Here is a 144,179-nt window from a genome sequence, read left to right on the forward strand (position 1 = left end):
TGGTGTCAGGCCCTACGAGCCAGCCGCAAAAAAACCATTGTAACGGAAAATCAACAACAGAATAATACGAACCGATACCAGCGGCAACTACCCCAGCGAACAAAAAAGACGTGCGATTGGAAACTCGGTACGTGGAACTGCCGATCTCTCAACTTCATTGGGAGCACCCGCATACTCACCGATCTACTGAAGGACCGCGGGTTCGGCCTCGTAGCGCTGCAGGAGGTGTGTTGGATAGGAACCATGGTGCGAACGGTTAGAGGTAATCATGCCATTCACCAGAGCTGTGGCCACACACGCGAGCTGGGAACAGCTTTCATCGGGATGGGTGATATGCAGAGGCGCGTGATCGATTGGTGGCCGATTGACGAAAGAATGTGCAGGTTGAGGATCAAGGGCCGATTCTTCAACTTCCGCATAATAAACGTGCGCAGCCCACACTCCGGAAGTACTGATAATGACATGGACGCATTTTACGCGCAGCTCGAACGCGAGTACGATCGCTGCCCAAGCCACGACGTCAAGATCATCATAGGTGATTTGAACGCTCAGGTAGGCCAGGAGGAGGAATTCAGACCGACGATTGGTAAGTTCAGCGCCCACCAGCAGACGAACGAAAAAGGCCTATGACTCATTGATTTCGCTGCCTCCAAAAATATGGCCATACGTAGCACCTTTTTCTAACACAGCCTCTCTTATAGTTACACCTGGAGATCACCACAGCAGACGGAATCTCAAATCGACCACGTTCTGATTGACGGATGGCACTTCTCCGACATTATCGACGTCAGGACCTATCGTGGCGCCAACATCGACCCCGACCACTATCTGGTGATGGTCAAACTGCGCCCAAAATTCTCCGTCATCAACAATGTACGGTACCGGCGACCGCCACGGTACAACCTATAGAGCGAAACCAGTGAAAGCAGTGAAAGCGAAAACAGTGAAAGCAGCCATCAACGACGCAGCCGATAGCAACATCGGGTACATGGAACGGAATCGACGGAACGAATGGGTCCACGAAGACTGCAGAACGGTTTTGGAGGAGAAGAACGCAGCGAGGGCGCAGCGGTAATGCTGTAACAAGGGACCCAACAAAACGTGAAACGTTACAAACAGAAGCGGAAACAGCAGACCAGCCTATTTCGGGAGAAAAAGCGCCGCCTGGACGGAGCGGAGTGTGAAGAAATGGAACTGCTGTGTCGTTCCCAAGAAACACGGAAGTTGTGTCAGAAGCTCAACGCATCCCGGAACGGCTTCGTGCCGCGAGCCGAAATATGCAGGGATAATGGCGGAGGCCTCTTGATGGATGGACGTGAGGTGGAAGCAGCACTTCAATGGCGTGGAGAACGTACCAATGAACCAACTCCCACGCTGAGGGAAGTTAAGGATGCCATTCACCAGCTAAAAACCAACATAGCAGCTGGTAAGGATGGTATCGTAGCTGAACTCATCAAGATGGGCCCAGATAATGATACTCAGGGTCTGGGAAACGGAACAGCTACCGGAGGAGTGGAAGGAAGGGGTAATCTGCCCCGTTCACAAGAAAGGCGATCATTTGGAATGTGAGAACTTCAGGGCGATCACTATTTTGAATGCTGTCTACAAAGTGCTATCCCAGATCATCTTCCGTCGTCTGTCACCTAAAACGAATGAGTTCGTGGGAAGTTATCAAGCCGGCTTCATCGACGGCAGATCGACAACGGACCAGATCTTCACCGTACGGCAAATCCTCCAGAAATGCCGTGAATACCAGGTCCCAACGCATCCCCTGTTCAAGGCATCCCGACTTCAAGGCGGCATACGACAGTATCGACCGCGCCGAGCTATGGAGAATCATGGACGAAAACTTTTCTAGGAAGCTGACTAGACTGATAAGAGCAAAACTGTGCAAATCTGCGTAAGGGTTTCGGGTGAACTATCCAGTTCATTCGAATCTCGCCGGGGACTGCGACAAGGTGATGGACTTTCATGCCTACTTTTCAACATCGTTCTGGAAGGTGTGATGCGACGAGCCGGGCTCAACAGCCGGGGAACGATTTTAACAAAATCTGGTCAATTTGTGTGCTTTGCGGTCGACATGGACATTAGGCAGCATCCATTTATTACGTAACGCTAAAATCGACATTTTTGGACCCCCCCTCCCCCCTCCGTAACGCTTTTTTTGTATGAAAATCCTAAAATTTTTGTATGAACCGTAACGTTCGGCCATACTCCCCCCCTCCCCCTAGAGCGTTACGTAATTTGTGGATGGCGCCTTATCACCAGAACATTTGGAACGGTGGCAGAGCTGTACACCCACCTGAAACGCGAAGCAAAGGTCGGACTGGTGGTGAATGCCTCAAAAACAAAGTACCGTAAACCGGGGTCAAATTGATCTTTGGGTTGAAGTTGATCACACGTTTCTCGGTTAGGTTTAGCATATTTTAAGTAATTTCCTTTCAAATGTCGTGCAGTTGGGAACCGATACTAAACGATATTTGCTTGGAAACTATTTGAAGTATGTTTTATCTAACGGAAAATCGTCTGATCAATTTCGACCCGGAGATCAATTTGACCCCGGTTTACGGTACATGCTGGTAGGCGGAACCGAACACGACCGGATCCGTCTGGGTAGTAATGTAACGATAGACAACAACCCTGCAAAGGTCATCTACCTCGGATCCTTACTGACGGCTGACAACAACGTGAGCCGTGAAATTCGGAGGCGCATCATCAGCGGAAGTCGGGCCTACTACGGGCTCCAGAAGAAACTGCGGTCGAAAAAGATTCACTCACGCACCAAATGCACCATGTACAAAACGATAATAAGACCGGCGGTCCTCTACGGGTACGAGACATGGACCATGCTCGAGGAGGACCTGCAAGCACTCGGAGTTTTCGAGCGACGTGTGCTAAGGACGATCTTCGGCGGTGTGCAGGAGAACGGTGTGTGGCGGAGAGGGATGAACCACAAGCACGGTGAACCCAGCATCCAGAAGTTGGCCAAAGCCGGAAGGATACGGTGGGCAGGGCATGTTGCAAGAATGCCGGACAACAACCCTGCAAAGCTGGTGTTTGGTACTGATCCGGTTGGCACAAGAAGGCGTGGAGCGCAGAGAGCACGATGGGCGGACCAGGTGGAGCGTGACCTGGCGCAGGCCCGGATTAAGGATTGTGGGGGCCCGGGGCCCGAGGGGATGTGGAGGCCCCTCGGAGAGATGACCAAAAATGTTTTTCCTTATTTTCAAAACAGTACTTGAGTAATATGAAAAATAAAGCTAATGTTAGCAACCAAAAAAGGTTTTTGTGGGGGCCCCTAAAATGTGGGGGCCCGGGGCCCGGGCCCCCCCGGCCCCCCCTTAGATCCGGCCCTGCCTGGCGAGCATTGGGCGCGACCGAGGATGGAGAGCGGCAGCCACAAACCGAGTATGATTATGTCTTGTCTTAAATGTGATGTTGAACAAATAAATGTATGTATATGTATGTTCGTTTTTCATCAAAATTTAAGAACTGTGCATGTGCATATACCTACGTACATCTATACTTGCGCTAACGAGCTGTGATCGATTACCTATTGATGATAGGAGAATTCCAGTGTTCAACTCTGTTCAACCCATTCAATCATAATCGAGTGTCGACGTGGAGTGCATAGGAACCCCTCCGGAACGGCGGTGGATGATGATGCGACAAGATATTGATTGCCGTTTCATACAAAAAAGTGCATCCTCCCGAACGTCAGTAGAGTCAAGCAAGTCACCGCTTCAACCGTTTTTAGTACACGTGCTCCTTTCCATCAGCAGTGAAACGTTGCTCTCCCCATCATAGCCGAAATATACCGAAATCGTGCGGTTTCAGAATCAATTGACTATTGACGAGAATGGATGATTGATTTTACAGAACTCGCGTACTTCTCCTACAAGAACACCACCCTACGACAAGTGGCTTCATTTAAGGTGGCGTTGTCTTTTAACTCTTTTATGGCCGGTCACCAACACCTCATCAATATTTCTTGTCATGATTTTGTTCTGATCCATGGTCGCATCTGTTTCGGTTGCTGAAAAGTAGTTTGCCCACTGATTGGGTTAATGCCTGAAGCGCCGCGTGTTTTTGATGAATGACAATAATTATGGAGAAATCTGCAAGTGCTACACCGTCTGATTGTAACTGTTCAGTCAGACTTTGAGTATCTTACCCACGGTGAGTCTGTTTTCACTGTGAATTGTCACCGGTGCTGACGTGTGAATTTCACGTGATATACTATCGATACAATGACGCTCTGTTGCATGGAAAAATTGAGGTTTTTTCTGCGGGAAGTCTATGAGAAACTTTACTGTGAAAGTACAGAAAAAAACATATTTTGTGTTATTCCTGAAACGTGGAGGTATAACGAAGCCGTACCTCGAATTTTGAAGAGCACAAATCATAAGAATTAAGGTGTGGAAGCGGTAGCATTTTGGGAAAGTTCCGTCAGAAGCTGCTTAATGCTTAGAAGGCTATCTGACTACCTTATGTGAGCTTTCAAGTTCCAATTTACTTAATAATGAAGCTTCTTAGAAGACTAGCAATCTGCTTAACTCATATCATCATTAAATCAAGACGGTTTACGACCACATCCAGACAGGTGCTCTTTAGAGAGGGTCACCGATGTGGAACTTGTGGTTGTGGGGATAGCAAGTCCCTTCGCGTAGGTAAGGCCCCAGGTCAGGACGGAGTTCCGAACTTGGCCTTATAAGTTGCTATGGCACAGGTTCCCGAGATATTCAGGTCTGCTACACAGAAACACCTGGACGATAGAGTTTCCGCAGATGTTTGGAAGCCGCAGAGTCTAATTCTGTTGCCAAAGGCGGGGAAACCACCCGGAAACCCGTCGACATATTCGCGACTACGAAGGTAAAAGAGATTCCAACTCGCTGTCGCTCTAATGAAAAACCTCGTAAGGAACTGTCAGAATGTGCGTGAAAAAAAGCAAAAAAATATTTCCTTCTCGTTTTTTCTCACGTAAACCTTCACGCACATTTGACAACTTCGTAGTCGTTGCGAATAGACCAATATGCTTGATCGACACTCTGATCTCTCAAGCAATCAGTTCGGCTTCCAAAAAGAGAGGTCGACCGTAGACGCTTGCCTGTCGGGTACAAAGACAGCAAAGATAGCGCTCCAGCGTAAGTGGAGGAGGAATTATTACTATGCAGTATTGACTCTGAAAGTATCGGTATCAGGTATCAGTAGGTCGGCTCCATAGGCACGTTCTCCTCCATTTGGGAAATTTGTGCCATCGCCATGAACACGAGCCTATTCATCATTTACCTGACGAAGAAGGGGAGGGAAAAAGGATAGGACAGGTAAGGAAAAAGGATCGTCATACACGCAAAAGCGTACCACAATGGGTTCAAACAGCGCCCTGAGAAGGGCACTGTGATAACGCATAAAGCGTAAAGAGAGCCTATAGCTTTTTACCACAGCGGGTCAAGAACAACAGAATGCTGAATATGCGCCATGTGATAGCTTCGCCAGTGGCCAGTCAATGCTTTGACCAGCATGCTGCAATTCTGCTTTGACAGATTTGTTAGATACTTTGCATTTGCAACCCCTAGAGATAGCTCAGTACAATACAATTTTGTTTGACGACATGACTCCAAACTATTCCAGTATTGTTTGTGCTGAGTGGCAGCCCAGGTGTCAATCTGAAGCTTTACCCAACACTTCGATATCGGAATAGCTGGCTCACGGCCAATGAAGTCATGTGATGCTCCAGTGCGAGCTAACTCATCAGCCAATTCTGGAGCTCGATTTGAATAGGTCGTATGTGCTTTTGTCGATATAAAATTCGATCAGTTTATTTTAGCCATTGTAGCAATATGGCAGATATATTGCAATCTTTTAATGATGGAACAGAAAGCCTGTTTTGTGAGGATTCTGCTGTATGTATAAACTTTGCTCAATTTCAACGGTTTTCGCTATAATAAGCGAATCCAAGTGATCGAATTTTTAATCGAAAAAAGCACATACGACCTATTCAAATCGAGCTCCAGAATTCATTTCCAGCGATGGAAGAAGGACAAGGTACCCATACAAGGTGAACAGCGTTTGCTGAATTCAGCTTCTCGATTTAAGTCCGATAAGCGATAACTATCTTCGACCTGGAGTTGGCCGAAGCAAGTGCTTTAATAGCAGGTGTCTGTTGAACTGCGGTTCACAGGAGTTTCCTCTAGTGAACCGAGTACCCATAGGCGGTAAGTGCAAGAAAGTGCTTCTTGTTTGAGATGAATGTGTAGTAGGCCGTCCCTTATTTTGCAAAATTTAGAAATGTTATAAGTTCGTTAGTGGAAAATGATCGTTTTAGCTAAAAAATGATCGTGTCAAAATTTGAAGTCCGTATCTCAAGGCTAAGTGGTCCCTCAAGGGGCCTAAAGTTGTCAAAAATTGTATGGGACCAAAAAAACATGAAATTTTTTTCGACGAAAAAATACGCTATTCTACCAAAACCGGTGATTTTAGGACCCTAAAGGGCCAAAAATGTGCTTAGATTTGCGATATCTCTACTCGTTTCCAAGATATTGACAAAAAAACAACTGAAAAATCAGCATTTTTGACCATTTTTTTAGATTCCGAAGGAAACTTACCCTATTTTGTTCAATAACTCAAAAACGAGTAGAAATATCGCAAATCTAAGCACATTTTTGGCCCATTAGGGTCCTAAAATCACCGGTTTTGGTAGAATAGCGTATTTTTTCGTCGAAAAAAAATTTCATGTTTTTTTGGTCCCATACAATTTTTGACAACTTTAGGCCCCTTGAGGGACCACTTAGCCTTGAGATACGGACTTCAAATTTTGACACGATCATTTTTTAGCTAAAACGATCATTTTCCACTAACGAACTTATAACATTTCTAAATTTTGCAAAATAAGGGACGGCCTACTGTTCAGTCACATTGATTTCAGAATCAAAGAGACGTAAAGGTCGAACACCATCACGGTTTCGCTTTACCGTGAAAAGAACAATAGATGTTTTACTCGGATTTACCGAAAGGCCATATTGGTGACACCAACCCTCAACTACCTGAAGAGCGTTTTGCATCAGGTCGAAAAGGGTGCTGATGCACATACCGACTACAGGGCTGGTAGCAAAACCTGATGGTCAAAATAGTTAATTTAGTGACCAATTTCTTGAAAATAGTAACCAAATAGTGACTTACAGAAAGCAAAAAAGTGACTAAATAGTGACTTTACGCACAAAAAAGTATTAGTGACTAAAAATTGATTCAGCAAACCCTGGAGTACCGCATAATGAACATGTTCAAGAAAAGACTTTCACGCTCATTCCAAAAATTGTACAAAATTGCATGTAAAGGGTGATTTAGGTAATTTGGACAGACCGTTACGCGTATATATTTTGGACACTTCCATTTGATTTTGTCGTAAATGTCCAAAATATATACGCGAAACGGTCTGTCCAAAATACCTGAATTCCCCTATTCAATTTTCTAACATATTTGTGCAGAACTAGATGTGTTGACCAACATTAACTCTTTAGTCGGTACCGCTACCTTTGGGACACATAGATGGAATTTCTGGGAATATTATTGATGAAGTTTTCAGAGGAAATGGATATCTATGAGTGGTTTTTTGGCCAAACCCTGTTTTATGAAGAAATTCTTGGGGATTTTATCTGAGGAAGAAACACTCAGAGGTTTATTAAATGAGTTTTTAAGAACATAATTGCAGGTATTTTCTTCGTAATTGTAGACAGATTTCAGGGGAACATCTTGGAAGGATTTCAAATTTCTGGAAAAAAATCTGTCTAGAATGTAAATAAAAATATTTATCGCAATTTTCATTATACGTGACGGTGTGTCCTTGGAAATGGCGATGCTTCAAATGTGGAATTTCTTATAAAATTCTTATAAACATGGTTTGATTTTTTTTGGTAAAATTCATGTAGAAAACATATGCATAGAAAATGTGTGAGTAAATGTTAGAATTTCTCAAGTATGATTTCAAGAATCCTCTCAAAATAAAAAAAAAATGTGGAAACCAATAACATAAAATAATAATGTGATTTTGGTGGGATCCCTGAAGTATTTTTTTTCGGCAAACCCTTCGAACATTTCTGAAGAAACTACAGGGAGAAAACCAACGATCATTCTATCATTCTGAATATACAATACAATGTTGGATTAACTTGTAGCAGAATTCCATATTTCTCTAAAATATCTCATTTTAGGAAGTCTATGATGAAATCCCCAAAAGATTTACAGGTCTCATTTTTTTCTGGCGTATTATTCGTGGCATTAAGGGAGAAGTTGTTGGGTTTATTGTTGACTAGATTAGATTTTATTTTAAATAAACTTCATAAATGCACAATCTGTCAGCATGAAATTTGCACATTAGGAAGTAATTTCTGGTCCCAAAAGTTATGTTTTTTTCCTTTTCTCAGATCTGAACGGATACAAGAGAAAATATATTGGTTCGGTTGCACCTGCAGCAGCACAGCCATGTTCTCGACTGATTATTAGGTATATCCTAGCAAAAACGGTAGTGCAATCATTCTCTAAGAATGGAGAAATTTTAAGTATTTTTTTTCAGCAAATATTTGAGAAGCACTGTAAAAAATATTTTAGACACTACACATTCTAAAGGGATTATACCACATGTTTTTAAGATTGCATTTGTTAGGCATTCCTTAAAAAAAATTATCAGGCCCACGGAATCTGCGAGAATTTCTTTCAGGAACTGCATCAGAATATGCAAGAAATGCATACAGAAATGATTACATATATATTACAGGTACGCAATGCATGCTCACTGAAAATTTTAACGAAAACTTCGCCAAGAGTTTTAGCAAAAGTTCTAAAAATGCCCAAGGTATATTGCCAGTAACTTTCTTTAAAAAAACAACTTTAGTTTTCATTATTGTCGAAATATCTATCGAAATGTTAGTAAAGTCGCAAGAATCAAACGCAAAAAAGACAATATTTTGTTGTCTCCAGTAACACAAAACTTGCTTTTCACTATTTTAAACATCAACTCTTGTTTTACTCCCTGGCTAGATTTCAGGAGATTGGAAATAGTTGAAAATAGTGACTTTTTAACAGAAAAAGTGACTTTAGTTGAAAAGTCTTGAAAATAGTGACTTTATAGTGACTTACAGGAAAATAGTGACCAAGTCACTAAATAGTGACTCGCTACCAGCCCTGCGACTAACAATGTTAGGTAGTCGTCGGCAAAACCATAAGTAGGAAAACCGCTATTATTGAGTTGCCTCAATAGCGTATCTGCTACGAGATTCCACAAAAGTGGTGATAAGACTCCCCCTTGGGGGCATCCACAAACACTCAATTACCTAATCACCGCTTGACTCGATGTCGCGAAGAGATGTCGGTTTTTAAGCATTTGGTGAATCCAATTGGAAATCATTGGAGATATACCATGACCCCGTGCGGCTTCCAATATGGCATCGAAAGGCACGTTGTCAAAGGCACCCTCGATATCTAAGAAAACCCCCAAGCAGAATTGCTTTTGAGCGAATGCCTTCTCGATATCGTGAATGACCTTGTGAAAAAGAGTCACAGTGGACTTACCAGATTGGTAGGCATGTTGGTTCACATGAAGAGGCACGTTGGCCAGATGAACATCACGGATGTGATGATCGACAATGCGTTCTAAGCATTTCAGAAGAAAAGAGGTCAAACTGATAGGTCTGAAGCTCTTTGCTTCTTCATACGACACACGACCCACTTTCGGAATAAACTTTACAGTAATATCCCGCCAGGATTTGGGAATATACCCTGTAGCAAAACTTCAAACAGTTGTTTCAAAACATGTTTTTAATGATCAAATCCCTTCTGCAGCAAAATAGGATAGATCCCATCTGCCCCAGTAGATTTCAAAGGAGCAATCAATTCTAAAGTTATGATACTGCGAGCCAAAGCTAAAGAATCATAACTACAAGAAAAGACATCAGGTTCAACCGAAGATGTAATATCCACACATCCGGGAAGTGTGTACTGAATAAATATTCCAAAACTTCCTCATCAGAGGAAGTGAAATCACCATTTGGCAAACGAAGTTCGTTCACTTGAAAATTCTTAGATTTTGCAAGGATTTTGTTCAACCGACCGGCTTCACTCAGACTGGAAACATTTGTACAAAGGTTTTTCCAGCCGGATCGTTCAGCACACCGAAGAGCTTTCTGGTAGGCCTTGCGAGCTGACCTGAAAAACTCCAATCCAGCGTCTGTTCCAACTCTTTCTATAATGTTTCCTGAGCTTCGCCAGATCAGAGTTCCACCAAGGGGTTCCTCTTGTGGTCTTCACAGACCGCAGAACGCAAGCTTCTTCAAAAGCTTTCATGATGAAGGCCGTTGTAGTATCAACGACATCATCTAAATCACTTGGAGTGTCAATGGATGGTGAGTATCCATGAAATTTGGCTGCAACCACATCAGATGGTCAGATAAAGATTCTTCATCTGACACATGCCAATTGGTCAGCTCTTGACTAATTCTGCTAGAGCAAAGCGAGCAACTAGTTCGGCTTCCAAAAAGAGAGGTCGACCGTAGACGCTTGCCTGTCGGGTACAAAGACAGAAGAATAGAAGTTCACGAGGTTTTTCAAAACCTTGTCAACCTTTTCAGGGACATTCCGAGCTCGCGGCGGGAAGTTTTTCAATTGGTGCGACTTCTTCGGTGGTCAGAGCACAAGAGAGCGATCTAGTCCCGTATCGCTAGCCATCAGGGACCCTCCTATATATCGCTCGGGTCTCCGCTGGGCGGAAACTATCATCCGAAGTCTCAAATATGCGTTTCCTTTTCGTGGTGAGCCAAATAGCGTTTTTTCCTGAATTGTCGGAGTGGGGTATGGATGTTTGCGGCATGCATGCCAAAAGGTGATTTTTAATTACAAAATTCTGATCTAACTCCTTCACTCTCGCAATCGCAAAACAATTTTATATTTCATTTTGTTTATCTATAGATAAATATATGGGACATTTTCACATGTAACAACCTGTACAAGATACTCTGAAGTTACTTCCAGAATCGAGTACTAGCTTACGACACAGAGGAGGAGTGGATGAGATCTAGGAAACTGGAGTTGGCTCACCACAAAGCTGAGGTGGTGGCTGTGAACAACCGAAAGTCGGATCAGCAAGCGGTGATCAATGTAGGGGAAGGATCTTTAATCGTTTTTTCCATCGTTAGACCCTCTTCCCATTCGAAAATGATGTGTTTATGGTCCGAAACTTCCTGACGAATGGAGTTTTCAAACGTGGGCTTCTCACCATCATTACAAATGTCAATATTCTTAGAAGAGAGAAACTGTAACAGGTACTCACCTCTGGTGTTTAGATCAGTACTTCCTCATACGGTGTGATGTGCATTTGCGTCGCACCCAATGACGAAGGAGATTTTGTGGCGGTGACTGTAGGCTACGAACGCAGCTATCTCTGGTGGCGGTATGCCGAGACCACCTAGATCTCTCTACTCCCTTTAGCGGAAAGTACCCCCATCCTGACCGCTACGATGTCCCTTTTTATGAATTCTGAAATTGGAAAATATCTACAGTAATAAAATAGCCGATCTAGGAGAAAGCTGGTTGTCATCATATACTAACTTACATGAGTGTTGTGGAATAGCTGGTATTCTCGATTTATTGACCCATGGCTCTTGAATGAGGTGGTGAACCTCCGACAGAGCACACCCGTGGCGCTCTGAGCATGGTGGAGGGTCACTTGCAGAATTTGAGTCGCCTTTTTCGGGATTCCCGCTTTTTTCCGGACGACGATAGTATGACTTTGGATAATGCGGATCATCAGGATGTTGTGTCTCTCCGGACAGGAATGTCTTTCAGAATGGATCGTTTTACAATACGTCAAATAAATTAGTTGACGTGATATAATTTTGGGAAGCACTGCCAGAGACGATAGGATGGTGATGGGATTTAGTGATGGGAATGTTGTTTAGTGAGTCGAGGGAAGAGTAGTGCTGGCTTCAACTTTTTATTTGTTCAGGTGTCTGTTGAGCAGATTACCAACTCTAACACGTTGAAAAAGGCGTTAATCCTAAACGTTATTTTAGCGACACTACGTGTTAGTTTTTTTTTTTTTCAAAATATATGAAGCTGAGCATTGCATAGCCACCCACGATGTGTACAATCGTCTATGCTATGCTATGCTAGCGTCTGTTGAGCAGATTATCCCCCATGAGTAAGAAAAAAATACATACCCTTTCGTATGAAAACATACCGAAATTAATTCCCTATTTATAATCGCTGCCAAAGTGGTCTTACTCGCTTCCTTGGCTGTGCAGCGTGCGCGTGCACTACACTCGCCAAACTCTTAGCAAAATGAGACATTCTGACATCAGTCGTCATGTGATTCCATTAGCCCTTCTCCCAACAGTCGATTTCACACTTCTCACTTGATCTGTTCAAATGTCTGAATTTAAAATTTCAACTCGAAAGCAACGAAGCCGTTAATTGTTCGACTTTTTATACGTATTCACACAGCTTATGTTCAACTTTTGCCTGTTGAACAATTAATGAAACCTCAAATTATTCGGTTTTCTTTATCTGTGACATGGCTATTGTCCAACAGTCACTCATTTCTACCCCAAACGAATTGAGTTGAGAATTTTCTTCTCGTACATTTCTTGGCATTTGAAAATGATCGTTCGCAACATCGACTCACTTTCCAGATGGCAAACAACAAAAATCAAACAGAGACGATTAAACTGGATGCAAACATATTAATGGATTTTAATCCCCTCCGATTCCGAGAAGAGCCTCACGAACGTTCGGATAATTAATGACTCCTTTTTCTTTTTGAAAGAGATTAGGTTCATTACATGTATACTGTTCTTAAGTTATACGCACTTTAACGCCGAAAACAAAAAAAAGACACAATTATCCCTTCTTCACGAACCCAAACTTGGCCAGCTTGGAAACTCCGGACTCGGTCGGCTCCCCTTCGTCCCGCTTTCGCTTCTCGCCGTTGGTGCTGTTGCTGCTAGCCTGTGGCGTCAGGTAACTGTTGAGCGTCTTGAACTGCCTCAGACCAATCTTGATCAGCTCGGTTTCCTCGACAGCGGGATGATCCTCCCTGAGCTGAGCCTTGTTCTTCTCGTACCAGGGCGTAAACTTCCCCGGACCGGATGAAGGGGCCGGGGTGGTGGGGGTCCGGCCGTTGGTTCCATTATTAGACGGTTCATTCTCGTTGTTCTCGAACGTCGATGTCGTCGAATCGATGTCGGCGTGGAGGTCGTTTTTAGACGTGGATCGGTTCGATACCGATGGGGATGGGAAACCGATGGCACTGGCAGTGAGATGCTCCAGAGGATTGGGCGTTGCGGGACTGGATAGCCCACTGCTGCCACTCTTTTTGAAGGGGTTCTTACGCATCGTAACCGGTATTGGTTTCTGGAATGATAAAAGATTTTGCTGGGTGGTGGCCTCAGGTGGCAAACTGCGTAAATTTTCTTACAATTTTAGGGGTGTTGTCCTTTTTGGTGACTGCTTCCCGATTGATGTGTACCAGTTCGCTAACCATGGCGGCATTTTCCCGGACGACTTCCATCTCGAATTGTTCTTCTTCTTTTTCCTGTTCATGTGGTCAAACGTAAAAGAGTAAAAAAAAAGTTAATCCTTCGAACCGGATTTGAACCAGTGACCTATGGATAACTGCTTCTTTATGAATTTTCTTCTACAGTCCACCGCTCTACCAACTGAGCTATCGAAGGTACGTGGAAATTGATGATCCAGAAGCCAAGTTGTAATGGGTGGTAAGAAGAGGAAGAAGACCTTCAAGGTTAATGTCTCGGGTTTGACCAGTGTTGCTAAATGTATCGATTTAGTGCGTTTTAGATAGATCAAGTTGTTTTAGATCTTATGTAAAAGTTCATAGACTTTATAGAAAAATGAATTTTTATTACTGATTGATTGAGTTTGGGAATCATTCATAAAGTTCAGGACGAAAACTCACACAGGCACACATCATTTCGACAAGGTTTTTGTTTTTCTTTAGGGTCTACGTCTAACCTAACTTTATCTTCGCCAGTTTTCTCTTTGTGTTTCACTGTGCTTCTTATTTCCAGAGCAAGATGCTGTTGTCCTTTAAGTAGATATGAATATGAACCAAAGCAATTCATCTTTATGAAACTAATTACACTTTTTGTAATTCTTCATTACACCAACAAAGCTAGCCATGAATATGTTTGACAATTCTCATGTCATTTTGACAGACCACACACATGCACGAAAAAGACGGATAATATCTTCTACTTTATCGATATTGTTGCCGTCCTTTTCATGCTCATGTTACATCTGTCAAAATGACGTGAGAATTGTCAGTCATTTTGAGGTTAGGTTCGTTGGTGTAATGAAGAATAAATAATTAATGAAGTGAAATCGACCAAGTCTAGCCTTGATAAAAATTGCCGATTTGCTGCTCTAGCACAGAATGAGTGATAATGACGTTCACGCAATCCATTAAAAAACTATCCTTCGAACCGGATTTGAACCAGTGACCTATGGATAACTGCCAACTTCACAACGTGTTCTTCTACAGTCCACCGCTCTACCAACTGAGCTATCGAAGGTTGTGAATTTCGCGCTCTCAAAGCGTATCATAATCTTGGAAGGTAAACACAATAATTGTCGCCACTAGAATCACATTGCGAATGGAATGAAATTGATTTAATAGGACAGATCGGTGAAGTAGTAGATTTGTAGTAATGAGCTGAATTTTAGTATGGTGAGAAGGTCAATAGGGCACGTTCGGTGTAGTACTAGATTTGTAGTAATGAGCTGAATTTTAGTATGGTGAGAAGGTCAGTTCTCTGTTTCTGCAATGAAATGGTACAAAACGCGTGGGTATTATGATTCCTCGCCTAATTTGATGCTGTTTGAGCAAAACTTTGGATAACTTTGTTGTTTATGTTGCAAGAAATGGAGAAAACAACAACACTGTTGCCCAAAGTTTTGCTCAAACATCATCAAATTAGGCAAGGAATCATAATACCCACGCTTTTTGCACCATTTCATTGCAGAAACGGAGAATTGACCTTCTCACCATACTAAAATTCAGCTCATTACTACAAATCTAGTACTTCACCAATCTGTCCTATAGGAGGCAATCAGTGAAGTACTAGATTGAAAGTAGTGAGCTGGATTTTTGTATGGTGAGATGTTCAATTCTCCATTTCTGCAATGAAATGGTGCAAACAGCGTGGGTTATATGATTTCTTGACTAATTTGATGCTGTTTGAGCAAAAGTTTGGGTAACTGTGTTGTTGAAGTTGCATGGAATAAATAATACAACAACAAAGTTATCCAAACTTTTGCTCAAACAGCATCAAATTAGCCAAGAAATCATATAACCCACGCTGTTTGCACCATTTCATTGCAGAAATGCAGAATTGAACATCTCACCATACAAAAATCCAGCTCACTACTTTCAATCTAGTACTTCACTGATTGCCTCCTATTCTCCGTTTCTGCAATGAAATGGTGCAAAAAGCGTGGGTATTATGATTCCTTGCCTAATTTGATGCTGTTTGAGCAAAACTTTGGGCAACAGTGTTGTTGTTTTCTCCATTTCTTGCAACATAAACAACATAGTTATCCAAAGTTTTGCTCAAACAGCATCAAATTAGGTAAAGAATCATAATACCCACGCTTTTTGCACCATTTCATTGCAGAAACGGAGAATGGACCTTCTCACCATACTAAAATTCAGCTCATTACTACAAATCTAGTACTACACCGAACGTACACGGAAAAATATTATAACCCAAAGAATAAGTTTTAAAAACCCAAATTTGACTAAACTGCTTAAAGTTTTAACTCAAAGTTGGGTTGTTTTCTCCCTCGCCCCACCGCAATGTTTTCGAAAACAAAGAGAGAAGCACCGACGCATCCGCTGCTCTTCCGTGGAAGAAGCCAAATTTGGGTTTTCTTGAGTTAACCCAAATTTGCGTCAATTGAGGCCTCCGTTGGGTGAAAATAACTTACCACTGGGTTAATTTTTTTGCCGCTCTCAAACGAGAACTACTCACTCGCCACTATCGCTGTTTGACGCAAATTTGAGTAATTCCACGGAAGACCGGGATTGCGTCAAAACAACTTAAATTTGGGTTCATTTGTAGTTCCGTGTACCCCATTGGATGTGAAACCTTTTGGACATGATGATAACAAATCAGGCCAAACATGTCTAAAGGTCCTATCTGCAGAAGAGAGGCTCTCTTTGGTTTCCCTCTCTTTCGTTAATATCTCAGCTGTTCATTTGAATTATGATTATCTCCTTGCATAGAATGATGGTCAAATCAATCGTCTTTTGATTTGTACTGCAAAAGTAGTTGAAAAATTTACCATTACATTGCAATAATTGAAAGAAAAAGTGAATAAAGAGAGCCTCTCAAATGCAGATAGGACCTATTGAAATGTTCGGCCTGAAATAGACTTGATTTTTTATCCTGTAAACACCCGGGACGATCTTCGTTTGGTAGAAATGTAATATCTTGTTTGGTTTAAAACATTTTACCATAGATTTAATTTGATTTTACCTTGAAGTATTTTTATAGTCAATGGAAATAGTTGTGCCACAAACGACATCTTACTCTGCTCACTTCCCATCGTTTCCCTTTTTAACGGATTATTTAAATATTCCGTAGTTCGCAAATTGCTCACTCATGGTGTTCGCATCATTTTTGCTCCTGTTTGACGTTTGCTCACTACCGCCATCTACATACTCAGTGAGTTTGCGAACTATAGCGTAATTATTTTTTTTTTTTTTTTATCTTTATTTAAGAGGTTTTCAGCTTGAGAGCTGGTTCGCCTCCTAATAGCGTAATTAGCATTGGGCGATTATGTTTTCGTGACGATGATTTTTATCACTTTTTGTTCCAAGTGATACATACGTCTGTTTGTCTGTGGTTGTGCTCAATCAAATTTTATACATGCTATCTATTATAATCGCGGAGCATATTCTACGGTACTTAATAAGTCTCAAAGCAGCGCTATAAACTTCTTGGTACATGAATTGGGTGATCTAGGTCATCCAAACTACTCTAGGATTGATTGTTTGTTTAATATTCCTAGTGCAACACGTTGGGAAAGAACAGCGATTAGAAAATTATAACAACAATAAAACATAATCCTAACAAACTATGATATTCATGACTCATTGTGATATAATCATGTTCAACATCCTTGTTGTTTTCAAATGACTTTAACTCAATTATATCACATTATGTTTCAAATGTTGTTTTATAACTCATTTTATTATAATTTAGTTTTAAGTCTTCGTCATTTGGAATGTTATGTTACAAAATTGTATCAAGTTTTGATAGAAACTAGTAATCCTGAGGCTTATATTCATATAACATTTTGTTATAATTTTGATATGATAACAAAATAGGCTATAACCTTGATTAGACCAGTGTACTTTTTGTTACAATTTTAGTTTTTTTTAACATCATCCTGCATCTAGTTTATAACATAATTAGTTATAGAAAAATATTATAACATCATAACACAATATGATATAAACTTGATATAATTTTCTAGTCGGGTAGTGTACGGTTGGGGTCAGAAATTACCCTAATGCACAGGTAGGATTAAAGATCTATAAGGTCTACTACCTATCAATTCTCTTCACCTTATTCAATTAATTCATTCGCGTTTAGACCTCACAATACAGTCAGGTATTTTTTACGCGGCCGAGTAAATGAAAACTCCATAATTTTTTTTTCATCATCTTATTTTTGCAATACCTATTCGTCGAGAGATGGTGAGACTTTTTTACGCGGATTTTGTCGGATTTGTCGAATGTTGTCTATGCTACTGATGGAACCTCAGTGCAAACTATAATACGTTTGGTATATCCACAGACAAACAGACGTCTCACTCAACTTACTTCCCATCGTTTCCTTTTTTAACGGATAATTCAAATATTCTGTAGTTCGCAAATCTCTCACTCACAGCGCTCGCATCGTTTTCGCTCCAGTTTCACGATTGCCCCCTACCACCACCTACTCAGTGAGTTTGCGAATTACAACGTGATAAACATTGGGCGATTAAGTTTTCGTGACCATGATTTTAATCGCATTTTGATCCAAGTTATACGTCTGTTTGTCTGTGGTATATCCATGGGATATTATAGGCTATGCAAATTATTCTGGAATGGATTACTGCACGAATTAATACTGGCCTGCTTACTCTCACACGAAATTTGACGTTTGAGAGGTGTCAGCATCGCTCAAACGTCAAATTTTCTATGAGAGTAATGCGAGGTATGCACTTCAAACGGAATCGCTCAAGTAATTTTCGTTCAGTGCATTATGTTTCCGTGACCGTGATGGTCAAGAAATTTAACACAGCAAGCCCCATTTGATTTGACGTTTCGTTTCAGCTCCGTACTAGAATCCGAAATAAAGCGACGCTTTATTATTTCTTGAGCGATTCCTTATCTGAATTTTCCACGCATCGAGATAGGCCAAGAAATATCTTGCGATCAGCGTACTACCCATAAGCAGGCCAGCATAAATTCGTGCAGTGGACCATAGGACCCTCAAGGTCTAAGGGATCTACTTTTGCTTCTCTTTATTCTATCGGTGTATTTTTTTCACGATTACCTCTATTGTATTTCATATAATAATACGAGAATCTTTCCAAATGTCCGTTTTGAAATCAAGCCGCGACTTAGCATTTGCCAAGCTGAGACGTTTCATTTTGGAGTTCTATTTCAGGTGTGGCTTTGGTATTCAAAGTAGCTCTGCACTCAACACTTAAAGTGCGCTCAAGCTCGTCATCACAGTTCTCGTATTCTGATGGATCGTCTTCCTCTTGAGCTCTCTCATTTGTTCCTTGTAAGCGTCTAAGTATTCTGGAGTTCTGGACATCTTGAGAATAGTATCTTATTAGAAATCATAAAATATTAATACTGTCCGATCACGGACACTGGACGGAGGTTGGCCGGCTCTTCCCACTGAAGAGGGCCGCAGGAACAACTGCTGCAGACGATAGCTCGACGACGGATAACTCTTAAGTGTTAGCCTTGTAAAAGGCGGATTGTGTGGCTGTCCAAGGAAAACGCTTGGTGGTTGGATTTCACTGATGTTTATTCGACAAAGGTTAAACAAATACTGATCCTGATGCAAGAAAATGTAATCACTTATATACTCTACCCCAGCATACCCATTTCATACCACCCACCAATCAGCGCAAGCCTCGCTCGCATTGGTTGGTGCTCAAGTCGATGCTCAGATGCCAACATGGCAAAACATGTTCACCGCGTCTCTCGTCCACCGTCCGCTCGCATGATGCTGGCCGTCACCACCGCTGATTCGTTTAGTCGCTTGTCGCCTGCCAGCCAAGGAAGAGCAGTTAGGATGAGAAGTGCGTGTTCCAACGACAAGAGGGAAGCTAAATGGACAGTATTTCAATATTACTCTACACACGTTCGCTCTGTGCGCGAACAAATACATAATTGATGAACCAATCGGTTTAAAAAAAAACTTGCAAAAGCTTCAACATTAGTTTCTTTGGTTAGAAATGGAGACTATGAAATTCCTTATGGATCGATAAATAGAGCCATGTGTACTGCATTACTCTACATACGGATTTCCTAAAATGTTTGACAATCTCAGTTGACAAACCTTAATCAAACGAAGCATGCCGCCGATTATGAAATACCTCGTTTGTAGTTCTTTGGTCAGTAAATGCACTGGTTTGTAAGCTTCGGTGAGATCAACAATCCTCACACTTTCATGATTGCCTCTAACATACAATCACACACAAACATACATATTACTTAGAAGAAATTTGTTTCAAAAAAATCGTTTGCCATCTCACTAGCACTCTCTTTAATGCTCATAGAGTTTTCAATAGAAATTTAACCTCAATTTTCTCCCCGAGAGAGAAGAGAACGGCAACGAATGGGAATCAAAACAAACCACCGGAAAATGTCAAAATTCGTGTGAGAGCGAAGAGAGCAGAAAGATCGAGAATGAACCTAACGTTCATTCGTGACGTCACCGTGCAAAATCTAATGAGCTTTCCAATCCGAAGCATTCATTTGCAGGTGTTGATTCCCTCGGCTTGTTGTAACAATTTAGCAGGTGACGACTCCCCCGTGGCGTCATTCATTCATAAAACATGAATGAAGGTTCATGATTGAGTCATCTACACTACCCGCCATAAATATGGAATCACATATTGCAACACCTTTACTGAATATTGCAGCACCCAAAAAAGTTTGGCATCACCTTAAAATGTGATTATTTCTGGTCTTCGGGGTACAATGCACTTATGACCCCCTAATTCTGTTTGAAAATGCAACTCGTACCCACAACCTAATTGGTTCTAGATTTACTCCATTTTTCCTCCTTATTTTGGGTGATGCAAAACTTTTTGGGTGCTGCAATACTGAGTATTGCAACGATTCCATATTATTGGCGGGTAGTGTATATATATAAAAACTAGGTGTACCCGGCAAACTTTGTCTTGCCTACTGCGTTTTTTGACGTTTCAAATTTCTAGCCAAGACCAAGTCCCCGGTCAAAATGTATGGAAGATCGATTTTCAAAAACTCGCAAATTTTCCATGTTTTTTGGCTCATAAATTTTCCTTGGGTGAATACCCGATCAGAAAGGCATAACAAAAATGTAACAAAATTATATCAACGGTTGATATATATATCAACGTTTGTTATATTTAGATATATTTGAAAGAATTGATCTGAAAACCTGATATAATTATATCAGAATTATAACAAGATCAGTTATAATCAAAATAAATTCATGTTGATCATCTTTATATCAACATTATAACAAACTCAGTTATAGTTTTGAAAATGAAGTGTATGTCAAATGAATATGTTACAGGTGGTGTTTGGTGCGCAATTTCGCCGCTCTGTGGTGTACAGCCATACTCGTCACTCCCATACTAATTCTTCGTCTTGACGTAACGCCCCCACTGGGTCAAATCCAGCTTCTCAGCTTAAGTTATTAACTGAGAGCTGCCGCTGCCAATGACCATTTTGTGTGCATCGTGCAGCAGGCACGAAGATACTCTATGCCCAAGGAAGGCAAGAAAATTTCCTTTATGCAAAGTTCCTGGACCCACCGGAAATCGAACTCTTCACACCCAGCGTGGTCTTGCTGGATACCCTACCCACGCCCTTACAGCTGTGGCTATATGGGCCAGCCACTACTCCTCACGGAGAACCAATGTTTACACTTTTGCATGGCATTCATTGAACGATTAACATTTACACAAATTTCAAAATTACTCGTACGCTCCCATTTGACGACAAACATGCCTATAGGGGTTATCTGCAGATGAGAGACTCTCTTTAAGTCTCCTCTATTTTGATTACAACGTACTTGTATTTATGAATTTGGATTTTTCTCATGTCAGAAGGTAGATAAAGCAACCGTTTTTTGATCTACACATAACAAATTGTAAAAATGTGACATCGTGATAATTTAATGAGAATCAGAACAAAGAGAGCCTCTCTTTTGCAGATTGGACCTTTAGGCATGTTTGTCGTCAATTTTTGTCAAATACCAACATGTTTTGGTATTCCAAGGTGATTTGTAAACCAAACGTGGTTCCCATGCCGAAATTATTGCAAAATATTCGCGTAAGCAGGGATAGGGTGCGACTCAAAACTCTTTGCGTGCCGCACACTCTGCTACGAGACAGCACAACAAACTAGAAGGAGACGAGTACGCGCAATCGGTTGTGTGTTGCTCGCTTACTTTGCCGCGCGCTGGAGCTCTCACGCTCTGTCGTATGCACTCTCTCGGTGCTTGTCTCCGTGCTTAGCACTTGGCTTGATACTACGCACGATTGGAAAAATTTCGAATCAAACGACCCATCACTTGTCAACCCTTGACAAGCTTAACAACTTTGACGAAAACACAAACTCTTCAATTAATTTATTAATTGATTTTTTCTGTTTGGAGACAAGCGCAGTCCAAGCACCGTGCATTACTCCCTGCGCCGTAGAGCTAGTGCTGCGATTGTCTCTCGCACAATTACGAAAGCTCTCTCTCATACGTCTCTTGTCTCTCGGCAAAACGGGAGACGAGCACTTGCGATTGTGTGAAGCACACGCTTTTTTCGCACCGCACGGTGCATGCCGCCAATCCCCAAAAATTACGCGGCGTAAGTGGTTGCTCGAGCTGATTTTCGATCTATGTAAGTCTTAGTCACTCGTTGAGCGCCACGGATTTGGTCTATTAGGGTTACACATATATTAGTGCTAAAAAATTAAGCGTGCTCCACTGATATTGGCTACCTTTATTCAGGACACGAGTGCTACTAGTAGTACTAGAGTATCTAGTCACATCTCAAACAATTATATGCAGCTACAGAAGCGTTTAATATTAATTCCAATCTATATGATAAGTGAGGCATCAAAAGGGATTTGAAAAATATGATTTTCATCGAAACTGTCAACATTCCTGTAATAAGTTTTAAGTGTCACAATCCTCCACTGATCATGTTTGAATGATTTCGTTTAACATCCACTTACAATTTGAGAGCGGTATTCAAATAGGATTAAAGCAATGATACAAAATCTCTACTGAAATCAAACTGATGTAGGTAATAATTTTTGCAATCGTTTACCATTAGAAACTTTGATAGAGTAGTGTGCGGTTCGGCAGCAGCAAAGCCATATTCGCATAAATGGGTGAGCTGGTTTCATGCTATTATTTTATCGTGAATGTTCGTTGTAAAATAACATGACTTAAATATATGCCATACAATTAACGTTCATAATAATTCAGTAGAAATACAGCTGCTGATCATCTGCAAACATGTAGATTAGCGTGGTTCAAAAAATCGTTTTTGCTCCACACCGCTTATTCGATTTGTAACCAGAATCTATGTCTCCTCCCAAAATTTGAGCTAATTTGGTTGAAAATTGAGACTGCACAAGCCCTTCAAAGTTTATATGGGAATTACTACGGGAAAACGACGTTTTTCATTCAATCGACCGTAACATTTTCCCAACTGTCTAAGATGATTAATTGAACCCTGATACTCATAGGCAACTTTATTAGCTACAACTTTGCCGAAGACCGCTTTGAAATCGGACGGCTAATTAATTAGTTATCGATTTTCATCGAACTGGAGAAACTTTAACAGTGATCCTCCAGCTTCCCAGCAGGCAACATTGCTGCTGTATATGGGTCCAAAGATAGAACACAGAAATCATGGCTACTATGTTTCACTGCTAATTGCAGTGATGCCCATCAAATAGTTCAATCAGGGCGTCGCAACTGGTGATTTTTACGTGACTCCAATTTCATCATATTTCAACGACCCTGTTCCCCCAGTAAGCGGTGTGGAGCAAAAACGATTTTTTGAGCTAATATAGATATTACATACTTTCAAAGATGATGGAAGGCCGTTGGCACATAAGGCTAACAGCAATGGTTCTGAAACCGATCCTTGTAGCACTCCCGATGGAATACCGATCGGGCTAGAATGATTTGCTTTAACTTCCTCTATTTGAAAGCGGTTATTCAAATAGGATTTACTCAGTGACACAGAATCTCAACGGAAATCAAATAGATGTGATAATCTCTGCAGCAGTTCAAAATGAGAAACCCTGTTAAAAGCTTTTGAAAAACCAATCAATAGCAGAATATTATCGATATGTTGATGGACATCGTCATGCATATTGAGCAAATGCCAAGGCAAATACCGAAGTTCGAAGTTGGAATACTTAGTATTTAGTGAAGTACCTAGTAGCTTGGAATACTTGAGGAAATGGCTTGTTGTGAGTATTTTTGCTGAAAATAAAAACATTATATGAGATCACGAGGCAAAGCAAAACTCACAAAGTTGCTTTAGTATGTCAATTCTTGTACCATATAATGTTTAAATTGGGCTTTAAACACTTATTTTTTTATTTCACAAGCCACCTAAATCTGACAATCTCCAGGAATGCATACTAACGCCACGAAGTGATGTAATTTTCAATCACAAGACTACTGCATAACTTTGCTAGGCAGGAACTTCCTTTATGGTGAGAAACATTAGATAATTATCTCGCTAGCGCCAAGAAAAGGTGAAATTGTATACAGTTATGTTCCGACTTTATCACCCCCTCCACGCGTCAGACCTTCATTTTTTATTAATGCCCTGTTACATTTTAGGGAAAATCTCCTCCCTCTTCTTCAGGATGAAGTTTGTATGCGTGCTTTCCAACGTTCAAAATATTGAAAACGCATATAGATTTTTACAGTGTTTGAAAACATTTATGGAAAGGGGGTGATAAAATCGGAACATTACTGTACCACTCTTTTCAATGTCTGAGAGCCATTGACTATCTTTACCACTTTAAAGAAGATACGACATTAATTTCTGGTCTGAATCACGAGACAAAACATGCTAAAATGCAGAGCACATTCTTGAGTTACAATTGTAACTAAATTATATCCACTTTTGTTATTATATCCTAAGATGACGTAATTGCGATCAATTGTATCAAGAATACTTTTATGTGACGTCATAGTTTCCCTCGCCTGTGCGTTGGACAAACGAGTCTATTTATAGACCAGCCACCAAAACGAAGAACCACTTGATCTTAAACCTCCCCTCACTTCAAGTGCTGCAATGGCCTCATGGATAAAGGCGCCGGATTGTAGTTGAAGGCTGGCGTCCTTGGTTCGATTCCCGTCTGGGTGTGGGTTTTTTACATACTAAGTGGGGCAAGTTTTTTATACAAAAAACTTTTCGCTAAAAATAAATAACACTCTTAATAAAAATTAATCAAAAAATGAGTTAAAATTTACCCAACTCAATTTTTACCCAATATATTTATATCTAATTTATAACAACATGTGTTATAATTTTTCGATCATTCCAAGATTTATTATATCTCACGTTGTTATAAATTTGTTAAAATTGTATCAAGACCTGTTATAATTATGTTATGGCTAGAGCAATTTTTGTTATAATTTTTGTTATTTTAACACCTAACCGGCGAATTTTATAACTCATTCTGTTATGAAAATTTTTTGAAATAAATAACTCAATCGGTTATAATTTTGTTATGCCTTTCTGATCGGGTACTAACAGAAAAAAACTGCCATCCGTTCGCTTATGCGCGGTCCCACGTATGCCACTGCATTTATATATATATATATATATCCCTTTCGTGACGGAGCGCAAAAAAATGAAATCTTCATACAAATGGCTCAACTTTAGCTCTCCAGAACTCTTAGATTTCCCAAAATAACAACAATTATTTTACCTCATTTGAAAGATCTATCTCTTTATCTCTTTATCTTTCGATTTCTTGCTATGACTACCTAGACAAATCGGAAATAAAAATTATGCGACAGGCAAAACTTTTTCATGTTTTACGGTTTTTGACCACTTTTTGTTTACCTTGTTGTGATAAATCTCACAGGCAATGTAAACAAAAGTTTGTTTACATACAAACGAGTATTAGTAATGGCTGAATTATTGAAATAGTTTACATCACATAAAACAAAGTCTAAACAGATGAAAAAAATATGCAAAACTGCTACCGCTCAACAGCACAATTGTGCTGGTTCGTCACGAAAGGGATATAGAAGAAATGCAGTGGCATACGTGGGACCGCGCATAACTAGCGAACGGATGGTCCGATTTGGGTCGTCTAAGTTTTGTTCTGTTAGTTTTCACCCAAGGAAGGTTTATGAGGCAAAAAACATGGGAAAATTTAGAGTTTTTGAACATCGGGATTTCATATATTTTGAATGGGGACTTGGGCTTGGCTAGAGACTTGAAACGTAAAAGAAGCGCAGTAGGCAAGACAAAGTTTGCCGGGGACAGCTAGTTTTATGTAAACTGTGATCGGCATCGCGTTCATTTCTCTCCAGAATTTAGAGGTGATGTAGGCACAGCAGCGCCACCATGACACATGCGAGCATAATCCGAACCATACGTTATTTTCAAAATGACCGTTGAATCGTGTTATGATTGCGATTTGAATTGTATGTCTGTTTGTCTGTGATAAAATGGCTCATTATTTTTAAACGATGTGCAGCATTTCGTACATAGAACTCCATCGCGTGACAACTTCATGTTGGGCAATGGAACCTTGGCCATCTCAAATAGCATTCGATATTGCATTGTTTTCAGTTCTTTCAGTTTAGTCCGAATCACAGCTTATTCTTTCCAACATATTCTTGTCCAAACTCCCATTTACTGCTAGCTGAATAGTGTGGGCCGCATATTTCACTGTACCAAGGCACCCACAGTCTTCTGTCTCAAATATGTCTTTCAGTTCAAGTTCTACCGTATCAGCATCTGAATCGTCCTTCAATTCTTCGGAATAGGTGGCCACTCAACTCGGTAAAATAAATTCCCGGTTATTTCCCGGTTTTTCCCGGTACCTAAAATTTTTTTCCCGGTTTTCTAGAAATTGATTTATATGGTTAAATCGGAACACTGATATTGCTATTTCCTATTTTCTCACTTTTCTGATTTTGTAAACAGTTAACCTTACTGGAAGCGCACCATTGTCAAAGGTCTAACAATGTCAAAAAATATCATTCATCATAAACAGCCCAAGTAGACTTTTGGCTCAATTGATCGCGTTCTAGGAGGTTGACAATTTATGGCGGCTTTAATAAATTTTACATTTATAAATTTTTTGAATTCCCCAACAACATAACACCATAACTGTTCAATTTTATGCTTCAAGCTTGAACTGTTTAACGCTCAAAATGACATAAAAATACTTGAATGCGATTTTTTGTACCAGAAGTTCTTTTGTTATGTGCAAGTTATCAACATTCAACATTCAGAAAACGTAAGTAAAATCTCGAACAAATCGGAAACTGAATCATGCCTAACAATTAGAAGCGAATGAGCCCTGCTATTAGAGCATCTTTATTGGAAAAACAAAATCCAATATAGGCCACATTTAGTAAGAAGCCCATATTTTCTCTAGTCTTAAAAACTTAAAATATTCATCAGGAAAGTATTTTCGGAATTTTATACATATTAGATATGCTCTATTCAAAGTTAGGGTAGAGATTTCTAATAGAAATGCCAAATGAAATTTTTGAAAAAAAAACTCAAATCAATTTTTCGAGAATCTACTGGAGCAATCCCTGGGAGATTATTCGAAAAATCTCTTGAAGAAACTTGTAAAGGTAATCTGGAAAGTAAAAACTGTTTGTGGAATCTCTGGAATAATTATTAAAGGATTCCTTGATAATGTTCACTGTTGATATGCTTGACAGTATACTAATGAAAGAGGTACTCCTGAAGAAATCCATGGGAGGATTCAAATAGGTAAAATATAGTTGGAATTCCCAAATAAATTACCCCAACAGTATTTGACAAAAAGCATGTAAAATTTTTAAGAACGTCTTTACAAATTATTTATAATTTTATCAATAATTTTCTTGAAAAAAAGGAAATTATGAGTAAAACTGCTTAATATGGTTGAATTGTTTTGGAAAAGTTACTTGTAAGACGTTTCAAGAAATCCCTGGGAAAATATCTTGTTAAATCTCTTAATGAATGTTTGAAGAAATCTCTAGGAGAATCTACGAAGAAAACCTTGGTTTATCATCAAGAGAAATGTTAGGCAACCTGGAAGAATCGATTGTATACTATCTAAAGAACATGTCCAACATGGAATACTGGAAAAAATATTATGAAATTCTTGAAGACGATCGATTTAACAGAATTTCTAAAATCATACACATTTGTAATGGGGCACGTTCGGTGTAGTACTAGATTTGTAGTAATGAGCTGAATTTTAGTATGGTGAGAAGGTCAATTCTCCGTTTCTGCAATGAAATGGTGCAAAAAGCGTGGGTATTATGATTTCTTGCCTAATTTGATGCTGTTTGAGCAAAACTTTTGATAACTATGTTGTTTATGTTGCAAGAAATGGAGAAAACAACAACACTGTTGCCCAAAGTTTTGCTCAAACAGCATCAAATTAGGCAAGAAATCATAATACCCACGCTTTTTGCACTATTTTATTGCAGAAACGGAGAATTGACCTTCTCACCATACTAAAATTCAGCTCATTACTACAAATCTAGTACTTCACCGATCTGTCCTATTGTAAAGGAACACTGCGGTAAAATAAGGTATTTTTTAATATAGCAATATTTTTTTTTCTGTAATGGTACATGTGATGGTTAGAACACTTGACTGTCACGCCGAGGACCTGGGATCGAAGCTCCTAAACTACCACAGTACAATACACTGACTGTCCTACCCAAGACACATTATTTGAAGTTTTCCATTTATACCTTAGCTTTTTCAAAAACAATTGTAATTCTCTACAACAGTTCTATTAAAAAAGTCCAAGATTTAAAATCAAAATATAAGAAAAATCTAAAATAAATCTTATGATTAAGTTTTGAAATCTGTATCTAATATCTGCGATATAGTATCTTTAGATTACAAAAATATGGATCATGTTAAAGAAAAAATAATAATTCTCATGTAGATGCAATAGAAATTATTATCCTGGACCTTCAATTTTAAGGGTGGTTTATGTTCTAAGCAAATTCCCGGTTTTTTCCCGGTTTTTCCCGGTCGTTTGCGATTCCCGGGTAATTCCCGGTTTTCCCGGAATTCCCGGTTGAGTGGCCACCCTAATTGCCTTCTTCGCCTTGACCGCCATTTTCCTATTTCATATTTCATTTTGCAGCATTTGGTGGGGCAATGAGAGCGCAAGTCAGTCCAAAGCCGATGATAAGGAGGGGTAATGGCTGAATAGTCTTTGCTGACCACATAAACGCCATGGGATAGGAAAAGGGTATTTTGGTGTGGGATTAGGGTGTTGGTGCAGACTTGACGATATCAATGCTATTCAGATGCAAAATAATTTTAAGGCTCAATAGTGAATCGCATACCTTCCAAAACCAAAAAACAATAATCCACAAAATACCAAGCAAGTCATAGAAAGAAAAAGCACCCGATTGTTTATTTTGTCAATTATAACAAACGGAAACTTCTACCCTCTCCGACTCGCCAGTCACCCTGGAAAAAATGTCCCTTCAGTTCTGGAAAATATATTATCCCCAATTAAGCTTTTAATCGAATTGTCCGCGTGGTCTTGTAGTACCCCTGCTAGGTAAGGATCAGTCATTGCCATACATATTAAATGCTAAACATGACCCCATGGATAGCATTTGCATATGTAAAAGCTTTGCTGATGTGACTTTCCTATTAGGCAATTCTCTCATCTCATGTTTGTCTTCAAAACCTTATCAAGCTTAGAAAATTGAAGTTGACAAACAATACATTACAAGGTTCGAATTCCCATAGAATGAGATCATTCATTCGCACTACAACACCATAGGAGATAATACCACATTGGCTGATTACAGTACAAATGTGAAAAATCTCCCTTTTCCCCCTATCCGCAACCCGGGGACGCGCCCTGTTGGATTTCGAAAGCCTCGGAGAATATTACAAACCTTCAATGGCATTCCCATAAACTAACCCACATTGCCCATTCAGGGGTCTGACTGGGCCTATTACCCTCCCTCAGTTTGTAATATTCTCTCCAACTTGGAATTATATTTTCCCGGCACATAAATGACTTCGACAAATGGTCGATATACTACGCAGCGTCATGATCAGTATAACTATATCAGATGACTTGGAGATCTGATTCTTACAGAATTGTTTGCCATTGATTATACCGTGGGGTGCCCTAATTTCGCGCGGGTCCAAATTTCGCTCACTGATAATATTTAGAGAACATAATCATAGAACTAATTGTTGCATTGTTCAAATTCCACTTTAGATAGTATAGTTAAAGTGAAATTGGGACAATTGCACAATTGTTTTTATGATTATGATGTCTAAATATGATCAGTGAGCGAAATTTGGACCCGCACGAAATTAGGGCACCCCACGGTACATTCAGCTATTCTAATCATTACTGCAAAGGCCATCGACCACATGCCTGAAATCAAAGCTTCCTGGAAGATATAATCCAAGCCCAGGGTTTTCCTATTTCATATTGGCATTAAACTCTAGAAAATATTAAATTATTGAGATAATTTGAACTTCCGCGTTATGTCGTTCCGCGCGAAGAATTTCGTGTACTGCGTTTGCTTCCCATGCGAAAGGATGAATAGCACACGATCCTAGCAGCCTTGGGAGCAAGATTTTTTGAAAATTGTTGGAAAATATTTTTTATTTTGTTTAGGCCGGAACAAATCTCATTTTCTTCTTTTGTCACTTTGCTCGTTGACTCGTCAAGGGGAGGGATGATAAATAATAAATGTATTTGATGAATTTACCCAAACATTTAGGCAAAATCAATTCATCGGATTATTAAGAAATTTACGCGACGACTCTAATTTCACTTTGAAATTTTAAAATTGAAGTTTTAAACTAGCGCGGTTTGCCGCCTTCGCCAGCAACACTAAGCATTAGCGTTAGTACAAAAAGCGAGATTTTTTTCAATGTTTTGTACAAAATACAACAACACGTTTATGAGTAAAATATAGATTAAAATTTTAATTAAATTTTAATTTTTAATTAAATTAATTCATTTTGTCAACCTAAAATCAGGTGCCATTAGACTGTTTGTCATTATTCTTCATTACACCAACAAAGCAAGCCATGAAAATGTTTGACAATTCTCAGGTCATTTTGACAGACCACACACATGCACGAAAAAGACGGATCATATATTCTACTTTATCGATATTGTTGTCGTCCTTTTTATGCTCATGTTACATCTGTCAAAATGACGTGAGAATTGTCAGTCATTTTGAGGTTAGGTTCGTTGGTGTAATGAAGAATGACAAATATTTGCCATTGTTGTCCGACATTTATCCAAGGTTGCTACGATTCACGTTGTGTTGGTCATTTGTTGGGCTTGTTTGGCCAAATATTTGTCACGTCTAATAATGGGACCTTAAGCATTAGCGTTAGTACAAAAAGCGAGATTTTTTTTCAATGTTTTGTACAACAGCACGTTTATGAGTAAAATATAGATTAAAATTTTAATTAGGTAACTAAATTAATTAATTTTGTCAACCTAAAATCAAGTACTCGCTAGTGAGAGGAAATTTGTTTTTGCCATTAAATATTAAATAATTTGCAATTTTAATGCATCGAACCCTAGGCAAACATTACCTACTCTACCCTACCATAAAAACAGCATGCGAAATTACTGTTTTACCGACACACTACGAAGCAACCGGACGACATCCCCTAAACGTCACACTTTGGAGGGGAAAATCGACGAAAGCGTGATCTAAAAATAGCACACGCGTGTGCAACATCGCACGCAACATTTTCGAAACCGATGCAACATAAACTAGACCTGTGAGCCGATCGGCAACACTTGCAAAGAGAAATCGCGTATAGACTTACCTGATCCTGGAATGTGCCCAGCAGCGCGGACAAACTTTCCGCCAGGTGGACACGATTGATTTTTCGGGCGTACTTGCAGACCAGCGGAATCAGCTGACTGGACGCAATCGTCTCAATCAACTCCTTGGCGCGGGGTTCCATTTCTGCGCGACTGGCCAACTGAAAACACAATATCTTATTAAAATTGATGAAAAGTATTTACTTCGAAAATCATGCACATACCGCAAACAGCTTGACGGCCGCCTCCTTCATCACTTTGTCGGCATCGTCATGCTTCAGATACATGCTCCGCAGCAAACTTTCTTCCAAGATGCTCTTCTCGCTATCAATTTCACACAGGGGCACCTGTATGGCGACATTCAACGGAATGGGCCGCGGGTTGGTCTGCGGGAATTTCGCCCCACGGCAAACGATGATCTGGGCCTGCTGCCTCGATTCGGACACCGTTACGATGAACAAACTGTCGCTGGCGCCAATTTTGTGCTTTTCGGCGTCCATAATCGGAAACCACAGGTTGGAAGCTGCATGATAAAGGCGCATGCTGCCTGCCGAATCGTAGATCACCGGTGATCCTTTGTCCGAGTAGCCCAGCCAACGAAGTTCCGATTCGGGCGTCAATGGGATTGACACTTCTCGGCATCGCAATCGATAGTTGACGCACGTGATGATCATCAGATTGAGATGCTGGTCCCTGGTCGCCGGGGACCGATGGTAAGCGACCAAGACGTGATCACCGTAGGCAGCCATCGAAACCAGTGGACCAGGTATCGCTATCACCTCCCTCTGTGTTCCTTTCGCGGAGTAAACTCGCAGCAGACCAGCAGTGGTGGCCGCGACTACCGTTTTATCCGAAGCGACGACGCCGACAATTTCTTCCATATCCGGCATAATACTGCTCCATTCCCGATTACCGAAGGCTACCAGATTGATGCACACCAGCTTACTGTTGCAGTCCGTTCCGGTAGAGCACCCCATGGCTAGCACAGTCTCGCTCAAGCCGGCCACCGTATGATTTTGGAAATTGGCCAAATGCATTCCGTGATGCTTGGAGGAATCATGAAATTCAACTTCGATGGCTTTTTCATTACCGTCGGTATGACCCCGCACTATACCCACGTGATTGTACACCAAATATCGGTGCGCCAGTTTTTCCGGTGTGGATCCTGGTTGGAAGTATCGCTGCATCGGGTAGGATTTTACGGAAGTGTCACTCATCACCGAGCGCGCGTCATCATCGTCATCGTAATCTATACGCGGTGATGCGGCTTTCACCTGCTGCGGTTTTTCATCGTCCGGATTTTCATCGTCCGATTTATCATCCTCCGGTTTTCCAACTTCCGGTTCCGGTTTATCATCTTGGTCTTCGGTGGGCAGCGCAAATTGGCTTTTGAGTCTGTTCACGGAAACGGTGTTATCATCGTCATCGGATTCTTCGGCCACTTGTTTTGTGCCGGCAACGTCTGTAATATGAACGTTTAGGTAGTGTTTATAAATATTATCGTTGAGTTTCGTATTATGTTAAGTACTGTACTACAGTTTGCTGAGGTAACTGGCGGCAGATTATTCCAGTAAGTTACGTAATATTCTCAATAACGACCATAAGGATGAGGTCCTCTTTTAGAACGGCACAAAAAAAACTAAGCCGCTCTATTACGAATTTTATTCATATGTATCTGTAGCGTAACGCGTTACTTTCTAAATTTATAGCGTTCGGAAGAAGGTAGGTACAATCCCTTTCGTTATACGGGCAAATAGCCGATCGATTAATTGTATGTTAGAAAGGATTCTGAAATAAACCCAGCTGCAGAACATTCTGTGATCTGGTAACAGCAACACGTATGCGTTCTTTTCATTTAAGTCTAAACCCCCAAGATAGAAACTTCTTTGACAAGTAGTTTTAAGAAATAGTCTTGAAATAGAAATATAGGTCTTAAAAACTAAAGTGAATACATTACAGTATCAATGGTTTTCATATGGGTGAAAATACTGGATTTATTGGATATTACCAATGTTGCTGCAACACCGTACAAGAGCGAATGAGGCACGTTACAAACAGGCGCGGAACAGGCAGAACTCAGTCTTCCGGATGAAGAAGCGCCAGCAGGAAGAACGAGATCGCGAAGCGGTGGAAGAGCTGCACCGCGCTAAGGAGACACGAAAGTTCTACGAGAAGCTGAACCGCTAGCGCAGAGGCTTTGTGCCACAAGCCGACATGTGCCGAGATAATCACGGGAATATTCTCACGAGCGAGCGTGAGGTGGTCGAGAGGTGGCGGCAGCATTACGATGAGCACCTCAATGGCGACATTGCAAGCAGCGAAGGTGGCGCGGTAACAGATCTAGGAGTACGTGCGCAGGACGAAAGATTTCTAGCCCCTAACCTCCAAGAGATTGAAGAGGAAGTTAGCCGATTAAAAAACAACAAAGCCGCTGGAGTAGATCAACTACCAAGCGAGTTACTAAAATACGGTGGAAAAGCACTGGTAAGAGCACTACATTGGGTCATTACCAAGATTTGGGAGGAGGAAGTATTACCGGAGGAATGTATGGAAGGTATCGTGTGTCCCATCTACAAAAAGGGCGAAAGTTAGATTGCGGGAACTACCGCGCGATAACAATACTGAGCGCTGCCTACAAGATACTCTCTTAAATTTTATGCCGCCGACTATCACCGATTGCAAAACAGTTCGTGGGGCAATATCAGGCTGGATTTATGGATGAACGCGCTACAACGGACCAGATGTTCGCCATCCGCCAGGTGTTGCAGAAATGCCGCGAATACAACGTGCCCACACATTACTTGTTCATCGATTTCAAATCGGCGTATGATACAATCGATGGAGAACAGCTATGGCAGATTATGCACGAATACGGATTCCCGGATAAACTGATACGATTGATCAAGGCGACGATTGATCGAGTGATGTGCGTAGTTCGAGTATCAGGGACACTCTCGAGTCCCTTCGAATCTCGCAGAGGATTACGGCAAGGTGATGGTCTTTCGTGCTTGCTGTTCAACATTGCTTTGGAGGGTGTAATAAGGAGAGCGGGGATAAACACGAGTGGGACGATTTTCACGAAATCCGTTCAGCTGCTTGGTTTCGCCGATGATATTGATATTATTGATATTATGTAAATTTGAGACGATGGCGGAAACATACATCCGACTAAAGAGTGAAGCAGGACGAATCGGATTAATCATTAATGTGTCGAAGACAAAGTACATGATGGCAACGGGCTCCAGGGAGGAATCAGCGCGCCCGTCACCCCGAATTTATATCGACGGTGATGAAATCGAGGCGGTTGAAGAATTCGTGTACTTGGGCTCACTGGTGACCGCCGACAACGACACCAGCAGAGAAATTCAGAGGCGCATTGTGGCAGGAAATCGTGCTTACTTTTGACTCCGCAGAACTCTACGATCGAATAAAGTTCGCCGCAACGAAGTTAACTATCTACAAAACGCTGATTAGACCGGTCGTCCTCTATGGGCACGAAACATGGACCCTACGTGCAGAGGACCAACGCACCCTTGGAGTTTTCGAACGGAAGGTGTTGCGTACCATCTACGGTGGAGTGCAGATGGAAGACGGGACTTGGAGAAGGCAAATGAACCACGAGCTGCTGAGAGAACCAACCATCGGCCATACCGCGAAAATCGGGAGGCTACGGTGGGCGGGTCACATAATCAGGATGTCGGATAGCAACCCGACTAAAATGGTTCTGGAGAGCCATCCGACCGGTACAAGAAGACGTGGAGCGCAGCGAGCTAGGTGGGTCGACCAAGTGGAGGACGATCTGCGGACCCTACGCAGAGTGCGGAACTGGAGACAAATAGCCACCAATGTATTATCAAAATTATAGGTAATTAGCAATGAAATGAAGTCGCACAGTGGTTCAACAAGCAGGAAATCAAACCAGTTTAGATAATACATGTTTCAGGAGAAACCTTGAGAGAAACTTCATGTTTGCCTAAAATCTGTATTTTACAGGACAGTCTGGTATCATTAAGAATCGCATATTATCTCAAACTGAAAAAGCACTTTTTCCATAATGACGAAAAAGCGAACCAAACCAGCGTGTCCGATTGTCATAATTGACCAAATAAACAATCGGACATTCTTATTTTCTTTGATATGTGAATCATTTTGGGAAAAAGTGCTTTTAGTTCTTGAGCATTTGTTATTCTGATTTGAGCCCTAAACGCGGTTGAGGCATTCACGTGTCAGATCATCTGATGATCAGATGTCAGATGGAGCGGAAATTAAACAATCTCTCTGTTAAGTAATTGGTCAGTAGGTTTGCTTTTCTACTTACGTTTTGAGTACATTTCATCCAAATCATCATCATCGTCTTCTTCGGCTGCCCCGTTCGCTTCCTTCTCGGCCATTTCCATCAGATCATTACCATCGTCAGCGTCGTCATTGTCATTAAAAATGTCATTGACATTCCCCAGTTGTCCCTGATCATCGCAGATGACCAACTCTCCATTGTTCTTGGGATGCCACGTCAAGCTGATCAGCGGATTGGAATCAATCGAGACCTCTTCACCTTTCACTAGCTCCCCGGTCTGGTAGTCCCATATGACGACCTCTCCTTTGGCACTGCCAGCTGCAAAGAATTCTCCCCGTGGCGAGAACGCTCCACATGTGAACTCGGCAGATAAGCTTTTATGTTTCAGAAACTTCTGTTGGTCCCAGGTCGTCGTATTCAGCACAACTATTTCTTTTCCTCTGGGAAAGGCCAAAACGGAGCCACGTTTCGGGTCGAAACTTGGAGTCGCTGAAATAAGAAATAAACCATTATTTAGAATGTGTCAAGCCTTGAATCCACATCACTTACCAAAGTACACGTTTCCCTCGAAACTCTTCACCTTCTTCAGACCGTCCAACGTTTTCAACAACTTTTTGCTCGCTAAGTCCCATACCCGCAATTTCCCATCACCGCAACTAGCTGCCAGCAGATTCTTCGGACTCAACGCCATACTCAGGACGGGTCCTGCCAATCCTCCGAGCTCAAACTCGTCACCTTCTGCCCCCGTCGGTTTCACCTTAATGGTTCCATCCTCGGATCCCGCCGCCAGATACTGGCCATTCCTTACCAAACTAGTCACGAACGCCGTGAACCGGAACTCGATTCCATCCTTTTCCAGCTCCGGATACTTGTACGCCTGGACGGTGTTCAGATCGTTGGCAACCAGCACCCGGTCACCGTACTGCAGCAGGGCCCACACGTTCTCTGCCAAACAGGTCGTACTCGCGTCGTCATCAAACACACCATCCCACACTCGAACATCGCCGTCGTAGCCGAAACTGATGATTCGCTCGCCGTTTTCCTGGTAGACCGCACTGGTGTAACCCGCTATGTGGCCGTATCGCATTGCCGACCGTTTGAATGGCATTTTGCACTAGTTTTAAACTTTACAGTTTTACTTTTTATCAAAAAATTACGAGAACTCCAGAACACCTTCAACGTTTTGAGAATCTTCACTGACCAACAGATAAAGAGCTTCGCTTCCGCGCCAAATGCACCAAAACAGTGAAATCTTGCATTGTTGTATCACAACAGACCGAGCTGCAACACAGAAATATTTCAATGTTGCGTACACGTTCAGAATGATTTAATGGATTGCTTGCACACATTGTTACACTCTCAGAAAAAAAAAATATTTTGAGTACTCGGAACAAGAAATTTACTCAAATAAATAGACAGGTAATTCTAGATTGAGTTTAAATAAGAGCGAAAGTAACATGAGAGAGTTCTCTTCATCGATGCAAGTATTGTTGCACTTTTTAGTCAAAAATCGCTAGCTTGCGATGCAATCTAGCGTCTGAGTGTAAAAAAGTTCGATTGAATTTGCATCTTGTCACTTTAATTTGCAGAAGAGAGAGAGTCGCTGAAGAGAACTCTCTCATGTTACCCTTATTCATACTCAATCTAGAATTATTTGGGTCCGTCCATAAACTTTGTAGACTCTTGGAAGGGGGGGAGGGGATGATTCTGACCAAAGTCTACGAGGGGAGTGGGAGCTAATATGACCATATGTCTACGTAGTTTATGGGCAACTAAAAGGACCCGCATAAACGATCACCATAAGATTTGCTTAACCACCCATTCGGGATACAGATCGACCGGTTCGAACAGTATGCGGTATTGTTGAACCGTCTACATTACGGTCCGTGTATTGTGTTAGTTTATCAGGGGAGTTTCAATTCCTATTTGCACCTTGCAATAAAACTTATTGCATTGTACAAGAATTGTTTTGCGACTGTGGACCTAATATCACGTGATTTTTGGTCTGTTTCGGCCTGGGCAGTCTTGGAAACAGCAAAAACGGATTTGCCTTTTTATCCGACGGTTTCGGTTTTTATTAAACCTTTTTCAAGGATTATAGGCTCGTTTTTTTGTACTGTTCATGGTTTAATAAAAACCGAAACCGTCGGATAAAAAGGCAAATCCGTTTTTGCTGTTTCCAAGACTGCCCAGGCCGAAACAGACCATAAATCACGTGAACTTATTGCATTGTATCGTTGCGTAATCATCCCATCAACTATCTAGGTTGAAATAAATATTTAAGTTCTTCATCAAACGCGAGATCTAACGATAGCGGTTGTCATCGGTTTAAAATAAATCACCTACAAAAACTCTTCCTGGTAGATCAGGTACCAACCGTGTTGGTAATGCCATGTTCTTCACGCAGCTGAACCAGCTGAACTCGATCTATCTAGAATGATCCATTTCAAATCAACTTGATTTCAATTCCGATTTCATTACCCATTATCTATAAGGTGAAGCAAATTGATTGAAACATTGATTGAAAACATAATTGCCGCAAATGGAAATTAAAAAAATACAATCTTATACACTTTTGAAAATCCCTTCAGCAAACATCCTTTGCCACTCGGTGCCAATTGGATATTCAAACATCGCAACCGCTTCCTGCTTCAACTCGGTGGAATATCCGGGCGCAGTTGGAGCAACGTAGCATGCGTTTTCGTTGATAATCGCTGGATGAAGGAATTGTTCATGTTGTTGATCGACAAATTCTACCATCCGATCTTGCTTGGTACATGAAACCGACGTGTAGTCCCACATCTGCAGGTGCTGGACCATCTCGCACAGACCAACACCACCTGCGTGAGGACAAACTTTCACTGCAAAAAATAAAACAATTGTTTATTAATTCACACGAAACGATGCCTGCACAAATCTTACCGCCAAACTTTTTGGCCATCAGATAAACCGACAAAATTTCGTTTACGCCACCAATTCGGGCGGAATCAATCTGGCAAAACTCCAATGCGTTTTCTTGCAAAAACTGCTTGAACAGAACTCGATTACAGCACATTTCTCCGGTAGCCACCCCGATGTTGTACTTTCTGTATGGAGAAATGAACAAGAAAAGGAGATTAGATATTTATCTACGCCAGTAGCAAGGGCCATCCAAGTAACCAATCAGTCCCAGCCTTAATGCATGCATAAAAACTAAGTAAATCCAGCACTCTTTATGTATAATCGAAGTGCAAAAAAGGCTTTCATAAAGCCAATCTGAAGTTACCTACAATGCGAATTTACTAGGGTCCCTTTTTATTTTATCGACTCAAAAAACATTGTAATGCTGATTTATATATATTCATGCATACATAACGGTTGCGCGGTTACTTTGTATTGTAATGCGGAAACTAAAATGATAAAATGTTATCAATATAAAACATCTGTACCTCAATGCTTCTGCTATTTTCTTGTGACCTAAGACATCGTCCGGAGATGTTGGCTCCTCAATCCACAGCAGTTGAAATTCTTTCAATTTTTCCATCCATTCGATAGCGGTGTTCACATCCCATATTTGGTTTGCATCTACCATCTGAAATTCGCGGGAAACATGCAGAACATAGTCCATCTGCCGCCTTTATGCTAACCACTCACCAATCTGTTGCTCCAACCAATTTGTTTAATGTCGTTCTCCAAATCCTGTCCAACTTTAATTTTAAACGCCGTGAATCCTGCCCGGAGGTACTTCTTGCATAACGAGCGGATCAACTCATCGCTGTAGCCAAGCCAACCTGCGTTATAAATTTGAAGGTGAATTAGGACAGTAATGATTATTCCCATATCCTTCGATAAATAATTTATTTTATCTCAGATACCGCATACCAACATACCAACTTGAGTTGTATAAGCGGGATAACCGCCTTCAACGATGTCTTGAATTCTGTCATTACATATGGTTTTGTTTTCACGCAGCAATGCAATCGCTTCCTTCGGTGTTATGGCATCAGTAATGTATCGAAAATCAATTGTGGAAACTAATTCCTAAAAAGTAAAAAAACATATTGCGCACCCATTTAGACCAGACTTGGGACCGAATTTATTATTATCACAGTCGAATTTCCCACACGTCTTCTTCTTCATCATCATCATCATCATCATCATCATCATCATCATCATCATCATCATCATCATCATCATCATCATCATCATCATCATCATCATCATCATCATCATCATCATCATCATCATCATCATCATCATCATCATCATCATCATCATCATCATCATCATCATCATCATCATCATCATCATCATCATCATCATCATCATCATCATCATCATCATCATCATCATCATCATCATCATCATCATCATCATCATCATCATCATCATCATCATCATCATCATCATCATCATCATCATCATCATCATCATCATCATCATCATCATCATCATCATCATCATCATCATCATCATCATCATCATCATCATCATCATCATCATCATCATCATCATCATCATCATCATCATCATCATCATCATCATCATCATCATCATCATCATCATCATCATCATCATCATCATCATCATCATCATCATCATCATCATCATCATCATCATCATCATCATCATCATCATCATCATCATCATCATCATCATCATCATCATCATCATCATCATCATCATCATCATCATCATCATCATCATCATCATCATCATCATCATCATCATCATCATCATCATCATCATCATCATCATCATCATCATCATCATCATCATCATCATCATCATCATCATCATCATCATCATCATCATCATCATCATCATCATCATCATCATCATCATCATCATCATCATCATCATCATCATCATCATCATCATCATCATCATCATCATCATCATCATCATCATCATCATCATCATCATCATCATCATCATCATCATCATCATCATCATCATCATCATCATCATCATCATCATCATCATCATCATCATCATCATCATCATCATCATCATCATCATCATCATCATCATCATCATCATCATCATCATCATCATCATCATCATCATCATCATCATCATCATCATCATCATCATCATCATCATCATCATCATCATCATCATCATCATCATCATCATCATCATCATCATCATCATCATCATCATCATCATCATCATCATCATCATCATCATCATCATCATCATCATCATCATCATCATCATCATCATCATCATCATCATCATCATCATCATCATCATCATCATCATCATCATCATCATCATCATCATCATCATCATCATCATCATCATCATCATCATCATCATCATCATCATCATCATCATCATCATCATCATCATCATCATCATCATCATCATCATCATCATCATCATCATCATCATCATCATCATCATCATCATCATCATCATCATCATCATCATCATCATCATCATCATCATCATCATCATCATCATCATCATCATCATCATCATCATCATCATCATCATCATCATCATCATCATCATCATCATCATCATCATCATCATCATCATCATCATCATCATCATCATCATCATCATCATCATCATCATCATCATCATCATCATCATCATCATCATCATCATCATCATCATCATCATCATCATCATCATCATCATCATCATCATCATCATCATCATCATCATCATCATCATCATCATCATCATCATCATCATCATCATCATCATCATCATCATCATCATCATCATCATCATCATCATCATCATCATCATCATCATCATCATCATCATCATCATCATCATCATCATCATCATCATCATCATCATCATCATCATCATCATCATCATCATCATCATCATCATCATCATCATCATCATCATCATCATCATCATCATCATCATCATCATCATCATCATCATCATCATCATCATCATCATCATCATCATCATCATCATCATCATCATCATCATCATCATCATCATCATCATCATCATCATCATCATCATCATCATCATCATCATCATCATCATCATCATCATCATCATCATCATCATCATCATCATCATCATCATCATCATCATCATCATCATCATCATCATCATCATCATCATCATCATCATCATCATCATCATCATCATCATCATCATCATCATCATCATCATCATCATCATCATCATCATCATCATCATCATCATCATCATCATCATCATCATCATCATCATCATCATCATCATCATCATCATCATCATCATCATCATCATCATCATCATCATCATCATCATCATCATCATCATCATCATCATCATCATCATCATCATCATCATCATCATCATCATCATCATCATCATCATCATCATCATCATCATCATCATCATCATCATCATCATCATCATCATCATCATCATCATCATCATCATCATCATCATCATCATCATCATCATCATCATCATCATCATCATCATCATCATCATCATCATCATCATCATCATCATCATCATCATCATCATCATCATCATCATCATCATCATCATCATCATCATCATCATCATCATCATCATCATCATCATCATCATCATCATCATCATCATCATCATCATCATCATCATCATCATCATCATCATCATCATCATCATCATCATCATCATCATCATCATCATCATCATCATCATCATCATCATCATCATCATCATCATCATCATCATCATCATCATCATCATCATCATCATCATCATCATCATCATCATCATCATCATCATCATCATCATCATCATCATCATCATCATCATCATCATCATCATCATCATCATCATCATCATCATCATCATCATCATCATCATCATCATCATCATCATCATCATCATCATCATCATCATCATCATCATCATCATCATCATCATCATCATCATCATCATCATCATCATCATCATCATCATCATCATCATCATCATCATCATCATCATCATCATCATCATCATCATCATCATCATCATCATCATCATCATCATCATCATCATCATCATCATCATCATCATCATCATCATCATCATCATCATCATCATCATCATCATCATCATCATCATCATCATCATCATCATCATCATCATCATCATCATCATCATCATCATCATCATCATCATCATCATCATCATCATCATCATCATCATCATCATCATCATCATCATCATCATCATCATCATCATCATCATCATCATCATCATCATCATCATCATCATCATCGAAAACGACATTACCGTCTACACCCGTTGGTTTGAACCAAGCTTGCTATTTGATGAAAACATTCGCGAAATGATGCGATTTGCTTTCGACAACGAATACGTTTTCACCCATCCTCGCTTTATTCAATCAACCTCCCATACGAGTAGCACACGAACGGACTCAACACTAATCAGCATAGTTGCCTTTTCGCCGTTGAGCCGTTGCGTTCTAGCCAAGCATCTCTTTTCATCGCTTTCGATGCTTTTCGACAGCTTATCGCGAAGCATCGTTGGCTCAAATATAATATATTAAGAATATGACCCACTCTAACGCTGAACTGGCGAACGCATTTTACCGATAGCAGCGACACACTATGACTCGCGGTCGAACTAATTTGCTACCGCAAACCAGCAGGTCACTATGATTGAAAATGAAAACGATAAACAAAGAAAATTTTACGCGAGCTCAAAACGTCATTTTTTGGTGCTACGTTCAAGTGTGTGGGATTTTGTGGGATTATGTGCTGGTTATGGAGGAGAGTAACGATGGCTTTCGCTAACAAATTGCGATAGGAGTTGCAACAATTCTTTCTATGAGCTCGGACATGGTCCAAGTCGTGTCACGGTTTCGGTTGGGACATTAGCGTAAAGGCCCCATACGCAATCCAAAATTTACAGTAGTTTTTCTCACCGCAACTTCCTGAGAGATATTCCAATATTTAGTAGTGCGTGAGACAGATCTAACCGCGTTTTTCCCTGATTTGCTGTTGTGATTGCTCACACCAAGCTGTGACGCAAAAGTCCCGTAGGTATATAGCAGATACCCACGATTGTCAACATCTCAATCGAGATCTGTAACGGCCCTACTCCATACTCCTAGTTTAATTGGCGTGCTTAGAATATCCTTAAAAATTCCCATCCAACAATGGCCCGGTCTTCCTCGTCTGATTTGCGGTTCCACCTAATGCGTATCTCGTCGTCATGATTTTTCTGATGGTCATTATACTCCAGAATCTGCCCGGACCTCATCCCGTGGTCAATACACAATAAAAAAAAAGTCAAAGCACACGAAACGAAAAAAAAAACAAATTTAGATTCTTTTTCATGAATAGTTAGAACTTTGAGATTGGACCTAAATACGGCAACCTATGACGCCTACGACTTTCTTTTGATTGACATTTGCGACGCAGAAATAATCAAAGCTACTTCGATTATTTTTGTTCAAATGATTCGACTTCCTGCCGCCAGTTGACTCTATCGTCGACCGAATCCGTTCGCCGATAGATAGTATGGGAAATGCAAGAGTGGGTTATCTTGTACTTAAAAATCTTTGGTTGGCTGGAAGCTTTATTAGTATGGTATCGGTACATGCGAATGTTGCTTCTGTGTGCGTGTCGAGCGTTCGTGCCGTAGCTTCGCAACCAACCTATTCGGTATGGTTCGGCTGTTCGGGCGAGCGTGTGACGGCACAGTCAGATGTGTGCAAAATCGTTTGTGATTTACATCATGTTCGTTTTGCCACCTCTTTGCTGCTGGTCATCGCTGATCAGTGCACAGTTCAATCGCACGCGATAAATATACAGTTGATGAGTTGTGATGAGCACTAGTGAGGTGATTTGCATTGATTGGTTTGAACGACACCTCATGCAAACCAACGAGGTTCGTTTTTTAATACTTATGACACATGTGATAAAAGAATCACTGTACAATTGCGCTTGAAATGAGTGCCACACTGAAAATTCTCTCAGTTCAAGTCAGTCTTGTTAAAATTTTCTTGACATTGCGTACCGTTGTACAGGAATCACACTCGTATCACATGTCTGTCCGGGGTATAAGGTGTCTTACTGGATCACTAAGTTTTCAAGCGAATCATTGACTTTTTGCTTTTCAATGATTGTTTGCCTCGCATTTTTGAAGTGATAAAAAACTGGCAATTCTGCAGCAACGCAGCAGAAAAAGTATCATCGCAATCACTGCGAGTGAGCATATAGGATGATACTTTTTCAAACGAATATTCGCTTTTGTGGCAGAGAACTATCACTTTGAAATTTTGAGACCCATATCCAACATGGCTGCCGATGCTGATGATGCCGTAAAAAGCCTTAATTTGAACTTCTACACTGAAAGGCGGCTTGCAGTCGAGCTTGCAGTAATGATAAGCATAAAAATGTTTTTAAATATACCATGGCAAAACATCATCATCGACCCACCAACGCTTCTTGTGTGCATTTTGTTTCTTCTCACATCAACCGGTTCGATAGCCGAGTGGTAGCGTGCAAGCCTGGCGATGTCAAGGTTCTTGGTTCGAATCCGGTTGCCAACAGAAACTTTTTTTAATTGAAAATCGACCCGAATAAAACGGTACCATAAAGTTGTGATAAAGCGTATCATTTTATGATCATACGTGGTAACATAAAATGTATGATACAATATCATAAACGCGAATCATATCAATGATCCGAGTTATCATATTCGGAGTTTTAATGATAGACCGAATGGGTTGTTAAGTATGGTTACCATTAAAAAATGGCTTTTTTTTTCACGAACAAAAATTTTGCCAAATTATTCATGTTATAATCACTTTATCATTGATCTAACGTTTCACTGAATAATAAAAACAAATTTGAAATGTTTCAGAATTCTGCTTTATCGATTTAAAAAAAACACACCCCTGCAGATTCTACTGTTGTCAAAGTTCGTGGCATCCTGTTGTGTTGTTTTTGTGTTGGAAGTTTTTTTTAACGTTGAGGGCTGCGATTCGGATCGCGATTCGAACTGGTGACTAAAGTGCTGGAATATCCTTTTTCCTTCGCCGCGTTGCTTGTACGCCATATCTACACGATGCTCGCGGGTTATTCAAAGCCCATGATGTAAAAGTAGATGAAACTGGAACATCTGATATGCAGGGTAAGTTAGTTCAGTTGTTAGCTCGTAGGTCGACCGCCAAACAGGAAATGGCATCTGTTGAGTAACCACTGATTGTGCCACCGATGCAGTTCTCCAAGAAATCCACTCCCACGGCACGGTGCATAGTGTTTTCCATTCTGCCCATATCGGCGGGCGGAGACATTACTTCCCGTGATGAAAAAGCTTGGTGAAAAATGTTGGTGCAATATCGAGTGCAATATAGGAAGTTTGATAATTCTAAAAGTGACCACTGAAGTAACTTTATGAAGGTTTCTCATATGTAGGGAACCAGAGCAAAGGCTTCCCGACTCCCGCTAAGTGCATTCCTGAGGATTTTTCACTCTAGTAGTGTGAAAAAGTTTCCAGTAGGTGAAAAGAAGATCATATAAAATTATATGTTTATCATTGGATGTATCATTATCATTTGTGCAATGGTACCGGAAAATTTTTGAAATGTTTCAATTTTACAACCCATATGATTTAATCATAGAGCTATAAATATCGGTATCATTATCATTTAGTGAATGGAATGCGTATAATATGCATGATAACTTGAATTGTAAAAATCTATGCGGGGAGTCCATGGTAAAATTGAAAACATAATTCTGTTGAATTGAAACGAAACTCAGTCTGCACAAATTTAGTGGCGTTGTGTATTTAAATTGACCCTCAGAATCAGTGCTGAAAAATTCATTTCGTCATATCTAAATTCAATCACCTACAGCTCATTTCAGAAGCTGAACCTGAGAATATGGTATACGAAAAACTTGTGCGGCTAGACCAGTTCTGCAAGAAAGTCACGGAAAAACCACTACTTTTCGAATATTTAAGGCAAATGTCACGGACTACCTTCTAAAAATCCCAATGATATTCACGGTGAATATCATTGGGATTTTTCAAAGGTAGTCCGTGACATTTACATCAAATATTTGAAAATTAGCGTTTTTTCCGTGACTTTCTTGCAGAACTGGTCTAGCCGCACAAGTTTTTCATACCGTATTACCCCGCTAATACGACACCGTCTGTTGTCGAATAACCGGGGTAAACTTTTAATTCGACAAATTGGTCACCCTACACCACCATGCTTATTGAAATTTGGCAACTCTATTTTTGTTTTTGTTTTGATTTCCGGATTTGTTATGAAACATAATTTCAACAGATATTGAGGTAGTGCGACTGAAAAGCTCGTTCTTTCTACGATTGTTGCCATCATCAGCTTATTCCGGTTGGTCTCCAGATAGTTTGGGTGTCGAATAGCACCAAATCAGAACTTCCGGAATTAGCGGCTGCAAGAGGAGCTGCTGCGGGTGTGAGTATAAGCGCTATATCAGACTGTTTTGTATTTACAGTGTACATCGCTGTGACATTTGAACACTTTTTAATTCGACAAATGTCGAATAAGCGGGGTACGAATTAAAAAGTGTCGTATTAAAACGTGTCGAACCAGCGGGGTAAGACGGTATACCATATTCTCAGGTTCAGCTTCTAAAATTAGCTGTAGGTGGTTGAATTTAGATATGACGTAATGAAATTTTCAGCACTGTTCAGAATAGTAATTTTCACCGCAAGCCGCTGTTCAGTGTAGTGGACATCGAAAAATACACTAATGGTAATTGGATTTTTAAATTTTGAAAAATGTATTGATTTTTAGTTTTTATACGAAACAGCATATTTTTCTGAGCCACTATGATTTTTTTCAGATTTTTAGAACTTAATCGTGATACCTAAAATCAATTTCAAAGATATTTTTTTAAATCACTTTTTGACAGCTGGGCAACTGCTTGACAGCTTCGCCCAGTACAAAATGCGACGAGGGGTGATTCGACAAATCGCTCCCATACAAACTTCAAATTGATTTTTAAATAGGTTCCCGAGCTCCAAAATTCATGAAAATTTGGATTTCGGCTCAGTTTGGCATGTAGATTCTGAATATGAGATTATCTCAACACCGCTAAAGAAGCCAATTGTTTTTGCTGTTTTGTTTTGATTCTGCGTTCCATTTCACTCCGTTCCATGAGCAGAATGACGTTTAGACGGTACTTTTGAGTAAAATCAATCCAAAAAATATGTAGTTTTAGTTCTCTGTATACACAGAACTACAAATCAACCCAAATTTAAGTTCTTTTGACGCAATCCCGCACCTCCGTGGAATTACTCAAATTTGCGTCAAACAGCGATAGTGGTCACTAGGTAAATCTCATTTGATCGCTGCAAAAATTTTCACCCAGTGGTAAGTTATTTTCACCCAGCGGAGGCCTTATTTGACGCAAATTTGGGTTTAGTCAAGATAACCCAAATTTGGCTTCTTCCACGGAGCCGCACGGATATGTCGGTGCTTCTCTCTTCGTTTTTGACAACATTCGTGTGGGGTGAGGGAGAAAACAACCCAATGCTGAGTAAAAACTATAAGCTGTGTGGTACTTGTCCAGTTGACGTCTCGACTAATAATGATATTTCCAAGAGCTCGGCCTACTTATTGATGTGCTAAACTACCACATCTCCTTTTCTTTAACAACAGCATTATGAGTTTGGCGTTAATTAGAAACATGAAGCCTCAACTTTTGATGTATTTGCGTTTTTAACAGTTTTTTTTTTGGAAATATCCTTCCAAGATAGCAACGCAGTCACTAATAGAATCACACGGATATCCGATAGATATGACTTGGAGAAACGCTGGTGATAGTTTAGAACGTTGAAAAATTCAAACTTACATGGGAGAAACTTTGATTTCGAAACCGACCATCGTCCGTTAGCCGCAATCTTTAAGCCGATGTCACTTCCTCTCAATTTCATTGACAGATGGGTACGTAAACTACAACGCTACAACCGTTCGAATTTAGGATTGAATATATGCCAGAAAAGCAATACGTAGCAGATCTATCTCGTCTCGAGATTCACCTTACTCAACGGAAAACTCCGTTCCTGAAGCAAACTTTGCAATCTTGTCGCCTAACTCAATGGACGAAGCCGTTCCTGAGGCAGTTCGCCTCTAGGGCTGAACTTGGTAATGATGTCGCATAACTCAACGGATTCAATCCGTTCCTAAGGCAGTCCCTTGCAAAGGAACTTGGTAATGTTGTCGCCTAACTCAATGGATTTAAACCATTCCTGAGGCAGTCCACCTTTGAGGTGAACTTCATTGTTTTTTTCGCCTAACACAACGGATTTAATCCGTTCCTGAGGCAGTCCCTTGTAAAGGAACTTGTTTTTTTTTTCGATTCAGGGAACCGAAGTTCGTTGCCTAGGCAACACCTTGTTTTGCTTGATTTTTTTCTCGCAGGATGTCCCATATTTTCGGCAGAGCAGAAAATTCCCTTCTTGATGGTCAGCTTCACTTGCAGCAATTGCACCTCCTTCCACGGACAACGGATCTTGAGTTTTTTCATTGTCTGGATCTCCAAAACCGCTGAGACGTCTTGCCAATCGCTCCGATAATCGTTTTGAAGGCACAAAAGCAAACGGGGTTCGTTCGTCGCCAATGTGGTACTTGTCCAGTTGACGTCTCGACTAATAATGATATTTCCAAGAGCTCGGCCTACTTATTGATGTGCTAAACTACCACAAGCTGTTTAGCCAAATTTTAGTTTTTAGAACTTATTTTTTGGGTTTAAATATTTTTCAGTGTATGATCCAGGGAGCAAGCGAGTTGCACTGAGCTGCTCAAAAATTATTCAAACAGAAAAAGCTTTATTAGCCTCTGCATGTTGTGAGATTTTGACTTTTACTGCAAGCACTGTGTTCAAAATTTCTGTGAGAATGAGCAGGACAGCTCTAAAACAGGACTCGCAGTTAAAGTCAAAGAACAAAAGAATTTTGCCAGCATACACAGGCTAATACCATAGACTAATTTCAGGACCTCGATGTACCAAAGAAAACCATTAAATTTTCTGTGTCCACTCCGGTACCCAATAAATATTCATTACCGTGTATTTTCCGTGTAAATTACCTTTCGTGTAAATTATATATAGCGTGTTACACCGATCTGACAGCTCTGACAGTAAGGGACTAAACATAAATTACGTAAGTGGGTTCCGAGGATTGTTCATAATCTGCGAACTAGACTGCGGAAAAAATCGCGACAAATCGCGACTATGACGCCGCTGCTACACTCAAATTAATCGACTGATAGATTCTATGTGCGCCAACCGCATAGATTGCGGGCGAGAGAGAGAATCACCAGTTTAAGTGCAAGTAATAAAATGTATAAGTAAGACAATGAACACCATTATTACCTAAATAGATTCCAAGTGTCGTATCATACCACTTAAACTTGCGCTCATAAAATTCAAAAGCAAACATTAACGGAAGAAAACATAATGGCGAGCAAGGAGACGACTGTTTTGCACTAAAATGTGCTGTCGAAAATTGATGTTGCCGGTTGGTATATTGGAAAGTTTCAAAGGTAAGTACATAGATCGTTATTTTTAATGTTAAATGCTCATACACAGCTAATCATATTTCAGAATTGGAATCGACGGCTTCAGCATCATCACAGAACTGAACTGAGTAATGTAGATAAAGCATCCGGATGAAAATACGAACGTGACGGGTTGTGCGATCGAATTAGAAACTATCAACTATTCCCATATGGTCATCATTACAAGCTAGCGGTGGAGATGGACAAGCCAATGAGAGGTTCCTCCAAGTGCTGAAGGAACTAGCAAAGACGGCGATGCGACGGGATCACTCTATCCTCTTCTTTTACAATAGATTTAGTACCTATTCTTGTATCTAGTGCTTTGTTGAACAAATAAAATCAGATTGGACGTAGATTTTTTTCCAATTTTGCACTTGTTTATATTTTGTAGCCAATTCGTTGGGCAATCCCCCCAAAAATGGGTTTATTATTCGGTCCAATGTAAACTAAGCGCTGTACGATTGAAATCCATATGCGGCGCACATAAATTCTATCATGATTGAATGGGCAAAGATTTGATAGCGTTGCACATACTTTTCAAGTGTAAAAGCAACTGGTCACAATCTAAGGCCGTTCGCAATGCTGTTTTATTTTGTATGGCGAGTTTTAAAAATTTTAAAACTCGCCATACAAAATAAAACAGCATTGCGAACGGGTGCAGAATTTTTAAATTTAATATGTTATTTATTCTGAGTGTGTAACGAGATTGAATAACTGGCAACATTGTCACATCTGGTGAAGTCTCCCTTCTGGAGCTTTAGTTAGTTCGTGCTAGGCAGTAAGCCAAGAAGGTTGTACAAATAAATTACTTCGTGTAACCGCTAAATTCCGTGTTTTATTCGTACGGTTGTACCACTTCTTACATGGTGTCAGAAGTGGCGGGCGCGGAATCGCGGAATAGTGTCGTGAAAATCATCGTGAGTTGTTAGAAAAGCCTAGTTTTGTTCATTCGCAATCTTTGCGAAAAAGTGCAAACTTGAGCGGACAGGTTCGAGAACGATCAAGTTGCCGGTGTATGTATTAGTGCCGTGCTGTGGAGTGCACGAAAAGCTTTGCACAGATAATTGACAGTAAACTGCACGAAAAGCGCCGATCTCGATGTTGACAGTTTGGGAGGCGTAAACAAACGGAGCCGGAGTAAAAATTCGCTACAGGCATGGATCAACGATTGCCGCAACCATTGGACTGCTCAAACTTGGCCAGGGAGTGGCCTAAATGGAAACAGCAGTTCTACATCTATATGATCGCCAGTAACAAAAACGCGGATGTGGAGCGCAATAAAATTGCAACTTTCTTGTGGCTCATTGGCGAGCGCGGAGTGGAAATATACAACACACTGTTTCCAAACTCTGGCGATGTTGACAGTATGTTTGGAGTGGCGACCGCTAGTAACGTTGCTGCTGGGGCTGGAGCTGCTGCTGTGGGTGCTGCTGGAGGTGCGTCTGCTGCTGGTATTTCAACAGGAAATGTGAGTGCGGCTGGAAGTGGTGGGCAAAATGTACAACGTACGCTGGCGAATGTTATCACAGCGTTCGACGCCTACTGCCTTCCGCGGAAGAATGTTGCCATGGAGGCATTCAAGTTCAATATGATAGTCCAGAAAGAAAAGCAGACGTTTGCGGATTTTGAAACAGCACTCCGAACTCAACTTGCGTACTGTGAATTCGAATGCTCTGCATGTCATGCGTCGTATGCTGATCGAATGCTACGTGATCGGATCATTATTGGCGTTCAGGACAAGAAGCTTCAACTGAAGTTACTGGACGGGAAGGACGAACCTTTGCGAAATGTGGTGGAGACATGCAAGATATATGAAGCGGCGGCTGAGAACAAGCAAATTCTGGATAACAAGGGACACAGTGAACTGCACGTCGTTGTGGAAGAACAAGTAAAGGAAGAAAAGGAAGCGGTGACAGTCATCAAGAGTGCGGCATGTTACAACTGCGGTCAGAGTTACAACGAAAGACATCGCCTTGTCTGCCCGGCGAGGAACGTGAACTGCGACGCCTGTGGACGACGCGGTCATTTCAAACGATGCTGTAGAATGACGAAAACAGAACGAGGAGGAAACCGAGACGTCCGTAGACTGGTCGACAAGCGTAAGCCGAGCAAAGAGCTTGTGCATACTCTCAACTGGCGTGAATCAGGTAAAAGTAGATTAAGTGAGATTAGCTCAACTGAATCTAAGGTAACATCACACTGTACGTCTAATTTGCTTTATAGAATGAGTTCGAATTGTGACATCGCTAGAGTATCACGCGTCAGGTGGACAAAGCGGTATTTGGTTGAAGACTACCCAGTGGATTTTAAGCTGGACACAGGAGCTGATGTGAATTGTATTCCGATGAAGTGCGTGAAACGGTTGAATGTCCCCTTCGTGAATGATGCCTCTGTGCCTAATGTCGTTGATTATAGTTCGAATAAAGTAAATATCCTTGGTCGTATTTCTCTACCTTGTGTTGATCCTGATAAGAACGTTTCTCACACTGCAAGCTTTTTGGTGGTTGATGATTCTTTTGAACCCATACTGGGTCTTGAGACATGCGTGGCTTTTGGTTTGATCGAGCGTCTGAACGCAGTTAGGTCTTTTGCACAGCTCCCCGAAAGTAAAACAGAGTTTGTGCAGCAAAATGAAACAGTTTTTGAAGGTCTTGGTAAATTTCCAGGAACATGCTCCATTAGCGTGGTTCAAAAAATCGTTTTTGCTCCACACCGCTTATTCGATTCCTAACCAGATTATATGCCTTCTCACAAAATTTGAGCTCATTTGGTTGAAAATTGAGACTGCACAAGCCCGTCAAAGTTTGTATGGGAATTACTATGGGAAAACGATGTTTTTCATTCAATCAACCGTAGCATTTCCCCAAGTGCCCTAGTGGGCTAGTCGACCCTTGGTAATTCTAGGCTACTCTATCAGCTACAACATTGCCGAAGACCGCATTCAAATCGGACGCCTCATTAATTAGTTACCGATTTTTATCCAGAATCGAAATCTTTATTGATGATGGTTAAACTATTCGGTGGGCATCACTGCATTCTGCAGTGGAACATAGTAGCCACGATTTCAGTGTGCTATCTTTGGCGCTATATGCAGCAATGTTGCCTGCTGGGAAGCTGGAGGATCATAGCTTAAGTTTGCCCAGTTGGATACAAATCGATAACTAATTAATGAGGCGTCCGATTTGAATGCGGTCTTCGGCAAAGTTGTAGCTGATAGAGTAGCCTAGTATTACCAAGGGTCGACTAACCCAATAGGGCACTTGTGGAAATGCTACGGTTGATTGAACGAAAAACATCGTTTTCCCATAGTAATTCCCATACAAACTTTGACGGGCTTGTGCAGTCTCAATTTTCAACCAAATGAGCTCAAATTTTGTGAGAAGGCATATAATCTGGTTAGGAATCGAATAAGCGGTGTGGAGCAAAAACGATTTTTTGAACCACGCTAATGCTCCATTGTCCTAAAAGAAAACTCGGTACCAACACTGCACTACAAGAAACGAATCCCCATGAGTCTTCACGAGCGTTTGAAGGTTGAACTAACGTCTATGGTTGAACAAGAAGTCATTTGTCCAGTGGATTATCCGACAGATTGGGTTAACAATATGCAAATCGTTGAAAAGCCAAACGGTTCTCTTCGGATCTGTCTTGATCCAAAACCGCTAAACGCTTGCATTAAAAGGGAACACTTTTTGATTCCGAAAATCGAAGATATACTCAGCCGCTTGAATGGAAAGCAGGTTTTCACGGTATTGGATCTACGTAATGGTTTTTGGCAGATGGAACTAGATTCTCAAAGCTCAGATTTGACTACATTCATGACTCCGTTCGGTCGTTTTCGTTGGAGGCGGGTTCCATTTGGCATCAGCAGCGCGCCTGAGATGTTCCAAAAACGAATGGTTCAGTTGTTTGGGGATATTGAGGGTGTCGAAGTATACTTTGATGATATGTTAATTGCGGGAAAGGATTTCAAGGAACACGATGAAATCTTGTCGAAAGTTCTTCAGCGAGCTCGGGATAACAACATTAGGTTCAATCCATCAAAAATTCAGTATCGTACAAATCAAGTTAAATTTATGGGCCACATTACATCCAACGGTACAGTTTCGCCAGATTCGGCGTACATACAAGCAATTATCGACATGCCTAAGCCTTGTTGTAAATCAGATGTTCTCCGTATCCTCGGGCTTTTGAAATACCTAAGCAAGTTTATCCCGAATTTCTCACAGCGCACTGCGCACCTGCGTAACCTAACCAGAAATGATGTTGAGTGGAATTGGACTAATGATCACGATCATGAGCTAAATGATCTTCTCGTTTCCATAACAAAATCACCTGTCTTGACACTATTTGATGCCAATAAGGAAGTCGTTGTACAAACCGATAGCTCAAAGGATGGTCTGGGTAGCGTCATTATGCAAGATGGGAAACCAATCGCATTCGCGTCTCGAACGTTGTCTAAAAGTGAACAGAAATGGGCTCAAATCGAGAAAGAGTTGTTAGCCATAGTCTTTGCTTGTGAGAAGTTTCATCACTATTTACATGGCCGTCGATTTGTAGTACAATCAGATCATAAGCCATTGGAGGCTCTAGTGAAAAGGGATATAGATGACGTAACCCCTCGACTTCAGCGTATGTTTTTGCATCTGCTGAAATATCCGGGCATGGAAGTAGTTTACACTCCGGGGAAAAACTTGCTTGTTGCTGACTGTCTATCCAGGGCGCCTCTTCCCGATGATGCTGATTTTTGCGAAGAATTAAGCGGCATGATTCACACGGTCTCTCAACAGGTATGTTTCTCGGCTGATAATTACCATTATTATGTCGAGAAATTTGACAGTGACGAAAGGTACCGTCGTATTGCATATTATGTAGAAAATGGGTGGCCTGCCTATCATCAACTAGACGACTTGGGCCAGCTTTTCTATAAGCATCGGGACTTGCTACACTATGAAAATGGGTTACTATTCAAGGAACATCGGTTGGTCATCCCTACTGTGATGCAGAAGTGCATTTCTAACTGGCTGCATGCGCCGCATTTGGGTATTGAAAAAACACTAGCTCGAGCTCGATCGCAGTTTTTCTGGCCAGGTATGACAGCTGATTTGACTGAACTTGTTAAAAGTTGTCGCATATGTGAAAAGTTCACAAGGAATTTGCAGAAGGAGTCCTTAGTTCAACCATCGCTGCCAGAGTATCCATTTCATCGCATAGGAGTAGACCTGTATGAATATGGGGGACGTGATTATGTGGCTATTATTGATGCGTACTCCGGATATGTATTTTCCGAAAAGCTTCGTGAAAAATCTGCTTCACATGTTATTGAGGTTCTTGATCGCATCTTTTGCACGTATGGTTATCCGACTCAGGTTCGCTGTGACAATGTCCCATTCAATTCTGCCGCATTTGACTTGTATGCGAATAAGTGCAATATCGAATTCAAATTCTCTAGTCCTCGGTATCCTCAGAGTAACGGATTGGCAGAGAAAGGTGTTGCTATTGTCAAAAACATTCTAAAACGTTGCCTTGAGCTAGGAGAGGTTGGACTGTTTCAATATCGTTTATTGGAATACAATACTACTCCTGTTTCGAGCATGGGTCTTTCTCCAGCGCAATTGTTCTTTGGTCGGCAACTCAAATCTCGTCTTCCAATAGCAAAGGGATTGCTTGTTCATGCTGGCTTCAACAACAAAGAGATTAGGAGTAAGCTAGTCAATAAGCGTTCAAAGCAAAAATACTACTATGACAGATCGTCAAGAGATGTACCAGCGTTGAACAGGGGTGAAAAGGTGTTATTCAAGAAGAACGGTAAGGAGTGGCATTATGGTGAAATCGTACGAAACGCCAATGAAAGATCGTATGTGCTGAAGGATTCTTTCGGTAATCACTTCCATCGCAATCGACGTTTCATCACTCGAACGACAAATGAAGGTTTTAATCCAAGCGACGTTTTGTACGAAGAAGATGCACACAAATCGGTAAGTTATTCTAAAAATCAACCTTTTCCTGTGCGGGTAGATCCAGCAACTCCTGTGTCCCAGCAAAATGAGGCAAACACTCCCCCTCGTTGTATTCCATCACATGAACCCATTTTGTCAGATTGTGAATCTTCTGATTCATCGTGCTATCATGACACTCGTCAGGATAGCTTCGCAAGCGATTCTGATGTTGATGTCTCGGACGCCTCTTATCCAATAGATGGCAACCAATCCGCCTGTTCACAAACGCGTGATACTTCTCAGAGGTTTTATCAAACTCGAAGCGGTAGAACTGTTCGACCACCGCGTAGATATGATTAGTTAGGATTCCTATCCCAAATATCCTTTCCTATAATTTTTGTATCCAACTAACCCCGAGTCGCCGCGGGTGTTCGGCTACCACGTAACATAGTGTTAAGAAAACTTTGAATAATGATTATATAAATAATGCTCGAGAATAATTAAAAAAAAAAGAAGAAAGCGTGTAACGAGATTGAATAACTGGCAACATTGTCACATCTGGTGAAGTCTCCCTTCTGGAGCTTTAGTTAGTTCGTGCTAGGCAGTAAGCCAAGAAGGTTGTACAAATAAATTACTTCGTGTAACCGCTAAATTCCGTGTTTTATTCGTACGGTTGTACCACTTCTTACAGAGTGTAATACCCCCTTGTGAATGGGTAAAAACTCGGGTAAAAATTTAGCATCCAATCAAATTTTGTTGAAATTTTTGTCCTATAATATGACTGATTCTGTTTTACCGTGTGCGAAATATTTCGTTTCGTTTTCCACGATGTTTCAACTCTCCGGGAAGTCCCCCGCCGCACGCTGATGCTCGCGACGCCGTTTGACAACTTGGTCCACCGCGAGCGCGAGCGAGGCAGAATTTTTTCACTTCGGCAAAGTCGCGCGGCTAGTGTTTTGTTGCTGAAAATTTCGTGAATTTAGGTGCCTAACCGGTATCAAAAGTGGAAAAATCTGATATTCGGCTGTAGTTTGAACAGTGAGTTACCGGTTGGAGACGTTTTCCGGCATGAATAACCCTGCTATTAGGTGAAAAGTTGATGTTTTCTTCCTGTAAGTTGACCCCCTTTTTTGGTGGAATGGATGGACGGATTTGCGGTCGGTGACTTGGTGCTTGTGTGCGTTCGCGAGAGAGAAAAATACCGCGATATCGTGAACGGTCGTGTAATCCCGGTCGGTCTGGTGTTGGTGCACAAAAAGACTCGACGGCTGAAACTAGTGTTGCCAGTGCATATGAAATTCTTCAGTAATCCTCGAGAATCTTAATAAAAAAATCTGGAGCTCGATTTGAATAGGTCGTATGTGCTTTCGTCGATATAAAATTCGATCAGTTGGATTCGCTTATTGAAGCGAAAGCTGTTGAAATTAAACAAAACTTATACATACAGCCGATTCCTTACTTAACAGGCTTTCCGTTCAATCACTAAAAGTCCTCGAAAAATAATTAATATTGCTATCGTAACTAAAATAAACTGATTGATTTTTATATCGACGAAAGCACATACGACCTATTCAAATCGAGCTCTAGAAATATCGACGTTTTGGGTGAATCACTGGCACCTCTGGTTCCCGCTAGTCACTGTTGGCGCCGTGTGCGTGGGAACAAAATGGGATGCAAATAAACACTGCCCGCCCGCTTCTATCGTTACGTTGACCACACAACAGCGAAGCATAAGCGGCGCCACCACCAGAGAAGAGAGGAAGCCGCCGCGATTCCGAAGTCCGAAGCCAGTGTAATTTTGTGTGATTGTGTGTTTGGTTAAAATTTTCTCTTGAATCATCGACAGAAAAAGATTATTCTGGTTCGTGTTTGGTGAAAGGAATAACAACTGAAACGACCTCCGCGCCTCGGGAAGACGGCGTCCATTCCGAAGAAGGAAGACCTTAAGGGCAAAGATGAGCAGCCGGATGGATAATCTGGATCTGCTGTCGGACGACGAGCTGCGGCACCGTCTGATTCAGTACGGCTTCCAGAATTTGCCCATCACCAGCAACACTCGAAAGCTGTTGATCAAGAAGCTACGCAATCACATGGAGAATGAGAAGGGCAAGCTGAGACGCGAGACGAGCTTCGCGACACGCTATTCCTCCGGCGAGGAATCCGACAGTGGAGATAAGCGTTCCGCGAAAAGCGGCCGTAGGTCGACAACAGCGGCGGCAGGTGCTACGCGGTCAACGATGCCACCTCCCGCGGCTAGGCCTGCTAGCAGAAGGACCACCGCCACCACCAGCAGCATCAATACGGGCATATCAACAACCAGCAGTCCATTGAAGAATAACAACAACAACAATAGCAGTAATGCCAGTCATAACAAATCGATTTCTCCAGGATCCAACAGGAGTTCGGTGTACATTTCACCGGTGATTATCAACGACAGCGAAGAGGAGGACTATTCCGGAGGGCTGAGGACAAGTCGCGTTTTTGGTAAGTTTCTGAAAAATTGCTTAAAATTTCCATAGAAATTTAAACTTTTCTGAGCTGAAAATAAGGGCAAGTTGATCATTTTGTATTAAAAATTACCAGTGTATACCTTATTCTTGTCAGTACTGTATGATCTTCGTATCCCATACTGAAAACGGACTTCAGATTATTGACATTCCAGACAGTTATGGCATTGGTAACACTAACATATCAGTCGTATTTGTTTCAAATAGGAGGAGGAATTGTATGTTGCCTAGTTTTCCCAGGTATTCTAGAAACTTTTTTTTACAAACTAGGTATGTTTTTCTTATATATGTACCAATCCGTTCCGTCTCATCAAGCTAACGGCTTAAGCGCTGCCTTCTGACCGAAGTCAATTTCGGATTTCAATTTAATCAAACGAATTTGAAGTAATTTATACCAGTAATTATTTTATAAAGGCTGGAAATCAAGGAATTCCATTACCCTAAAAAGGGGAGATGGAGAGGGTGTAAGGTAATTAAAAACTGAGTTTATGTAGTTTATGGGCAATGCCGAATATAAACCCTGTTTGACTTACAGATTTATTTATTTTTTTACTTTTTATTTCCAACCGCAGGTAATGCATCCCCACCGGCAAGCGCACTATTTCGACGCACCACAACGGCAAGCCCTTACCCGACACCAACGCGATCCTCCGCGGCTGCACCATCAGTGTCTCCTTTATCGCCATTAACGTATCCCAGTGCCACCGGATATCGGGCTACCACCATTGGTTCCCCTAGCCGGTCCGGCCTCGATCTGAACAGTTCGACTAATTCCAATGGCAGCGCATCGTCGGAATCGCCCTTCGTCAGCGAATATACCAAACGGTTACTGCAACTCCGGGGGGAAACGGTGTCGCACGAGAACTACAACAATGCCATCGGAACGGCCTTGGGCGGTGGCATTAGCGGAGCTGGTGCCCCCGGTGGTAGTGGAAGTAATCTCAGCCTGAATCACAGTGGGGCCCCAATCAGTGGGAACCATTTCCGCAGTCGGTACAGCACCTACGCCAGTCGGTATGGGCTCGCTGGGAATCACCAGAATGCAGGCGATGCGGGTGGAGGAAACGGCAGCAGCGGGACGTTTAACGAAAACGACATTGTGACACATGCTCAACCGGATCCGGAACCGCCGCAGATTCCACTGCGGGTCGCTATGGGCAATCTGATTTCGAAACTGGACGAACACTACGGATTCAAGCAGACATTTATTCCGTGTGCGCTACTGTGCCTGTTCATTGCCTTCCTGGTGTTTGTGGCCTTCATGTATATGACCATCAGTACAGACATTGCCAGCACGCTCAGTTCGATCGATACGAGGTAAGTCTTGTTTTCATTTATGTTGTCTACTAAGCATTTCAAGTTTCTAAAATGTAAATTTTGCCTAGTTAATTTTGTTATTTAAAACAAACGTGAGATTGTGCCTTTTTGGTCATTCTGGGCAATATTTCTGAATTTGGCAACCAGTGGCCCAGTGGATTAGTTTTCAAAACAGCTTTATTGACCATGGGCCGCCGAGGTGCTGAGGGCCATGCGAGGCGCAAATCGTCTCACCGCTGGACGCGGACGGAAAAAGCATCCGGCACACCAGGTCCGGAAAATGATGCTAGTGTTGAAGAAGGAGACGGCCAAGAAAGGCACCTCCTACAAAGCACTAGCTCAAGACGTACTGGGTGAAGAAGTGCAGGTAAGAGCCCTAACGGAGGAGGCAATTTTCCAGTGTAAAAACCTGAACGAGATTACCGACGCAGAAGAGCTCACAGTCGCACTTAAACAGCAGTGCGAGGTAGATGCACCAAGTGCATCGATCCGCCTGCGAAAGAGCCCGGTAGGCACGCAGATCGTCACGATGAAGCTCCCCGTAGGGAGGTGATAGGTGAACAAGGCAACTGCAGTCTGCAAGTTGCTTTGCGTTTCAAGTGCTTTGAGCAAGGACATAAATCGTGGGTGTATAAAGGCCCCGACAGAAGCTTTGCAGGAAGGGCGAAGTAGAAGGCTACATCGCCAGGGAGTGTACCTCCATATTAAAATGCTTGAATTGCACGGCGAACAACTGTGAAGCCTCCCAACAGTTGCAGTGGCCGTCAGTCAAGTACAGACATCGCCCTACTATCGGACCTATATCGCATCCCTCCCGATAATGGGAACTGGATAGCGGATAAGACCAAGCTAGCGGCGATCTTTACAACCGATCGTTTTTCGGTCCAGGAAATAATTTCCACGTCGCATGCGGCCTTTGCAATAGCGAAGATCAACGTGATGTAATACTGCAGTTCAGGGATGGGAACACTCACTTCCAAAGAGTTACACTCACTTGCTATTTTCTCAGCACAGAAGCGTGCAATCAAGAAACGATGTATGGACGACTTTTGCATTGTGGTTTTGTCTAAAACTTTGCTGAATAGAATAGGGGTCGCACACGCATACCAAAGTCTTGACAGAGTTGTAAAAGCGACTCTCCACGAGGTGAGTGTAATTTACATTCACCTCGTGGAGAGTTGCCTCCGCAGCTCCCTCACGACTTCGGTATGCGTTTGCGACCCCTACTCTATTCGGCAAAGTTTTAGACAAAACCACAATACAAAAGTCGTCCATACATCTTTTCTTGATTGCAAGCTTCTGAGCAGAGAAAATATCAAGTGAGTGCAACTCTTTGCAAGTGAGTGTTCCCATCCTTGCTGCAGTTATGCTCCCCCCAGGTGGCCGATAGATTAGTTCTCGTCTATGCTGGATTCGCTATCAAGCGCACTAATGGGATTGAGTCCCGTGGTCACCGGTGGAGACTTCAACGCCTGGGCGATTGAGTGGGGTAGTCGCTTGATTAACGCGAGAGGCTGGGCTCTACTTGAATCTATGGCTAGACTGAACGTGGATGTCACGAACGTAGGCGTTCCTACAGTAGCAGAGAAGAGAATTGTCGGACAAAATAGACACAAAACAAGCAACAATGAAGGCGCGGCGGTTACTTCTCATCTGAACACTGGTAACAAACATCTTTGGTAGCCCGCTCCTGCTGTGGCTCAGCGCCCGCGTGAGATCCGCATTCTTGATCCGTCGGCGCTGTACCACTTCGTGCACCACTTGTGTCACTTGTTGAACTTGAACTTTCTGCCGCTGGCTCGCTGGGGGGTGCACCAGCCACTCGTAGTGGCGATCTAGCCAAGCCTCCACGCGCGAACAGGTTCAACGCCGCTCCCTCATTTACTCCGCACCCAACCACGTGGTTACAGTTGTTAGAATTCGAAGTCATGTTTGTTGCCCCCCCCCCCCCCCCTTTAAAGTCGCTATACCTCACTACAAATGGAGTAGTCGCCAAGGATCCTGGTGGTTATCTATGCAAGCAGGTAGCCCACCCGAGGGTTGGCCCAGGCCCTTATGGGGACTGAGCTCAGAGCCGGATCAGCGCTAATCAGGAGTATTCTTTTTTTTTTAAATTTGTTTATCTCGCCGTAGTCAGCTTTACAGAGCCAATAATCATTTCCTATTATAAATCGAGTTACAAACTTTTGCATTTTTTTTAATTTTAAAAGACACACTTTTTCCTCTCGACGGAGTGTCGACAACATCCACATGGGCCGTGTTTGGGAAACACTGATCCGCACAAATTTTCTTCGCTTCGCTCACCGCAAAGAGGATCGAATGCCGTCGCCATCACCTCACTTGTGCATAGTTACCTAAGCGTGTACCATCTCATCTACCAATTTCTAAGCATGACCAGTATACCATAATCAAGAATTTACTGGCATCGTTCCTGATGTGCCCGAGGCACTCCTAGCTGGGCTGTGACTAGGGTTATCATTCGTTCTGATTTGGCAGGACATGTCCTGATTTTGGACTAATTTTGGACGAAATTTCTTAATAAATCCGATGAGTTTTGCTAGTTTTCGAGAAAATACATGAAATATTGTCCTGATTTTCTATCCTGTGTAGATGGGAGCCCTAGCTGTGACACCTTGGAAGCGGTGCCATGTCGCTTCCGGATGTGTGAAATTTCTGAAGAGGACCAGCAGAGCTGGTCCTCCGCCACGTCTAGGCTTACTCCTCTTGAGCAATTCGTATGCTCGGTCACTTCCCGGTGCCAAAAGTGGTGAGTCCACACTGATGTGTGGATATGGTTCACTTAGGAAAGAATCCCAAGTTCCCACCTAAGCAATTGGCATAGTGGAGGACTAGATGAGGCCGAGACTTTTGTCCTTACACAAATTTTGAAATTTGTGTGGAGCGTAGACTTTGGCCAGACACATCCCCCACCTCCCCGTAAAAAGTCTACGTGGTTTATGAACAACCCCCTAGTGGTGAACCGAAATGTGAAGCCTATTTTCCCATACTTAAGGTGAATATATAACGAAGCCACCCCTCGAATTTTCAAGAGCACAAATCTGAAGAACCAAATGATGGATTGTGATGAAAAGTTGATCGATTGGTCACCTCCAGCCCCAAGTAACCAGTAAGCATTTAAAATAGCATTCCTTCAGCATTATAGTAGCCTTTACGACAAGGCGTTTAATGCTAATTAGCCGTATATGCGCCTATAGTGCTGCCTCACAGCAGGTTTTGGCAAAATAACGGGCTGTGTTAGTGCTATCCCTTCAGGAACGTCGTGACGAAATGTCAAAGAAGCGTAACGCCTCGTCGAGCAAAAAAAAAAAAAATAGATTGACGTCTGCTTCTCGTTCTCTCAACCTGCTTCCCCGCTTCATCGTCCTTCCATATTCCAGCCGGTGCTAGGTGGTACTTTTTTGCTGATTTTTGTAGTGATGTAGGTTTGAACTTACGATCCGGAGATTGATTAATCATATCTGCTTCGGATTCTGTTGCTCCTGATCCACGATCCTAAAGCTGTCCCGGTGGCGTGCGTTGATTTAATCGCCAATATAAAGAATGATTCGATAACAGCTTCAGATTCAACATCCAAAACTTGTTTTCATTGAGATATTTCATTGTGGTAGAGCATTACGATCCCTTCTTTTAAATATCTGTGGAATAAGATTGTTTGTTCCCTCTTTCAAACAATCCTATGATCCACCAAAGCATCCACCTATTCAGCACATATTTTCCGACGAAATGATAAATAATTGGTGATTTTTTTATGGACAAGTTCCCAATCCAATCCAGCTGCAGTAATGTTTTCTTTGGTGCGTTTGGATGAGTAGGGGAAAATGAAGAAGCAAATAAGATGCACAAATTTGTAAACAGAAGCATAGGCTCTGTAAGAGAGAGACATAATGTATTGCCAAATGCGTAACATATCTCCCAACCTTTTTGCTCCTAGCATTTAAAGAGCAGTTGAAAAGCATTCTGTATGCTCCCAAGTGAAACCACTTCAAGCAGTTGAAATGCTAATTAACAACCGAAAGCTTTTGAGCAGCACAGCTTATGCTAACTCAAGGCAGCTATGCATTTGAACTGCTTATGTAGGGCAGCAAGCAGTTTAAATGCGTAACACGGGCTGATACACGGCTTATTCAAATGCTTAGTGGTTACCTGGGGCGGGTGACCAATCGATTCAGCCTGGTGAGACATTGGGTTCTTCAGATTTGTGCTCTTGAAAATTCTAGGGGTGGCTTCGTTATATATTCACCTTAATACATGATTCTGATGACAGCACTGTGCCATTGAGCATCACGCATTCATCGAATACGCAATCGACAGTGTGAATGGACCATTAGTGTAACGCAATGGGGCATGCATGCCCAGGTAACCAATAAGCAGTTAAAATTGCATTTATTTAGCACTATATGCGCCTTTACTGCAGGTAATTTAATGCTAATATGCCGTATATGCGCCATAAGTGCTAATTAAATGCAGGTTTTGGCCCAATATACGGCTGAATAAATGCTTATCTTTCCTATCCCCAAAAAATCGAACATAAACAAAAGTATTTTGCCCTGCGCATTTCAGTCGCTTCATATTCTTTCCTTTCTATTTTCACTCACACTCTCCTGTGCGACTTTGGGGCTTTTGATTATTTTTGCAGTTGTTTTTTTGCTGTTCCCGCTGAAATTGGGATTCGATCCCACAATCCTCTGGCTGATGATGATGCTGAACCGCGCTACAGGATGAGCTATAAACGATCAGATAATGTGCGTTGATTTTTTGATCTATTAAAAGGCTTCGGTGTGGTACGGTGTGGAAGTTATTTTTCTGTGCCCGGACAGCGGCTCGGACAAGTGCTGATAATCAAACCATCCACAGAATACACGATGGCATAATTGGTTTCTTATTCCATGGGATTTATTTGGAAAACATTTGTTCTCTCATTGGTTTGCTTCGTTGCTACCAGTAAATGATGGGACATCTGCATGGTAATGGATCCTACAGTCGTGGCACATGAATTGAAAAGTTGAAATGTGTAACATTTTTAACATCGCCCATCTCTCTTAGCAGTTTTATGGCAATAAAGTAGCAGTTAGGATGCTTGTTAACCAAAAAATATCGCGCATTTGAAATGCTACACAACAGCTGTCAGATTTTAAGCAACATTTGAAATGCTAATACAGAGCAATTCAGCAGTAGAACTGCTATGATACAGCAGCAAGCAGATATAATGCAGTTTTATAGCTGAAATACAGCTTATTTAAATGCTTATTGGTTACCTGGGTGAAGAGGGAAAAGGAGATGAATAAAGATCACACCAGTTTGTTACCTCGACCTGTAAAGACGTGTTTTACTGCTTTCTCTGCTATTTTCCATCCAATAGGTCATGGGCCTGTGAAGTAGCTATTTTGTTTTTTGTGCAAAGTGAACACGTAGAGACAAGTCGTGGATATTTTGTTGAATTGTTTTTGGACATTTTTGAATTCGACAAAATGGAGAAGATCGGTATCGCGAAGTTGACGAACGATAATTACGATTCGTGGAAGTTGGAAGTGGAGTTTTTGTTAGTGAGAGAAGGACTTTGGAAGTACGTCTCGCCGGGAGTGAAGCCGCAACTGGATGCTTCCGGTTCGAACGCGGCGGCGGTGGCTGCCTGGGACGAGGGAGACCAACGAGCGCGCGCGACGATCGGTTTGTTGCTGACAAGAAGTCAACACGGGCACATCCGGAATACGAATTCCGCGAAGGAAGTGTGGGACAATTTGGAAAAGCAGCACCAGAAGAAGACGCTAACGACCAAAGTGCAACTGCTCAAACGAATCTGCGACATGGAGTACCACGACGGCGACAACATCGAAGAGCACTTAATGGAGTTCGAGGATTTGTTCGAGAAGCTGGCTAATGCCGGTACAAAGCTGGACGAAGATCTCCAAGTGGTTCTAGTGTTTAGAAGTCTGCCAAGTTCGTTCGATGCACTGACGACGACGCTAGAAAACCGAGCCGATGAAGAGCTGACCCTGCAGCTAGTGAAGGGGAAGATAATTAACGAAGTGCTCAAGCGGCGGGAACCATCGGCAGTGGATTCGGTTGTTCTGAAAGCGGACGATAAGAAGAAAAGTGTGGTGTGTTTTTTCTGTGAGAAGTCCGGCCATAAGAAGAAGAACTGCATCTTGTGGCAGTGGCAGAAGAAAGAAGAAGGTGCCAGTAGCTCAGAAGCGAGTGGGCACCGTGAACAGACGAAAGTGTCGAAAAAGCAAGCGAAGGCAAAGCTTGCCAAATCGGAATCGGAAGCGTTTACGTTTCTTGCCAGTGAGTGCGCGATGAAAGAGTGGATTGTCGATTCCGGCGCGAGTTCGCATATGTGCGCGAATCGGAAGTATTTCGTGTCGTTGAGTAAACCGCGGCAGGACACTCCGAAATCCGTAACAGTTGCCGACGCAAAACGGGCGGTAGTGAAAGGCGTCGGATCGTGTGAATTTTCTTGCATCGGAGGCGGTGGTGACGAAAAGCAGATTTCGCTCAGTGAAGTGCTATTCGTTCCGGAGCTCGACATGAATCTCGTGTCGGTTGGCAGGCTCGTTCAGAAGGGAGCGAGAGTCATCTTCGACAAGAATGGCTGCACGATCGCGAACGGCGACAGGATTGCTGCAGTTGCACCGTCGAGCAAGGGCCTCTACCATCTCCAAATGGTGGAACGAGCGAATGCGGTTTCGGGACAGTGCCATGCAAAGGACTGCATACACGAGTGGCATCGGAAGCTGGGACACCGTGATCCTCAAGCTATTCTGGATCTAGGGCGTAAAGGTTTGGCAACCGGCATCAAGGTACGTAGCTGCTCAGTAAAAATTACTTGTGAACCCTGCTTGGAAGGGAAAATGGCAAGGCTGCCATTCCCCAAGAAGTCAAAGCGGAAGTCGAAGGCAGTGTTGAATTTGATCCACACCGACTTGTGCGGCCCGATGAATACGGCTACACCCGGTGGTCGTCGATACTTCCTATCGCTAATCGATGACTACAGCCGCTATACCACTCTGTACATTCTGAAGAGGAAGTCGGACACGGTGGATGCTATCCGGGACTTCGTGCGTCTGGTAAAAACGCAGTTCGGAAGGCCTCCGAAGATCATTAGATCGGATCAAGGAGGAGAGTATCGCAGCGCAGAGTTGGTCAAATTTCTCAAGCAGGAGGGCATTCAGCAGCAGTTCACGACAGCATACACGCCGCAGCAGAACGGAGTCGCGGAGCGAAAGAACCGTTCGCTCGTGGAAATGGCTCGGTGCATGATCATTGAGTCAGGATTGCACTATCGGTACTGGGCCGAGGCGGTTAACACGGCAAACTGTCTACAGAATATGCTGCCAACGAAGCCGGTACAGCAGACGCCCTACGAGATTTGGTACGGGACGAAACCGGACATGAGCATGCTTCAGGTGTTCGGTTCAGAGGCGTACGTGTTCATCCCGAAGGAGAAGCGGACGAAGCTGCAGTCGAAGGCGCGGAAAATGACTTTCGTTGGGTACTCCCAGCAGCATAAAGCGTTTCATCGACTTGAAGACAGACGAAGTCGTTTTCAGTCGTGATGCTCGGGTGAGAAGGTTGAAGATGCGGTCGCTGAGGATTTCATCGAGCTGCCGGCAAGGCCAACTGGCAACGTGGAGCAGTCGGACGGGTCCGATGAAGAATCCGATAAATCAGATGGTGATCCGGACGAAGATAGCGATGAAGAAGAATTTCGTGGTTTCGATGACGAGTCTTCTTCTTCTTCTTCTTCTTTATGACACGACGTTCTCACTGAAACTTGGCCTGCCTATCTTCAACTTAGTGTTCTTTGAGCATTTCCACAGTTATTAATTGAAGGGCTTTCTTTGCCTGCCATTGCATGAATTTGTATATTGTGAGGCAAGGACAATGATACACTATGCCCAGGGAGTCGAGAAAATTTTCCCAACTGGGACGGGAATCGAACCTGCCGTCTCCGGATTGGCGATCCATAGCCTTAACCACTAGGCTAACTGGAGACCCGATGACGAGTCTTGCGAGAATTTAGTTCGTGGCTTCGACGATCCAGCAGACCAAAGTGTGTATGAAGATGTCAGTGAAAGTGAAGAATCTTGCCGAGATGAGGATATCATTCCTATCTAGGACGAGTCGAACCACTTTCAGGAGGAGCAACTCGCAGGTACACCTCGTCGGTCAGCAAGGTCAACGAAAGGTATTCCACCTGAACGTTATATGGCGGATGGCAGGTTAGCTAAGTGCCAGCAGGACGAGCCTCGTAGTTACCATGAGGCGGTAAATGGTCCTGAGAGTGATCACTGGAAGACAGCCATGAACGACGAGCTGAAGTCGCTGCGGGATTGCAAGGCTTGGGAGTTGACATCGGTGCCGCCAGGAAGCAAGACGATCGGATGCCGCTGGATCTACAAGAGGTAACAGGATGAGCAAGGTAAAATTATACGTTATAAAGCTAGATTAGTGGCGCAAGGTTTCACACAACGGTACGGCCTGGATTACGACGAGGTGTTCGCCCCCGTCGCGAAGCAAGTGACGCTTCGTACTCTGTTGACCGTCGCCGGGCGAGACGGAATGAAGGTAAGGCACGTTGATGTGAAGACGGCATATTTGAATGGCGATTTGAAGGAGAGCATCTACATGCGGGCACCACCAGGACTACGAGTTGGAAGTGACAAGGTTTGTCGGTTGCGCAAAAGCCTCTACGGATTGAAGCAATCAGCCAGAGTTTGGAACGAGAAGCTGAAAAATGTTCTGACGCGACTCGGATTCAAGCAGACGGAAGCTGATCCGTGCCTGTTTGTGCGGAAGAAGAACGACAGCACAGTGTATATCCTCGTCTATGTGGATGATATGCTGGTCGTCACCTCCAATGACAAGGAATGCGACGGGATTGTGAAGGCTTTGGCTACGGAGTTCCAAATAACAACACTTGGCGAGGTGAAGCATTTTTTGGGGATAAGAGTGACGAAAGAAGGTAACGCCTACTGCTTGGACCAAAAGGCATACACCGACAAGGTGGTTGAACAATTTGGACTTGCGGATGCAAAGGTATCACGAATTCCTATGGACGTCGGATATCTACAGCAAAAGGAGGAGTTGGAGAGTCTACCGAACAATGACAAGTTCCAGAGCCTCGTCGGTGGTTTGCAGTATCTATCAGTGAATACCCGGCCAGACATCGCTATATGTACGTCGATTCTTGGGAGGCAGGTGAGCAAGCCAACGAATGCGGATTGGACGGAAGCGAAAAGGGTTCTGCGCTACCTGAAGGCAACAAGCGAGCTGAAGCTGGTATTAGGAGCCGGCAAAGAAGAACTTCAGGGATACGCGGACGCAGACTGGGCCGGAAATGTAAAGGACCGGAAATTGAATTCGGGTTACCTATTTCGCTTGGGTGGTGGCTTGATTTCGTGGTGTGCCAGAAAGCAAGCGTGTGTGGCACTTTCATCGACCGAAGCGGAGTACATTTCGTTAGCTGAAGGTTGCCGGGAGCTGCTCTGGATCAAAAAGGTAATGAAGGACTTCGGGGAGCCTGTACAGAAACCAGTGCAGATCTTCGAAGACAATCAAAGTTGCATCAAGATGTTGGACGAGAACGCAGGACTGAAGCGATCCAAGCACGTGGACACCAAATATCACTTTGTGAAGGATTTGGCAGAATCACGCAACATAAATGTGACATATTGCCCATCGGCGGACATGTTGGCGGATATACTAACAAAACCGCTGAACAGGGTGAAGCTGGAGAACATACGCGAGAGGATTGGTCTACGATCTCAGCGCGATGAGGAGGAGTGATGGCAGCACTGTGCCATTGAACATCACGCATTCATCGAATACGCAATCGACAGTGTGAATGGACCATTAGTGTAACGCAATGGGGCATGAATGAAGAGGGAAAAGGAGATGAATAAAGATCACACCAGTTTGTTACCTCGACCTGTAAAGACGTGTTTTACTGTTTTCTCTGCTATTTTCCATCCAATAGATTCGTAGCAATTTCACAGACGACCCCCTCCTCCCCCAAACTGCTACGTCATTTATGGATGGCCCAAAAAACTTCTTCCCGTGACAACCGTGGAGATGCAGGTTTTCTTGTCTCTGCTTATTTTCCATCCATGAGCGTAAAAACGTGTCCTTTGCCGTTATTGGCTCCATGCAGATGGAAACACTTTGGTTGCTTTCGTGAGCAATTTTGTAATCTTGCTAATCATGGAGTTAACAATTACAAATTGAACGAACATCTTATGTTTTGTAATTTTTATCGTAATGCGCATCTTTCCTTAAATATTTTGATTCCTGAACCATTGTGCAACAGAGTAAAATATTTTCATTTAATTTTTGCCCTCTAGGTATGATCTATGCGACATCACATCCAAGGACACCACCAAGTGTATTGCTCAGTCGGAACTGGAATCAGCGCTGGATCTCCTGAAGTTAGTTGGAAGTGAACTGAAAAACCGAGTCGAACACAGCAAATGCGTCGATTCCAGTGTGACGTACTGGATAAGCGCCAACGAAGTTCTCAAACTGGCCAAGGAGCACAGTCCGAATGTGCTGATTCCACAGCTGACGAAACATTTGCATGCCATGGAGTACCTGATCGATCGGAATCCTCAGTGGAGGATAAATCACTGTGATCAGGATGGAAACGAGATCGACTTCGTGGAAGTGCTCCGCAGAAGGCCGACCAAGAGTAACTACTTTGCCATATTGAAACCGAAGCTGCCGTTCACCTGCATGCTGTACAACAAGTTCCACACGTTCTTCGTGATCATCGGTGTTTTGGGACTGGTTGGAATAATCACATATCTGGTTAACTATTTCCTGAAGTTCGTGCTCTACGTCAAGCAGAAGCGTAAAAATCAGGTGAACATGCTGATAAGTGAAATCATTCAAGCGGTAAGCCAAGCGGCGAATGAACCTTCAGACGAAGGAGGCGTTGTAATCGTAAATCACTTACGCGATCGATTGATCACACCCGACAATCGAAGAAAGCTGGAATGGGCGTGGCTGGAGGCTCTTCAATTCCTGGAACAAAACGAAAGCCGAATCCAGTTCGAGGTGGGAAACCGAGGAGGGGAAGATTTCAAAATGATGCGATGGATTGACACGGCGCCACCGGCTTCAGCTAGCCGGACCGTTCCCGGTGGTGCCAAGAAGTGGCAAAGCCCGGCCTTTGACAACACCAATAAAATCCCGGATCCACCGACCCCCTGCCTGAAGATCCGTCAAATGTTCGACAAGTACGAAGTGAACGATCCCAACCTGAAAACCATCGTCCAGGATGCCATCCTGGAGAAGGTCGGAGTCCGGTGCAAAATCTACGACATCCAGCTGGACCGAAGCACCTGCTGCGTGTACGTCCGCTGCGCCTCGGCCAAGGATGCCGGAATAGTACATGACGAGATCAACGGCTGGTGGTTCGACAATCGGTTGGTGTCGATCAAATTCCTTCGGCTGGAACGCTACCTGGCACGGTTTCCACGGTCTTCGGCCGGTCCGGTTTGCCTGAAGCCCTCGAATCGCAACAATAGCTCAATGTCACAGCAACAATCGGTCGCAGATCGGCCACCAACGACGAATCCGCTGGAACGGGACGATGATGAAGAGGAAGAAGAGGAGGAAGAGGACGATCTGGAGCTCGACCAGGAGCCCGAGTGCTAAGTTGTTTTAGAGTTTATTTTATTCTAGTTTTAACGGAAATAGTTTTAGTTGTAAATTAACCCCTGGCTGCTTTAAATGATATAAGATTGTTCGTGATTTGAATTTCGAGCGTAAACTTTTTTTTCGTTCTATTGATCGTTACAGCAGAAAATATTGATTTTGGTATAGCTGACTCCGTAGTTGGGTGTGGCCTATTTTTTTTTATTTCTTTACTAAACATTTACATATTGGACCTCTGCCAACCGTTACATAATGCCCGACTCCAATCCCTTCGAAGTACCACAATCCTCCTTCTTTTCATTGATACACCGGATATTCCATATATCGATGGAAATATGAATTCATTACGGAAAGGAAGCTGCGATACAACTGGATCGAAAGCAGAATAAGCTAATTAATTTGCCCTTCTACCCGAATCTTTCACTTTTAAAACACCTGCACATGGACTTCAGGCAGTCTACAAAACCGGACTAGCGTTGAAGGAGTTTCTATGCTTCTTGAAAGACAAGATTGCGCCGGATAAAATATCCAAAAATTACGAAATTCCCTGAAAAATGTCCAGCGATATATGGTCACGGTGCCTTTAGTAATCATTTGCTGCCAAATTCATCCTATTCGAAAATGCGATTATGGCACCGGTCGCTTTCGTTCTTTATGTTATTTCGTTCGTGATTGTTTCAACAAAAAATATAAAAAATCAAGCCTAACTTAACCAAACATCATATGTAACAAAATCCATGAATGGAGATAATCGACATTTAGCATTTCAAAAAAGTAAAAAATCATGGATGCTACAAGTAGTCTTCAACGAAATGCAGTACGTCACGTGAAAAAATTGATTTTGTCTCCATACGATGTTTCGTAATGTTAGGCTTGAAATAAGAAACAAAACAATCAATTCTTCAATCCTTCGCTTTCAGTAGGATGAAATTGCGAGCACCCGACTGAACAAATATAATTTGTCCAGTATATTCATCAAAAACTTAGAATTTGCTTAAGAGACAATAGAACTGCTGACGAACGAACGTGACAGCTAGGACAAATAAATTTTTAAAATAGTTGTCCGCGACGAAATGATGACTTTAGCGCCATATAAAAATAGGCCACTTCCAACTACGCATCTATAGAATTTTAATTCACAAACCGCCAGAAAAAATATCGTTAGGGAATTTAAACCACATATAGAAAAAATAAACTCTTTGTTGATGTACTGTTGAGATGTCGTTTAAGAAAACATAATGCTTAATCGCGAAAACAGATTTTTATCATTTGCCATTCGACTGTTTACAAACGACTCAGGCGCAGATAGTAGGTAGGTAGACAAACGAGACGACTGTTATCACTGTTCTTATAATTTTACAAAACAAAAAAAATCGTACCGAGTAACGAAACGATACGGAGCGAGTGCAGCGGTTGACCACACCAGACTCACAAACACATACACACACAAACCGCGGATGCAAACTGACGAGATGACGACGGTAAGCGCTATCATCAATTTTAGTTGATAATTAAGTTAAACAAAGCGTAACAGATATCTGATAAAAAACAAAAATCTGGAACTTATTAGCTGTAAGATAATGATGTAACAAAACAAAAAAATACAACGGTTCTGAAATAAATCTTTACTAAGAAAATTCACGAACGCTTCCGTTAATCACATTTCACAATGTCCAGTAGGCCGTCCTTTATTTTTCAAAAAATGGAAATGTTATGAGTTCGTTGTTGGAAAATGATCGATTTACCTAAGAAATGATCGTGTCAAACATTGAAGTCCATATCTCAAAGCTAAATGGTCCCTCAAGGGGTCTAAAGTTGTCAAAAATTGTATGAAACTACATAATAAAAACATGACATTTTTCGACGAAAAAATACCCTATTCTACACGCAGAAAAATAACACATATTAGAATCAAATTTAAAGTGAATTGTTTCAAAGTTGCGAGGTTTGTTGACTCAAAAAAAATATTTCTTTGTTTTCAATATTGGAGAATGCATAACGCCAATATGAGCAAGGTGATTTAGTTTTACCTTCAGATTTTCAAGAGCAAATCTGGTTGTAAACGTTAACTTGCTATCAGTATAGCATATTATAGCAGTATCCGTGTTCGATTCTCGCTCGCCTTTTTACCCTTCTTACACCCATAAGAAGGGTATAAATATCGCTCGAAAAACCGACTTTCGATCCGAGGCCCGGAGGGCCGAGTCACATATACCAATGAACTCAGCTCGACGAACTGAGCAAATGTCTGTATGTGTGTGTGTGTATGTGTGTATGTGTGTGTGTGTGTGTATGTGCGTTACAAAAAAAAAGTCACGCACGTTTCTCAGCCGTCTGTCAACCGATTTGAGTTCTCTTGGAAGCAAATGAAAGCTACTACATCCTAGTAGAACGCTATTGAATTTTTTTTCGATTGGACGTTTGGTTACCGAGATATCTCTCGAAGAGTACTTATGAGTCATACTTCTAAACTTTTTAAGATTTTTGACCAAGTGTATCATAATAAATATTTCGACCGTTTGTCAATCGATTTGGGTTCTCTTGGCACCAAATGAAAGCTACAGCATCCTAGTAGATCGCCCAGAAATTTTATTTCGATTGGACATTTGGTTACAGAGATATCTTTCGAAGAGTACTTCGGATTTATACAACTAAACCTTTTGAGATTTTTGACCAAAAGTATCATAATAAATATCTTAGCCGTCTGTCAACCGATTTCGGTTATCCTGGCACCAAATGAAAGCTACAACATTCTAGTAGAACCCTATACAATTTCATTAGGATTGGACGTTTGGTTACCGAGATATGTTTCAAAGAGTACTTGGGAGTAATACAGGTTAACTTTTCGAGATTTTTGACCAAGGGTACCATAATAAATATCTCAGCCTTCTGTCAACCGATTTGGGTTCTCTAAGCACCAAAAGAAAGCTACAATATCCTTGTATAAGGCCCTGAAATTTTATTTCGATTCGACATTTGAGTACTGAGATATCTTACGAAGAGTATTTCAATAAATTTTTTTTTTATTATATTCACTTGTTATCTTGCATTTGTTTTTGACCAGTCTATGGGAAATTATTTTTCAATAAGTAATGCTGACCTCATACAAAGTGTATACTAGCAGGTTATTGTTTTCAACAAAATTATAAATAACAAATTACAAATACACAGGAATTTTATGGAAACTAACATATGTTAAATGAAAGCTTTGAATTTATATATTGTGGGAAAAATGCAAGAACCAGACAGCCAAAATAACTAGCTAATGCCGAAACTGATTAACTTAGTAGATATATCATTTTTGTCGTTTTTACACCATAACCATGAATACCAAGTACTTCGGAGCTTATTTAATCGACTGATTAAGAGATATTAGACAAAATGTATCTCGCTGATTTTCTTACCCATTTGTTAATCGATTCAAGATCTTTTGGCAGTTAATAAAAGATACAATATTGCAGAATATGTAAGCTATTTTTCAAACATTCCATACAAGATTCTAGGAAGTGTCTGGCATTTCTGGTAGTTTAGTCCATGGTCCATGATGCTATTTTGGAAACCAATCCACTAGATGCCAAATCCACAATATTTTCTAGAACTTTTGGTCAATAACACAACATAAATATGTTAAATACAAATAATACAACAATAATTTTAATAAGTGTAAGAAGGGTTCTGTTCACCATAGGTGGATTAAATCGGGTTTTTATTTCGCTTTCACTTTCAAACAAAAACATTTTGTTTTTGAATCTAAGTCCATGAACATTTGTTTCAAATAAATATAGTATTTGAAATTGCAAAATTACTTACTTTCGAAGCAATGATGTGATAGATTCAAAGTCAACAAGTATTTGAAACTACAATCAGTGCCGCGGAGGCTTGATTGTTAAAGCAATGAAAATAATGCTTTGAAACAAATACCAAATATGTTTGATTGTTTCAGTAGAATAGGTTATTTCTTCTTCGAAAAAAAAATGCATGTTTTTATTAGTTTCATACAATTTTTGACAACTTTAGACCACTTGAGGGACCAGTTAGCCTTGAGATATGGACTTCAAATTTTGACACGATCATTTCTTAGCTAAAACGATCATTTTTCAATAACGAACTTTTAACATTTTCAATTTTTGCAAAATAAGGGACGGCCTAATGTCCAGACTATTCTCTTGAATTAGTAGAAACTCTTATGTTCTTTCGCAAACTACATAAAAACAATAAAGATTGTATAAGACACTACATCATTTTCCAGTAATTCGGAGCGGCAACGAGACATGCCGTGTCCTTTTTCCGCACGATTTGCTTCGCGATTTTGACGAAGTTAAACTCTTTTTACAGCATCATCAGTATCGGCAGCCATGTTGGATATGAGCCTCAAAATTTCAAAGTGATAATTCTCTGCCACCAAAGCGTATATTTGTATGAAAAAGTATCATCCTATATGCTCACTCGCAGTGATTGCGATGATAATTTTTTTGCAGCGTTGCTGCAGAATTGACAGTTTTTTATCACTTCAAAAATGCGAGGCAAACAATCATTGAAAAGCAAAAGTCAATGATTCGTTTGAAAACTTAGTGATGCAGTAAGACACCTTAAAATTAGGTCGATTATGCACAACAAGTGAACAAGCATATATGATTAAATACATATCTAGTTCTAGGTATGTTCACATTTTAGAAAATGTCTCGAATTCGGCCGGTCAAGCGAGTTTCATAATTCTCATGCTAAAATGAACTTCTGGTCAAGTTTTCGGCTTGATTGATAAAGATTTCGATATGCTTCAAGTCGATTTGGTAATTTCGGGCTTTTCTACACTTTAAATAATCATAACTACTGAACTAACCAACCATCGTCCATATCGCGAAAATCGGGAGGCTACGGTGGGCGGGTCACGTCATCAGGATGTCGGATAGCAACCCGACTAAAATGGTTCTCGAGAGTCATCCGACCGGTATAAGAAGACGTGGAGCGCAGCGAGCTAGGTGGGTCGACCAAGTGGAGGACGATCTGCGGACCCTACGCAGAGTGCGAAACTGGAGACAAACTGCCATGGACCGAGTGGAATGGAGGAGGCTACTATGTACAGCAGAGGCCAACCCGGCCTTAGCCTGATTGGTAAGGTAAGTAACTACTGAACGGAAAGACATAAAATAATTATCACAGTTCGAAATCAAAGCTTATCACATTCCACATATTCGTTTTTGTTTTTATTCCAGAAAACGCCATATTTTTGAAGACAACCTATCCTGGTACACTTACGAAGTTCGCCAATACAAACGGGAATTGTCCGGAGTAATCAAGATAAGTACAAACTTTTATAAACTCCCTCTAACCTCGACCAAACCGCCAGTTTTACGGATCTCCAAAAGCTAACCTAGTAAATAAGACACAAATATGAAATTGTAAAAAAGTTTCAAAATGAATTCGGCTCCGTTATGCCTGATGGCGCATGAGCCTTTAATAGTACGCGCTGTAAGTACTTTCCAGCTTCCGTCGGTACCATTCAGTACTTAGCGCAGTGCCCCACGCTGGGCCGCCATACCAAGTATGGACGTAGCAACACTAGCCAGAAGCTTGCGCTTACTGGCGTACACCGCAGAGCTATTGGACATCATCCGGGACATTGCCGCAATACAGGCATAATCGACGTGGCTACCGAAGGTAAGCTTATCGTCGATCATCACGCCCAAGTGTTTGACGGAGCGCTTTGACAGGATAGTGCACTCTTCTACACTGATCTCCGTCTGCTGCTCCTACTTCCGGTTATTAACAACCGTCACCTCAGTCTTGTGGTGAGCCAGTTCCAGTTTCCTGGACCGCATCCACGCCTCCACAACCTTGATCGAGTGGTCGGTAGTCAACTTCACCTCCTCGATCGTTTCACCGTAGACTTCGAGCGTAATGTCGTCGGCAAATCCGACAATCTCCACTCTCACTGGGTACTCTGACCTGAACACCTCGTCGTACATGACATTCCATAACACCGGACCCAGGATGGAACCTTGCGGGACTCCTGAGGTTATGTGAAAGCACTTCCGACCCACCTCCGTGTCGTAGAATAGTACACGATTCTGAAAGTAACTTCCGAGAATCTTGTACAGGTACTCCGGTATCCCCAGACGCAGGCCCAGACGCAAGAGCGCATCGGCAATAGCAGACCAGCTGGCGCTATTAAACGCATTCCTTACATCCAGAGTCACTACTGCGCAGAAACAAATTCCCCTCCTCTTAGGCTCGAGTGCTTTCTCGGCGGTTTTTGTAACCGTCAAGATAGTGTCTACGGTGGACCTCCCCTTCCGGAAGCCCTACTGGTTGTTCGAAAGACCATTTTCGCCATCGGTGACACGCACACTACTATACAAATTGCCTGTAATTTGCGTTTGCATCATTCAGCAACGTGTAAACTGGCAAACGTCAAAGCGAGCGAACACTAGCGCCTCTGGTGGAACGATCGCGCAAATCAAATGAAATTTGAATTGATCTTTAAATGCATGTGCCAAGCTGTTTTGAAGAGTGTTACGTCCGTTTGTCTGTGCCCCAACATTCTATTGAGGATGATCTTTTCGAGCACCTTCACCGCCCCCCCCCCCCGTGTCAATCAAGCATATTGGTCTATATGCCGACGGGTCTCCGGGTGGGTTCCCCGCCTTTGGCAATAGTACCAGGGTCTGCTTCTTCCAAGCTTCTGGGAAAACTGCCTCGTCCAGACATTTCTGCATAGCTGACCTGAACATCTCGGGAGCCTCTGCAATAGCCTTACCTACGCTAAGAGACTTAGCTATCCCCGCAAGTTCCACATCGGTGACCCTTTCCTCATCACCAGCCCCTGTCCCAGGCTGTCCTACGAAAGGAGGCCAAGGACTAGGATCATGACGCGGAAAAAGCCCTCCGATGATCTCCTCCAACATCTCTAGAGATTGCTCTGTAGGAGCCATCACACCTCTCGTCTTGGCCATAACGATCCTGTAGGCGTCACCCCACGGGTTCGTATTGGCACTCTGACATAGACCCTCAAAGCATGCCTTTTTGCTTGCTCTTATCTCGGTCTTAAGCGCGGCTTTTGCAGCGGCGAACACCACCCGCCGTTCGTTTCGCTCTTCCTCTGATCGTGCTCGCTGCATCCGCCGCCTAACCCGTAGGCAGTCGCGGCGCAGGTCCGCAATTGCGTCGGTCCACCAGTAAGCCGCTGGCCTCCCATTTCTAGGGTGGACTCGCCTAGCATGGTCGCACGTGAGAGCACCGCTACCGGCTCGTCGCCGTCTAAACCAAGTAAGTTTCGGTCACGGCGGAGCGCCTCCCTAAATACCCCTTCGTCAAAGTATGACGTCTTCCACCTGCGAGGGCTTGGCCTTGGCCTAGCCGCCTCTTCTTCTATTCGCTGCCTGCAGTTGTTGTAGTCGATACTGTAGCGAACCGCCAGGTGGTCGCTGTGAGTGTAGCTATCATCTACTCTCCTGTTCGAATTACTTGTTAAGCCAGGGCTACAAAAGGTCACGTCAATAATTGACTCCGCTCCGTTTCGACTATAGGTACTCTTGGTACCGACATTAGCCAAGTCGACATCTAAGATGGCCAGTGTTTCAAGCAGGATCTGACCCCGCTGGTTCGTGAAACGGCTTCCCCATTCCACAGCCCAGGCATTAAAGTCACCCGCTATTACCACCGGCTTTCACCCTGTTAGCACGGTCGTTATGCGGTCCAGCATTTGCGTGAACTGCTCGATCGGCCACCGCGGAGGCGCATAACAGCTACAGAAGAAGACCCCGTTTACTTTGGCGACCACGAAGCCCTCATAGGTAGTAGACACCTACTCCTGGACGGGGTATTTACCCGTCGTCCATATCGCCGCCATTTTTCTGGACCCAGTTGCCGTTGCCGGCGGGTACTCGGCATGGGTCCGCTGATGACGATATCCGTCTCCCACTCAGAAACCGCCTGACAAAGCAGTTGCTGAGCCGCGTCACAGTAGTTCAGGTTCAGCTGCGTTACCTGCACTGTGATTTGTTGTTCACTGCGGCTTTCTTGAAGGCCGGGCATTTCCCGGTACAGATCAAGCAGATGGGTGGACTAATGCAGCGTTGGGCCTTATGACCTTCAGCGCCGCATCGCCTACACAGTTTGCGCCTGTCAGGGCCTTTGCAGTTACACGCACCAACCAACCTTTATATTCCCTATCTTAACAGACTTTTTGACGTCCACCACAGGTAGCTGAACCAAAGCTATCTGTGTCCCTGCTGGCCCCTTCCGTAGCCTAACGGCTGCGGCAGCCACCTGCACATCGCACTGTTGCCACAGTGCCGTGACGAGCTCTTCCACTTCGGTGATTAAGTCAATGACTTTGACCTTCAGAGTCGCCTCATGTGTAAGAGCCCTCACCTCAACACCCTTACCAAGGACCTCTTCTGCCAGCCTCTTGTAGGCGGCGCCCTTGCGTCCCTTCTCGCGCTTCAGCTCCAGGATCATCTCGCCCGTACGTACGAGTACGTCTAATACTGCGTACGTCGGCTCCAAGACCCTCAATCTTGGCGTCGCTTCGCATCGTCTTCAAGACGTCCGAGTACTTGGACTGTTCCGTCTTGATGACGAGCGCGTCGCCTTTCTCACGCTTGGCACGTGCTCTCCTACGCCTTGGCTTTGCGTCCTGTGCTACTACCGGCGGATTCGTCTTCGTCTTCTTCTTCTTCCGCTCCACTTTCGTCCAAGGAGGGTCCTCCCTTCCCAAGTAACAATTCCATTGCTGATTAGTTTTGTTTAATTTTTATTAGGGTTTTATTACAGCAATATTTAAAACTCACAGTTTTATGACTGCTTTTATGAAAACCATTGATAAAATTTTTTAAAGTATACTTGAAGATATTCATAAAGACAGATTTTAAGAGTAAACAAAACTTTCCGATATTTAAACCTTCTGGCAATCATTATTACCACAATAAAACTGTTAAAACTCTCAACAGATGGCGATCCGTTCGATTAGCAACGACATCTGTTGGTGGAAAAGCAGAAACTACGGCACCGCTAGGTTTATTGCGGTCATCATTAAAGTAAACTTGCTTTCGTTCTATTTTCGCTGATTATGGTCGTCGCCATATTGAATAATTAGCTAACGTGAATGGAAAATATGTAGTTAATTTTGCTCAAATTAGCAATGAATTGATAGTTTGCCACCATTTCCATAACATGCTCACATAAATAAACTCTCTATGCTAAGTTTTTTTTTGTGATTCGAGGTAGTTTTACTAAATTAACAAATTGATTTATTTCATTCCAAGATGATAATATTCACTATTTTTGAAGCGCATTAATTTTATGATTCTGCAACCCCAATCTTCACGGTAAAATTGAATGCGCATAATCCTTCCAGGACAATAACTACTAAAATATTTATTACTTTGAAATGATCGCTTTCTACTTACAAATGATGTATCCTCTTGAATTTACGTGCCATCACTATGAGCTGTCATAGTTTTTATTGAAAAAAAAAACAACAACAATCGAGAATAGAAAATGTTTCAACTAGGTTTTAAAACGGGTTTATTGCTACTCATAATGCGGCTTGCAAAACCTCTCCGAGAGTGGTCCACTTAGCCGGAAGATGCTCTTAAAGAGGTTATCAAGAGGTTTTGATGTATAAATCAGTTTTATTGCAAGTTTTATAAAATTGATCACGAAGATCTCTTGTAGAGCCGAACAAAACTTAAAATGTTACTTGAGTTTGGATCGCCCTGCTCTGTAGCTGCTGAGGGCCCACCAACGGTCGCAAACCCTTGTTCCCATCGTTCCGGGACGCCTTTTCAGGGTCACCCTTCCCAGCTTTCCAGGAACCCTGGCTGGGGTCCGACCTATGTACCGATGTACGGTAGGTACGAACCAATGGATTTGTCATTCGTACACAGTTTGATCGTTTCTCATTCTTGAACAAGATCCCAATTTTTTTGAAAAGATAGAGAGGTTTTATGCCTCTTTGAGAACGATTTCTTATTTGTACTTACCTCCGGTTCCATATCCGTCAAAAGTCTCCACACTGGGACACCACGAATCTTGGCCCATAGATCCCACAAGGCGTTGATTATTGCGGCGACTGCAAGATGGGTGACGCCTTTCTCCGGTCCAATCTGTATATAAATTATAATTAAAACCTTTTGAAAATACTTTGAAATTTATAGTAGGTAGGTACTTACCCATCGCAGTTGGGATTCGCTGGTAATTTCGCGCCAAAATTTAGCAAAATTCTGGTAAATGCTCGCGGTGGTGCGATTTTCTACGAAGCGTTTCATTGCATTGACCGCCATCAGGACGATATCCGTTCCGCGTCCTGAAAAAGTACAAATTCAACTTGAATAAATGTGTACTGAGAACAGCGGTAGTGCTTATACATATATCATGCTTTTTCCATAGAAGCTTCAGCCATTTGAAAGAACGTATTTTAAGAAATTTTTATTTGGCTTACAAAAACCTGCCTATCATTTTATTTTTGTTAACTAATATATATGTAGTGACTCTAAAGCGCTATTTCAAATAAATTCTCAAACCTTACCCAAAGTAAAAGTCAATCCATAGCCTTGCATCCCTTCTGCGGTGTGAATAGTCACATAAACGCACGAATAATCCGGATCGGTATGCTATACGACACAAAAAAACGAACGAAGTAAAGATATAATCATCATCAATAAATGTCAATCGCGTTGTCTCGCCAAAATTAGAAGTTCGATTGAAGCAATGCAATTAGGCGCATACCATCGCATCGGATCCGTGAGCACCGAGTGAAGTTGGCCAGCGGATATCCTTCGCCTCCAGGGATGTAATGTTCAAACATCTATCGCTCATTGCTGATGGGTTGGGGTTGGTGGCCGTTGTCGCTGAATGTGCCATCGTTGCTCAAATAGATATACTTAATATTACGATATGCTATTTTTGAATTCGTCGAAATAACGTTGAATGAATTTTCTATTTCCAGAAGCACTCCAATCGTCGCAGCATCCGCCGTAGTCGAAAGATGATTGTATATTCAGGCACGCACACAAAATACACCCCCTGATATCAGCACTTAGGCTTCCAATTTTATTCACACTATCCGGGTGTAGGACAAAACGCGTCTATTTATATTTTGGAGGATTCGCTTCCTCATGTGTGTAGGTGAGGCGTTTCAGATTAGATTGGTGCATGCTGGTCAAGAATGTGCATCAATGGCCATGCTCACATTCACAAGTTGTGCATCGTCCACGAAATACGAAAAGCTAAGAAATGGTCAGCTACATGATTGGTGGTGCCTGGAAATATGTTCACATAATTACAAAAAAAAAATGCCATAGTAGTATGATTCAAATTTCGAATTGATTCGACACCATAGTTTCCTTTTGTACAAATGGGTCAGTTGAGATTAGAAATATCCATCCCTCATTGTTTAGAGAGGATGAGCTCATGCAATAGGGAACGCCCACAAATTACTTTACGTGAGATCAGTCCGTTTTCAAACCCCCTTTACACCCTTTACCCTATGCCACACTTTTTGTATGAGAACTCTAAGCTTGTGGCCCAAACAAATATTTATTCAAATCTACTAAATGGCAGAGAGGGAGTGAGATGATCAAAAATGAGTTTACGTAGTTCATGGATAGCAGCTTCCCTGTATACGTGAGAGCCACTTCGTTTGATTCAAGTTCCCTCGTTATAGTGTTGTTATCAGGTCCAATAAAGGCTCGTTTGCTTTAGGGTTGGTCTACGAAGAAAATACAGTTGCATGAGTACAACTATTAGCAAAGACAAGAAATGTTTCAATTGGAATACCAAATTTACTGTCAATTCACAGTGAGAAAAATCGGCCCAAAAAACGGATCTTTTAACGCCGCTGGTTTCGGTACGTGAAGTTGGCCATTTCTGACGTAAAAAAGTACGAGAAATCGATTGGTGCTAAATTCATTCACCGCATGGCACGGGAAGTGGTCCATTTTGCCCCATTTTGCCCTTTTACCATACAAAAATAAATTAAAAATGTACTTTCAAACATTTAACGCGATTGTATATCGTTGAAAATAGCTGTGAATTTTACATAATTATGAATAGATGTTTAATGTTATTGATTTGAATTTGTTTTTTTTTTGCATAAACCAAAAGCGCTAGATCAGAATCATCTTCAGTAGTTGTCTAATTTGCCCTACTTTGCCCTATTATCAGGCTTGTCCGCACTGAGCGCATGAAAATTCTGCTCTTTGGATTTACACCATCGAGCACATCATAAATTAGAAATCTTTTCATCTTATCAGATAGAACAGGGGTTCCCAACCTTTTTGAGGTGGCGACCAGTGCTGGGAATGGTAACAGTAGTTTGCATGAATTTGCTGAATGGATCGCTGGCTCTTCAAATGCGGGAGTAATTTTTTTGAATCAATATAGTAGGCGACCTAAAAAAATGCTACAGTAGCAGATTCAACGCGGGAGCTACAAATGAGTTTCATTGAAATTCATTTGCCATACTAGCGTTTTTCATTAGGACCATCGTCTATACCCGAAGCACAGTACTTTCCGATGACTCGCTCCCGAGAGCCCGTATGTTCCTTGCAGTATCACCCATGGTTACACATTTCAAGCAAGAATTTCAAGGGAGACTTCCTCGTATGCGTCATCCGTGATTCAGTAGGGGGAAACCTCGGAGCAGACTATCTCGTTCCATTATTCAAGTGATCGTGTACGCCGCCGCACCGCACCACACCAATGTGAAAGTGTGAAACGACGCAAATCGGCTTCCGGTTCCCTAAGCTCTCAAGAATCAAGTATGATGGTGCACTGGCGGAGTCAGTTTTTGGTTACATATAATGTAAGACGCCGTTCCAGTTGGCATGTCGGCCGCTGATTGCCAGGCAGTGCAAAAGCATATCAGCGTCCCGTTTATCAGAAAAGCTACCACCATCAAAATAAAAAAAAAAATCTAAGCCATAACTAGATGACCTCTTGTTTCAATACAATCTTTATAAATTGCTCAATTGCTTGAGAAGTCTAGAAGGTCCGCCCCGTATGTCCGTCCGATTCTGCCAGCAATAATCCTCGCCATTAATGTATCGATTCTCCAATATTCTCATCCCCGAGAGCCCTATCGATTCATCCAGCGAAGGTCTACCCAACTTTGTCACCAAATCATCCTAAAGCCTTGTCTCCAAGCTTGACCCGTCTAGAGAATCCCGTCAGAACAGCGAAATAGTGATCTACTGTAGCAAACTACCGTAGCAACATAGGGTTTCTAATGAAATTCAACAAACTAGACTACCGTAGCGGACGGTTTTGCATTCATAACCATGGGTAGCTGTGATTTGAATAGTTTTGACTCCGCCGAATGAACTTCGTGATTTTTCCCAGCACTGGTGGCGACCCCCTTTAAGAATTGTCAAAACATCTGCGGCCCAACGATTTTTTTTAGAAAAAAATATGTATTAAACAAACGAAACCGAGTTTTTTGGGTACAGTGACGTAGCCAAAAATTTACTGTGAGAGGGATTTTCGGTGATCTTTTTTTTCTATTTTTTTCCATTCTAACATTTCGTAAAAATTATGTTATTTATATTCAATTTGGGTCGTAGCTGAAAAATAGCGGTGCAGCCGAAAATTTTTTTTTTCTAAAGGCGTTTTATATTGAAAATTTGTTCCTCAAATTGTGGTTTTGGGGATGGTGGTATACAAAATTAAAATTTAGTATAATTCGCACAAAATAGAATAACAATTTAACACTTTTTTTGGTAACATCGCGGCCCCCCTAGACTGGCTTCACGGCCCCCCAGGGGGCCGCGGACCACCGGTTGGGAGCCCGTGAGATAGAAGGATGTTGAAATATTGAAAATGTCATTTCGAACTGTCAAAAAACCGCACCGCAGAGCCACACGGAGCGCGCAAAGAGATTTTCACCCGGGTGAAAACACTCTAGTGAATTTCACTTTGAACGGCCCGTGCGGCGCTGCGGTGCAGTTTTTTGACAGTTCGAAATGACATTTACAATATTTCAACATCCTTCTATCTGATAAGATGAAAAGATTTCTAATTTATGATGTGCTTGATGGTGTAAATCCAAAGAGCTGAATTTTCATGCGTTCAGTGCGGACAAGCCTGCCTATTATCATAGAAAAATGAAATTTAAAATGTATTTATAAAAAACAGATACTGTAATAGAACTTTGAAATTAATTTTAGGTGCAATTGGAAGCTAACAGTTATCATGCGCATATATGAAAGTAATTTTTCCTATTTTACCCTACATGCCCCTAAAACTACTGGATGATAACATTTTTTCTATTGTTTTGTTTTGTCACTGGTTGCAAAACATGAAGTCCTAGATCATTTTTTATATATACAAATACGGTTTATCGAAAAGCTTTAAAATCATGTACGGGAGGGTACAAATAGTTGTCCATTTAACCCCAATTTGCCCTGATTTGTTGTCGCCTCATGAATGAATTGATTTCCCGCATTTGATTATGTCCGAATTAATGGAATTTTTGTAATGAAACCAATGTAATCGAAAAGGCAGTTAAAACATATGAATTTGGTGGGGAATACTGGGTATAATAAGCATCAATCCTAATCTTAATGTGTGGCAAATATGCACACAACTGATTAAATGGGGCATCTTAAATACACTACCCGTCATAAATACGGACTCACAAAAAGTATTGCAACAATATTGCATCACCCTGACTCACCTCGATATCTCTAAAACCAGAACACCTACAAAAATGCCGCCTTCAGAAAAGTTGTTGCTTTTGGTCTTCTGAACAGTGTACGCAAAATATGGCACCGCAAGCGAAAAATAGGCAACAAAGAAGGCACGGCAACAAAGCTTTGTTTTTTCGTTAGCAGATAATGACAAAATCGCTCCCGAGTTTGTTCACAACAAAAACGGTAGGAATATTTGTCTCGTTCTATTCACATCGTGATTTTCTCACTGTTTTACAACTGAAACTCAAATCTGAGGATGGCAAGAGTCTTAATTCGTCCAAAAACTCATGAATTCGATGATGTGGATCGAAAATTTCAGCAGAAAAGCCAAAACATCGGCACACGCACGGCAAGCGATATTTGTTTTATTACTCTCATCGCTTGACATGCGTTTGTTGCGGAGCGCCTTTGTTACCGACATGCACCGCTTAGGACAAAGCGTTTGTTTTTCGCTGTGATCCGTTTTTCGTACCCTGCTTCTGAATAACTTTCCCGAAGACAGCATCTTTGTAAGTCCTCAGGTTTTGGAGATATCGAGGTGAGTCAGTGTGATGCAATATTGTTGCAATACTTTTTGTGAGTCCGTACTTCTGACGGGGAGTGTATATATAATTTGGTGCTTTGAGACGCCCTATTTAATAAGTTTTGTTCATATTTGACATATTCTATAAAATGCTTATTATGCCCTTAATTCCCCATCAAAAGCTGAAATTATGGCAAAAGTCATATATACGTCTTTTTGATAACATTGGTTCCAGTACCAATGCTAATAAGGGAAATTAATTTATTCATTACTTGACAAAAACTCAGGGCAAATTGATTTATTTATTACATGACAAAAATCAAGGCAGATAGCTATTTATACCATTCCGAGAATGATTGTAGAATTAATCGATAAACCGCATTTGTATATATCAAAAATGATGTAGGGCTTCATATTTTGCAACCAGCGACATTACAAAACCATACAAAGTATGTTATTATCCAGCAGTTTTAGGGGCATGCAGGGTAAAATAGGGAAAATATATTTCATATATGCGCATGATAACTGTTAGCTTCCAATTGCACCTAAAACTAATTTCAACGTTCCATATTAGTATTTGTTTTTCATAAATACATTTTAAACCTCATTTTTTCATGAAAATAGGGCAAAATGGGGCAAATTGGACGACTCCCGAAAATGATTCTGGTGACAACAGATCTAGCGCTTTTTGTTTATGCCAAATAAATCAACTTCAAATCAGTAACATGAAAAATCCATACATAATTAGGAAAAAATGTGAATATCCAGCAGTTGTTGGGGCATATGGGGCAATATAAGCATTTAAAAAGATCTTTCATGTATTCTTATGATTCCTTTTAACTTACAATTACACCTGCAGCCTAGCCTGCAGCTATTTTCAATGATCTACACTGCCCATAACCGCATAATTGTAACATTTGCATATTTTGCTGTTATTGAGTTAATATCGGGGATCACCATCAAATTACAAGTACTTTCGACTACCTGAATAATATTTTCAAGTTTGTTCTAGGATTTGTGAAATAAACACCAAGTCGTTTTGTCTCATTGACCATCATTAACCAATGTGACCGCATAACAGTCACACTGGAAAAATAGACTGGTTTCAATGCGTGTCATCAATCATACTTAAGTCCGATTTATTTTCTGACGATAGGTCCAGTATACAAGAAGAGCTGTAGAAGATCTTATTGATATACAATTGATTACGAATTAATGAAAAATGTTTACAATTTCGGTTCATTCCCATACAATTAAAAATTGCAACTTTGAGTCCCATTTTCTCCAATGCCTACTTCTGTCGAATGTTACTGTTATGCGGTTATGGGCAGTACAGTCGTGTTAGTTGCTTTAAAGTACATTTTGATTCTCTTTTTGTACTAAAAAAGGGCAAAATATGGAAAACTGTGACATTTCCGGTCGACTGCATGCATGGCATCTTAAGGTGCCATTAGACTGTTTGTCATTATGACAAATATTTGCCATTGAAGTCCGACATTTATCCAAGGTTGCTATGATTCAGGCTGTGTTGGCCATTTGTTGGGCTTGTTTGGCCAAATATTTGTCACGTCTAATGGGACCTTTAGTAAAGATGCCTAAAAAGGAACCTGACTGTATGCGATAATAGGCGGGGTATCATGTTGCTGTGCATCGTACTCCAAGTCCACTGCCAAGTGATCCATAACCGGATACAGGAGAAGATTGACGCAACGCTTCGGCGGCAGCAAGCAGAATTCCATGCCGGATGATCTCGTGTGGACCATATGCTGTCACGCTCCGTATCATCTTGAAGAAAATTAATAAATTTCAAAGAGTCTCTCTATCTGGTGTTCAGTGAAAACAGGATCACGAACATATATGGGGGCTTCCCACTTTCAGGTGCAAGGATGTCCCTGAGAAAATCATCGGACTTATTGAAGCACAGTACGGGGCATTTTCGTGCAGAGTACTGCACAACAGCGCTTATGCGATCCCATTCGGATCGTCGCTGGAGTGAGACAAGGATGTATGCTATCACCGCTATTGTTCCTCACCATGTTCGACTAGAGCCTGGTAGGCGTAGGTGCAATCGATCGTGAACTAAATCGTGGGTTGCTGTGACAGCCTGTTATCATGGAACACCTAGTCCTAAATGATTTCAAACTGCTGGTGACGTTGGTCTCCTAGTTCAATGGTGGCCTGCTATCCAGACTAAGCTCGATGGTCTGAAAAACAACTGCGTTCCTGAGAAACAACTTTGTAGAAGACCATGGTCGGGGTTCTGCTAAACCGAACCAAAGACCATTTTTTGAAAAATTGAGTTTTCTTAACCATTGGATGAAGAAATTGATGATCCTCCTTCCATGTAAAAATGCAGTAATTCTGACAGCTCTTCGTGGAGTAAATTCAAAATTTCTGTTTGGCAGAATATACAAAAAATTAAATTGCATCCAGCCAGAGTGAACTGTAAACCATTCCATAGAATCAGTGAATGTTCCAGTTTTGGTCCAGATGAAGAACTTTTCAAGTTCTGCTCATCGCTGTCAAATTTCTAACTTCTAACCGACTCATAGTAACAATCTGTGAGAGAATTGAACACGTTATTAGAAATACGGATGTTGGAGGATACAATTATGTTTCGATGGTGCTGATCGCCATTTTTCCATATCACATTCAGCCAGACCGTACCAAATCCACTGCATTTTAGAATCTATTTATTCTCAACAATACAAAAATCATCTGGCTTTAAGTACCTGCGTTATGTCGACACACCTCATACTGATAATTTAACCCAGAAGCCGTCATCGAACAATAAGGCTAATAAGAATAATAAAGCTTAAAAAAATCAAACACTTGGTTCGCTTTGGCTGATCGAAAAATGGTGTTTTCACGAAAACCATGCTAGAGAAGAATGTTTAGAACTTGATTCAGACTTAACGACTGACCTTCAGGTAGGCAAAATGGCCTAGAGGTAACGTGTTTGGTTATCACTTAAGTGATCCAAGTTCGAATCTTTTTAATATTTTCGATTTTATTTTTGTCTTAGTTCACTTTGGCAGATCATTTTCATGGTTTTCTTTGACCAGCATAAATTTCAAGTACACAAACCGCTCCACTTTCACATCTCAGGACCTCAGAACATGCAAGGACATCATTTTACATAGTCACTCTTACTCTTTGCCTGCACAATGCACATGCACCGCCTATAAAAAACATAGGTGGGAAGGGCTGAGCTGGGAGGAATTCTGCCGTTCATATTTCAAACTATTTTGAGACCTCCGCGGTACCATACTATACGCGTCCTCTCTGACTCATGTAAAGGATTGTGAGTGATATCGATTTCAATTTTATGGACGATGAAAAATCTTTTTTTTATCACAATCTGAATGGTTTCTATGAAACAAAGAAACATAGTCAGCCACACTGAACTATAAGCCATTTTCTAATGTTTTTGATCAGCCAGAGTGAACTGAGTGCAAGGTACCAAGAAATAAAATGTAATTATATCAATGATTCCAAATAATTTACATGTATTCTTCATTTCTGATGGTAAATGAAGGCTTGTAGGTTACATGTGTGCGGAAAAGTTTCAAATAATCTCCGCTGTTGTTTATTTGTGAGTGGTTGAACTTTGAGCTTAATTATCTCGGAATTATCTTTTTGGCGCTTAGTTCGGTTTAGCAGAACCCCGGCCATATCATGATAAAACTTAATTTAGTAGCGGTTTAGGCAAACGAAAGCAGGAAGAGGACATCTGCTCCCGTTAACTCTCGGTTGTTACATACAGCACGTGTTTGGCTTTCGAAAGTTGTGCGCAACCTCATAGGAAGCTATGTACCTGATTCTTTATTGTCTCGTTACCCGATCACGTGCGTGAGCAATAGGAGGCAATCAGTGAAGTACTAGATTGAAAGTAGTGAGCTGAATTTTTGTATGGTGAGATGATCAATCCTCCATTTCTGCAATGAAATGGTGCAAACAGCGTGGGTTATATGATTTCTTGCCTAATTTGATGCTGTTTGAGCAAAAGTTTGGATAACTGTGTTGTTGTATTATTTATTTCTTGCAACTTTAACAACACAGTTACCCAAACTTTTGCTCAAACAGCATCAAATTAGGCAAGAAATCATATAACCCACGCTGTTTGCACCATTTCATTGCAGAAATGGAGGATTGATCATCTCACCATACAAAAATCCAGCTCACTACTTTCAATCTAGTACTTCACTGATTGCCTCCTATTGGAATGATGAAACTTCTTCCGGGATTCCCCTAAGGATTTTTTTTTGATTCCTCGATGGATTCCTTCTGGAATTCCTTGAGGCATTTCTCCAGGAACATCTTCAAAAATATCTCCAGAAGCTCTTCTGGGATTCCAGCAGAAATTCCTAGAATTTGTTGTGAAATTTTACCCAGCAAAATTTATTCTCAAACTCCTATTTGGGTTCCTCAAGAAACTCCTTCAGTGATTTCTTCTAGAGGATTCCTATAATTTCTTCTAGAATTCCTCCAGAAATTTTTTCAGGGATTTTTCTTGTAATTGATGGAGAATTTCTTCTTAAATTCCTTCAGGGATTTCTCCAGGAACTCCTTCATGGTTTTTTAAGAATCTTCTTCTTTTCCTCTTGGAATCCTTAGAGATATTTCGCCTGGAGTTTATTGAGGCTTTTATTTTTTGGAATCTCTTGAGGGATTCTTGAAGAAACTCCTTCAGTGATTTCAGTGAATTTCTGCAAGTATTTATTTTCCTTGACATCATTGAGAGATTTCTTTTGAAAATACTGGATAAATTTCTTCTGTAATTGCTGGGAAGATTTTTTTTTCTGTAACTCATTTGGAGATTCCTTCAAAAACTTCTTCAGAGATTTCTCCAAGAACTCTTTCATAGATTTTTCGGTGATTCTTCCAGGACTTTCTTCGAAGATTCCTACTAGAACTCTTTCAGAGATTTCTACTGATTTTTTAAGAGGAAATTCTTTTCTTGAGAGATTTCTCAAAGTACTCCTTCAGGAATTTCTCCAGGAACTACTTTAGAAGTTTCTATACGGACTTCTTCAGAGATTTCTCAAGGAATTTCTTAAAGATCCTCCAGGATTTTTCAGGAATTCATTCAGAGATTCATGTTCGTTCGGGGTTTCTTCATGGGTTCATTAACGATTTCTTTCATGGATGTCTTTAAAAGCTCCGTCAGGTGTGTCTACTAGAGTTCATTCATGGATTCCTCTAGAAAATTAATTTGAAATTCCTCCGGGAATTCCATAAGGGGATTGTTGAGGAAATTTCCTCGAGGCATTTCTAGAGCAATTTATCCAGGAATTTATTCAGGAGTTCATTCAGAAATTCTTCCAGTCATTTCGCTAGAAGTTTTGACAGGGTTTGCTCCTATAGTTTATTCATGCATGCTTGAGGAAGATCCTTTATAGATTCCTCCAGGTATTAATCCAGGAGTTTCTCCAAAAATTCCATCACAGATTTGCTTTGGGATTCTTTGAGGAATTTCACTTGGAGTTTCATAAAAGATTTCTTCTGGTATTTCTTGAGGATTTTCTAAACAATCTCCTTCAGGGATTTCTCCAGGAATTCTTTTAGAGATTTCTCCTAGAATTCTTTGTGAGAATTTTGCTGAAATTCCTTGCAGGATTTCTTCATAATCAGCTTTTGTAGATTCCTCCAGGATTTCTCCTGGAATTGTTGGAGAGATTTCTCCAGGAACTTCCTTAGAGATTTCTTCTCAAATTCATTTAAGGACTTTTCCAGAAACTCCTTCAAGGATTTCTCCACAAATTTCTTAGTGGATTTTTGCAGAAGCTCCTTCAAAGACTTCTTCTGAAATTCCTCCAAGAATTCCTTAACGTATTTTTCGGGGAATTCCTTCAGAAATTCCTCATGGAGTTCTTTGAAGTATTTCACCTGGAGTTCCATGAGGTTTTTTTTGTTGAATTTCTTGGGGGACCCATCCAGATACTTCTTCGTTGATTTCTGCAGGAGCTTCTTCAGGGACTTCTTCTGGAACTACTCTAAGAATTCCATGAGGGATTTTTCAGGAATTCCTCCTGGAGTTCTCGAGGTATTTTGCCAGGGATTTCTCCAGAATGTTTTTCAGGAATTCCTTCAAGATTTTTTTTCTTGGAATCCTTCATAGATTTTTCGGAAAGACTTTAAGAGATTTCTCCCGAAGGTGCTGGAGAAATTGCTCCTGTAATTGCTGAAGAGATTTTTCCAAAAACTCCTTCAGGGATTACTCCAGGAACTGCTCAGAGATTATTTCAGGGATTATTTGGGGACTCGTCGGGGTTTCTCCTGGAGTTTCATCTGAGATTTCTCCTGAAATTGCTGGAGAGATTTCTTTACGTATTCGCCCAAAAATTCCTGAAATTCCTTCAAGTATTTCTCCTGGAATTCCCTTAGTGGTTAGAACTCCTTCAGGGCTTTCTTCAGAAACTAATTCAAGAATTTGTCCAGGAACTGCTTCACGGAAATCCGGGAATTCCTTCAGGAATTGCCGCAGGACCACTTCAGGGATATCTTCAGAAACTCCAGAAGATTGTTGAGGCATTCCTCCAGTGAGGCATGTCGGACTTCGGATACAGAGATATATCTTCACAACGCGACTACTCGGTGTGGAGTTACGAATAGGAATGAATTTTATTTTACTTGACACTTAAGAACTAAGTTTTGAGTACAGCAGAAAATAGGAAGTAGGTAGGTTAAACAAGAATGGCAGAACGACGCGCTAGAGTTGTTTGGTAAACTACTCGAGTCTTGCATATGCGTGTAATTTATTGCGCGCATATGGAAGCACTTTAAGAAGGTTATGGAAACAAGGAAAAGGTTTCGTTACTGACTGCATGTTTTGGTAGGCAAAGAATTTGAATGGAGGTTTCGGGTTTTTTGTGTCACGCTGAGAAAGTGTTTAATTTATGACGGAAAGTTATATTGTTTTATGATGAAGTCCGAGAAATGTTGAAACGAGATTTGTGGGAGAACTGTGCCACGACACCTCCCTCCTTAGGAAGAATGGTGTAACCATTCTAAATTTTGAGACAAATTATAGGCTTTATGCGGTCGTTTTAGCATTCTGTTATTCTTGATTTTTCAGGATTTTTGCTTAATTAATCTTGTTCGATGGACTTTCAAAATATTAGCAGTTGTTTGATGTTTTATAGTAGCATTTGATTCGTCTAGATCTATTATTATATAGGGACCATCTTGTACAATATCTAATTTTCTTCTATTTTCCAATTTTAAATACACTTTATCTCCAATGCTCAATTTTGTTGGTGTTACATCTTTATTTGCTTCTTCTGTTCTTGATAGTTTGACATTCTCGATTTTTCTTAGGATTTCATTGTGTATAAGCTGTAGTTTATATCTTATTTCATTTACGTATGAGTCGTGGTTATAAATAGGAGTGATTTGGTCTAGATTTATCTGATCAAATGTATTTACGGGCTTTCCAAATACTATTTCAAAAGGGCTGTAATTGTGTTCCGAGTTGGGAGTAGTATTATAACTAAAGCAGTAAAAAGATAACCATTCATCCCAATTATCTTTAAGATCGTTGACAAAGATTCTCAGATATTCGTTTAAACATCTGTGATTCCTTTCCAACGCTCCCAAAGTTTGTGGGTGATATGCTGTTGCTAGAATGCGATCGATATTGAGCAGTTTACAAACTGATTCAAAGATACCTTTGTACTCTGTACCTTGATCTGTTCGAATTGCTTTCATTGGTCCGTATATCAAAATACATCCTTCCACTACTGCTCTGGCAATCGTGTCAGCTGATTTATCCGGAACAGGTATAGCTATGACGTATTTACTCAGATCGCATTGTATAGTAACTGCGTATCTGTTTCCTTTGCTACTCATTGTGAATGGTCCAATCGTATCTATTGCAACTATGTCGAATGATTTGCATGGAGTTGAAGTTTTTATCATTTTACTTTGAACCGACGAAAAATGTTTGTTCCGTTTACAAATTTCGCAGGATTTGACATATTTAGTAACTAAATATTTCATATTTGACCAAATATATAAATTTTTCAATTTTTTGTACAATCGGTTAATACCAACATGACCTCCGATTGGTGTACTATGGTAATGTTGTAAAATAGCTTGAATTTCGTTTGGGTTGTTTATTTTTCTAGGAGGATGATAAATGATAATTTTAATATTTTTCAAAACTTGATTTCCTATTGTTTTGAAATCATTGATACTTATATAATTAAATATGGTATCGCTAGTCGAAATAGCAATACACTCATTTTCGATTTTATTTTGTTTCATTAATTGTAGGGTACCCTTTTCAATCAGCTTAAATATTTCTGGCAAGTTAACATTGTTAATTGTGAGACCTAACGCTAGAGTTAGACTCGTTTTGAAATTTTTTTCGAGAAGAATTGCCATAGTTGATTTATTTTTATTTTGATGTAATGAAAATTGCAATTTTTTTTGTTTATGTATTTGTTCATTGCTAACTGCTTCATACACGTGGAGTTGATCAGGCTCCGGTACTCTGCTTTGTATGTTATTGTTGACTAAACAAGGTTTGCGTAGCATTGACCTGGTCTGTACTTGTAAAATGTTAATTGACTTTAATTTATCTGATGTAATATTAATTCTAGACAATGCGTCAGCCACAACGTTACTTTTACCTGGGACGAACTCTACTTCAAAGTCGAATTCTTCGAGATCAATCCTCATTCGCGTCAACTTTGAAGAAGGGTTCTTCATTCCAAAGAGGTAAACTAACGGTCGGTGATCAGTACGCACCAAAAATTTACGACCTAATAAGTAGGGTTGATAATGCATGATAGCCCAGTGAATAGCGGCTAATTCTTTCTCAATGATGTGCTTATTTGCTTCGCCTTTTGTAAACGCGCGACTGGCGAAAGAAACAGGTAGATCATTGCTTCCATGCATTTGGGACAAAACTGCCCCGCAAGCGAAATCTGATGCGTCTGTAGTCAATATAAATGGTTTTTGATAATCTGGATACTGTAATATTTGTGGTGAAAGTAGCATAGTCTTTAATGTTTCAAAGGCGGACTTGCATTGTTCTGACCACACAAAAACTGTATTTTTTCTTAATAATTTGTTCAAAGGACAACAAATATTTGCAAAACCAGGAATAAATCTCCTGTAATAATTACACATGGCTACAAAACTTCGAACTTGGTCTGCGTTTTGAGGTTGTGGGTAATTTTTTATTACATCAAATTTTGAATTATCAGGCAAGATACCTTTATCGGTGATTTTATGACCTAGAAATGTAACTTCTGCTTTGAAAAAATTACATTTTGAAGGGTTCAGTTTCAGGTTTCTTTGCCTGAAACATTCGAAAACATTCCTCAAGTTTTTCAGATGGTGTTCAATTGAACAACCTACGACAATAACATCGTCAATGTACAAGAATGCACACTCGGGACTCAAGCCACTGAGTGCTATTGACATCATTCGTTGGAAACTGTTTGGGCTTATATTTAGTCCAAACGGCAATCTTTTATACTGAAAATGTCCACGTTCCTGCAACGAGAACGCGGTGAACTCTCTGGAATTTTTCTCGATCTCAATCTGGTGAAAACCTGACATGAGATCAAGCGTCGAAAAATATTTGGCTCTGCCAAGTTGATCGAGAATATCGTCAATCCTTGGAAGAGGAAATTTATCCGCAAGCAATTTTTTGTTCAATTGACGAAAATCAACTACTAATCTCCATTTCTTTTCGGAAGTAGTTGACTTCTTGGGAACAAGTAATAATGGTGAGTTGTAACTAGACACCGAAGGTTCAATTATATCGTTTGCAATTAAATTATCTACTTGACGACAGATTTCTTCCTTGTGACACTGTGCATTCCGGTAGTTTTTAATGTATACCGGTGATTTATCTTTTAGGCTAATTTTTTGTTGATAAAAATTGTTACACGTTAATAAATCATCCTTTAAACTAAATATATCATTGTATTCGTGACATAATTGTTGTAAAGATTGTTTGGCGGATGCAGGTATATCGTTAAAATTTAGTTCTGCATTCAATTTTTCGATTCTATCTGTATTATTACAGTCAATTTTAGCTATGTAAAAGTCGTTAAGATTGGAAGTTTTTAAATTAAAATTTGCAAGTTGCACAGGATATTCATTAGTGTTTATAATTTTAGCATAAGGTGCGGAACTATTCACAATGGCGTTGGCACAAAACACGCCTGGTGCAAGCTCAGCGGAATTAATTATGACATCTCCATGAACATTAAAATTGTTTATCAATCTAAATACTTCAGATCTAGCTGGTATCCACGCAGACCCATTTAGATTATTGCAAATTGGGATTTCAAGTCGGATGTTATTTACGTATGCTGCTAAAATCCACGTATCGTAATTTATTTCACATCGGTGTGTAGTAAGGAAATCTCTTCCCAGTATACCGTCAGTTGGTATCGGGAAATCGTCTTCTATCAGATGAAACAGGCTATTCACAGCTGTATTTTGTATATAAGAAAAACAATTGATTGTTCCTCTGCAAGTAGCTTCACCGGGTGTTATTCCGCGTAAAACGCAAGTATTATTTTGATTAATTGATATTGGACGTGAGATACATCGTGTTTTCAATAATGAAATGTCTGCTCCTGAATCTACCAGGAACGAACAGTTTTTATTAGATACGCTAATTGGCACATTAATGAAATTGGAGGCAGCTACATTGATTGTGTATACTGCCCTACTGTTCCAAAAAAAGGTTGATTTGGTTGAGTCATATTCGGTGGTTGTACTGTATTAGCGTTTGCGAAATGCTGACCTTGGCTTTGCACGCCCGGGGGCGGATTGGGAAAAACGTTTTGCATTGGTGAGCTCGATTGATTGTCAGCAAAATATATTCTGTTAAATTGTCGCGGATAACCGCGTGCATGACCACGGTTGTCTGTTCGGTAACGGTAGTTGTTGTTATTTGGGAACGGTCTACTTTGATTGTTATTAAAACGTATCGGGTATGATCCGTAACGCTGATTACTTTGATGGGAACCACGAGGAGCAACATTATAGTTCCCTCGGTTCTGAGTTTGTCGTTTTTGCATGATTCTTTTTGAATTTACGTGGAATACACGATTCATGCTGTTACTGGACTCGACACTATCCGGTAGCTCATTTACTTTCTGGATTGCCTCTTCGATTGTCGAAAATGTTCCTGCTTGCAGTATTATTTTTTCTGTCTCGTTAGATGTACTGTTAATCAAAGTTTCCAAACCTGCTTTGGTGGCTAACTTTTTAGCGGTCGCGTGAGGAACATTCTCTCTCACGTAAATATTGGTAAGCTTATTGCAAAGAATTTCCACTTCTTGACAATATTGTTGTTTTGACAATCCGCGTTTGACTGATTTAATTTTTGCCAATATCTGTTCTGCAGTAGTTTTACTTTCACAGGCAGATTTGATGAGATCAATCATCGCATCAATAGTAGTCTCTTGGATATTGTTAGGTAATGCATCTCGGGCTTTACCTGAAATTCTCGTTAAAAGGAATAGCTTTAACGTTCCGTGTTGTGCTTGGGTATACACCTTTTTCAAAAATTTTACACCGTCAATGAAAGCGGAAAGTTTTTCGGCATCGCCGTCGAATGGCATCAAGACCGATGCAGCTAGCTTGGCATCAAAAGGATTTTCGGTGGCCATTTCCACTTGTTTTAAATTATTAATTTTGGTTACTCTCCTAACTCGGACACTTTCTTTAATATATTCTATTGCGTTTCTTGATTGTCTAGTAAAAGTAAAAATTCTTTATCTGGAATTTCGTCTTGGTTTTTTAAAAGAAGCTCATCTATTTCAGCGAATAAAATGATAGCCTTATTAAAATGTGCGTCAAGAGTATTACTGGAAATATTTTGATTTATAGATTTTCTAAAATGCTGTTCTATTTTTAGTAGAATTCCTACTTTTTCAATAATGACCCTTTTCGGCATAACATTAGGAGATTTATAAAGATTTGTTCTACTTATCGTTTACTGCCAGTGTCCATCGCCACCTGTTGTTTCGCTGCATGTGCTGGTTCTGGAAGAGCGGCGGTTTCAGCTGACATCGGCATAAGTCTGCTCTTGGCCAATGCTACCTTTCCGATGCTTCTCGAGCGGTTTGACACACACGCATTGCACTATGTTCGGGTTCTGGTTGTGTAAATGTTCAACATCGTAAGATGTGAATGTCACTAAATTCTTCCTTTAGGAATACCCACAGAAGGTATCCCACTATTAATGATGTTAGCAAAATTGCTACGCTTAGCCAGATCTTCATCTTTTCACTCATTTCGTCTTATGTTGTCAGTTCACTTAAATCGTTCTTCTTCACTCTTCACTAATTTGACTCCCTCTATGTTTAGCGTCTAAATGTTCGCGTACTTTTGTCCACTGTCTGTTCTTGTTCTTCGATTAATGCGCTGGTGCCGTAGATGTGGTGACGTTATTTAGGCTTATTGCCCGATCAACGACCCTTTGATTTTTGATTCGCTCGTACTTGACGATGAGTCGATACACTAGGAACAAGGTGGCTACACATATCACCGTTAGTAGAATGTATGCGATTAATTCTACCGATTTGGCGGTTTTTTCACTATGCACTTTTTCTTTTACGTTGCTGGCGTTGATGATACTCACGATCTGCTCGTGAGTCACCGGTTTCGGGGTTGACGATTCGTTTCCCATAGCTTAAGCTGCACTTTGACGGTTATTATTTTTGGACGACTTTTGCACTTCTGTCGCATGGATTTTATACGAAGGCACTTTAATCACTTATCTCTCGTCACGGTCAGCCATGAGGCATGTCGGACTTCGGATACAGAGATATATCTTCACAACGCGACTACTCGGTGTGGAGTTACGAATAGGAATGAATTTTATTTTACTTGACACTTAAGAACTAAGTTTTGAGTACAGCAGAAAATAGGAAGTAGGTAGGTTAAACAAGAATGGCAGAACGACGCGCTAGAGTTGTTTGGTAAACTACTCGAGTCTTGCATATGCGTGTAATTTATTGCGCGCATATGGAAGCACTTTAAGAAGGTTATGGAAACAAGGAAAAGGTTTCGTTACTGACTGCATGTTTTGGTAGGCAAAGAATTTGAATGGAGGTTTCGGGTTTTTTGTGTCACGCTGAGAAAGTGTTTAATTTATGACGGAAAGTTATATTGTTTTATGATGAAGTCCGAGAAATGTTGAAACGAGATTTGTGGGAGAACTGTGCCACGACACCAGGAACACCTTGAAGAATTCCTACTGGAAATCTTCGAAGGGATGTCTCCTGAAGGTCCTTGAGCGATATCTTCTGTAATTCGTTGGGGTATTTCTCCAGGAGTTTTTTTTTATTAATTCATTCAGAAGGTTCTTCATGGAATTTCTTCAGCGATTCCATAGATTTTTTTTTTTTTTTTTTTATCTGTATTAACGAGATTTTTAGCCTTTGGCTAGTTCATCTCGGGACCCACGCTTTACTTCCCTTCCGAAAGAAGAACTCACGTCTTGCGAGTTTGTCGGGAGTGGGATTCGATCCCAGGTCCTCGGCGTGATAGTCAAGTGTTCTAACCATCACACCAGGTCCGCTCCGATTCCATAGATTCCTTAAATCGTTCAGAAATTTCTTAACGTACCCTTCTAGAAAATCTTTCAGAGGTTTCTTTCGGAGTTCATTCAAGGATTCCTCTAGATGTTTTGTGGGATTCCTCCACGAATACCTTCTAGGATTTTCCCTGGATATTTTTTTGAGGAATTTCTTCTGAAATTGCTGGAGAGATTTTTCTAGGAACTCTTTCAGAGTTATCTGTGCAATTCCAATTGCTCTAATCAATTACGGAGTAGTAGCTGTGAAGTATGCGGTCTCCCTTATGTTCAAAGCTCATGCTTCTATGTGTTAGCTTATTAGAAATCATCGAGGGAATGCTGTGTATTTATACAAAAGCGTTTTTTTGCCCTTTTTAGAACTCAACGAAGAAATAATAAAACCCGAATCGGAGTGCCCAATTAGGATTAGAATTCCCATATCAAAACTAGCTGCCTATGCTATGAATACAGCAGTAAAGTAAGTGAACAAAATAACCAACTGCCAAGCAAAACGCAACTAAGGGACGAAACGTCCAATGACACCCCATTATCCTGAGATCGGAAATTATAATTGTCAATTTGTGGTTTGTGGCCGTGTCTAAGGGTTCGAAACTTCAAGGAATTTCTTTCATCGACTACTTCGAAAAACATTAACCCCCTTTTCTTATGAATATGAATACTAGTTTCCTTTCTGTTTATTGTGCCTCATACACGTTGTTTTCTGTTTGTAGTCATATATAGATCTGGCTGCTCTGTTGCGGTAAGGTTGTTTGTATATCCAATAGATTAGATATTATGTATATACGGTTCCAATTGCACAAACATTCGATCCAAACCCGGGGCTCATTCGTTTACTAAATTCCACTTAGTTGGCGCCACTTCATGCAGTGCGTCCATCCCGCTCTGACGGTTTTATTTCCTATAGTGTGAATGTAAGCAGTTATCATCAAATCCCGCATTAACAACACGCCATGCTTGTGTTTGTGTCTCTTTCTGAACAATAGGTAATTATGATACACCTAGGATAGAATTTCTCATGGGGTTCTTTAAACTTTCTACTGTCTGGTTGTTGGTTCAAGTCTTCCAATGATTTTCGGTAGGGGGATTCAACAAAAGTGAGACTATATTTTTCTTGTATTACTATCCTCTATCATATGTGTGTGTGTTTTATATACTTTACTTCATTGAAGAGCACTGTGCTTTCTGAATTAGATTCATCGTCTTTTGCACGGTTGACGTTGAAAAAATGCTATGGTTTTCAGGTAGTAGATTAGAATGTTGCTGTTTTCATGTAACTAATGAGAAATTTTTATTTTTGTTTACACCGATATACATAACATGTGATTCTCTTTGTGTTAAAGTTATATTTTTGCTAGGTTTTTACACATTGTGGGGTAAAAATGTTTAGATTTAATTGAACTTGTCTTTGTTAAAATCTGATGATTTGACTGACTGGTGATAAATCTACAGAGGGGATGATAATGATGAGTAAACTTAAAGGACAAGTCTTTTAATTTGCAAAGCAAAGCAAAAAAAATCAGTTTAAGTACAAGCATACACCAATTCCTGAAAGTGTCTTCCATTTCACAGCAAAGGTTGATGTGGTTTCACCAAAACAAAAAAAGATCTATCAAAAGTATTATTAAAGTAACGCGCTTAAGTATCCCAAAGTTAAATCTCTTGTTCGTAAAGAACACTGTTCAGCAGTACAAAAAGTGTTTCTCTTCGTGTTTCACGATATAAACTTTTCAAAATGATTCAACCAGGTTCGTTTCTCACAGCTCTCTCTCTTGTACCATCGATTCCATTTGCCACTTCGTTTCCCTTTCGAACTTTACTACAGTAGTAACTCACCTTATAAACCATTTAAGTAAGCATAACAATAAACGTTGGAAGCAGCGTAGCAATAAATAAGTTTTAACCAAAACAAGTTACACTAATAACCGAGAACCAACGTGGTGGCTACGGTGCCAGAGATTGATTGGTTCAAAGATACTTTGAATTCAATGTTTGAACTTCACAGACCTGCTACTATATAGAAATGCGTTCTCCTTGACTAGACTAAAGCATGCTGTAAAATCGAGGAGGGGTTTGAGTTTTCTACGCGATTCTTGGCTGTCTCCCTATAACTCGGTATGTGATAGGTGCGATTCGAGCTCGGTGTGTCTATTTTTTAAAACCTTTTATCTGATATGGTTCGAAAGATTGATTTCTCTTTTGTCGAGCTTATCTCCTGTTTGTGATAAGTTTAAAAATTTGACTGCTGTAGTTAGCTCTGACTTTCTGTTTGTTGAAATATACACTTGTTAGCTGCTCTCTTTAAGTTGTAGTTTCTACACAGGTATCTATAATAATTTGTGATGTAAAGTGATGTGTGTGCTTTGGGTTCTTCTTCATTTCAGCTCTTTTTTTTTCTCAGTGCATATGATTTGTAGTTGTAGATGAGGAGGTTTCACTGAAATCCGCAATTTACAGGTGACTTGCGTCGTAGTCTGGAATGTTGTTGAGCTCGGTGTCCTTGTTTTTCCAGTAGAAATATGGAGGACCGCTGCTGAAGCAGTATTTCATTTGCAACGGCTCGTCGTTCTCTACGTAGTACATCAGATAGAAGTTGCACATCTCGTCATTGTTGGTGGCACTGTTTCAGGGCAGAAAAAAGTATTCTTTAGATTTAAAATACAGAGGAATCGACGTATGGTAGCCGAAATGTTGATTTTTAGTTGCTGTAGTCTGGTAGCATCACCGAATTTGAGAAGAATTTGAGTTTTGTCTTTATTTATGTTTATGATTTTTTGTTCTGTCAAACTGCGCCAGAAAATCTGTTGGATTATTACTGAGGCCAACTCTGTCCACAGAGGACCACTACCCAGGGGAACCGACAACTACCGGGGAAGTTTCGGATCGCGTAACAGCGGAGAACACGGGAGCACAAAGATATGTCTACCGATATCAATGATGGCGACGACCACAGCGCGACGAAACGAGACTTGCGATTGGATGCTCGGTACGTGGAACAATACATCTCTCAACTACATCGAGAGCACCCGCATGCTCGCCGATATACTGAAGGACCGCGGGTTCGGAATCGTAGCAGGAAATGTGTTGTGCAGGATCTATGGTGCGAACGTTTAGAGATAATCATGCCATCTACCAGAGTTTCGGCAACACACGTGAGCTGGGCACAGCTTTTATCATGATGGGCGACACACAGAGGTGCGTGATCTGTTGTTGGTGGTCGATAGACGAAGGACTGTGCAGGTTGAAGATCAAGGGTCTGACGTATTCGATGGAATCGCAAATCGACCAAGTTCTGATTGACGGACGGCACTTTTCGACATTACCGACATGACCTATCGTGGCGCTAACATCGACTCCGATCACTACCTGGTAATTGTAAAACTGCGCCCAAAACTCTCCATCATCAGAAATGTACGGTACCGGCGGCCTCTTTGGCACGAACCGAATGACGCCACCGCATACGCGCAGAATCTCGAGGCAGCGTTGCCGGACGAGGGTGTGCTCGATGTGGCCCCTCTGGAGGACTGCTGGAGTACGTATAGTCAAAGCAGCCATCAACAACGCAGCCGAAAGCACTACCGGGTACGTAGAACGGAGTCGACGAAACGATTGGTTCGACGAGGAGTGCAGAGAGGTTCTGGAGGAGAAGGATGCAGCGCGGGCGGCAATGCTGCAGCATGGAACCCGACAGAATGTGGAGCGATACAGACAGAAGCGGAAGCAGCAGACCCGTCTCTTCCGGGAGAAAAAGCGCCGCTTGGAAGAAGAGGAGTGCGAGGAAATGGAAGTGCTGTGCCGTTCACAGGAAACTCGCAAGCTCAACGCATCCCGCAAAGGCTACGTGCCGCAAGCCGAAATCTGCAGGGATAAGGACGGGAGCCTCCTGACGGACAAACGTGAGGTGATCGAAAGGTGGAAGCAGCACTTCGACGAGCACCTGAATGGCGAAGAGAATGTAGGCACGGAGGACCATGGCAGCGGAGGAAATGACTATGTTGGTGCAGCAGAGAACGGGAACGAACCAACTCCCACGCTGAGGGAAGTTAAGGATGCCATCCACCAGCTCAAAAACAACAAAGCGGCTGGTAAGGACGGTATCGCAGCAGAACTCATCAAGATGGGCCCGGAAAACTTGGCTACCTGTCTGCACCAGTTAGTAGTCAAGATCTGGGAAACCGAACAGCTACCGGAGGAGTGGAAGGAAGGGATAATCTGTCCCATCCACAAGAAAGACGACAAGTTAATGTGTGAGAACTTTCGAGCGATCATCATTTTGAATGCCGCCTACAAAGTGCTATCCCAGCTCATCTTCCGTCGTCTTTCACCTAAAGTAAATGGGTTCGTGGGAAGTTACCAAGCCGGTTTCATCGACGGCCGGACCAGATCTTCACCGTACGGCAAATCCTCCAGAAATGCCGTGAATACCAGATCCCAACGCATCACCTGTTCATCGACTTCAAAGCGGCATACGACAGTATCGACCGCACAGAGCTATGGAAAATTATGGACGAGAACAGCTTTCCCGGGAAGCTGACTAGACTGATAAGAGCAATCTGAGAAGAGCAACGATGGACGGTGTGCAGAACAGCGTAAGGATTTCGGGTGAACTATCCAGTTCATTCGAATCTCGACGGGGACTACGACAAGGTGATGGACTTTCCTGCCTACTATTCAACATCGCCCTGGAAGGTGTTTTGCGACGAACCGGGCTCAACAGCCGGTGTACGATCTTCACGAAATCCAGCCAATTTGTCTGTTTTGCGGATGACATGGATATTATTGCTAGAACATTTGGAACGGTGACAGAACAGTACACCCGCCTGAAACGTGAAGCAGCAAAGGTCGGACTGGTGGTGAATGCGGCTAAGACAAAGTACATGCTGGTAGGTGGGACTGAGCGATTGTTATGAGCGTTAAGCGTGAAGTACATTTGAATCCACACAATTTGGATCGAATTCCTTTCCTACCATTTCCTACACCTAACCAAGCGAGCCGCATCATAAAACCCCAATCAAATTTGAACAATCATGACCTACCACAATAAAATAGGGCCCACGATTATAAACGTTGAGCAAAGCGACAATGTTTATCAGCATAACGAAGCCATCATCCTTTCAGGAAAGATCATGTGTAATTCTTGATAGGCTCTGCGGCTATAAAAAGAGATTGATCAATAAAGACGACAGTCAGCTTTGTTTTTGGACTCCACACTGGATACCTCCCGGATAAGTATTTTGCTAGTCAAATTCCTTTGATGCTGAACTTGCACTTGCGAAGCTTAAATTATTCTGATCACTTAACACTTAACACTTCAACACTTCAAAAGTGTTGATACTTAGAATCGTGGAAGTAAAAAATCATTGGATTGGTGAAACTTTTTCTCACTTTGGTAAGCTAAAGTTCCGAATGCGAGAAATGTTGGCATGAGTCTATAAAGGCCTAAGTGCTACACACGATTTTAGTCGAGTCCCCAATCATTGAATCTATCGAACTTTTTCTCACTCTGGTAAGTTAAGGTTCCGAATGCGAGAACGTTGGTATGAGTCTAGAAAGGCCTACACGCTATCACACACGAACGTTCGATTTTAATTATTCGCATTCTTGAACCTCCTACACTGAGTGAGTAGTATCGGTGTTCGAAAGGAACGCGTTTCGGCTAGTCTGTTGGTTGGCTCACACGGAATGTCATACCGTATCCCTTCATAACGGTACCGTGAAACGATTGTGAGTTTCGTCATCCAGATCATCGTCGATTCATCATTGCGATAGCTGTGGATAAGAGTGCTGCTGGAATCAGTAAGTATTTCGTCTAGTCCCACAGCAAGAGGAACACCACACCGATCGTGCTGCCAATTGGAAGATTGTGCCGACGCCAACAAGTTGGTGGCTCCAGAGAGGAGGAGCTACTGCCACCAACTATTTGGTGGCTCCAGAGAGGACACAGACAACCAGAATGTACATGCAACGAAATTGCTTTCGTAAGGCAAATTGAAGCAGACAAATCAGACATTCACATGTTGGTCTGTTCATGCCATAGTGACTAGCTCCCATTAAGGGAAGGCAATTTTGTACTTCGTGAAGAATTGGTGAAACTGTCCTGACATTCACAAAGCTTTGGTGGTACGAGCACCATATAGCACTGTGCAGACAGTCTTGGACGGCGACTTTTTGTGCAACGAGATTAAAGTGAACTCAAGGAAATTCTGAAGCTAACCAGGGAATCAGCAAACATGTTTACAAGGTTCGTATTGAACAAGCCATTGTCGGCCTTTGTAATGAGGATGATACAGTGTGTGATATGGTAGGTATATGGCAATAAGTGTGACGAAAACGACGAAAACGACCCATCAGTTGAAATATTATCAGTTGATAATAGAGTTTTTGTATCACTTTTGCTTCTAGAAATGGATTCTCTGCCTTATCGGAGTTTTCTTTAAAGTTGATATCCTGTGACAACAACCCACAGCAATTCAGCATAAGAAAAACTTACCCAATGTTCGTCACCGTGCTGCGATTGCTTTCCATGGTGCACCGTGCCGCCAAGCGATCGCCCTTGCGGATGGGTGCGGTGCTCTCCACCGGATAGAACATCTGCGGCGTCAGTGGGTCCCGTTTGCCCAACCGTGTCCAATGATTCTGGCCCTGCTGGTCGATCTTGATCTGGTAGCCGGACACGACCCGTCCCAAGCTGTGCGTGTGGGTCCGATAGGCGAACGGGTGAATCGTTTTGTTTTCACTGATGTTGCACACGGTTTCCATGTATTCGACCTGATGCGGCGGAATGGAACCCCCGGTACCCAGTAGCAACACGCCGGCCCGTTTGTTCATCCTGTTAGGATTTTTGAGAGGAGGAAGAAATATAATTTTATTTAAGTATTCAAATCATATATTATTAAACAACTTACTGCTTCAATGTATAGTGTAGGAATATTCCAGAGTCATCGGATGTAGTACCATCTGAAAGAAATTAACAAATGGCATCGTTTTTAAGACACGCTTGTATTAAATGTGATACTTTTCCATAAATGAATGGATCTCCTAGCTTTTTAGGTTTGATTTAGTTGGAAAATCTTCATCCACTTTAAAGTCCATTCAAACTAAAAATGAACCACCTGTTGACATTCCACTATACCCCAGCAGCTTCCAAACAAAAGATGTCATACTCCTCTATTAAGCTCCCTCTAGCGACGTCGTCCATCCCACGTGCAAATATGAATAATAAATCGAGCAGATTCGTTTGACCTAACCGGGGCCACGCACGACGACGGCGCCACGGGAACCGGGGAATCATTTGAAAGTTTGAGGAAAATTACGTCCCACGGACCAATAAATCATTCATGGGAAGATTTCACTTCTTGTCAGATGATAGAGAGAGAGAGAGCGCGGTATTAGAACGTGACGATAATGACGGTCACGTGTTTAACGGAAAGAAAGGAAGAAAAAAAAAAGACAGCTTTCAGTGACTTCCGCTCGGGACCGTATAGGTAAGCTATTGCGTTGGAAGGAAAATGTGGCACGTATAGATTTCAATAACAAGTAACCCACCCTATACTTTAAATACCCGAAGGGAACGATCGCTCTTTGGTTGGTGCGTGCGATGCTTTTCTGAGCGAAAACATAATACAAGACGAGGAGTATTTTCAGCCAATGGAAAACTTTGTAGAATAGTTAATATCGAAGTCAGGGCTGAAAATCGTCGCCGTACGACCAAAAAAGTCGACGACGAGAACGAAAACTAGATCGTCATCGTTGCTCGTTCCACATCGGATGACTCATTCAAGCCAGCGAATCGTCGTGAAGGGCTTGCGTCGTGAGTCACGATTCGAAGTAGCTTGCAAACTACGTAATTTCATCTTGTTATTTATTTCAATGCAATAACTTTATTATATTTACTCGCATTCCTATAAGAAAGTTATCTTGTAAACTCTTTCGAAGAGAAAGCTCCAAACATCGCCATTAAGCACATCCTTTGGAGATTGCCTAATTTTGTTTTGATCGTTCTCACTTCACCCTTTTGCCACGACAAAAGACTTCCATAAGCCAATATTGGTCGAACAACAGTTGTGTAGATCCCATGTTTTACCAAAGGTTCGCCAGCATTACCCGAAGGCTATACAACCTTTCTTGATTCTGAACTCAATGTGTGGTGTTCAGGAAAGCTGGGTGGAATAAAAGAGACGCCATTCTTTATTACACCAACAAAGCTAGCCATGAAAATGTTTGACAATTCACAGGTCATTTTGACAGACCACACACATGCACGAAAAAGACGGATAACATATTCTGCTTTATCGATCTTGTTGCCGTCCTTTTCGTGCTCATGTTACATCTGTCAAAATGACCTGAGATTTGTCAGTCATTTTGAGGTTAGGTTCGTTGGTGTAATGAAGAATTACGGTTTCGCCTTTCCGTGAAAAGAACAACAGACGTTTTACACGAATTAACCGAAAGACCATATTGGCAACACCAACCCTCAGCTACCTGAAGAGCGCTTGAATATCAGGTCGAAAGGGTGCTGATGCACATACCAACTAACAATTTTAGGTAGTCGTCGGCAAAACTGTAAGTAGGAAAACCGCCATATTAAGTTGTCTAAATTCTTCATTACACCATCAAAGCTAGCCATAACAATGTTTGACACATCTCAGGTCATTTTGACAGACCACACACATGCACGAAAAAGACGGATCATATATTCTACTTTTCGATCTTGTTGCCGTATTTTCAAGCTCATGTTACATCTATCAAAATGAACTGAGATCTGTCAGGCATTTTAAGGTTAGGTTCGTTGGTGTAATGAAGAATAGCGCATCTGCTACTAGATTCCACAAAAGCGGTAATAAGTGGACATCCACAAACACTCAATTATTTATTACATCAACGAACCTAACCTCAAAATGACTGACAACTGTCAGGTCATTTTGACAGAAGTAACATGAGCTTGAAAAGGACGGCAACAAGATCGATAAAGTAGAAATGATCCGTCTTTTTCGTGCATGTGTGTAATCTGTCAAAATGACCTGAGAATTGTCAATCATTTTGAGGTTAGGTTTGGTGGTGTAATGAGCCATTTTACGAAGTGACAACATTGTTGATGATGATATCGATTTTCACGCAGACGCGCCAACTTGGTCAAATTATTGGGGGGGCAAAGCCTGTTTTTCCTGATTTTTTGTATGGGAAAATTGAAAAATTGCCAAATATTGGGGGGGGGGGGCAAAACCATGCTTGCCCCCCCCTAAGTTGGCGCCTATGTTTTCACGTATTCGGACGTCATCTCCTGTCAAAATTTCATTCATAAAAACGGCTCGTAAAATGGACTATAAAGAATTGATTGATGCACCAAGCGAAAAGAAGAAGAAGTTTTGACATCCAAGCGGTGTGCCGTCGATGAGATCCTCGTCGCGGATTGGTCGATGAATGCAAACGGCACACCGCTTGGATGTCAAAACTGCTTCTTCTTATCGCTTGGTGCATCAATCAATTTCTTAATCGCTGCTTGACGCAATGTCAAGCAGAGATGTCGGATTTTGAGCATTTGGTGAATCCAATTGAAAATCATTGGAGATATTATTCCTCTCAAGAAAAATCAGAATATGGCGATTATCTGCCTCTGGCTTCTGATATTAGCGCGACAGTCACTAATCATAACAGCGTCACCAGATTTAAAAGTATATAATTCCACTATATGGGGTTTGACAGCAAGAACACTCATTCCACTGAGCTACTTTTGCCGTTCGTCACAAATACATTCAAAAACATCTGTCACTTCGCGAAACCCACGTGCTTTTGTTTTTGGCGGGAACACTTTTTCTTTTGTTTTGCCTTGCGACTGTCATGCGGCGGTATGCCTTGCGAGTGTACGACCGCCGCAGGACTCTAATAAAAGATAAGCGCGACAATATAAATACCATGATTACGTGCGGCTTCCAATATGGCATCGAAAGGCACGTTGTCAAAGGCACCCTCGATATCTAAGAAAACACCCAAGCAAGATTGCTTTTGAGCAAAGGCCTTCTCGATATTGTAAACAACCTTATGTAAAAGAGTCATGGTGGACTTTCCACATTGGTAGCATGTCGGTTCACATGAATAGGCACGTTGGCCAAATGAACATCATGGATTAGATGATCCATAAGCATTTCTAATGCCGTTTTGTTTTGGATCCAGTTCTAACCTGGGTTGGAACTGGATGAGATCACAGTTTCAACCCCAACTCGACTTCGGTTTCGCTTGTACCATAGGCGCCAACTTAGGGGGGGGGGGGGCAAGCATGTTTTTGCCCCCCCCCCATATTTGACGATTTTTAGATTGTCCCATACAAAAAATCAGAAAAACCAGGCTTTGCCCCCCCAAATAATTTGACCAAGTTGGCGCCTCTGGCTTGTACTAAAGTTTGTTTACACATATTCCGCCAATCCAGTTCCAACCCAGGTTAAAAAAACGGCATAAGCATTTCAGAAGAACAGAGGTCAAGCTGATAGGTCTGAAGCTCTTTGTTTCTTCATACGACGCACGTCTCACTTTCGGAATAAACTTTACACTAATCTCCCGCCAAGATTTGAGAATATAGGTACCCTGTAGCAAAACTGCAAACAACTATTATTTTCAAAACATGTTTGAAATAATCAAACCCTTTCTGAAGCAAAATAGATAAATCTCATCTGCTCCCGGAGATTTGAAAAGAGCAAAGCTATTTACTGCCCGCACAATCGATTCTATAGTAACAGTGTTGCAAAAAGCTTTGCGTTGAATTGTCCTATGCTTTTTAAAGTTCTTTTCAACGCCAACCTTCTCGCAAAATACGAGGGACGGTGCAAGTTTATATCCCCTGAAGAAGGCCGAGTCCAATGGCCGAAACATCGGAATTAAACAAGTAGTACTTGTCTTGATTAATTGTTAGACTGAAAAGCCACCCAAAAACAGTTGATTCTACAGTCGATCCTAATTCCAAAGGCACCATCTAAATCACTTTGAGTGTCAATGGATGGTGAGTATCCATGAAATTTGACCGCAACCAAATCAGTAGAGATCCCAGTTGGTTGACGCGGGATTCCTGAAACGCAAAGTTTGCGAAGCAACATTCGCAAATTTCAAAAAAGATGTAGCGATGGTCAGCTAAAGATTCTTTATCTGACGCATGCCAGTTGGCCAGCTCGTGACTAATTCTACTGGAGCAAAGCGTTATGTCTAACACTTCCTCTCTGGCAGACACCATGAAGGCTGGACGGTTGCCTATGTTAAGTTATCCAAGATTTGTACTACTTAAGTACTTCATCAAACTGGAGACTCTCAAGTTAATGTCTGAGCTGCCCCAGATGATATGGTGAGCATTAGCATCACTTCCAACAAGTAGCGCAATTCCTTAAGGCCTTTGAAGTGCAGTATGCAAAGCATCCGTAGGGGATAGTTCATCATGCGGTAAATAAACCGAGTCATAGACGTATTTCCTGTTGATGTTTCCAACAGATACATCAGTTTTGACAGCACATACATCTCTGGTGGCGAACTCAGAGACGAGTGTATCAATGATTGCGTTGTTGACAAGCACACAGGCTCGAGGCATGATACGCGAGTTTGCCATTTCATTTTTACTGAAAGTAGCAAACACCAGATTCACAAGGTTTCCTAGATATAAATTCTCCTTACGAAAGTAAGGTTCTTGGACAAAGGTCACTTGGGCTGTACAATTTTGCAAAGTCTGCAAAGCTTGGCCGTTGCTGTTCTTTTATGCTTCAGATTGATCTGAGCTATCCTAACCATACCCACTATCCAAACAAGGCAAAATTGAATCCTTTACAATCACAGCACAACGAAGAACAGCAGCAATAAAACCAGATCGGTATCGATTGGAAAACGTCAAAGGCGACGATACACGAAATACACTGTGTAAATCCCTTAATTCGAAACCATCTAGGTGAAAATTTAAACCCCACCCTAGGGTAAGGGAGGTATTTTGGACCCCTTTAGGAAGTGGATGAACAATTCAGCGAAAAAAAGAAAGTTCCCACTTCAAAATATGGCTAATTTCAGTAGGCATTGCGTAGAGCAACATTTTTTCTGTCGAAAAAGGCCAAACAGAACTCAAAATTGTTGTAGTAAATATAAGAAATATTAAAACTCCTGAAGGATCTCGGGCTTCCATTTTGGACCACCTGATTTTATTTTGGACCACCAAGTGCACATATTTTGGCCCACCAAATTAAACTTCAATTGATTGATGAAATGAAAGCCACCTCAGCAAAAAATTTTAACATAGTTAAAACTACGTGAAGTGTACATCTTTTCTATTCATTTTTTGAGGCAGGGAACGTTTAAAAAATACGTAACGGTAAAAAAGATGAAATTTTGTTGCAATTGCCGGTTTTTACGCCTTACGCATATGATGTTTCATAGAAAAAAGTTACCCAAAACGTGTATTTATTAACTATGCATGACGTCAGTCACCATGCATAATTTACGTAACGCTTCATAGAAGTGTGAAAGTCTAGTGATTTTGCTAAATATAAGAGCGTTCCACACACATTGTAATGAGTGGAAAGGCCATCAAAAATAAAGCAATTTGAATGATACGTAATTTGTCAAACATACATTAGATATCACATTGTCTCAGTCATCAGTTGATTGCCGAGAAGGACAACTACTCTAAACTGGATGACTGAACACCTGAAAATTTCAACTTGTCGAAAAGTTGTTAGGACACAAATCGAATCGAAATTTTTAACTTGGCGAAAAGTTGTTAGAACAAATCGAACCCACAACAATCTCATTGTGAAACAAACGTATAACAACCCAGATCACGGGAGGTCCCAACTTATTCTATTTATCTGTTTTTAGAGTACATTACATTGGCATGAATATTTTCTCCCTTTAGAAGGAACTGGAGAGATGGATCTGACAGGTGGTCCAAAATATGTCCACATCTGATTATGTTGAACATATTTTGGCCATACCTCAAACCACCATTTTAGTAAATATTATCGCTCCACCGAGGTTAAGAACAGTTTATTTTGAGTTCTTACAAGGCCCTAACTACATTTACATGAAATAAACATTTATTTGTAAAATTAAATACCTCTTCGAAGTCGACTACAAATTTGTCACCTTCTTTGTTTTTGGTGCTTTTCCGTGCGTTTCATTGGAAGTGAAAACATTTTCTCTATTTTTGATACTGAACAGCATATTTAACTGACATCCAAAATAAAGGTCATCACATAGTTGAATACTTTACATGTTCCATTAAAAATTTACCAAGATTTAGTAGAGATTATGTGATAAATATTATAAAACTCGCTAGTGTGGAGTTTGCCATTCTGCTCCCGTATGAGAGTCACCCAGTGAGCCGAAGTAGTGATGGCAGCAGCAACCCGCCGCAGCCGGGAAGAGATGCGTCCGACTCGTCCGATGGTTCGCCGAAGAAAGAGGTAGAGCCTACGCAATGCATATGCACACCGACTGGACCGGTGTTCGTGGTTGGCGTTCACTTATGCGAGTTGATGTAGCTGTCAATTGACACCTTATCGAGGGGTATAATGTAGACGGTACTCTGATGGACGATAGGGTATCCCACAGCTAGAGGGGCCAAAATACCTGCCCGGTCCAAAATACCTCCACTACCCTATTTAGCCTCAAGCTTGAGACTAAAAAAGAGCAGCTGATTGTTTCGGAGCAGAGTTTCCCATTCTTCATTACACCAACGAACCTAACCTCAATATGACTGACAAATCTCAGGTCATTTTGACAGATGTATAATGAGCATGAAAAGGACGGCAACAAGATCGATAAAGTAGAATATGTTATCCGTATTCTTCATGCATGTGTGTGGTCTGTCAAAATGACCTGTGAATTGTCAAACATTATCATGGCAAGCTTTGTTGGTGTAATGAAGAATTGCTCATGTATACATAAATGTGACAGCGAGCCTTCCACCAAATTATCTCCCAGCTCTTCAAAATCGCAGTGTGCTGCGCTGCTAGGAGGCTCACGAAAATCTGGTGGGTGCGAGCTAGACACATAGGGCACTGCATGAAATCCTCTCCTTCTCCCTCACTCTTACAGAAATTTTGTAAACAACAAGGCCAAGAAACGTCAAAATCCCATTGTTGCAACTAAAGATGGATAGGCCCTTTGAATTGCTAAGGCATGTTGACGTAAACAAACGAAACTGATAGACATCGGATCGAGGAAAAATGTGCGCGAGCTGAAAGGAAATTTGTCGTAGTAATTAGAAGATTCGAGATTCCAGATTCATAAAAATTGAAATGTGCAATTATAGTACTTCCAAAAAGAGAGCGTTAAAATAACGCGAAGATTTCTACTTGAATTCGGTCACCTAGTAGGTCGAGTAGTAGGTGCTAATAGTTATTTGCCGAAAATCGATACTCATTCTTAACTTCTCTATTTCTATAGATATTTACTAGCTTTGTGATCTTAAATAGTACCGTAAAGTCGTAGAAAATTAGCGACTGTTGAAACTAGTAAGACAATAGCATCATAAAGTGATTTAACTATGAAAATTCTAACAATATCCAAACAGTTTCAGATAGCACATAACCTCCATCGTCATCTGCATTAGAGCAAATCTCTCCGAGAGCAATAAGGAAACTTACTGTAAGATAAAATATTATAACCTCAAAGTTGATCCTAAATAAATTTATTTGCAGTTTGAGCCAAGGTTTGAGCCTCGCAAAAACGGGCTACAAAAGGTTTCTTCACCCATACAAAATCAAAACAATGCAGTGCCCTATGGTCCACTGCACGAATTTATTCTGGCCTGCTTACTCTCACACGAAATTTGACGTTTGAGCGGTGTCGGCACCTCTCAAACGTCAAATTTCGTGTGAGAGTAAGCAGGCCAGAATAAATTCGTGCAGTGGACCATAGCTCCCGGGGAGCTCGTCTCATGCGCTGCGTGAGCTGTTGGTATCTAAGGTGAAAAACAACTTCTTGGTAACGAAGAACCTCAACAACTTTTTTCCGTACACAACACAAGTGTCTGGTTGGTCTATACGATACGACTAGGGACTCTCAATGCAAACGTTAAGGTTTCAATTCTCGTTCGTTTAGGAAGTTTTTGTCGTGAAATTTTCTAATTTAATCAGCGCATGAGACGGAGCTCATGAGACACATCTTGAGAAAAATGAGGCGCACAGCTTACAGTCTCAAAATGTACAGTGCTCCTGGGAGCTCGCTCGCAATGTGGCTCCCGTACATGGGACTACAGCACGTGTACATCAACTCTGTTTCGGAGAAACACAAGGGCCACTGCACCACTGCTCGGGTTAGCGAAGTAAGGGCAAAATACTATGGAGGGCGCCCTGGTGCTCCACAGGCTCCGTTAGCGATTAGGTTTTTATTAGACTCCCCTTGGCTCCCATAGGCACGGTAAGCATATAGCTGCATCACACCTTGAATTAGGGGTCACTTGTTTAGTGGACTCTTACCACCGGAGCAGGCGGTCCGTAGTGTTATACTTTGCCAATTGAGACACCCGCTACCGACACTACACAGCTTTCTAGGCTGATCTAGAAAAGAAGTTAATATTGATGATCAACTTCATACGGACTCGAACAGCCGAATAAACGAAAAAGCTGACTACGCGAATTGCCATAGGGTATCGCGCCACTTGGGCGGTGGCTTCTAAATTCGTCTGTTTTCCACTATAACTCAGTTAATTTTGAACCAATTGACTTGAAATGTTGTACACGGGTAGATACTATACCTGTCTCACCACATTCCAAAAGTTGTGTCAATTGGTTCAAATTTGACTGAGTTATAGTGGAAAACAGACGAATATAGAAGCCACCGCCCAAGTGGCGCGATTCCCTACCTATCGTATTCGAAACCACTAGATACTCAAACGAGGCAGGAACATATCCTTTGTAATCAATGCACAAAAACGAATAGGAGGCCCGGATTAAGGATTGTGGGGGCCCGGTGCCCGAGCGGATGTGGAGGCCCCTCGGAGAGATGAGCAAAAATTGTTTTCTTTGTTTTCGAACAGTACTTGAGCAATATAAAAAATAAAGTTAATGATAGCAACCAAAAAGGGGTTTTGTGGGGGCCCCTAAAATGTGTGGGCCCGGGGCCCTGGCACCCCACCGCCCCCCCCCCCCCCCCTCCCCTTAGATCCAGCACTGAGCGATACAGCCAAATCGGTATCGCTTGAAAAATACGAAAGACGAAAATACACAGAATACACTGCGTACAATGCATAATGTCAAACCATACGGGTAAACTAATCAACATACTTTTAAGGTGAAACGGGACGCCGTGTTATTTTTCCTATCTTGCCTCTCTTTCTAACAATTTGCCTCGCGATTTTGAAGATGGTAATCTCGAGTTCTATCGCACTGAAGATGCTGAAAAACAATCAGCATATGCACTGCAAGTGAGCATACACAGTGATAGGTTTTTGTTGCAAAATATGAAGTAGAATCTGAGATTACCATCTTAGTAGCAACAGAGCAATGGCGGATATTTCCCCGACCGTCCCGTCCGCCCTTAAGAGATGGATATGTTACTGTATTAGAATAGCAATGCTATTTAAGGGTCTGTTTCAATTGACGAATTAAAATTAATTTTTACTTAAATTTGACAGTTCGACACTTAAACTTGACAGTTCTCCTAAGGAAATAATTATCGAACTGTCAAGTTTAAGGCGAAACTGGAAGCTTTTTCTCATTTTTTCGGTTTTTGATTTTTTATTAAATAACGAAGCAATATTTTCAAAATCGGGTTTCGTGCACATGTAGAGTATGGATCAACGTATCTGCTGAATTTTTTTGAGGTGGAAAATGTTTTCCATTTTTGCAGAAACCATTTTTTCGTGATATTTTGTTCAAAAATGGTTTCTGCAAAAACGAAAAACATTTTCCATTACAAAAAAAAATCTGAAGATACCTTGATCCATACTCTACATGTGCACGAAAACCGATTTTGAAAATATTGCTTCGTTATTAAATAAAAAATCAAAAACCAAAAAGTGAGGAAATGCTTCCAGTTTCGCCTTAAGTGAAAATATATTTTTATTTCTCCAATTGAAACAGACCCTAAAGGTCGACACATTTGTCCAAAAGTAAAAAAAATGCTAGCAAACTTGCTTTGTGCAGCAAATTAAACAGACAATGTGGTAGAAGTGAATAGACTTACCTTTAAATTTATCAATGTTGGCATAATGAACCTGCAGTACAATGTACTTGATGGGAGAATCCAGTCCCACTTTGAATCCTACGCCATCCTGCAGCTCCAGCTTCGGTGCGTCACGTGCCCACGCGTAAATGATTTGCGAAGACGACCCGGCGCCACACGGACTGCCCGTTTCCTCCTTCACGTCGTCACTCTTGGCCATCTCGCCGCAGTTCCTGATGAGAGAGAGAGGGGAAAAAAATAAGAGCTACACATCCCGACCGACTATGCAAATTTCCATCAATTACATCCTTGACGGAACATAATTCCACTTACCACACGGCCGATTGCGACCCGGGTGCCCCGCATCCGTACAGCAGCATGTGATGAGCCGTCGCCATCGTAGCATTAGGCTCGAAGCCCACTGGGAGGAAAAGAAACAGGACGAAGGATGCCAAAATTCAATTACTCGGTTAACGCGTCAAAAATAGAAATGCACTTAACCATCATGGAAATGGAATTCAACGCGATGATGGTGACGGTTCTATTTCCTCAAATAGCTGGATTGGATATTCTTGTTTTGTCAATTGATGTGCCATTCCATGCAAATCAGTGTTTTGTGAATGTGAATCGATAGCCGTTATTCAGTCATAGCAACAGTGCCCTCAACAACCAAAGTACAAAGTACACATATTTTTCACAAGATTCTGTCAATTTGTTTGTTTAGCGAATGCCGCTCTAGGAATCACGTTACATTTTAAATGACAGGGAACACTGATGGAAATTGGATCTTAAGATATGGTATGTGGGGGCAAGATGGGTCAGGGGGCAAGATGGGTCAGTACCGTTTTCAATCGCACAATATATGTTTTGAATCTTTCAATAATTTTCCCAGATGAGCGACGGGGATACACAAACAAGTGATATATTGTTTTGATAATTCTATACGTTCCTCGCACAGAAAAAAACAAAATATTTTTTCGTTATAGGGTCTTGTACCATTTGGGCAGGTGTACCTAGTTTGGGCACTTGTCGCTATAACTAAGTCAATTTCAAACTGATTGATTTGATATGTTGTATAGAGTTAGGTACGCATAGTATCTAACTCTGTACAAAATTTCAAATCAATCGGCTGGAAATTGACTTAGTTATAGAGGCAAGTGCCCAAAATAGGTACACCTGCCCAAATGGTGCAAGACCCTACTCCTTATGCTATACATTCCATATATTGCGCATTGCGCGGTTATAAGGCCGGAACAAATCTTGTTTTCTTCTTTTGTCACTTTGCTCCTTGACTCGTCAAAGGGGGGGATGATAAAAAAATAAATGTATTTGATCAAAAATTACCCAAACAATTAGGCAAAATCGTCAAACTCATCGGATTTGTTAAGAAATTTTCTCGATGACTCTAATTTCACTTCAAAATTTTAAAATTTCTTTAATAATTTATTTGTGTCCCCCCTCAAAATGTCGAATTCCGACCAAAATTTTCCGAGGGGGTGGTGACATAAGAGAAAACCGAAATTTGTGTCAGCCTAAGTGCGACGATGAAGTGCGGAATCTCAAATAAAAGTGCGATTTTGCGTCAGATCGATCCGGTGTCTTCACCGCACTTATTCATTAGCTCGTGATGAATAAGCGCGGTGAAGACACCGGAACGATTTGATGCAAAATCGCACTTTTATTTGAGATTCCGCACTTTGTCGCAGTCCAGTTAGCAATGCAATAAACTATAACTACGTGTATTGTGTAGACGGGGCAAGATGGGTCACCCTAATTTTTCGGTATGTTTGCATAGTTTTTGAAAATGTTTTATTCTTCATGGAAAGGCTATTCTACATTATTGAAGCGATGAGAGCACTGAAAATTTGAGAACATATTTTTTAAATTTTCCTTCAAAAAATATAGGTTTTCAAAGTCCGTTTATGGCTACCCGAACAAAAATCTTCTAGTTCTGAGAATAATCTACCGATATGTTTCAACACTTTCTTCATGTAATCTGTACGTCTATGAAACTTAGATGTATAGAGAAAAACTAGAAGATATAGTATTTTTTGTTGGAGGAAAATCGAGTTTTCTTATAGCTGACCCATCTTGCCCCCGTTAAAATGAGGTGGGGCAAGATGGGTCATGTTTTGAAAATTGTTTGTCAAGAAGCAGGTTTCAAATTTTATTACCTTTTTATACTCTTATATCATAGCTGACTAGTGTATCTGAGAGTCGTGGTAGAATACAGAGAAATGCGATTTATATTCAGAAAATTATAGGGATCCATTTCTTAGGTGACCCATCCTGCCCCCACTTACCATATATTTTTTCTTATTCCTCCTTATTTCTAATCAGTGCTGAAAATGTCATTTCGACAAATCTAGATTTAATGACCTACAGCTGATTTCGGAGACAGAAACTGGAAATATGGTATTTGAAAAACTTGTGCGGCTAGACCAGCTCTACAAGAATGTCACGGAAAACCGCTTCATATCCAATATTAAAGGTAAATGTCATCGACTTCCTTCGCAAAATGGCAATTGATGTTCATGGTGAATATCAATTGCCATTTTTACAAGATAGTCAATTACATTGACCCTCAATCTTAAAGAGAGAGCGGGGTTTCCGTGACTTTCTTGTAGAGCTGGTTAGCCGCACAAGTTTTTCATATACCATATTTTCAGGTTCAGTCTTTGAAATGAGCTGTAGGGCAATGAAGATCTGTTAAAATGACATTTTCAGCTCTGCTCCTAATATTGCAGATTTTTGAACCACAAATATCTGTGACAAAACTTGAAGCTCATTTATCTTTGATTGCTCCCGGGTTTTGATCAAGCTAGAACAGATTTAAAAACGACTCATACTATACCTATATAATAACTTTTGGTGTCGTCCACCTTCACGGGCGTACAGAGGTACAGTTCCTTCTGCAAAACAAAAAAAGAGAATAGTAAATCGATTAGAATGTTTTAAATAATTTGAATACAGCTCAACGCTAAAAATAGTAACGCCATTGTTCGATCATGAAAACGTAGGATGAAGTCTGATACCCGCCATAAAGCTTTCAAATACAAATGGTGGTAGACCGACTGAACAACATGACTGTCGCAGCATTAGTAGGTGGTTGTGGAGGAGGACGAGAAGGAGAATTGGTTGCTATTATTGCGCGCTAAAGCTGCGAACAACTTTCTTACGTGGGAACCCCAAAGTGGCGTTTTTCGTTCCTCAGAATCAGAACTTGAGCGACCCCCGAAAGGCGGTTGGAGCGGAAAGCACAGCCGCCGCAGATGGTTAAAGGGAAAACGGGTGGTCCACGCCGGGGATGCTTTTGAATATGAATTCTCCTGAATGGCATGAAAAGCAGAGGCGTGGGAATACAACAGGTTATTTACTTCAAACGACTGAGGTTTTATTATTTGCCAAAATGTATTTCTGTAATCTGAACACAGTCTGGCCGTATACTTACGATACCATTTCAAAACGGATTTACGCGAATAAGAGGAAGAAGATGTGCATATTTGTTATTTTCTGTTTCCGTGGTCGTAATTTAGGCAAAAGACGTCATAGGAAAAGCTCCAGACTTGTTCGCAGTGGCGACGTTCTCCTGGATTATGTATTTTTTTTTTCCGGCATTAACATCGATTTCGAGCACTCGAAAACACTCGATAATGATATGAAAACAGCCATAGCTACGCTCTTGAGTTAGCATTTATCCAATGCTGCCACGACAATACTGCACAAAGGGCAAATGAGAAGGGAAAACCGATACTATAAACCGAGTAAAATGTTAGAAGAATCTATCCTTAAATTGAAAAAAAAAGATTTACTTTTTGATTTTCTTTATCCTTATTAGGAGGTTTTTGGCCCAGGACTATATTTTTAAAATTCTTTAACTAGATTTTTAGCTGGAGGCTAGTTCATTTTGGGACCCATGGCTTTACTTCTCTTCCAAAGGAAGAATCCACATTTAGTGAGCTTGTCGGGAGTGGGATTCTATTCCAGGTCCTCGGCATGCTAGTCACGTGTTCGAACCATCACACTTAGTCCGCTCCATTCGTAAGCTAGTTCACTTCGATGTTAACCATATTTGCTTTAAATTCCCGGGGTTCTAAAAATTTCAGATTAAGAACTGAAATTGTGTTTTGAACTTCTTGTGCTTTAGCTTAGTTTATGAATTGATCAATAGCTTGAAATCTAAAATAATGCTATTAGACATCTCATTGATGTACTTTTCAGTATAACAACTGTCACTTGCCCGCCCTCCATGCTGTCTCAAGCTTTTCGGAAAACAGTTTTAGCCAACACCTCTATTGTAGAACTCTTCAACGTCTTGAAAATGACCCATCCATGTGCTGTGCTCGGCAAGCTTTGTCTTGCCTAATGCGTTTTTTTTACGTTCTATGTGCAAATCCTCGTTCAAAATGTATTAATAATTGATTTTCCAAAAATTCTCCCATGTATTGGGTGAAAACTGACAGAACAAAACAAAGAAAACCAAAATCTGGCGTTCCATTCGCGAGTTATGCGCGGTCCCACGTATGCCACTGCATTTTTATATATAAATACAGTAGACGTTCGGTCGGTGCAAACGGTTTAACTGCAATGCTATTTAACTGCAATGCTATTTAACTGCAATGCTATTTAACTGCAATGCTATTTAACTACAATGCTATTTAACTGCAAGTCCGGTAGGTGCAACAAATGTGCAGTTATCGCACCGCTATCCGTCAAAACGGTGCGCCCAAATGAACAGTCGTATGAATTTTTCGTTCATTTAACGTCAATTGATGGGTTGTTGACGACAGTTTGACGTTTCAGTTATCGAATTTTGTTCGCTAAGTGAAACGTAAACATGTTGCAGTTAGCGAACGTCTACTGTAAATGGATTTTATGCAATTCAGTATCATAATTTCTATTTTTAAAACCCATTTCGGTATCATAATGGCCATTTTTTTTCGAACTGGTTCATTATGCAACTGAAATGAGTTGTATAATGAAAAATAGTTGCATTATGTTCATTATGCAACTCATCAGTGAATCAAAATTTAACCATCGCGCGACAATAACGACAATGTTGCAACCTGAATTTGTTGCGACATTCTACCCAATGCGACATAGGTTTGTCCCAACTTGAACAGAATAGGATAAAGATCGTGTACCACGAGTTTAGAGATTTTTAAGCCTTACATTGTGATTTTGGAGCGGTAACTTTGAGTCGGTAAACACTGCAACGCTGCTGAAGATCTATCATCAAACAGTTTCAATTTTGGGTTAGTAATATTTGATTATTCACGAATTGAAAAGTATGCAACAAATTCAGCTTCCGTTTTGTCTGCAACAAAAATTTTCGAGATCAGGTCATTATCTGTTACCGGTTGGGATGTTTCAGGAATAAACACGAGTGGAACGATTTTCACGAAGCTGCTTCAGTTCAGCCAAGCGGTTTCGCTGATGATATTGATATTATAGCTCGTAAATAAATTTGAGACGATGGCGGAAACGTACATCCGACTAAAGAGTGAAGCCAGGCGAATCGGATTAGCCATTAATGTGTCGAAGACAAAGTACACGATGGCAAAGGGCTCCCCAGAGCAGAATCACCGCGCCCGCCACCCCGAATTTCTATCGACGGTGATGAAATCGAGGCGGTTGAAGAATTCGTGTACTTGAGCTCACTGGTGACCGCCGACAACGACACCAGCAGAGAAATTCAGAGATGCATTGTGGCAGGAAATCGAGCTTTCTTTGAACGCCGCAAAACTCTACGATCGAATAAAGTTCGTCGTCACACGAAGTTAACCATCTACAAAACGCTGATTAGACCGGTAGTCCTCTATGGGCGCGAAACATGGACCTGCACGTAGGGATGAGGACCAACGCTTGGAGTTTTCAAACGGAATTGCTGCACGATGCAATCGAAGACTGGGAAATTTTGAAAATTGCCGTGAAGTGACACTTGTTGAAAAAAAAAAAACACCAACAGGAAAGACGTTTTGCGTTTTAAGTTAAAAGGGTTTTTTCGTTTTGTCTCGGCTCTAGAGCTAGCGGCGCGCTTGTGAAAGGTTCACGGCGCACCAGGGTGCCGCAGTGCACAGTTTGGGAAGTACTGAGTTAGTAGGTTGAAGCATTTCAAGTGATGAATTACATCAGCATGAGGAACTTGCCGATTACAGTGCTTCGATGTTGCCATTAATTGTGTTGCCGATGAAATATTCTCTTAAACAAAATACAGATTAAACTTGGATGTCTGTCCTCTGCGTGGCTTAAAGATGAAATTTTTACGGTGTTTGTGACGTTTTTGATTTTTTTAAAGGTGCCTGGATCACATAAAGTTTGGTAACACGAACTGAATTAGGTTCTCGTGATAAAAATTAATATGGGTCAGCTATGCGGTTAAATATACCTAGTAGCGCTTACAGCGCTTATCGATGTTGCGATTTTTTCGCTGTATCAGAAACCGTAACCTATACGTAGAATCATATCATTTGCTTTACCCTCACGATTGGAAATTTGCTTTTATGGGAAAATTAGGTAGTACATAGTGCTAATGAAGAGTTATCGTTGCTATTTACAAACAAATTCGTTCACGTTCAGTCACTTTGCTAATAGTCACTCCGATAGGGTGTCTCAGAAAATATGGGTACAACTTAGCAGCCCTGATATTTGGGAATGGATGAATGGACAAAAAGGTGATACTGTATTGAAAACCCTGATATAATTTATTTTTTGTAACGTAATGATTCGACTGGATAATTTCTTGATTCGGCAAGAGAAAAGAACGAAGAACGGTAGATAGTGCCACCCTTGAAAACTGCCTAATACAAAGTGCCGAAACGTCGGGCAAAACTATTCGTTTTGATCCTCTAGCTAGACCGCAAAAGACAGCAAAAAAGTCGGGAAAGGTATTTTTTTATTTATTGCGAAAAAAAATGTCCAAATATATGAAAAACTTTCCCAAAGGCACCCTAATAGATAACACTAATGGTTTAGGCGGAAACGTTTTAGATGCGGCCCTGGGACACAGAGAAGAAGTATTTCTCGCGTACAAAGCTACATCACCCGGAGTAAAAATAGAGTTCATATTCCTCACCCTTCAGTATGGTGTGGCTAAATACCTGGGGACTGTAACCGCACGACCACTAGGCTGCGCTCTTAATTTTACACTCAGTAGCAAAAAAAAAGCCGAGCTGAATTTTTCTCCCAAAATCCGTCATGTTCAATCTGCTGCAACTTTGGCAATTATCAATATTTTTGGCTGAAAATTTTACCACCTTATCATCAATATATTGATAATGTATGGTCAAAATTTCAAATTGATAGAAATTATATATTTTGAGCTATAACAATTTATATGAAAATACCCATTTTTGGACATACTTTTTTCAAAAATCCGTATTTCAGTGAAAAGTTTAAGTAGCTTCATGAAAATTTTACTGCAGCGTCAGTAAGTATAGGAAATGTTGTGGTCAAAATTTGAAATGTTTTCATCCTGCGATTTGGGCCACAGAAATCGTCAAAGTTGAAGTACCAATGTGGGTGCCTACAGTTTTCACTCCATATTGACCATGCTGAAACACCGGTGCAGAAAAAAAGCCGAGGTCAATTCGTTCCATTTATGTTTAGATCTAAGTTTTAACAAACAATCCATCTTGTATGACATATTTTTTTAAATTTTCGTGTGGTCTGCTAGTTATCTATAACATTTTACACGTAACACATAGTGCGTTACGCGTTACACGTAATGCGTTACAAACATACATATATTAGTGAATATACAAGTAGTTTGTATAATTTACAAATTTTTGCTACTGTGAAAACCTTATCATAAGCAAACATGTGACGTTACATGCCTGACTATATCATACTTTGTGGTTCTAAATTATACACCTCAACTTATTTACTTATAATAATGTTTGTAGGAGGATTGTACTTAGTCCACTCTGACTGAACGGTTTTTGGAAAATATTCAACCAACTACAGTTCACAATCAAGTTTTTACATATTTGATGAAAAAATAATGCACAAGTAGGACAACAGTTAATAGGAGTAGTGTATAATGTGAGCAGGAAGTTTGAAATTTGATATTTCTGTTATTACAGTACTGTTGATTACCATTTTCAATTTCTATGTTCAGTCAGAGTGGACCAAGTTGACAGTTCAATATCACATGAAGGGTAGTGAATTAATGAGCTATTTAGGAATTCTTAACTAGAACATTTGATAGCTAACAACTTTTGAATGTATTTTGACAATTATAATAATTATAATAATTATTTTTCAAAAATTCGTTCAGACAGAGTGAACCAAGTACACAATTCTTAAATAATCGGTTAAATCAATTTCTTCATGAAACGGTGAAATGGTGCAATTCAATATGATGCCCAACAGCTACTAACAAACATATTTTGATTTGGAAAGGATTACGAAGAATAAGACCTTATTATTACCTGTAATTTCAACTATTTTTCTTAGAGACACATGGTTCACTCTGTCTGCACGCGAAATGCCACAATATGCTTCAGCACGATGATCTGTAAAATACGATATTGACCATAATAAAAATGGAATTTCACGTGCTTTCTTGATCAATAATCATCAGAAAATGCGTTAGGGAGTCATACGATTTAGAAACGTATCACATTTTGATGATGAACTACTTTATTTATTGGATTTTAACCAATACACATTTTTTCAACTCTCTTGACATCAAGCATATGGTCCACTCTGACTGCACACTATTATCGATTTTTGCAGTTCAATCAAAAGAAAATTGTGCTATAACTCTCGGTAATTGTAACATTAAGAAAATTGGGTGAATGTTCCAAGTAGCTTAAGAAATTCTAAATCAAATGCCCTAAAAACTAATTTTCGTCAATTTTGTTACTTGGTCCCCTTTGACTTAACGCCGACCATTTAATTTGAATACATATTTGAATTTGTACCACAGTTAAAAGCAAAAGTGATTCAATCACTTTTTGATCAATTTGATCTGATTACAGAATGTAGTATCTTTTTTCAATTTCAATTTCATATTTCACAATGGACCTTTCTTACTATCTTCAGGTTTTGCATATTTACCCACAGATAGGTTGCTCATCAACCGCAGTGCCATCCGAAGGAAAAAGAAAACCAGAGCCTCCTTCCTCACGTGAAACCAGCTGCACGCTTTCCTCGGGTTGAACCTTCCGAGAATGTAGGCGGTAGCCAAGGCGGTAGCGGAAATACATACACTCCCGATCAAAAGTTTGAAAATTTTGTATGTAAACTTAACCCAAAGTTGCAAAATTTTCTAAAAATGAATATAAACTTACGGCAGTGTCGCTGGAAATTGGGTCGACCAAATTTTAAGATGAGAGCGGTTAATATAACCCATTTTCTATTAGCTTTCAACTGCTTTTTACAGAACTTAGCTAAAAAATCTAGAAAAGAAGTTATTAATTAAATTAAACTCTTCATGTCATCGACTAAAAGTTTGGGGTCACCCCTCAATATGATGTATCATCCAAAAGTTTGGGGTCACTTTCGTAAAACATAGAAAAGTGATTTGATGATATCTTCGTCATCTGTAGATCAATTTTAATTCTTTTTGGCTCATTTCAAAGATAATTAACTAAATTTACGTTTGATGTCTTTAACTAAACGTATTTAACGATTTTTGCATATGAAAATGTTATGAAAAGTTAACACATTTCACCATACTTCAAAAAATGAGGCAACTTTGCATTAAGTTTTAGTATGTAAATTTCAACAAATATGTGTGGTTCAATGTCTATGCAGTAAGTATCATTCATTTTGTTTCAAATAAGCCACAAAGAATTAAAATTGTATGAAAGATGACAAAGATATCAACAAATCACTTTTCCATGTTTTACGATAGTGACCCCAAACTTTTGGCCGATACATCATTTTGAGGGGTGACCCTAAACTTTTGGTCAATGACATGAAAAGTTAATTTATTTAATAACTTTTTTTCTAGAGTTTTTAGCTAAGTTCTGTAAAAAGCAGTTGAAAGCTAATAGAAAATGGGTAATATTAGCGCTCTCATCTTAAAACAATTTCCAGCGACACTGCCGTAAGTTTATATTCATTTTTCAGAAAATTTGGCAACTTTGGGTTAAGTTTACACACAAAATTTTTTGAAAAAGCTTCTTTTAAATCATGTTCAAAGTTTCTTTGACTTATTATCTTTTGAATGAAAACTAGGTTTTTGAAATCGGACGCAAATTGGCGATGATATGGGCCTAAAAAAATGACATGTTTTTGAGGGGGTGACCCCAAACCTTTGATCGGGAGTGTAGCAGTGCGAGCAAAATGAAAGCTTTCTACCTATATCATATCAATCAGGGAAATACTTGACGGTTGTGTATACCTACTCGTCTATCTTCCTCCAGGAATCACAGTGTCATCGTCCTCCGTGTTCCATGTTCTTCTGCTCATCGTTGATTGAAAGTTGAATTATAAAATAATATTTACTTCAGTTAGCAGTTGGTAGATGATGGAGCATGTTAAACGAAACCAACTAGTTGGTTTCGAATTTACATGCTTCAATTATCGGGAAGACATCTCAGTCATCCTTCTTGTGTAGCAATGAGAAAAGGATGGAAATAAAAAAAATACATCATTTGACTACGAACAATTTGATCATTAGGTCGTATTTCAGTTTTCCATCTGTAACAAACTAAAGATGGAATAAGATTACTAAAAAGAAACAATGGACTATGTAATCATAAACTTCTTCTCGTAACAATCAATATTATCTCCAATCTGAGATGATGATGACAACATCATCGTTGACAAAGAATTACGAACACATTGGCGTGGGTGCAGCTTTATTATAAATAACGCAACTAGAGCAAGTCACCATTAGACTGTTATTTCTTGTGCGCACATTTTGTACGGGAAGAAGTTTAATGTGCGATACTTGACCGGAGTGCTACGACAGCTAATGAACGAATGCAGGAAATTAAATTTTCATCTTGTGCGCCACGTCCCAGATGAGGTACATAATTGGATTTTTAGTGTTGAAGGTGGTTAGTGCATTTTCCTTAGCGGAAAATGCTTTTCAGATCAATTTTCCCACAATATTATGTTTATTTCACAGATCTCGTTAATGTGTAAATATAGGGTGGGGCGGGGCAAGATGGGTCGCCTAAGGATGGATCATCATAACTTTGTAAATACAAATCGTGTTAGTTTGTATTCGTCTTCTACCCTTTAATACACTAGTTAGCTATGCTAAAGTCGATAAAATGTTCATTAAATACAAAATATGATGTTAAACAAGCAGTTTTAAAAAGTGACCGATTTTGCGCCGTGAAAAAAGTGCGGGGCAAGATGGGTTACCTTTTAAATAATTGACATTTTCTCAACGAAAAACGTCTAAATATAAGATGTGTTCCGTATTCATATATGCTCCATATCCATACTGAGTGAAAAAGAGCTACGAGAAAACATTTTATAAATTTATTTGGAAAATTAAAAACTTTACGATTTTAGTGGTCCTAAGACGACTTGAAAATCGATGTTTTCATTAAAAAAATATCATAATGTTGTGTAATAATTTCAGGCTTTCATTCCGCTTGATTGGAGCGAGTTTTGGGATAGTCTTGTAATAAAAAATAAATAACGTTTAACTGCTCCAAAAATACGCTCAAGATTGAAGGTATGTATGGAGATTATATCCCAAGTAACATTTTTAGTTTTTTCAATACCTGTAAGCTGTTGTTACAATCAAACAAGTAAAACTTAAATAAAAAGAAAATCGGGTTAAGTACGGTTCCTTTGAATTCCACTAAGAATTTGCATCCTTTGACAGATACGTATTTCGACCTCAACTGTAAGGTCGTCTTCAGTGTCTTGTACTTGTACAAGACTTGTAGTATCTTGTACTTGAGTCGAGTCAAGACACTGAAGACGACCTTACAGTTGAGGTCGAAATACGTATCTGTCAAAGGATGCAAATTCTTAGTGGAATTCAAAGGAACCGTACTTAACCCGATTTTCTTTTTATTTACAGATATTCCCCTAACAAGCCCAGGTTAATCATCAAGTAAAACTTATTTTAAAGCTTAGTAATCTTAACAGCTGTAATAAACCCGTGATAAAACCCTATAAAACCCGAAAGGGAGCACCCTACAGGACGTTGTTAAAACCTTTTCTTAAAACATTATATATGCTACCTGGTTTTATGACATATTCTTATGGTTTACTATACAGCATATATAGGATCTGTTTTGTAGGTCTGAAAAATACCAACAAGCCGTTTTAAAGTTCTAAAAGCATCCTAATTGAACGATTAAAACTATATTTAACTCCTTGAATCTGACACTAAAATCATCACATAAAATGGCAGTAGATTGCTAATTAATAATAATGAAGAAAGAAAATTATGTTGGTCATCCATGTTAATAATAATTATTTGCTAATTTTCATGGACAAAAATTCTTTTGCTATGTCAAAAATATTCATGGTATAAAAGTTTACCGGTATAATGTGGTAGATTGTTCCTGAATAAGACAAAGCGCCACGTCATTTCTAAGTTTTTGGCGTATGAAAAATAACAATTTTGGTCTTGCTTGCAAAATCATTCATTCAAATCCCAACCAAGTATCAACATGGCGTACACAATTTGCAAGCAGGAATTGTTCATCGCGATGAAAATGTGGATGCCGTCAAATTAAATCCTACTGGTTTTGTTTGAGGTTGCTAAAGATCAGTTAGTGTAAGAGCCACATGTTCTGGAGTAGCTGCTCTTTACAAATACGGTGCAAAGACTGTTGGAGGCTAGTCCACCATAGCCACGCAGGCCATAGCGAGGCTAGCTCCATCGATGCCTGTTTCTTAATAATAAATAAAAAGAACGCAAGACATCTTCCATCAAACTAGACGGCTGCCGACTGATACCTCAATCTGCAACCGCCACACTCTTTATTCCATTCAGGTACAGTAGACGTTCGCTCGGTGCAAACGGTTTAACTGCAATGCTTTTTAACTGCAAGTCCGCTAAGTGCAACAATTTTGCAGTTATCGCACCGCTATCTGTCAAAAACGAAACGTCAACAGAGTTGCGATGTTTTTGAGATGCACTAAAGCTGCATTGCGATGTTTTTGAGTGCATTCTGGCTGCGTCCAACAGCAATTGACAACTGTTTGACGGCTGTCAGTTGTTGCAGTTAGCGAATTTCATTCGGTAACTAAAACGTAAACATGTTGCACTTATCGAACGTCTACTGTATATACAATTCAACAAACTTCTTCCATAATAATATACCTCTGCCATTTCTCCAACAATTGTACCCACTAACAATACTGCCGCCGTTCACGTACCTGAAGGTTCGACGCTACCCGAGCGTTCAACGCTACCTAACTTCCAACACTCCTCCTTAGCGTCGCAACCTTCGAAACACGATCACCTCCTCCTGGATCGAAGCTCCTCCTCATTCCAACGCTTGGCAAGTGGCCCAACTCCGACGCTTGTACCAGCTCTACACCAGTTTCGAGCTCCGACCATGTCCACCTCCGAGCTCCACCTTCTTGTTGTCTTCCGGATCACTCCGTGCTGCGACTCCGCGACTTATGCGGCCGATCCTTCTCCCGGTCGATACGTGTTGTGGAACACGCTCCTGGGCCCATAACCATAGCCACGCAGGCCATAGCGAGGCTAGCTCCATCGATGCCTGTTTCTTAATACAGTCCGGATTCGCTGGTTGGGTCACGATTGCGCCCCGATTAGCGAATCGTGTTCGTTCGTTGGGGCAACTGACTGGGGCAACTGACTGAGAAAGACGTCACGGAACACTTACGCAAACGTTCTGTATACAGGATGCGACGGCGGTCAGACGTCAAACTCGTTTTGACATTGACAGTGCTTTTTAGTTGGGTTTTGCCCCAACCAGTGAACATTCAACCATCGAGACAGCCTATCTAACGAGCTCTCAACGAACGAATCGTCACTGTAATAAATAAAAAGAACGCAAGACATCTTCCATCAAACTAGACGGCTGTCGACTGATACCTCAATCTGCAACCGCCACACTCTTTATTCCATTCAGGTATATACAATTCAACAAACTTCTTCCATAATAATATACCTCTGCCATCTCTCCAACAATTGTACCAACCAACAATACTGCCGCCGTTCACGTACCTGAAGGTTTGACGCTACCCGAGCGTTCAACGAAGAAGAACTCACTAGTTCTTAATGCATAATTATGCGCGCTATACAACCACTGTTAGGTTTTAGGGAAATGTAGGTTTAGACCTGAGACGAGACTCGCGAAGACGGTCTTCTTTTTCTCCACTTTGTTATTTTTTTCTTCTTCCTATCTGTGTTGACATTATGTTTTGGGCTGGTGGTTCAAACACGTACGTGACCACATCACCTCACATGCAGTGTGACTGAATCCCATTCACGCACAAAATCATGTTGAGGTGAAATTTTGCATCGCCAACAATCGCCAAGCAAGGTAATCATTGGAATATTTTGTTTTCAATTTATTTTTGATAGTACAGGAGAAGAAAATGCTGCTCGGAGTGAATTTTGGCTTCAGAATTTATCTCGGATAGCAATACTTTCCTCGTTTTAGGTAACGTAATCAAACGGGCTACAACTAACAGCTCAGTTGGGCTGCACTTGACGTTGCTTTTTTTCCTCTTCGCGAGTCTCGTCTCAGGTTTAGACTAAATGCTCTTAAAAATTCGTCGCTCGGCCGATAGCCGTCAAAAAAGTAAACAAAGCGAACGTTTTGTTTTTTTGTTAGTTTTTTAGACGTGAGACTATTTTATCTGCTGTTTGGTAAGTGATAGTCATTAAAATCAGGCTCTTACTTCACCGGCTGGGGTTGTGTGTGAATACAATTCATTCGTTGTGAGCTACTGCAGTGCATCACATCACAATACTAAAGGATGCAGCCATCATCACCCACCACCAACAAATTGCTTCGGATCCCGGGCAGGGCGAAGAAAGCCTAGTTTGGTCGTTTGTTTAGGAAAATTATGCCCGCCCTAGGTTGTTCCAACTACGTTTACTTCAAATAAAATGAAGAATAGCCTGGTTGATTACTTCTTTGTTTGTGTACCATATTAAATCTATTTATCGAACGATGATCGCATTGCAGTAATGATAACATGCTGGCTTTAACGCATCTAGCGGTCATTCCAAAAAGGTTTAATATAACTTTATTGCGACTTTATGCAATCTATCAGGTTTTAAATCCGATGAGATATGACAAGCATGCGGCTCTTAAGAATTTTTAAGATCTAAGAATTTTTAAGATTTAATTCGTACTTAACAGCTCGTCTACAATGACATTTTTGCTTGATAAAAAGGCTAGCAGATATGTTTTATTCAATGGACTTCTAGATATCTACAAAAGGTTTTAAATTATTTGTGTCGTTTAAGCTGCTTTACAATATAGACTGCTTTATTAAACATAAGAAGAATAATGAATTCCATGACAAAACCTCAATAAAAATGTCTAAGATCAGTAAGCATTGAAATTGTTACTTGGGATGGAATGTATCGCTCAAGAAAAACGGCTAAAAACCATTTTATTTTTTATTTCCAATGAGAGTGAATAATTTTTCAATCAATACCATAAACTTTTGTATATTCATGCTGGTCACCTAGCAAAATTATTAACATAATAAAAACATGAGTAATGCGCCCGGAAATGGCCCTGACCCATCTTGCCCCGCCCCACCCTATAAAACATATTTTTAGAAAATGTGATCTCCACAATGTAAATTTCACACAAAGTTTTAAGGTGTTATTAGACTGTTTGTCAATATGCCAAATATTTGCCATTGAAATCCGATATTTGTCCAAGGTTGCTATGACTCACGTTGTGTTGGTCATTTGTTGGGCTTGTTTGGCCAAATATTTATCACGTCTAATGGGAACTTTAGGTAAATATTGTGCTACAGTTCCACAAACAATGCAGGATTTTTGCCTAAAAATACGTTAGTTTTTAATTACGATTGTGACAAAAAGTAACTTGAAAATTGGCCATTTCAGTATTGACTAAATTCAAATACTGCTATTTAATCTTGTCCGACGTTTCGGTCACATTTGGGTCCTTCCACAGGGACTCTACAATTAGTAGTTTGTTTATTTGACTGATTTTACATAGTTATTTAGAATAACATTGTTTACCAATTATCAAACATTTTTTGTCCAGTGTGTTATGTTGAACAAATTTTATCCAGCGGAATGAATTTCTGTGATCAAACATACTGATGATAGATTAGTTAGATACTTCGCCACCCCTAGAGCTTTATCCAATACTTCGATACCGGATCTGGCTCAGAGTCAATGAAGTCATGTGATGCTTCAGTGCGAGCAAACTCATCAGCCATTTCATTTCCAGCGAAGGTGTCTACTCATAACTCAAAATAAAATTCCCTGAGTTTTCCTGGGTTTTCCAGGTAAAATTTTGAATGTTTATAATTCAAAAAATAACCCAAATTTTCTAAAAATTACATACTCTTCAACAACTATACAAGTTATTTCCAAAAATTAAGTTAACGTCTTTCTAGACTTCTGAGAGTTGTTCCTGGGATTTCTACTAGTGTTCCTTCCTGGATTTCCGCAGTAGTTTTTCACGAGATATCTATTGGAGTACCTCCCGATATTTCTTCCAGAGGTTTTCTGATATGCTTCCAGAGTTTCTTGCTGGATTCCTGCTAAAGATCCAACCAAAATTATTCAAAGTTCTTCCACGAATGTCACTTAGTGGTTTTCCGGTATAGCTTTCCAATCCTTTATCTCGGGATTTTTACTAATAGTTTTCTATATTTCTCTTGGATTTCCTCACGGAGTTTCACCCGCAGTTGCTCCCAGGATTCCATGAGGTTTTCAGAGTTTCTCCATGGATAACGGGTGTCCACTAAATAACGGGAATGGTTTTAGCAACTGATTAAAAAATTACAAGCGCCCATAGAGAAAAGTTTTTTATGCAAAACAATCATCTATCTATCCACAAAGTCAGCGTATTTTTTATTTTGTTTCAACTTATTCTGTTCTGTAGAAAACGACATTGAAACAGGAAGCACTAGTTAAGCGCCTTGGACGGCTCTACCGATTACTAAAAAAATCCGTAAAAAAGTTAAAAGAAAACCTAAAATCTGTCCAGTTTTGAATGAACTCTACAACCTGGCATCCCTAGAAACAGATCCTGAAGGAAATAGATGTAAACTAGCTAAACCAATAAGCATGAAATCATTTCACATCATTAAACGTACTTTTGCGTCATGGGCTGGATAAATCAATAGAATGCCGTGTAAAATATCAAATATTCACATCAAATCACATTTACACGTTGTACAACATGTACATGGTTTGTTATAAAATAAAATAGCACACAAAAAGGTCAACAATGAACCGCAGTGCACAAATTACATTGACACGTTTTTATGATACAGAAAAATGGCATTTTTTGGAAATTTCAATAAACATCATTTACGAGAAAAGGCTGCCGCCACCAAAACAGTAAAACCAGTAAGTATCCCCAATTTTTTTCCTATTGTTGTTTGAGTGTGTAGATGCTAAAGGTAGCTGGGAAGTCAATTATTTCAACTAACTATTTCGCAGATGCAGAAAATGCGTGAAAGTTAAATTTTAAAAGTCGTACAAAGCAGTTGCTCCAACATCACTACACAAATATGCTGTACAAATTACTACGTTCAATTTTCTAAAATTTTATATTTTTCCATGAAAGTACAGTGTTAAACCTTTATGATAGATAGATTCAGATTGCCGTTTTTTAAGATCATATATTTTTAAAAGCACTTTGGAAGCATTCCCGCTATTTAGTGGCCACCCGTTATCCTTAATATTTCCTCTCAGGATTACTCTTAGAACTTTTTTCCGAGATCTATTTTTTTGCGAAGTTCCTGTCAAGATTTCTTCAATAAGATTTGCCGGAGTTTCTTGCAAGATTTTACTTGAATTCTTTCGAATATTTCTCCGGTAATTTCTTATAAGGAATTTCGTAAGTTAGCCCAGGAGACATTCCGAAGAAAATCCGTGGAAATATCCCTGCAAGAACTCTGGGAGTACCTATTAAGGAAATCGTCAAAGGAGTCCAGATCCAGAATCTCGGGCTAATTTCTGGTCAAGTTTCCGGAAAAAGGTCTGGAAAAAATGCAGATAAAATCTGTAAAAGGTGGATCACTGCAAGAAATCCGGTACAACTACGAGGAACAGCCTGACTCTGAAAGAAAGCACGGAAAGAGTTCAATGAAAAATATCAGCAATAGCTCCTGAAGAAATCCCAGAAGGCACCCCTGAAAAAAAAAATTAGGAGAAAGTCCAGGGTAAATTCAGAAAAACTCTGAGAGACATCCCAGGAACAACATCGGAAGGAATCTTCTGAGAGAAGTTTCAGGAGAACCTTCGAGAGAAATCTCAGGTTAAACTTCAAAATAAACCTCGCTAGAACCTTTAACAAATATCCCAGCCGAAACTCCTGTAGAAAATAAGGAAGAAACTCTAGAAGAAAGCTCACAGAAATTTCTTGAAGATATTACTGGAAAAAATCTCCGGAGCAACTCTGAGAGGAATTCGGGGAAGCCTCAAGAGAATCACGGGAAGGAATCGTGTAAAATCTCCAAGAGGCATCCCGAGAGAAATTCAAGTGGAAGTTCCGCGACATCTTCTACGATTTATCCCGATAGAAAAAAATCGGGATAAATTCTGGTAGAAATCCTACGAAATTGTCTTTGAGCAAAACGCTGGAAAGAACTCCGGGGAAAATCCCACGAAGGGCTCTGGGATCAATATCGGGAAGACACTCTGTAGCATCCTCGTGAAGAACTCCAGGAGAAATCGGTCGGAATTCAGGAATCCTGAAAAAAAATATGCTGAAGGAATCCGGAAGTATATCTATCTGGGAAAAATTCAAAAAGAAATACCAAGAAAAATGGCGTGAAAAATACGGAAGAAATTTCATAAAGAAATCCAGGGAGGCATTCCAGGTGGTATTTCTAAAGAAGTGCCGGAAGGAAACCCTGACGGAATTTCTGGAAAAATCATTGTAGCGGAATTTCTGTATGGATATTATCTTCCAGGTTTATCCACGTCCACGTGGAATTTGATCTTATCAGAATCGTCGGCTTATCGGAAATATCTGCTAGGTCTATGAGCTCTCCTTGTGTTCCAGGATTATCCAGATTCTTTCTTGATTTAAGTTGCGATTTGCGAATAAACCATTCAGAGGAATTCACAGAACCACAAGCTTCCAGTAAGAACCTGCAGCATTACGGAAAAAAAAAAATGTTTTGTCAGTACGATGGTTTTTTTTTTCAACCGGATCGTTCAGCAGACCGGAGAGCTTTCGTTTGGGTTTGCGAGCCGACCTGAAAGCCTCCGAACCAGCCGAACGTCGTCTGTTCCAACTCTTTCTACATACATAGTTCCCAGAGTTTCGCCAGATCAGAGTTCCACCAAGGGGTTCCTCTTGTGGACTTCACAGACCGTAGAGAGCAAGATTCTTCAAAAGCTTCCATGATGAAGGCCGTTGTAGTATCAACGGCATCATCTAAATCACTTGGAGTGTCAATGGATGGTGAGTATCCATGAAATTTGGCCGAAACCAAATCAGTAAAGAGATCCAGTAGGTTGACGCGGGATTCCTGAAACGCAGAGTTTGCGAAGGCACATGTTGAAAAAATATGGAGCGATGATCAGATAAAATTCTTAATCTGACACATTTCAATTTTGGTCAGCTCGTGACTTATTCTACTAGAACAAAGTGTTATGTCTAACACTTTCTCTCTGGCAGATGTCATGAAGGTTGGGCGGTTGCCTATGTTAAGTAATCTAAGATCTGGACTATTTAAGTACTCCATCAAACTGGAGACTCTCAAGTAATTGGCTGAGCTGCTTTGGAGTAGATGCTAATGGCACAGAGAAACAGACGTCACACTCTCATTGCTTTCCCCTTTTTAACGGTTGATTCAAATATTCAGTAGTTGGTCGATCTACCACTCGCGGCGCTGGTATCGTTTTTGCTCCTGTTTGACGTTTGCTCACTACCGCCATCTAGTGGCGGCCCGGCCAAACACAGTACGTTTAGCATTGGGCGATTACGTTATTGTGACGATGTTTTTAAATGAAATTTGTTCCAAGTGTTACGTCTGTTTCTCTGTGCTAATGGTATGGTATGGTATGGTGAGAATTAGCATCACTGCCAACGGTATGCGATAACTTGTTTAAAAGCATCCGTAGGGGATGGTTCAACATGCGGTAAATAAATCGAACAATAGACGTATTTGCTGTTGATGTTTCCAACAGATACATTAATTGTGATAGCACATACATCTCTAGTGGTTAGTTCAGAGACGAGTGTAGCAATAATTGCGTTGTTGACAAGCACATAGACTCGAGGCATGACACGCGAGTTTGCCATTTAATTTTTGCCGAAAGCAGCAAACACCGGGTTCACAATGTTTCCTAGATAGAAATTTCTCTTTCGAAAGTAAGGTCCTTGGACAAATTTGTCCAAACTTTGACTAAAAAGTTGGTATTAAGGCAACTTGGGCTGTACCATTTAGCATAAGTCTGCAAAGGTTGATCGTTGCTTTTCTTTTATGCTGAAGATTGATTTGAGCTATCCTAACCGTAGCCACTACCCCAAACTAGATTAAACTCTTTAGAATCACAGCACAACAAAGAACAGCAAATAAAACCAGATGGGTATCGATTGGAAAACGACAAAAGCGAGGATACACAGAATCGCATATTGCGAAACAATATATGTAGGGAGAAATTACAACCAATCAACAACATCTTCACAATCCCGCCCTTATTAAGCCTGAAATTTGAGACTAGAGAAGGACAGCTAATTGTCTCGGAGAAACACAAGGTCCACTGCGACATTGCTCCGGTTAGCGCAGTAGGAGCAAAATACTGTGGAGGGCGCCCTGGTACTTCACAGGTTCCGTTAGCGGTTCGGATTTTATTATACCCCCCTAGCGGTAGGCATATACACTCCCGTTCAAAAGTTTGGGGTCACCCCCTCAAAAACATGTCATTTTTTCAGGCCCATATCTCCGACAATTTGCGTCCGATTTCAAAACCCTAGGTTTCATTCAAAAGATAATAAGTCAAAGAAACTTTGAACATGATTTAAAAGAAACTTTTTCAACAAATTTTGTATGTAAACTTAACCCAAAGTTGCCCAATTTTCTAAAAACTGAATATAAACTTACGGCAGTGTCGCTGGAAGTTGGGTCGAAGAAATTTTAAGATGAGAGCGGTAATATGACCCATTTTCTATTAGCTTTCAACTGCTTTTTACAGAACTTAGCTAAAAAATCTAGAAAAAAAAGTTATTAGGTAAATTAATCCTTGATGTCATCGACCAAAAGTTTGGGGTCACCCCTCAACATGCTGCATCGGCCAAAAGTTTGGGGTCACTATCGTAAAACATGGAAAAGTGATTTGTTGATATCTTTGTCATCTTTCATTCAATTTTAATTCTCTTGGCTTATTTGAAACAAAATGAATGATACTTACTGCATAGACATTGAACCACACATTTTTGTTGAAATTTACATACTTAAACTTAACGTAAAGTTGCCTCATTTTTTGAAGCGTGGTAAAATGTGCTAACTTTACATAACATTTTTATATACAAAAATCGTGAAATACGTTAAGTTGAAGACATCAAACGTAAATTTAGTTAATTATCTTTGAAATGAGCCAAAAAGAATTAAAATTGAACTACAGATGACGAAGATATGACCAAATCACTTTTCCATGTTTTACGAAAGTGACCCCAAACTTTTGGCCGATACATCATATTGAGGGGTGACCCCAAACTTTTGGTCGATGACATCAAGGATTAATTTACTTAATAACTTTTTTTCTAGATTTTTTAGCTAAGTTCTGTAAAAAGCAGTTGAAAGATAATAGAAAATGGGTCATATTACCGCTCTCATCTTAAAATTTGGTCGACCCAACTTCCAGCGACACTGCCGTAAGTTTATATTCATTTTTTAGAAAATTTGGCAACTTTGGGTTAAGTTTACATACAAGATTTGTTGAAAAAGTTTCTTTTAAATCATGTTCAAAGTTTCTTTGACTTATTATCTTTTGAATGAAACCTAGGGTTTTGAAATCGGACGCAAATTGGCGGAGATATGGGCCAAAAAAAATGACATGTTTTTGAGGGGGTGACCCCAAACTTTTGAACGGGAGTGTATGTAGCCGCATCACACCATGAATTAGGGGTCACCTGTTTAGTGGACTCTTACCACCGGAACAGAGAGTCCATAATCTTAGCCAATTAAGACAACCGCTACCGACACTACAGGATGCGGCAGGAAAAAATGCGAAAACTTCAAAGAGATATCACAGGGTAAATTTGGGGCGTATATGACTATTTTTTCATGACAGTGTTTCAGTCAATGTCTATATTCTTGTATTACAAAATAAAAATAAATATATTTTATTATTAACTTGTGTTAATATAAGCCGGAAAAGTCAGTATCCTTAAACTGCGCGCCCAATTGTCATCAGGGAATGAAATTATCAGCAAATTGAGACGAAAATTGGCGTTTTCCGAGCAACCGAACAATCCAACGATTCTTTTTCCAACGAGAAATGTTTATCGGTCGCTGCTGTTGTCCACGATCAAAGATAGCCGAAAACAGAAAATCGCTCTTGCCATTTTCGCTATCCAACTTTATCGCCTTGCCGGTTATCGCGATAATTCTTTATTACACCAACGAACCTAACCTCAAAATGACTGACAATTCTTAGGTCATTTTGACAGATATAATATGAGCAGGAAAAGGACGGCAACAAGATCGATAAAGTAGAATATATGATCCATCCTTTTCGTGCATGTGTGTTGTCTGTCAAAATGACCTATGAAGTGTCAAACGTTTTCATGGCTAGCTTTGCTGGTGTAATGAAGAATTATCAGAAGGCAAATAACAAAAATTGCGCCGCCAACGGGATTCGAACCTAGACCCTCCACAAAAATGTTTCTTAGCGCGCACCATAACCACGCGGCAACATAAGCTGCTTGAGAGGTGGAAGAAATTTGATACATAAAAGCTACTTTTGATGGCGACGGCGAGACGGAAAGGCGAACAAAGAGCGGAGAGTAAAGCAGTCGGCTTTTCATTGCTGTGGATAATCCATTTTCGGCGCTGCGGGACGAGCGAGAACACATTCTCGGGAGAAATCCGGGTCAGCATTTATCGCACAGCTTTTTTCGCCGATAATGCGTGTGAGCGAGTTTTCTAGGATCGCGATCGTGTCGATAATTTCATTCCCTGATTGTCATAAGACAACATTGCTAATAAACTAAACATTTTAACTATGATTCGATGAAAATCCAAGCCATACTAATTCAGAGCCATGTAGTTTCGTATACCAATTGAAATCAGCGCATTGATGATATCATTGAGTAAATTAAATCATTTATTTTATCAGATGTGAAATTTGGCTACCGGTTTACTTTTTTGTGGTTTGCAAATACTAATTGTCTTCAGCTTCAAGCGCTGTCTTGCAAAAGTTAGAGCCCAAAATGAATTTTGGATTTTTTTGAATAACTTTTCTGAAAATTGGTAAGTAAAGTAAGTAAGTAAGTAAGTAAGTAAGTAAGTAAGTAAGTTAGTAAGTAAGTAAGTAAGTAAGAAAGAAAGAAAGTAAGTAAGTAAGTGAAAACGAAAGAAAGTTTAAAGTCCCCGTTCCATTACGTAAATTGAGGTTTCAGTGTACAATGCGAGAAAGATGTGCACCATGTGAGTCGGGTGATAATTTGCGTCAACATTCGAGAGGCTCACGTTGAAAGAAAGTAGCATCGATTACGAGAAACTCAGACGCGTCGGCAGTCTGGGTGAAACCTAATCTTGAAAATATTCTCGCCACAGCCAACATGTTGCTATATACAGATCTGGTTGAAAGTTGCCGCTAAGAATACTGCGGCCGACAGGGGCCTCCTCGAGGGCCATGAGTCAGGGAAACATTTCGGATCGTTTGAGCGTGGGTAAAAAGATTCGTTGGCGGTCGGTGGGCGTCCGGCCGGATGCTGCTGCCAGTTTATTACAAAGACCAAGCACCTCACTCCGATGGTCTTTGTCTCGCTAGCTAGGTGGACCAACGATGGTGAGGGGGAGATAAAAGTTATCCTTTATAATTGGTAATCTCGTTGGCCTTTGCTTGGAAAAGCAGCATGGGTCTTTACTGAATAGTTTAGAATCGGGTTACTGTGCGTTGACGGTTAGCAAGTGAGCCAAGACGAGAGCACTTGACTCGGGCTTACGTATATCGTATATTCTACCAGCAGGGGAATTAGCTCTCATTGTTTTATGACCTGACGGAGCTAATTTTCTAAACTAATTAGAAAACAGTTGGCAAGATTCTTCGCGTAAGGAGCAAATAATGACCAAAATGAAATTACAATCTGGGAACCATTAGCACTGTTTCCTCTGGATTTTCTTTACAAGCTTAAACAAACGCTTCGATGTGCTTATCAGCAATTCTGCAATATGCCAAACAATATTGAGATGTTGCCCGTTTTATTATCGCTTTTTTGTCCGTTCCCAGCAATAACAGCGCAAATTTACACAGCTGAACGATGAACGAGAGGTACTTCCCCATATTTTCATAAGTACGCTTGAATGTTGGTTCGAAACATTTGCTAGAACTTTCCCGGGAATGGGTGGCTGAGTGGCACTTTTGAGATGGACGGTCAACCCATTTCAACTGGCCTGACATTTCAAATGAAATGACTAGTTAAAAATTGATACGAATAATTCACCTATAAGTGGCGTAACTTTTCTCGACTCCCAAGGCTTACATGGAAACATAAGTGCATACGAATCTAATAAGTCAATTAATAGTATACGTAGGTATGTAGGGGACCAAATACTGAGAAAACCCATATGTGTCTTCTGAGATGAAATGACGTGGCATGTGTATTGACACCATTTCCGTCGTTGCCGTCATGAACGTCAGAACCAAAAAGTGCACAACAGATGAGACTATATAGGAAAACCTCCAATCGATAAGGCGGTAACTACGGCTTGGCTCATCCATCAATGGATGTGATTCTTTTCACTGCACCGCTTCCAGATGGTGGCTGGTTGCTCGTGTTGCCGGAAAACTGCCTACACATGTCAGTGCCACGTTCAAAAATACATCGTGTGATGTGGACTGGTTGGATTTCGTGTGGGTTTTCTAGAGATCTCATTCACCATTCGCAAATTGATAAATGAGACACAATCGTTGTTATGCTGTTGTTACTGGATGATAACTTGGACACCGTAACATCGTTTTAATCAATCCTGATTTCGGGGAATCCACACGTAGTTATTTATGGACTTGCTGATGGTGTCTATCGGACCAGTAATTAGCCTGTTGTCTATATTGGGTATCAGCATGACCCCAACATCATTAACAGGACGTATATTTGTAGCAGTTCAGCGCAGATGAATTCTTCGTTTTCACTGAGAAATAACCTGCTTTTAAATTTGCATTATTATTACGTTAAACTATCATTTCCAATTGATTATTGGGAATTTGGCCCATTAAGATGCACTAGTTTCAGCGGTTTCAATAGTAACCTAAAGTGGACTGAATATTTTTGTGGATAGTGTATAGATTAGCTGGACACATGTATTAACCGTCGAGCAGTCGCGCTGTTGTACTTTGTACAACACGCTGAAAAGAGCTCGCTTGTTGTACACAACACCCAGCGCGGTACTAGCGGTGGTAGCTGACCGCGCGAGTTACGGAAGGTAAACCTTCTGGCAATCACACGGTCGGTCACTACCACCAGCACCACGAGTGACGATGCAAGCTTTTTTCAACGTTGCAGGTTTGTTTCTTGGATGACTGATTTTGGTGGGACTTCTAATGGTTTCGGCTTGCAGTCACAGAAATAAGCGTTGGTTCTTTTATTTCATCGCCGACGTTTGGATCCTCGGGTTTGGATCTTCTTCAGGGCTCGAAGTTACTCGAAGAAATATCCAAAACGGTTTAAAGTGCAAGAATTTCGGCAATCGAACACCCTGGGCTTGGATTATATCTTCCAGGAAGCTTTGATTTCAGACATGTAACCGATGTGCTTTGCAGTAATGATTGGAAAAGCTGAATGTATAATCAATGGCAAACAATTCTGCAAAAATCAGATCTTCAAGTCATCTGATATAGTTATACTGATCATGATGCTGCATAGTATATCGACCATTTGTCGAAGTCATTTATGTGGCTGGAAAATATAATTCCAAGTTGGTGAAAATATTACAAACTGAGGGAGGTTAATAGGCCCAGTCAGACCCCTGAATGGGCAATGTGGGTTAGTGTATGGGAATGCCATTGAAGGTTTGTAATATTCTCCGAGGCCTTCGAAATCCAACAGGGCGCGTCCCCGGGTTGCGGATAGGGGGAAAAGGGAGATTTTTTGCATTTGTACTGTAATCAGCCAATGTGATATTATCTCCTATGGTGTTGTAGTGCGAATGAATGATCTCATTCTATGGGATTTCGAATCTTGTAATGTATTGTTTATTAACTTCAATTTTCTAAGCTTGACAAGTGTTAGGAACCGTCTATATTTATTGTATTCACCCTACACGAATTAGGTCTCCCATTCTCACTGCCCAAAGCAGAGAAGAGAGATACACACAACTCTCTCCACTGATCAT

At 40.8% G+C, this 144,179-nt stretch overlaps 4 protein-coding genes and 2 non-coding genes across 7 annotated transcripts in view; 1 reads left to right on the forward strand and 5 right to left on the reverse strand.

The window, feature by feature from the left end:
* Positions 1-12,814: 12,814 nt before the first annotated feature.
* On the reverse strand, positions 12,815-37,078 carry LOC109418109 (WD repeat and HMG-box DNA-binding protein 1). Its single transcript, XM_019692297.3, has 6 exons — positions 36,201-37,078; positions 35,676-36,140; positions 31,582-32,819; positions 31,360-31,518; positions 13,463-13,579; positions 12,815-13,398 (listed from the first exon to the last, which is right to left on the reverse strand). The coding sequence occupies exons 1-6, from the start codon at positions 36,757-36,759 to the stop codon at positions 12,886-12,888; spliced, it is 3,051 nt and encodes a 1,016-aa protein (XP_019547842.2). The 5' UTR covers positions 36,760-37,078; the 3' UTR covers positions 12,815-12,885.
* Trnay-gua (transfer RNA tyrosine (anticodon GUA)) lies at positions 13,622-13,718 on the reverse strand. The gene is made up of 2 exons: positions 13,682-13,718; positions 13,622-13,657 (listed from the first exon to the last, which is right to left on the reverse strand). It is a non-coding gene; the product is annotated as a tRNA-Tyr (tRNA).
* Trnay-gua (transfer RNA tyrosine (anticodon GUA)) lies at positions 14,478-14,576 on the reverse strand. The gene is made up of 2 exons: positions 14,540-14,576; positions 14,478-14,513 (listed from the first exon to the last, which is right to left on the reverse strand). It is a non-coding gene; the product is annotated as a tRNA-Tyr (tRNA).
* A 1,029-nt stretch (positions 37,079-38,107) lies between the features above and the next one.
* Positions 38,108-82,858, reverse strand: LOC109418108 (mitochondrial enolase superfamily member 1). The gene is made up of 9 exons (XM_029870889.2): positions 82,340-82,858; positions 82,140-82,224; positions 81,784-81,917; positions 81,595-81,717; positions 39,521-39,671; positions 39,285-39,421; positions 39,080-39,222; positions 38,574-38,737; positions 38,108-38,512 (listed from the first exon to the last, which is right to left on the reverse strand). The coding sequence occupies exons 1-9, from the start codon at positions 82,472-82,474 to the stop codon at positions 38,217-38,219; spliced, it is 1,368 nt and encodes a 455-aa protein (XP_029726749.2). The 5' UTR covers positions 82,475-82,858; the 3' UTR covers positions 38,108-38,216.
* On the forward strand, positions 57,036-73,163 carry LOC109413107 (inner nuclear membrane protein Man1). 2 transcript variants are annotated; one of them, XM_029870888.2, is made up of 4 exons: positions 57,036-57,217; positions 57,952-58,589; positions 59,185-59,929; positions 70,294-73,163. In XM_029870888.2, exons 2-4 carry the CDS (start codon positions 58,061-58,063, stop codon positions 71,606-71,608), a joined length of 2,589 nt encoding a protein of 862 aa, XP_029726748.1. In that variant the 5' UTR covers positions 57,036-57,217; positions 57,952-58,060; the 3' UTR covers positions 71,609-73,163. The 2 variants fall into 2 exon arrangements, with proteins under 2 accessions (XP_029726748.1, XP_062710004.1); XM_062854020.1 differs by lacking the exon at positions 57,036-57,217 and having other exon boundaries at positions 57,681-58,589.
* Positions 82,859-101,041: 18,183 nt separating the features above from the next.
* LOC109418106 (peptidylglycine alpha-hydroxylating monooxygenase) overlaps positions 101,042-144,179 on the reverse strand; it is a 76,336-nt gene continuing 33,198 nt past the window's right edge. The window contains exons 2-7 of the mRNA XM_062854021.1: positions 120,385-120,442; positions 117,864-117,951; positions 117,552-117,763; positions 107,306-107,357; positions 106,891-107,229; positions 101,042-103,020 (exon numbers count right to left, since the gene is read on the reverse strand). Coding sequence (XP_062710005.1) covers positions 102,852-103,020; positions 106,891-107,229; positions 107,306-107,357; positions 117,552-117,763; positions 117,864-117,951; positions 120,385-120,442 — 918 coding nt within the window. The 3' untranslated portion in view covers positions 101,042-102,851. The remainder of the gene's footprint in view (positions 103,021-106,890; positions 107,230-107,305; positions 107,358-117,551; positions 117,764-117,863; positions 117,952-120,384; positions 120,443-144,179) is intronic.

This window comes from Aedes albopictus, chromosome 2 (assembly GCF_035046485.1).
Source record: "Aedes albopictus strain Foshan chromosome 2, AalbF5, whole genome shotgun sequence".
Lineage (NCBI taxonomy): Eukaryota > Metazoa > Arthropoda > Insecta > Diptera > Culicidae > Aedes > Aedes albopictus.

Excerpts from the sequence above, each read along its gene's own strand:
- LOC109418108 (XM_029870889.2), bottom strand. The coding sequence starts at position 82,474 with ATGGCACATTCAGCGACAACGGCCACCAACCCCAACCCATCAGCAATG. Across the intron at positions 82,225-82,339 it reads CTCACGGATCCGATGCGATG|CATACCGATCCGGATTATTC; the intron begins GTATGCGCCTAA and ends TGTGTCGTATAG. Across the intron at positions 39,223-39,284 it reads TTGGTTGGAGCAACAGATTG|ATGGTAGATGCAAACCAAAT; the intron begins GTGAGTGGTTAG and ends CGCGAATTTCAG.
- LOC109418109 (XM_019692297.3), bottom strand. The coding sequence starts at position 36,759 with ATGCCATTCAAACGGTCGGCAATGCGATACGGCCACATAGCGGGTTAC. Across the intron at positions 31,519-31,581 it reads CGGCCGTCAAGCTGTTTGCG|TTGGCCAGTCGCGCAGAAAT; the intron begins GTATGTGCATGA and ends TTGTGTTTTCAG. Across the intron at positions 13,580-31,359 it reads TGGGCACATTCCAGGATCAG|GAAAAAGAAGAAGAACAATT; the intron begins GTAAGTCTATAC and ends CCACATGAACAG.
- LOC109413107 (XM_029870888.2), top strand. The coding sequence starts at position 58,061 with ATGAGCAGCCGGATGGATAATCTGGATCTGCTGTCGGACGACGAGCTG. Across the intron at positions 58,590-59,184 it reads GAGGACAAGTCGCGTTTTTG|GTAATGCATCCCCACCGGCA; the intron begins GTAAGTTTCTGA and ends TTCCAACCGCAG. Across the intron at positions 59,930-70,293 it reads CTCAGTTCGATCGATACGAG|GTATGATCTATGCGACATCA; the intron begins GTAAGTCTTGTT and ends TTTGCCCTCTAG.